Source organism: Astatotilapia calliptera, unplaced genomic scaffold (assembly GCF_900246225.1).
Source record: "Astatotilapia calliptera unplaced genomic scaffold, fAstCal1.2 U_scaffold_15, whole genome shotgun sequence".
NCBI classification, from domain to species: domain Eukaryota; kingdom Metazoa; phylum Chordata; class Actinopteri; order Cichliformes; family Cichlidae; genus Astatotilapia; species Astatotilapia calliptera.
Genome location: NW_020535674.1, coordinates 235556 through 379734, shown reverse-complemented (window position 1 = coordinate 379734; position 144179 = coordinate 235556). Strand labels below are relative to the sequence as shown.

Here is a 144179-nt window from a genome sequence, read left to right as displayed (position 1 = left end):
GCTGGTCACCTACTGGTCGGAAGGCTGATGGTTCGATCCCAGGCTCCTCGTGCCAAGTATCCTTGGGCAAGATACTAACCCCAACTTGCTCTCCACATTCGGAGTGTGAATGTACTTAGAAAGCACTGAGTACAGATAAAGTGCTGGTGTGATTGGGTGAATGTGGCATGTTGAGTACTCTGGGAGAGTAGAAAAGCGCTATATAAGAATCAGTCTGTTTACCATGAAACACCCGGCGACGCATAGTGGTTTTTTTTTAAAGCCGAGAAATGCACCGTATTTGATAGCTTCCTGCAAGACCTCACACCGAGCACAACTACTGCGGGTGTGGTGCCTGTTATCGGACACGGAGTTAGCAACATCCCCCAAGAACCTGAAGAGGAGAGTCCTGGCCCCTAGCCCTGCCAGAGGAGCAGAAATGATGAGGATGATGACGGCAGCAGCAGCCGTTCTTCTCTGCGTGTGTAGCTTAATGTTGTTTGTGTGTAATTTACGTTGAGTAGGCTAACCACGTTATTACATTAATGTAAGGTGAACAAGCAAACACCGTTGTAGTTACATGCTGCTGTCTTCTTGTTTGATAGAGTGATACCATATATGCCCTATAGCTGCACAAAAGGCTAACATTGTTATCTTTTTACAAAAAAAACAACAAAACATGAGCGGTTTCAGGACAAAGTTTGTGTTCTCCATTCTTTAAGCACCGGTTCCAACCAAAGGAGGTATCTTGTATCAACAGAAAAGGCTAACTTGGTTATCATTTTGCAGAAAAAAAGAGACTGCTAAAAATAAAAACATGAGAGGTTTTTGGACAAAGTTTGTGTTCTCCATTCTTTAATCACTGATTCGAGCACCGATTAAGCACAGGCACTGTTTCAAAAGTACCGGTTTGGCACCGGTATCGGATAAAACCTAAACGATACCCATCCCTACTCCTAACATGCCTCCTTCCTCCTCTTCCTTTTCTTTCAGCCATCAGTAGCATGACAGTCTTATTCATTATGATCCACGCATTTTATTTGGTAAAGCTTTAGTTCAGAAGGCCCTTACTAATGCAACACTCCCCATTTACCCAGGCTGGCACTTGGAGTACACTGGCTTGTGGCCCCTTGTGCCAGCATTAGTGCTTTCCTCCTTTCTGCTGCTCACAATTCACCGATCACACTTTGACTATTACCATTAAAGGCTGCAGAACCTGCGTCTGAAGCCTCTGGTTTAAAAGAGTTCAAATAAATAATCCAGCTATAGTTGTCAGTATTTCCACTGCTGCACAGGAAAAAACTTTATTATAAAATAAATAATAAGAAATAAACTTTATTTTTCAAACACAAGCTTTACACAACTTGTACGTTCACACAAGCACTTTTTCCATGTGTCTAAGTGTTTCCTGTCGAACATTCACCAGGACACCATGCAGACTGGCATTAAACCACCAACCTTCTGGTTAGCAGGTGACCTGCTCGACCACCTGAGTTCCAGCCACCTCATCAAAGTGACCAATCACATTAGAATCCTGTCCTGCTTTGGGCTCCGCCTCCAAACCATCCAAAGCGGGTTTATTTGCACCATGTATGCAGGTAAACTTAAACATCCATTCAGCTGCTTCAGAAGGAAAATGTCAGCTTGTGGTTTCAGTCACAGGAAACTCACAGGTTAGAGTCCAGCCAGAGGGCTGCTGTTGTTTATCTGTAAAGTCTTTACATTTACAGAAATAAATAATTATGTGGACACATCTGGATCATCAGCAAACATGAAACCAGGTGACCACCAGGACCAAGCTGACTGCTGACACAGAGTTCATACTCTAACTGCTAGCTGCTCTGCTAGCTAAGTTAACTGATGTTAAAGGTCAGAGTAAAGAAATGACGTGATGCTGCTGGGAGTGACACCACAGACTAGCAGCATTTAGTTACTCAGCATATAATGCAGTTAATCTGAAATCTCTTTTTCTCTCTGAAACAAAGTGACAGCAGACTGAGTCAAAGACAGAAACCTTATTTAAACACCAAATATTCACCGGCTTCACTTCCTGATCCAGGATTCAAAGAGGACGTTGCACTTACTCAGCTTCTTCCCATGAACGTCTTCACTCTGCAGCTCTGCTGTCTGGACCAGGTCTGTGTAGAAACAGAGACAATCTTCTGCTTCATCAGTCCTCTGTGTCTGCAGGCTGAAGTCACATTAAACACTTCACACCAGCAAAGAGTCTGAAGCTCGCAGGTCAAAGGTCAGCTGCTGCACCTTGTGTGATATTGTTTGATCAATAATTAACCTGCAGCAGGTTTCTGCTCCAACTCCGACACACTGAACAACCCTGAGAACAAATTAGAGGATGTGGGTGTGTCTGCAAGCTTCAATAGTAAACACCTCACACCAGCAATGAGTCTGAAGCTCGCAGGTCAAAGGTCAGCTGCCACACTGTATATAATATTTCAATATGTATACAACCTGACTGTGGGTGTGTGTGCAGCCATAAACAGTTTAAACATTAAACACTGAACCATAAAAGAAGCTTAAGCTGCAGCTCACAGGTCAAAGCTCAGCTGCTGCAGCCAGTTATGACTTTACATAAATCATCATGTTTTCCCTCTCAGCACTTGGGCTGTTTTGACTCAGCTACACTATGGCAAATGGCCAATGGTTCCACAGCTGTTCTTGTTGTGTTAGGGCTGAAAAGCCCGACTTGTTCTCCTCTGCAGGTCATCAAATGCACCACAGAAGTTTGTATTTGCAGAAGCCTGTGTATGTTTGATGGCTTTATTATTCTCTGTTCAAAGACAATAAATGTGGAAAATGTCTCATGTAGTATCAGCGTCATTTAAAAATGACTGCAAACATTTAGAGAACATGTGCTGCTGTTTGTCCTTGTAACAGGGCGGCCCTTAGCGGCTGGAAACACAGTGAGACAGACCAAGGCAAGTGTAGTGGAACAAAGTATTTATTTGCTATATGGCTCTCCTTACAACAATTAACTTGTCGAGCTTCTTCACAGCACAAAAAATCCACCTCTAATGACAACTGGCAGCCTTAAATATGTTCAGCTGTCACAGACTTAACCATTATTCCACTCTCAGGTAAATTCTTAAATCCCAACCTTCCACCACAGTATACAATATATTAATTAGAATAAATAAATACATAAATACATTTCCACATTTACATATTAATAAATATTTCACACTTAATGTTACACCAAACCCAATATTATAAAAACCCAGAAACCCAAGCACAAAAAGATTCACCACACTCTCTTTACCAATGGTCTCTCCCGGAACCTTTAAATGGTGTCTGGACCCCAGGGGAAACATTTGCCCAAACACCTTGAAGAGGACACAGGCAAGAAAGGTGAGTAATCATTAACTTACAAACACTTATTTGCACCACTTTTATCTAGTGATGGGCAGATGAAGCCCCATGAAGCACTGAAGCTTTTCATCCAATTGGTTCACCCCAACGCGAAGCTTCATGAAGCTTCATTTGCTCTAGTAGGACACCTACTGGACGTAAAAATAATAGCTGGCATGAATTTGAAGAGTGTGGCATTTTGCACACAGCCTGTAAATGTCAACAACAAAAGGAGTGTGTAAAACATGTATACTGTAGTGATGGCAGTATACTGTGTATATTTATAGTGGCAGTATGGGAAATGATTATTTGGAAATGCTTGAAATGGAAATGATCATTTACTGTGAGGTGAGGTGTGGTTGGGGTGTGGACAGTGGTTGTGCTTTTGTAACGTTGAGGTATGGACAGCTACACACTCCTGCCTGTTCACATTTTATTCTGTAAAAACTAAATTTTCACTGCTTTTATGACCTTTTTAGTGGGGAGAACATAGCTAGGATTTAATGATTTAACAAATCTTTTGAATCCTTTGTCCTCCACAATGCTAAATGGCTGGGAGTCCTCAATCACCATGCTGACCAGGTCTTCATCTATTTGAGATTGTTCTCCTGAGGAAAGACAATAAAGATAAAGCACAAATATAAATCACACACGTAACTTATAACAGTTGTATAATATTGTTATATCATTTAGTAACATTACTGCATCCTATATTATCATTGCATTTGATGGCTCACCTGGTCTTGCTCCACGATCGGTGTCCCCCTTATTCTCATGCAAAGCTCTGTAGTGCCTAAGCATGGATGTTGTTGTTATATCCCAGCTCCCTGGCACATAGCAAACACTTCACCTTGTACAAAAGTCAAGACAGCTCAACATAAATTGTATTGCACCATCAGTATCATGAAAATACATCTTCTGTAGAAATTTACATACCTTGTTGGGAGGAATAAGATCAAAATGTTCCCACACAGGGGAGGACATCCTCCTCTTCTTAGCTGGCTCCATTCTCTCCTGACTTTCCTCACTCTCATAAACCTCCATACGGTCTCCAAACTCTCACTAACCGCAACTCTCCATCAAACACCCACATTTTTGAATGAAGTCTGAGGGGTTTATATCGCTGTCATATCTCGCGGCAAAGTTCGAACCACTTCATGAACCAGTCACGTGGTACAGCCGGGCAGCGAGGCTTCGGACGTCATCATTTTCAGCTCCTCCCATAAATGAAGCAAGCCTCGATACGCGCTTCGCGGAAACGCCCCCTCCATTACTCGACACACGCTCCGAAGCCTCGATACAGAACGTCCCATCACTACTTTTATCCCTAGATTTCACACACACGTTTGCATTAGTTTTCCTTACTAGTAAACCTTAATCACAATCTCAATCACCATTCTTCTCTCCTGACAGACAACCACCACATTCCTTGATGAGGAGCAGCTGTGCAGGATCTGAAATAAGGCTACCAACTGATTTTAAAATTCCCAATAAATAGTCAATAAATATTTAAACTTCTTGTGTGCAAATCCATGCTTAAAGTGCAATGCTCATAAATTGCTTGATAAGGTGCTTTTAATAAAGTGAAAGGTGTGCTCTAAAGTGCTATACATATAATATAAATAAATACAGTCAAGTCTGTCCCGTATTCAGTAAGTGAAAATGAAATGAACAATAAAAGGTGAATCAAATGGACCATTACGGCAAGGCTGGGATGGTCAATTTGGTAAAGTAAATCCGTTGGGCATCTTTCTTTGCCTTTAGACAATAGTTCTGATGGCAAAAGAGCCAAACGGGACAGGCACAAAAAAAAAAAAAAAATACAGTAAGGGAGTCCTCTTCCTTACATTTCCTCCTCCCTCTCTTGAGCGCGAAGTGCTTCAGTCCTCTGTCATCCTAGATAAACAATCAGCAACCACATTTGACTTCCCTGGCCTATACTGGACCGTAAAGTCATAAAGCTGCAAAGACAAGTACCATCCTGCAATGCGGGCATTTGCATCCCTCATGCGGTTCAACCACTGGAGGGGACGATGATCAGTCTCCAGAGTGAAGTGACGTCCCAGAAGATAATACCTCAAGGCCTCAATAGCCCATTTCATGGCCAAGCACTCTTTCTCCACCGTCGAATACCTCGTCTTCCTGTCGAGTAGTTTCCGACTCAGAAACACCACAGGCCTTCTTTCACCATCCACCTCTTGCTGAAGGACAGCACCAAGGCCAACTCCTGAAGCATCAGTTTGCAAGATGAATGGCTTGTTGAAGTCTGGACTGTGTAGAACTGGATGTGTGCAAACTGCTTCCTTGAGGTCTCTGAATGCTTGCTCACAGTCTTCTGTCCAACGCACTTTGTTGGGGGCTGAGCCTTTTGTGAGGTCATTCAGTACAGTGGATCGCTCTGCAAAAGAAGGTATGAATTTCCGGTACCAGCCTACTAGACCCAGAAAACCTCTCACCTTCCTTTTTGTTGTCGGAACTGGGAAGGACTGAATTGCTTCAATCTTTCCAACCTGCGGCTTTATCTTCCCAGAGCCAACTACAAAGCCCAAGTACTCCACTTCTCTCTTGGCTATGGAGCACTTCTTGGGATTGATAGTCAGTCCAGCCATTCTGATGGAGTGTAGCACCTTCTGTAGGTGAATGACATGCTCTTCCCAGGACTGGCTGTTCACCACCACGTCATCCAGATATGCTGCAGAGAATGCTGACACATCTCTCAGTACATGGTCCATTAATCGTTGGAATGTCGCTGGTGCACCTTGAAGCCCAAATGGCATGACTTTAAATTGGTACATACCAAAAGGAGTTTTGAAGGCTGTCAGCTCTCTCGCTTCTGGTGCCAAAGCCACTTGCCAGTATCCTTTACACATTGCTCAAACTCTTATAGCCTCTGGTGCCTCCACCTTATCATAAAAGCCTAAACATTCACATCCTTTCGCTCACACGGCGCCTAAGCTACGACCTTGGCTCCCCGTTTATCTGCTCCTGCTGAGATGGGGCAGAAAACTCCAGTATGTTCTGTTCTCTTCTAATCAGACCAATAAGGTGATGACTTTCTGCAAACAGTATTTCTTATAACTCAGCAGTATAATGCATCATAAAACAATATCATTCATCCACAATAAATCAGCAGTCTAATGTAATGCAAATCAGTTTAACAAATGCAATAGTTATCATCTTCTTCTAATTCAGGAGAATGATGCAAACTAAAACTACATAATAATTCACAATCTTTAATTAGGGGTATAACATGGCATAAAATAATATTATAATCTAACAATTCCCCCTGATGAGCTCGTTAGAATAATGAGCTCACCAACACCCTATAATCCAGTGTCGCCGGGTTCATCTCTTCTCACTCCTGAGGCCCTTTGTCCCCCTGAGGGGCGAACCATATGTGAGATGACCTCTGTGTTTGCGCAGTTCAGATGCAAGAAAAACTATTATTCCAACAATAGCAGGTACAGATGACACTCCCCAGTTCTCCCACAGCTTTATTTTGGTGCTACCTTATACCCTTCCGACGTACTCAGACTAGAACCTCTGTCCAAGGAGCTTTTAGCCTTTATTTTATTGCTGCAGCTACCAGTGTCTTCCAGTTGGGTGATCCTCTGCTCTTCATTCTTCAACCTCAGGGGTTAGACAACCCTTCAGTCGTGGCACAGATCAGGGGATTATTCTGCCCCGATTTCAAACAACGATCTGTGTATCCTCCAGAAAAAGATCAGGAACGCGTCCCCCTTTTTGCCCAAGAGCCTCTCGAACTTCGTTGGTCTGGTGTTCCTGGATTTCCGCCAACCCCTTCATGGTTATTGCTGTGTTTATGGGATCCATCCTTTTGTGGTGACTAGCTGGAGCCCAAACGCCATGACACTTGGACCCAGTTGATGTCTCGGCAGTCACTGTGTCTGTCTCTGCTGCGGAGGATCCTCGCATATCTGTGACCTCGTCTGGTGTCTGTCCCTTTCTCTGTAAGAGACAGAAAACCAAAACACCTCTCTTCCTAACCCTAATAATCTAATGTTGTTATCTACTGACCTTCTAGTGATTCAGAATTGGTCTAAAACATTCAGAATGTCCCAGGGACTTATTCTAATCATATCCTATGTGTGTGTAAGCGTGTTTGCATTTAGCCCTCTGCACTCAAGGCATTTCCTACACTTTATCAGTCCGGACCATCACGCCGAACGAAGCTTATGACCTTCAAAAGGCCGAGTGCCAACTCATCATAAGCACATTTGCAAGGTGTGTCTGAAACTTATTGAAACCACTCTTTTTAACAAAAGATAAACAAATTAACAAATCTTCTAAACGCTATTCAGTTCATTTCAATGATTGATGCTTACACATGGAAATAATGATTTATGCTTCTCACTGATTCTCTACAAAAGACCGGAAACTTCTCGGGCCGCTATTAGCTTAAGCTTTACCATTCCTAAGTTATTAAAGACACAAATGAAGTTATAAAAATGTTCAAATAATCCTTGTTTGATGTTAAAACTCAACTTCCCCCCCCCCCCCCCTTTTTTTGACACATTCCAATGTGTCAAATCAACGGAGCTAGAACATTCAAAGAAAAGGTTAGGCAGCTACAAGGTTTCCCAGATTGTTAAGTTGATCTGCGTATGATGCTCTGACTCAAGTATATAATCTTAAATGAATGTCATTTAATTAACTGCCACTATTTAAAACTTAGCTTAAAGACATAATTGAATAAAAATCACAAAGAATAACATGATATCAATGTTATGTAAGCGCGTGCGGCCCTCTATGCTCGAAGTCACTCCACACCATAGATCAGCCAAACATCGCGTTGACTGTAGCTTTTAACCCTTATTAACTTGAGCACAACTCTATAATGAGCAACAAACTGCAATATGTCTGAAAATGATCATGGTTACACCTGCAATAGAAGATCGTATGATTATCCTGACACCTGTAAATAGAAAATTAACCTGCGGTTATAACAATCACTGGAACACAAATGTTAGTACAATGTCAAAAACTTCAATAAATGTTTAATGCAATGCTAGTTATATGATTCTGATGCAATAATGATGCTGATGCCAAAATAAGAGTAAAACACCCCCTTTTATCCCGTTTCACTTGACACATAAACGTTTATAAATGCCTCTTTTAAATCTTATTTCCCCCTGATCTCCCCTTACTGACCACAGCAGGGGAAACTCCGCTATGAGTCAACCATGAATGCAGCTCACCTGATTCATCAGTGAGCCCCACCATCACTGGCGTCTGACAGGGTGGCGCTGCATACTCTTCCTTTAATGTCACTATTTTCAACCTGTTAATTAGAGTGCTCACACATGAAGCAGACTACGTCCACAACAAGTTAATACAGCTGTAAATGTGGCCAATTATCAATCTATTACCAATCAATAACAACAGATAAATTTTATTTTATGCATGCTTTCAGTCAACCACTCACCCAGAGGATCTCCAATCCCAGAAAATTCCTTCTCCTCAGTCAATGAGTCTGTCCTCCTTCCATGGCCTGGTAACTGGTCCATCCAGAGCCATATGATCTCAAAATATACATACAACAAGCCAAACCACACCTTGGTCACACCAACCCTTTTCCGCCCTGAAGATGTTCAACGCCATCTTAGTCTGGACTGTCAAAGGTGACTTTAACGCTGGCTGTTCCGACAATCCATTTTATAACATTTCCTGGTCAGATTCGCCAATCTCTGCACCAGGGTTTTAAACGTTTTGCCATCTTCATTAGTTTTTATTTTTATTTAGCTTCGACTCCAGATTTTCAATTTTTACCAGTTGTAATCAGTTTTTACCAATCAGTCGCTAGTTTAGTCTAGTTTTTATTTTCTGAACATCCTTAATTTCAGTTTAGTTTTGATTAGTTTCAGTTATAGTTTTAGTTGTGTTTTGCAAAAATTAAGTGTAACCAAATCTCAGTTCCATCATATCAGTCATGCTCTTCTGCTTATCCTTGGGTATTGAGACTATTAACTCTTGCAGCATCGGGTGTTCCTAATTTTGGTTCAAGTGAATTGATAAACTTTTTGAAGGCGATTGACTCACACAATTATTTAGATGTCCCAGTCCTGTTGTCTCGGGACGCATCACGCTGCCTTATCTGGGGTTAGCTGTTTTCTGGGGATGCTGGTTAAGTGGGGGAGCTCTTCAAGGAGGGGGGGGGGGGGGGGGGTTCTCAGAGAGATAATCCCATACAGCTTATGACAAAATTTGATCCGAAGTGATTGATGGCCCTGATCACGACCTTTTGACCTCCCGCCCCTCCCCCCCGGAAGCGTGTAATGAGCGTGACGAATCGCATCCGGAGAAGGGGGGTGGGAAACCCCCCGCGTGTCGAATTGCATCCTGAGAAGGGGGGGTGAACCCCGGAAGCGCGCCATCTGTTGCTAAGCGTGTCGAATTGCATCCTGAGAAGGGAGGGGGGAAACCTCCGGAAGAGCGCCATCTGTTGTTGGGAAAAAAAGTTTTTAGTGGGAGGGACTGCAGCGGGGGAGGAGAATAAAAAGCAGAGAGGAGGAGTCCGTCACAATTTCTAAGTCACAGACACACAAGATGGATTTCCTTCTGCAGCCCAGCAGCGCTCCTGTTTACTTGGACGGTAAAGAAATCTGCTCTCCCTCCGAACCCTCGAGCATGGGGGGCAGCAGCAGCGAGTGGTCCTCGTCGATTATCAGCGATACGCCCGTCTCTGTCTACAGTAGCAGATCCGAAGCAACCGCCACTCCGCGGAAAGAAGGAAGAAGTAAGAGCGTCTTCATGTTCCGCAGCCAAATTCCAGCACCGAGAAACTTGCGGGGAGAATGGACTCTGCCTGCTGAGGGTTGTGGAAAGTGGGGTTACATATTCAAATATGAGTCAGGGGAGCTCTGGCTTTATCAGCTTAACGAAGGCGAGAGCTTGACGGAATTGAGCAGCATTGTGAAGCTGACTCCCGGTGACTGGGCCGTGCTGAAGCTGCTGGTTGCGATGGTTATCGGAGAGACAAACGAGGATTTTCCCATTCCTGAAGAGGAAGATGTTGCCGCTAAAAGACGCCGGAGAGAGGTAGATTCTCCTTCCCCCTCCTCCTCCTTCTCCTTTCGGCTCCGATGATGAAGAAGAAGAAGAGCATGATGCTGCTGATGATGAGAATGATGAAAAAGATCCTCCTTCCCCTCCTTCTGTCTCCTCTGATGAAAAAGAGGATACTGACCCTGCTGTTGAGAATGATGAGGATAAAGAAAAGACCCCCTCTGTAGAGGATGTTTCCTCCCCTGATGAATCAGCTGTTGAATCAGCTGATGATGATGATGATCATCCTCTCTACACAGTTACAGAAGAAGAAGAAGAAGAAGATGATGAGCCCCTGGATGAAAAACTTCCAGAAGACGACGATGTTCCCCCAGCTCCAGAAATAAAAGAGGAGAAAGCAGCCCCTGAGAATAAAGAAAACATTCCCCCAGCTCCAGAAATAAAAGAGGAGAAAGCAGCCGCTGAGAATAAAGAAAACATTCCCCCGGCTCCAGAAAAAGCTACGGAAGAAGAAATAGAAGCTATTCCCCCTCCCCCGCCGCGGAACGGGGGCATACGCTTCAATGATGAGCAACTGATCAAGACTAAAACAATCTTGTCAACCGTCTGGTCTTCAGGAACCACAGCCACGGGGAGATGGAGAATGAGAGCCAGCCTGCATTCGACGGATGAGTCTGATGCGCCTGACATTTTTGTCATGGAGAAATTCAACCCCGACTGCGGATTATTCCGCAGCATGATGGTTTTACCGGCCAAAGAGTGGGTCGTAAGAATGCTGCAAGTGAGGAAGGATATTACAATTCTTTTTCAAACTTGCCGCTGCTGGAGGGATGCTGTAGGAGTAAGGAAATGTCTCAGCTTTTGAAAATCCCCGCCCCTCCCGGACCACGCCCCCCTTCCTTCTGTTTTAAAAAAGGAAGCCCGATCAAAAAGCCTTTTTTAGCTCAGAGAGAGAGATGGACTCTGCACCCCTGCTTCGCAATGAGGAGACCAGCTTCACCGATTGTTTTTCTGACGAGGGTGAACTGGTAACCGACACTCCCAACTACTACGGGCCTCTGAAGCGACAGCGGCGGCAGCGGCAGCAGCAGCATGCCGACGAGATGGACGGCTGGGCGTCTTCTTTATTCATCGACACTGTGAAAACGGCTGTGTATCATCTGGTCAACTTGGTGATAAACAAGCACCGCACCGACGAATGTAACGGCTGTAAGATAGATCATCCCAGCCAGAGACAACACGAGTGCCTGCAAATTCTGGAGGATGATTTTTATTCCGACAACTATTATAACATCAGAAAGAAACTGCTCACCCCTCGCTTTGTCCCTTCCATTCAACGTATGCTGATTGCCCGCAACATCAAGACTGAGGACGTTAAAGTTGGGATGGTTGCGGAGACTCTGCTTCATGAGCTGAAATCGGTGAGGAAAGTCTTTGACGCCATCACAGACGCTTATGACAATTTGGTGGGGCAAGACGTGGTCAAAATCGGGGAACTCCGTTTGGTTACGGAGTTTTACAAAGGTTGCTGATTCTTATCCTGCATGCTTCCTATATTTAACCTTGTTTTTTAAATCATGTATTCTGTTTCTTTTTAAAAAAACAAAAAAACAAAAAACTACCTCGTTTTTTAATCCTGCTTTATTTTAATCATGTATTCTGTTTCTTTTTAAAAAAAAAAAAAAAAACTACCTCGTTTTTTAATCCTGCTTTATTTTAATCATGTATTCTGTTTCTTTTTAAAAAAAAAAACTACCTCATTTTTTAATCCTGCTTTATTTTAATCATGTATTCTGTTTTTTAAAATCCTACCTCATTTTTAATCATGTATTCTGTTTTTTAAAATCCTACCTCATTTTTTAATCGTGTATGCTTTAAAAAAAAGTATCCTGTTTGTTTGTAACCTTTTAGCATGTTTACCTCATGTTTTTAAAAAAAGGAAGGAAAAAAAGAAAGAGTTTTTTTGTAACTGTTTGACTCTATAAGTGTGTTTTATCTCAGGGTTTTGAATAAAAGTGTATTCCTGTTTTTTTTCGCATGTTAAACCTTCTGGTTTTGAATAAAAAAGAGTTTTTGTATTCTATAAGTGTGTTTTATCTCAGGGTTTTGAAAAAAAGTGTATTCCTGTTTTTTGCATGTTAAACCCTCTGGTTTTGAATAAAAAAAAAAGAGTTTTTGTATTCTATAAGTGTGTTTTATCTCAGGGTTTTGAATAAAAATGTATTCCTGTTTTTTTTTTGTTTTTTTTGTAACTTACTTGTATTCCTGTTTGTATTCTATAAGTGTGTTTTATCTCAGGGTTTTTGAATAAAAATGTATTCCTGTTTTTTTGCATGTTAAACCCTCTGGTTTTGAATAAAAAATATTTAAAAAGCATTCATCTCTGGTTTTTGAATAATGTATTCCTGTTTTCTGCACATTAAGCCCTCTGGTTTCGAAAAAAAAACAAAAAATAAAAAACATTCATCTCTGGTTTTTGAATAAAATAATAAAAGCCGACTCCTGCGACGTTATAACGCAGACGGGCTTTTTATCAGAAGACGAGATGGCCGAGAAAAGTGAGATGAAAAAAGTGTATTACGACCTGCATCACCCCGGTAGTTTCGGAGGAGTAAATAGACTCCGACGTGCTTTAGAAGATGAAACTGGTAAAAAAGTTGATATCCGCAAGGTGCAGAATTTTTTATCCGAGCAGGACGCCTATACTCTACACAAGCCGGCGCGAGTAAGATTTAAGAGAAATAGAGTGTTTGTGACCAAACCCCTGAAGCAGCTTCAGGCCGACCTGTGCGACATGAGACACCTGTCTGAATACAACGACAGATTCAATTATTTATTAACCGTCATAGACGTATTTTCAGAAAAGGCTTACGCCCGCCCCCTGAAAAAGAAGACGGGTTCGGAAGTGACTGAAGCTTTCGAATCTGTGTTGAGAGAGAGTGAAATACCAGAAAATTTACAGACCGATGCGGGAAAAGAGTTTTTCAACAAGAGTTTTCAAGCTCTGATGAAAAATCACAGCATCTCCCATTTTGCTACCGCCAGCGACCTAAAGGCCTCGGTGGTGGAGAGATTTAACCGCACCCTGAAAACGAGGATGTGGAGATATTTCACCGCGCACAATACCAGACGCTATCTGGAGGTGTTGCCCGACCTGTTAGAAGGATATAACCGCAGTTATCACAGCAGCATTAAAATGGCACCTGCCGAGGTGCGCCCCGAGAACGCGGATCAGGTGTTTCGCAACTTGTATGGAAAGACACCCGCCCGTCCTAAAATAAAGTTGAAATTTAAGAGGGGGGATCTGGTGAGAATATCCAAATTGAGAGGAGTATTTGATAAAAAATACGAACAGAGTTTCACGGACGAAATCTTTACTGTGATCCGGGTCCTTCACCGATCGCCACCCGTGTATAAGCTAGAAGATTACGACGGCGAGTCTATCGAAGGGTCGTTTTATGAGCCCAAGCTGCAGAAAGTGAAACTGACCGAGGACAAAGCGTTTCATGTGGAGAAGATTTTAAAGCGGCGCACAGTCAGAGGGGAAAAACAGGTTTTTGTCAAGTGGAAAAACTGGCCGGATAAATTCAACAGCTGGGTGAAAGCCTCGGAAGTGGTAGGCGTATAAAAAAAGAGACCCCTCGCATCATTCGGCTCATTTTTTAAAATTCATCATGGAGTCCGAAGGGTTTTACGTGACCCTGCCTTCCAACGCCAGCAAGGACTTATTTAAAGATAACACCAGCGGCTGCTACACGGTGGATCTGGCCAAACCCCTCGAGCTGACCGGAGAATGGAGAGTGGGCTTATGCGAATTCATTTATCCGCGCACATGGTACAATCTACCGCCGGACGCCTCCTACTTGGAGCTGATGCGGACGACGGAGGAAGATCAGCCCCTGGTGATTTTAAAATTCGGCAGGGGAGGTCATTACGGACGCGTTAAAGATCTATTGGATCACCTGGTGCCGGCGATCCAAAAGTACGACCCCTCCTTCGAGGCCTCTTTCAACAACATCACCAAACGTCTGGATGTCAAAGGAGTCGGGAGCCATAAAATAAAGGTCTTCCCTCCTCTGGCTTACATGCTGGGATTGAAAACGAACGAGTGGTGGACTCTGTCGAAGCGCTCTACTCCGTATCCGTGCGATATGAACGCGGGCGTATATAACCTGTTTCTCTACACCGACATCGTTCAGTACCAGCCGGTCGGTGACAGTTACTCACCGTTGCTCAGCGTCCTTAACGTGAAAGGCGATTACGGAGACGTGATCAGCATCAGACATAATACGGTCCATTACTTGCGCGTATCTAAAAAATACATTAAAACCATACGCGTAGAAATTAAAACGGACCGCGACAGATTCGTGGATTTTGTTTACGGGAAAACGATAGTCAAGCTGCACTTTAAACCGGCTTGAGAATGGCGGCGCGTCTCCCGCAGGACCCCCACCGTTTTGTGAGGTATTATGAGGGGCAGGTGGGAGGTTCCCTTCCGGGTTTTTACGGAGCGCCCGTGATGTACAGCAGAGGGATAGGATCCATCTTCTCCAGACTGTTTCGTTTCGTGTCTCCTCTCTTCAAATCCGGGTTCGCCGTAGCTAAACCTCACCTGAAAACGGCCGCAACCAATATCGCTACAGACGCTGTGAAAAGAGTGATGGGTAAGCTGACAGAGCCTGGCCAGGAGGGGGCGGGGGGTATGATGGTCCTCTCCCGCAGGAAGAGGAAACGCCCTCCGGGCGAGCGGATTAAAAATAAAAGCGCCGGAGTAAAAAGTAAATCAGTCAAGACCAGCGGTGGGAAGAGAAGGAAGCCCCAGAGGAGCTCGGACATATTTTAGAAGAAAATAAATAAATAAAAAATGTCTCTCTTACACAAGAAATCTGCCGAATGCACCCTTGCCGAACTGGATCTATTTTCGGCTCCCATGACCCAGCTATCCATAGAGGATAAAAAATATCAAGAATGTCAGCCCCTCTCTGCTTTGAACGACAACTCACCCATTGAATTTTTCATCCCCGGAGACGGGGAAAAGTATCTCGATCTGAACGACACCATGCTCCATCTGAGAGTGAAAATTACGGAAAAGGATGGGAGCAACATCCCACCCGATGCAGGGGTAGCCCTCATCAATTACCCTCTCAACACAATTTTCAGTCAGTGCGACGTTATTCTGGGGGATCGTTTGATTTCGCAGTCCAGCGCCACCCATCCTTACAGAGCCATGATCGAGACGCTGCTCAACTTTTCAGAAGACACTCTAAAGAGTCAATTCAGCGCCGGTCTGTTTTACAAAGACACGGCCGGAGACATGGATTCTATAGTTATAAGCAACGGGCCGAACAAAGGGATAAAACAGAGAGCCGTTTTCACGGCCGAGTCGCGAGAAGTGGACCTGCTGGGTCCCCTCCACGCTGATATTTTCTTCTGCGAGAGGCTCCTGCTGAACTCTGTGGATTTGAGAATTAAATTGATACGCAACAGCGATGCCTTCAGTCTGATGGGAACTCGGGATTCGCAGTTTGCCCTGAAAATAACTTCGGCCTCTCTGTTTGTTAAAAAGGTCACGGTCTCGCCGGCCGTCAGGCTGGGGCACGCCGCGGCCCTGATGAAAGGAAACGCCCTCACTGAGGAGCGGAGACAAGGAACACTAGCACTGGGAAGAGGACATTTCACGGGAGTCGGGAACGCACTGCGGATTTATTGTTATTTCCATTCACTGTAAATAAACGCGCATGCTTGCATTCAGAGCTCCGTGCCTGGCTCCTCCTTCTCACATCCCCACGGTTGACGCTGGCCACCGTGACAAATAGCTTTTCTTAGATTCATTATTAGTTCAACATTGACAAATAGTAGTTGACTAATATCAGGAGCCAAAAAGAAAACAAAAAACAAACTAAATAAATATTTCAGACGCTGAAAATAAATTATTACGGTTGTTTAAATTTGCAGTCAGCAAGTTAGGTCTAATGCATGTAGTCAATCTAATGAATCAATATTACATGTAAAAAGTACAGAACTGAAAATGAAACTAAAATATAACGGTAAATGAACTGGTTCTTGTATAAAACCTTTCTACTCTCTACAACTTGCCTCATTCATGCACTCACTTTTTTCTATGTAAGTGCTTTCTATCTAACATTAATACGCATTCATCCTCCCGATGGATGCATCGGAGAGCAACTTGGGGTTAGCGTCTTGCCCAAGGATATTTGGCATGCAGGCTGGAGCAGGCGGGGATTGAACCAGCAACTTTCTGATTAGTAGGTTTCCTGCTCTACCTGAGCTACAGACACCCCAATTTGTGGTGCTCTGGAAACAACACGTTCTCATCCCAACAGGTAACGATGCTATGTGACAAATCATCGGTATGTGTAAATGTGTTTTTTGTTCTAATCATGAATCGCTTTGTAAAACAAGACCTGATAGGGTTAAGGTTAAAGTTATGGTTAGAGTTAATGTTAGGGATAGGGCTGGAATGGACGGCTGGAGCCTCTCCTCCAAGTGTGTGTTACTGCCGCCATCAGCATTCTGTTGTATTCTGTTGTCTGCTTTTCTCTGTAAGCGCTTCGAGCCTGTACTTTTTTGCTTTAGCTGAGTAATGAAGTTGAATCAGTACTTTAACTTTCACTGGAACAATAGTATTTTTACTTCTACTTAAGTGGAGAATGTCTGATCTTTTGCCAACTCTGGCTGTCTCTCAGTCTTGGAATACCCACTTGTTGTCCAGCGGTGTCCTGGGAATATGGGGACTAGACAGACTGGGGAAACAATGGGAGGAGACACAAAGATGGAATCCAAGACTGTGGCGCCGAGTATGGCAGCCTCGTCGCGAGCTCCCCCAAGCAACGGCTTTCTTCTGTGTTTAATTTTACTTTTCCTTTATTTTTTCACGAGCAGCACTTGTCTCCTTGTGTACGACCGACAAACCTTACTGGACATAAAAGACGGTCTTTCTTATAACTTTCCGGAGTTCAAGTTTTGCAACACGGACGCTCCGTTTGCAGACCCCCCATTCATCTCACCTGAGACGCCTTTGTTCTCTGGCCCTGGAGGCCGCAAACGCCGACGCAGAGGGAGAAGATCTGGCGTTCTGGTTCGACTGAGCGGCGCACTTACAGACCACCGTTACCTCTTTCGCGCGTTTCTGTGAAAACCTACTCCATCCCTGAAAATTCCAGGATCTGCAACCAAGAGAATCTCTTTCTGGGAGCCATGCCAAAATACGTGGTCCTGGGCATGGTTCATCACGACGCCTTCACCGGGAGGAGGGATCTGTCGCCTTTCAACTTTAGACACAACGATGTGGAGTATCTGGCGTTGTGTCAGGACGGCAGGCAGGTGCCCGCCAAAGCTTTCCAGCCACAGTTTGACCGCGGAAATTCGGTCAGGGAGTTTTATCACATGTTCTCCGCCACGGGGAGACACCTCAAAGATTTACCTCTGAGCATCGACCGACGGGAATTTAATGAAGGTTACGCCCTGTTTGCCTTTAATCTGGAACCCAGCGAGGATGCTGACGCCCTGTCTCCCGTCTCCAACGGGAATTTGAGGCTGGAGATGAGATTCAGAGTTCCTCTGCCTCAGACCACCACTCTCATAGTGTACGCCTGCTACGACTCCATTTTGGAGATTGACTCTAAAAGACAGGTGCTGGTGGATTATTACTAAAAAAAAATATATATACATGGATAACCTTCAGCTGGAGCACATTCTACATCGCGCCTTGGGAGACGTTTTCTGCGGGGTTTGGGCCTCGGACCAGCTGGCCTTTTTGAGGCGCGACTTTAAACCCCCCGCCTACTTTATAGTAAACACTCACCCCTCGCACTTGAGGGGAGAACACTGGCTGGCTCTGACTCTGGAAAGGGACGGTTCCTCCACTTTTTTTGACTCTTACGGATTCCCTCCCGACTTTGCTCACTATCCCTCGGTCATCTCAGAGTTTCTGGAAGGCCGCTCTGACAAAATACTCTATCACGATCGTCAACTTCAGCACCCTATGTCTGTCGTTTGCGGGCAACATTGCATTTTTTATCTATGTCACAAGGCTCAGGGGTTATCCGTCGGTAAAATACTTTCTCTGTACTATAACGATGTGTTTAAAAATGATGACATGGTGTCTGACTTTCTGAAAGGACGCTGCCCCGCTCGCTCTCGCAGAGGTCATCACGGGGCGTGCTCCTTACAAAAGTTTAAAGATGTGTGTATCGAATAAAGAAACGTAAACAAAAAAAAAAAAAGTTTGTTGCAGCGTTTTTTATTTCATTTGTAAACAAAAAACATTTGATTTTACATAGAGGTCCAGGTCGGGGAAAGCGTTATTTTGACCCGAGAAGGTTTTCTCCCCCTTCGCGCAGGTGTCTGTCCTCCCTCCTCCTCCTCCTCCTCCACAGATTTAAGACGCGCATACTGATCGCGAGCTCTACGGTTATGTATTGAGGATGAGGGAATGTTTGTTTCGACCAAAGTAGTTAAAAACGCGTTCCATCCTTTCGGTCGCGTTTGGTTTTTACTTTTAAAAGAGAGGGAGAGGTTTTTAAATAGATCGATCATGTGCGAACCCCGTACCGCATCCCCCTTGTAAACAAATTCACCCCTCTTTGTCCATCCTCCTCCACCCTCAGCTAATTTCTGCATAATGTAGCGGGCGTTTTTGCGATCTCGAGGGGGTAAGGATTTTAATACTTCTTCCATCATTTCATCATCCTCCTCTCTGGGTCGCTGCACTTGTTGCTGCTGCTGCACTTGTTGCTGCACCTGCTGCTGCACTTGTTGCTGCACCTGCTGCTGCTGCGCCTCCTCGGGCGGGAGGTGGAAAGTCACCCTACTCTCCTCGTCCCGGTCCTGTTTAGAGAGTGTGAGATATCTCCGCAGCAGAGACTCGTATCTTTTGATTTTTTCATACGAATTTAGCCGCGGATCCTCCAGTATGGCTTTCATCTTTTCGTCCAAATCGTCTTTGGCAGTTTCTCTGACGGTAGGCTCGGTGGGTCGGGTCAGTTTTTTCAACTCGTGAGAGGGAACGAGAATCATTTTTTTAAACATCTCACCGTTTTTGAAATATTCCTCCCAGCAGGTTCCCCAGAATGGGTACGGCTGCGGACAACAGAGGGAAAAGAAACCCGCCCGTTTGTTTCTTTAAAACTTGACGTTTACGGTTTAAACTCGTTTTCTTGTCGGCCAGCAGCCTGATGATCTTTTTCTGGCGTTTCAGTTTTTGGTATTGAGAAGCGGAAAGAGGTATGTTTCCCTTTAAAAGATTTAAAGCTATCTCGCACAGCGCCTGGAGGAAATCCGGGGAGCTGTGAGCGAGAATGTCTTTGCGTTTCTGCGGCGACGCGTGGTACAGAGCTTGCAGTAAGACTGCGTTTCTTTTTATACGCTGAGACATGGCTACTTGGGTTTAGGCAGGTAAATGACGGGGTACTGCCCCGGAAGCAGACCGGCGCGCACTCTGTAGTGTTCTGGGCACGAGGGAGTGAGATCGAGGATTAAATACCCGTGGGGCTCCTCGGTGGCGTCTTTGAAACTGTCGGAGAAAAATGTTTTTTGCGAAGGGAAAATCTGACGGGCCAAAATCTCAATCTGCAGCTTGTCTCTGGGGTTTTTAAACAACACCATACAACACCGAACCATATAAAGTTTAAGCTGATGGTGCGGCTGTATTTACCCTGATGGAAAACATTCTGGGTCAGCATCATGACCGAGACGTTTTTATGGTGGCGGTATTGAGTGAAAATTTTAACCACTTCCTGGTGATCCGAGGCCTGAAAGATGACGTCATCCAGCACCACCAGAACGTCTCGGAAATCTTCGAAAGAATCAGGCAGCCCCTCGACAAAGTTAATGTTTTTATTGGTCTTTGAAAGCTCCTCGTACATGGGTTGAAAAGAAGTATAAATCCACACAATATTCGCGGGCACAGTATCCATGACGCGTTCACAGTTTTCCAAAACACACTTTACAAAATGAGTTTTCCCACACCCGCTAGGCCCCACAACTAGACAGGAAAAAGGCACTTTCAGTCTGTGATCAAAATCAGTTTCCTCCATTTTTTTTTTTTTTTTTTTTTTTTTTTTAGAAGAAAACTAAAACAAAAACACTAGTACCCGAAAGGCAGAGTTGTGCCGTCTGGAAAGAGACGTCTCTTGTCGTAAACCACGCGAAACTTTTTCTGAAATGTTCTGTTTTTGAGCACAAAGCCTCTCTTATCCCTCTGAATCCCGTTCTGAGGGGTCTCGAGCTCCGCCTCTTTCATACCAGAAAGGTAACTTTCCACCAACCCGCTCATACTGTCGAAATTGACACGTTCGCAACATTCTCTCGTCTGCGTTATTCCTTTCATTTTTACCACCAGTTTCTTTTTGTTTCTGGTCCGGTAGGCGTAACTCTTTGGACCCGCGGAGACAAATTCCTGGATGGTGTCCCCATCTAATTCGTCCGTGAGATCCCCTAGATAGTTGCCCAGCTCTAAAGGTTCCTCCCCCTCTTTCACTACGTAGATCAGAGAGTCGGTGTCGGTGTACAGAACGCTGCGCTGCAATTTTTCTAAATACTCGTAGAGTTTTAGACGGGCGTAGGCTGTGGTGAAAGCGGCGATGAAAACGTTATTGGTCGCGCCGGGAGGTATCACGCACCGCTCGTTATAGCTCCACTGAATTAAAGCCACTTCCTGTTTTTTGGTCTTTAAAAAAGAGACGTGTTTAAAGTCGTACTGGCCCGAAAAGACGAAGTTAAAAAACTGACTCGGCTTTCTGACCAGAGTGGTCTGAGTCAGGCTGGTTCTCTGAGCAAACTTTCCCCAGAAACTGTTGAGACACAATTTCGAAACTTGTCTTTTGGCCGGATTCACCTGTATTTTTGACGGGTCTAAACGTATGCCCTGATGCCTGTGGTACTCTTCCACGTATTTGTTCCTCTCATCCTCGTCGCGAGCTTCCGGAGGATAACCGGAGGCTTCCTGTTTGCCTTTGAGAAAAGTGTTAATATAACCGGCAAAAATATCGCTACTGCGGAAATCAAAGTGCCAGACCTCTGTGATTTTAGCCACTCTGTAACCTAATTCTAAGGCTTTGTTAAACTCGACGGTGACCCAGACCCCGGTGAGAGCTCTGGCCTCGTCGTCGTGAAGGCACGGACCGCTTTGTTGATTAGTCTCGGCGCAGGTGCGACAGAGGGAGAATATTAATTTACCTCCGGGGGTTTTGTACGGTAGAACGGGGAAATAGAGCCCGCGTGGCGGGTAAACGGTGGCTCTGATTAGCCCGAAATAACTGCGAGGGTCTGCAAAATTCTCTCTGATGATTTGGGGGTGATGCAGAGGGTAAGCGCGCTTAGCGTTGACGTAAGGGTACAGGGATGTGACGTCTACGTAATACACATTTTCTCCTGGCGAGGCGCTGTAACGCAGCCTCAAGGCCGAAGTGCGGCCTCCGTAAAGTCCCGAGCGAGGAGACAGAGGTTCCGGGACTTCGTAGCTCCGCATAAAATTTATAACCTCCTCGTTCGATTTTTTCATCTTGTTCCATTCGTGCTCCCACAGAGTGACCGTGCGGACTCTGTAAACGTCTCAGCTCCCGGAGCCTCGCCTCGGCAGAGGCGTGCAGGTCCCCGTAAGGAGCGCGGGTCAAAGGGCAGATTTCCTCAGGCCTGTAGCATTTTGGACAGCCGTGATAAAAGCATCCCAGAAATTCCCACACCCGCTTTTCCCCGTTAATCAGCGCGTATCCGTCGACAAAGTACGGGCCTATTTTTTTTCTCCCCACCGGTTGTGAGAGCGTGTTGAACGGGAATTTTCTGAGAGCGAGCTACCCACTCCAGCCACTGAATGGACGCGTGCGAATAGGCTTTGAACCTGCGCCCGTAGTTGTCGGGCGAGGGAATGGCCAGACTGTTTTCGGGTAGGAAATTGGTGAGAAACACTTTCATGCAGGCTGAAGCTATAGTGACGCAGCTGAAAGGGTCTACTTTAGTTTCGCCTATAAACCCGTCTCTGAACTTTACGCACGCCTCCCTCAGGATATTAACGTCGTTTCGGCAGTAATACAGGGACTCTTTTTCAAAGTTAAACACTCCCCGGGAGGCCTCGCAGTGCCAACGCAAAAACTCTGCCCGTTCGGGGAGTGACATGCGCTCCACCCCGTAATCTGAAGGAGGAGGGTACGGACCCAAGTATTTTAAACGGTCCCGCGAGCTGAATTTGTGAGGAAAAAATCCCTTGGATTTGTCCTTGAAGCCTAAAGCTTTGGGCATAGCGCTGAGACGCATGGTGAGAAAAGAAAGCGAGTCTATGAATTTGAGAAGGAAATCGGATTCTGTGAAACATATAATTTTACTGCCTTGCATGATGAGAGAGGGTGTCATCCCACCCCCCACCAGGTGACTTAGAATTAAATAGCTGTCAAACCCTTTCGCGTTGTGCGCAACGAACGTGGTCTCTCTATATCTTTTCCTTCTGTATCTTTGGAGAAACTTTTCAACACAGTCTACACCGTAAGCGTGCCACTCTTCTCCTTCTAGAGATTTTGTGCACACTAGGTAAGGGACGTGCGCCCCCTCCCTGTCTGGGAAGGTTTCAAAGTCATAAAAGATTATGGAAGCGTTATCAGAGTTTTCATGTTTCAAAGGTTGGATGTAACACAGGTGTTGATCCTTGTCGGGAGGAAGCTCCGAGCGACAGATTTTACATCTGGCGGCTGTGCACCTGTGCTTTCCGCGACGGGAGAGGAGTTTGCAGTCCGGACATTTATACAATTGTTGACAAACGCTGAGGCCTGAACCGGAGTGAATTCTAGGCTGTTTGTGCTTTAAATAACACGCGCGTGTACGACATGATCTGTTACAATCCGTACAGATTACAGAGTCCAGAAAGTGAGAGGGGCATGCGGGGTCAAAACAGAGGTTGCAGCGGTTTTGACAAAAGTGTTCCTCTCTTTTATAATACCCGCGGTGACACTCCTCGCAAATGTACTGGATTCCTAAAAATGTTTTTAGATTTTTTATCCCGTAATAGTGATGCTGGAATAAGAATAAGTACAGCGGGTGAGGCGTGTTCGGGTAGTCTGTTTCGATTAATGAAAGAGTTCTGTCCTCGGGCGGGCGGTAAAACACGACGATTTTACGATTTAGTATTTGTTCGAATTTACCTATGTCGGTGAGAGTTACCTGAGTGCGATCGCTCAACCCCGCTAAACGCTGCAGCTCTCTGCCGCGTTCCAGGGCCTGTTTATCTGTGAAATGAGGTTGAGTGAGGTGAATCAGGTTGATGGCAAAACACAGATTATCGTTTTTGTTTTTTACCACGTACAGACAGCGACGCTTTTTGACTAGAATTTCATCATCTAACATTTTGTGAATCTTTTTACGCGGGTCATTACTGCCACCGCCTCTAGGATTTCTAATTACTTGCACAACAATTTCTAGGGGAGAGCCTGCGACGATCGCTCCGTTTGATCGTATCAGCCTGGCTAGCAGGTCCTCAAAAACCGGTACAATGTTTTCAGCGCTTTCGTCGTCGACGTTAAAAACAGAGTGATTTCGCGCGTGCTCGCTGATGATCTCCAGTTGAACCCGGTCGTTACGACTAACTTCCGGTCTGACCCTATCCGCTAGATCTACAAAATTATCCCTGACGTCGAGGTAAAATTGAGCGAGGTCGCTCGCTTCATCCGGAGAGGGAATGTTAAATACTCGCCTTATTTCGAAATTATTAAAATGTTCGCGGCGAGTCACCGCATCGTTCTGTACCCGAGATCCTCCTCCTTGTTGATGCTCCGCAGGCCGGTCCTCCTCCTCCCTGGGCTGCTGATGATGATGCTGCTCCACCTGCACCTGCTGCACCTGCTCCTCCCCCTGCTGCTGGTCGTAGAGCTGAAGAGCATTTTCTATCGGCTGCAGAGGGTCAAAGTTCAGTAGACCGGCAAGCCGTTCGTTTTCAATGTTTTGAAGGAGGACCTGCAATGCGTTTTCTAAAGGTTGTAGTGGGTCGTTTGGTGGTGGTGGGGCTATATTGTTTTCTATCGGTGGGGCTAAATGTTCATCGTTTCTGTTTAATTCTGCCACGGCTTCCAACAAAGCCTCAGGAATGCTGTGTTCTTCCGACATGATTTTCTTTATTTCTTAATTCACAGACTTTTACATGCTTTTACTTTACAGGTCCTTGTGTCTGTATATCGATGCATATGTGCGAACTGTTATGGCGTACATGAAAGCGAGGTTTTCAAGGATTCTCTTCTTATGAAGCAGCCGTCGAGCTGTAAGAAAAGACGGACAGAATGTATTTTTAAACCTTACATTTTTTATTTTTATTTTTATAGAGCAGAGAAGTTTAATAGGATCGATTCATCCCCCCGTCAATTACCTCTCAGTCTCCTGAGAGGAGCTCTCAGTCTCCTGAGAGGAGGAGCTCTGGACGGTTCCTCCTCCTCCGTCTGATTTTCTTCCGCCTGATTTTCAGTATTGGTCTCTGTCGGGGAAATAAAACAGAAGAGATTTAAGAAAACAATCTCCTCCTTCCTATTTTCTGAGAATGAAAAAACTTTTTATTTACCTCGCTCCTCCGCCTGATTGTCTTCCGCCCGATTGTCTGTAGCGGGGGATTGGTTAGGTATATCCGCAATCTCGGCTGCCGAGAAATAAAACAAAAAGAGAAAGATTTAATAAATAAAAACTTTCTAGCACGCTTTATACCACTCCAAGTCGGGAGGGGCGGTATAGCACACTCGGATTACTCCGTCACATCCTGATATTTATCGAAATGACGGATATTGCATCATATTGTTTACCTTTTGGTTTAAAAGGTATTTTCCTGCAGTTCTCCGGGTATGCGTTGACGAAAATAACGTCGTCGTCTTCTTCTTCTTCTTTTCGCTGCGGCGGGGTCTGTATATTCTCGATTACCTCTGTCGAGAAATAAAGCAAAACTTTTTAAAAATCTGCTCCGGGTCGGGAGGGGCGGTATAGCACACTCGGATTACTCCGTCACATCCTGTTATTCAACAAAATGGCGGATAATGCATCATATTGTTTACCTTTGGTTTTAAAACTTTTTTCTCCGCGGTTCTCCCGGTATGCGGAGACGAAAATAGCGCCGTCTTCTCGTTCTTCTCTTCGACGCGGCGGCAGCGGAGGTTCTGCGGGGGATATGGCGTCTAATTCGCCGCGGAAAACGGCCAGATTTTTGCTGTTACTCACTGCACTATCGATAGCCTCTGTAAGTATCAGAGCTTGGTTAAATCAAGTCTATCTAAACTTATTTAAAAAATGGTATATACTTATTTATTCGTACCGTAGTCCACTTGCGTGAAATCATTGATGTAGAAATCAAATTATTGACATCTCTGTTGATATATAATTTAAAGTCGTAAAGAAAAAAAACTTACCGGGGTGAGGTACGAACAGTTCTGGCGAGATGGCCCTGGCGCTCTGATCGGCGGCGTTGTTTGAACGGAATGCTGACATAATATTCACGGATTCTTCCTCGCGATTGGTAGAACTGTCACAGTAGGGGCTGAGCAGATATCGACTCCCCTCCCGTTTCTTCTCTCATTTTATCCTAGTCTAGCGAAGCATCTGTTTTTCGCATCTTTCTCTTGACAATACCGATAGTTAGAGAGGGTTGTTTTTTGATTGCCTTCTTGCGAACGCCGTCTGTTTTCCACATTCTGCAACGGTAAAATATGACTTTGAGACGGGTATTTGTTTTACCAAATGGACAATTGCTGTCTGACCTTGTTCTTGCTGTTGACAAAACTCGCCTCATGGTTGACTCTTTCCCACAGAGGGGGGTGCTTTAATAAACTTATTCGAATATGAGCTTTTTTCCACTAAGACTTGTTTTATGGGGAGATGTACGAAATTATTTACCGGGTTACAAGCAATGATAATATCGGATGTTGACTCCTCAGCGTCATCATTTCTATCTATTGAGAAAACTTATTGTTAAAGTATTGAAGAAAAAAACTCCTCCTTGGCCCGCGGGGTGTGTGTGTGTGTGTGTGTGTGTGTGTGTGTGTGTGTGTGTGTGTGTGTGCCTTCTTGCGAACGCCGTCTGTTTTTCCGCATTCTGCAACGGTAAAATACGACTTTGAGACGGATATTTGTTTTACCAAATGGACAATTGCTGTTGACAAAACTCGCCTCATGGTTGACTCTTTCCCACAGAGGGGGGGTGCTTTAATAAACTTATTCGAATATGAGCTTTTTTCCCCCGCTAAGACTTGATTTATGGGGAGATGTACGAAATTATTTACCGGGTTACAAGCAATGATAATATCGGATGTTGACTCCTTGGCCCGCGGGGTGTGTGTGTGTGTGTGTGTGTGTGTGTGTGTGTGTGTGTGTGTGTGTGTGTGTGTGTGTGTGAAACAAGATCGCCTGTCGCTGGTTTGTTTTTCAGTCTCTCAAAAGGAAAAGTAGTATTCACTAAGGGATAGTTATTCGTTTTTTTTACACATAGGCAGCCTGTAGGTTACAAGCGGATAGAAAGTTCTTCTTTTCATCACAAGCTATGGTGTATCTTAAAGGTTTTTTTTACAGCGTCTGTATTATAGGAAAATAAAATACTATTGAAATCTCTACAGGAAGTCACTCTTTATTTCCATTACAAACGCCGGTGCAGCTTAAGAAAGTAAAATTACATCCGCTCTGTCTCTCTATACATCACAGAATCATCTGCCGCATCACCGCTGTGCTTAGGGAACATGACGCAACAGGTCTGAAAATGACTAGACACTTCCGGAGTATTTCCGGTAGGGTCATAAGGTCCGGATCGAGGCCTTCCATAGTAAATATGCTGTATTTGAATATGTCATATTCAAAGCCTTCTTCTTTGGGAGAGCAGATCTCATCGGACACAGGAACGCTGCTGGGCTGCAGAAGGAAATCCATCTTGCGTCTGTGTCTTAGAAATTGTGACGGACTCCACCTCTCTGCTTTTTTATTTCCCTCCAACAGATGGCGCGCTTCCGGAGGTTTCCCCCTCCCTCTAAAAACTTTTTTTCCCAACAACAGATGACGCGCTTCCGGAGGTTTCCCCCCTCCCTCTAAAAACTTTTTTTTTTCCCAACAACAGATGACGCGCTTCCGGAGGTTTCCCCCTCCCTTCTCAGGGTGCAATTCGACACGGTTAGCAACAGATGGCGCGCTTCCGGGGTTCACCCCCCCCCCTTCTCAGGATGCAATTCGACACGCGGGGGGTTTCCCACCCCCCTTCTCCGGATGCGATTCGTCACGCTCATTACACACTTCCGGGGGGGAGGGGCGGGAGGTCAAAAGGTCGTGATTAGGGCCATCAATCACTTCGGATCAAATTTTGTCATAAGCTGTATGGGATTATCTCTCTGTTCTCCCCCTGATGAGCTCTTCAAGGTAAACTAGGTTAACCTTCTTGTGTGAGCTTTTCAAGTGCACTTCAAGGTTTGTGGGATTTTTAGTTTTATAAATGTCCCTCATAACCCCCTGATGACCCAGTAATTCATTTTTGCACACTGTAGTACACATTTAGTTTTTTTCTTGTAGCTCTCATACTCTACTTGCCACTCCTCTAAGTCCTGATGTTTCTTAGAGAGGACAACAGTACCTTTAAAATTATATCACATGTGTGGGGGTGTGGCCTTGCCAATTGTTTTCCCACCTTTTCAAAATGGCTGGCATGCCCACCAGCACATTTTATGAAAGCAAGAAAGGTAAGCTTGATATTTACATTTAAAACGTTTTGTTAAACTCAGATTTTTATTAATTTTCAAAAAATAAACATCTAGTAAATAATTTGAGGGGTCTTTAAGAATTAGGCTTATTGAGTTTCACAGAGAACATGACTAATTTATTAATGTGTACTCTAGTGCACGTCGGGACTTTGTAACTTATATTTATTTCACTTTTTCCTAGTAGACAACTCTTTGACAAAGGCAGAGAGAATTCTTAACAGAATAATTGAGCGAGATTCAAACAGAGATTTTTCCAGAAGATGAGTCATGTGAGCCAGATAGGAGAGGGTGAGAAACCCAGGAGGAGCCACACAAAGATTATCGAGATGCAGTGGCAGATGTGATAGAGAAAAACACAGGGCCACCTGAAATCTGTCGTCCTATCTGGTCCAAAACCAACATGTAGGAGAATCTGGAATTTTTGCTTTGAGTTAAAAATAAAATATGGGTAAAATGCAGGAATGATTTCCAGTATAGTAAAAAATAAGAGTCGCATTTATAGCTGAATCCATGACACCTGATTGTTTCTACACGATCACGTCTTTGCTGAAAGTTATCAATGATCTCAATGTGCAAAAAGAACTCCCAGTATCTGGAGTTCAAGCTCCTCTTGGCTGAGAAACCAGGGACAAACATGTGAACAAGACCTGAATAATACCAGTAATGAAGAGTTCTCTCCAAAAATCAAGAAAAGGAGGCCCCAATCAGATGAGAGTGTAGCAAAATATGGTTCCCTCCACTTGCCTGAGATGGTTAACAGTCCAAGGCATTTCAGTTGTAGAATGGTTGGGTGCAACAGTAAAACATATGTGAGATGTGGGAAGTGCCAAATGTTGCTTTGTGTCTCCAAATAAAAAAATCACAGTACTTCCTCAGATATCATAAATGAATTGATTTTTGTGAAATAGAAAGCCCAGTGCAATCACTTGTTCCTGAACCAATGGCTTACAGCTAGTGAAGTGTCAGTGACTTCTAAGTTGGTCCCTGATCTACATTTTTATTATTATATTGTTATATAAATAAGTTTTAATATCCTGCTTACAACAAATTCAGTGGAGCTTTTAATTTTCTTAAATAGCTCTTGAATTTTGTTAGTTTCACATTCGTGATCAATGAACTCCCCTTGTGCACTGTAGTGCACATGTTGTAAAATTTAAATAAAATTAGTTAAAAACAATTTTGTTTTTGTAATGTGTTTTTTTTACCGTCCCAACACTTGATTTATCTGAAAAAGAAAAAAAGAAAAAGAAAAAAGGAAAATGCTTTTCCTTTTTTTCTTTTTTCTTCCTCCCTGGGTCTCAGGAGGACATTGTGTCTATCTTACTTTTAAATTGCTGACTATTTCAAGAAAGCACCCAAAAGACGGGGACCAGTGTTTATCATTACATATCTCCATTTTGAGTGTGGCAAGTCTATCATTCCCCTGTTATTCATAGACCTCAGTGGAGGTTTTTGTTTTTTTGTTTTTTTACCTCTATAAAAGTTAATTGACTCTTTACAGTGACCTGCTATGGTTAATAATAACCTGCTCCGTCATGAGTGGAATCAAACCTTTTCTTCACTTTAGCATTTAACATTCCCAACCATATAATATGATACATTAATCGAACTACAGCTACTAAAAACACAATTTTCTTAATGCAAACATCAGTAACTCAAAATTAGCAACCAAAGGGTTCAGTCTGCAGTTCACACTCATGTGAAGCTACAGCCTCCCCCCTTAGTCTCTATCATCCTTCTGTTCTTGCAAAAACAAAACAAAGCAAGACAAAACATCCACCCTTCTTTTACAGGCTGGGTGAATTGTTGTGGACATTCACTAATCCTAAAGTCGGTACCGTTTTTGTCTCAATATCAAGTCAGTTAAACTTTTAGTCGTCAATCCGTCACAGTCCAGTCACATGCATACATCCACACACATTCATACCAGATATTGCTGATAATGGAGTCTCACGCGCAACCTATTCGAGCCTCCATCACCAGCAAGATGACGTCATCATTTTGAAGGAAACAGTTCCTTGTTTTTGGACTGGATTGACTCGCTGCAATCCTTTTAGGCTCGGGACTTCTCATTCGATCAGTGTCCCATATAAGTGAATTTCTCCCAAGCTCATTATAATCATGGAGAAAAATACTTTGCGACTGTTTTCAGTAAGAATATTTTATAGCGCTTTAAAGTTCAATCTCTCAGGCCTGGATTAAAGAGCTGATTTGTTAAATCAGGAAACTCACAAAATACCAAAATATCACCACCGGTGGATCATACAGTGGGGCAAAAAAGTATTTAGTCAGCCACCGATTGTGCAAGTTCCCCCACTTAAAATGATGACAGAGGTCAGTAATTTGCACCAGAGGTACACTTCAACTGTGAGAGACAGAATGTGAAAAAGAAATCCATGAATTCACATGGTAGGATTTGTAAAGAATTTATTCGTAAATCAGGGTGGAAAATAAGTATTTGGTCAATAACAAAAATACAACTCAATACTCACCAAATACCAAACAGGTAAGGTGTAATTGAGCCATAGTGCTTGGTCTCTTTGTCCGATGTAAATCAATTGCAGTTAGAGGCTACATTAATTTTCTTTCTGTAAGCACTTATTGAAATCATCTGAGCACATTACAAGTACATATTTGCTTACTCTGTATGCTCAAATGTGACCCGTTATGGCCACTAGAAAAAAAGAGGAGGCCCGAAAAACAGGTGGGGGTCCTCCACCACCACCACTCACAGAGCCTGGCCACTTGGCTTCCACATTTGTGATAATGTTGGCAGCATCACATATGATCTTCACAGTGCAGAGAACACAAATTAGCATCCATTACTATAATGAAATGATTTGTTAGTTTGAAATGCTACAGGGAACTATGTACCTGTACATTAATGCTGTGGAAAGACTTCCTGTTCACATAGTCTCCTTCATTTACTGAAGGAGCAATGATTGGAATGTGAGTGCCATCTATACAGCCAATCACGCCTGGGAACCGTGAAATAAATGTAAAATTTAAGTAGTAGTTCAAGTATCACCACATCATGAATTAAATTTGTTCATCCTGCTACCTGCAATTTTGTGGCATCCCCTCTTTGATAAATCTTGTGGGTCTATGACCGGGGAACACCACAAACGAGTAACAGGAGACGTTTCAGTGCAACTGTAACATTCCTGACTGCCCGACAGATGGTAGCCTTGGAAACGTGCTCAGCGTCACCAATATTATACAGAAACTCCCGTTTGCAAAAAACCGAAGTGCAATACAAATAATATGTACAGAACTGAGAGAATGTCCGCGATGTGTCACATGAGCAATATTAGGCCTGAGGATGTTATTCAAATAAATTATAGATTGTGGCTGAAAACCGGTGAACGGTCACTGAGCTAGAATCATAGGAAATGATTAAATGTCCAGAAATTCGCCCTCTATATCCTCTGGCTCCGGCGGAGGAAGCTCTGGCGAGAATTTTGGGCTTCACATCTACTGGCTTCTTGACAAGGAAGGTTAACCGGCCGCATGTCTGAACTTCTAACGTCAGGTTTCCGATGCCAGAGGGTCGAGAACGTCAGGGTTAGTTGAAAGTAAACCTGCTAGGGAGCAGGTTAGCTTCAGGCGGAGTGTGTCGTGCATATTAACTCACTCAAGGATATAAATCTATAAACTGCGCAGTTATCTGATAACGAGCCGAAAACCGCAGAAGTTTTCGTTTACATCAAGGGTATACTATTCAGAGTTTGCACTAAACGGCGGCTCGCTCGAAATAGGAGCCCAGAATCGTATAATTCGCAAAAGAATCTGTGCAAAAATGCTGAAAAGCTGCTGTTCACAAACGCTGCGCCATGCTAATGCTGAGGCTGCGAGCTGCGAGCTGTTTTGCAAAGATAGAGATGGCAAAGATTTCTAGTCTGTATATGTGCGAAAAGTGGTAGAGACATAAGGCTCAGACGGAATTTATAAGGAGCAACTGTCAGGATTTCCAGAATAAAGTCAAAGACTGATTTTTAGCGTGCCTTATTTGCGAGAAAGCAGCAGTATTATATACATAATAACGCAGGCGGCGGGTTCCGTTCTTAGGCTTATTGCTCTTGTTTGCTAGAGCGGCTAGTGGCTGAGTGTTGAGCTGAAGATTAACTCGTGCAAAACACAACTTACCATCAGTAACTAGGGCGTCTAGAGTGTGCAACAATTTTGGTCGGCTAAATACGCTCAGCGTTGTATAATGACGAGCAAGGTACACGGCCGATTCCACTGACAAAGACGTATATATCAGCATGTACCGGTACGACGCATCAGAAATGCATACTTTGTCTTGCTCGCTTCTCACGACGGCAGACGGGCTGCGTAGACGGACTACGTGTCGGAGTCTGTAGCGATCCTGATGCGTCCGTGCCTCGCTTACTGCGATTGACGTGCTATCTTGGCGCTGATTCTGAGCTGCTAGGTTATTTCTCTCCACCAAATTCACAGAAGCGCAGGCAGAACAGAAGCCAGACAACCTGCGTCTCAGCCATATTGATCAATGTTGCATTAGATTATTGCTGTTTTGCTTCGGCTAACACCTAGTTAAAATCACAGCTCGCCTATGCACAGCTAGCGTTCTCTTCTTTATGCACGTCTCTTACTTCCAAGACCAGTTTCCAAGTCTCCTATTATCTTCTGTTATTCTGTATTATTTGCAAGCACTTATTACACCACACAGTCTATCACCCGTTGTTTTTTCCTGCTTACATATTAGCATCAACACGGCACAGCTTCTGTATCACGTGGTATTATAAGGCTCGCCCTTGTCTATTTGTGAGGGGGCAGGAGTAGTGAGCGACTTGGTTTCATGCAGAGTACGTCGCCGGATGCAAATGACGGTAGCAATCGTCGTCGTTGCGTTTTTCTTTTCGGTTGTTAAATCGTCCATTTTGACTATGAGAATGACGCGAATAATTTGAATGGCAGAGACGGCGCATTTTCTAACGATTAATCGTGCATAGGCATCAAATCCTTCTGCTCACCGGACCTGGAGTACCTGATGATTAAGTGCCGGCCATTCTGGCTACCGAGGGAATTTACAGCAGTGATTATTACGGCTGTTTACATTCCCCCACAAGCCGACACTGACCGTGCACTCAGGGAACTGTACAGCGCGATCAGCAGCGAGGAAACCGCACACCCAGAGGCAGCGTTTATCACAGCCGGAGACTTTAATAAGGGAAACCTGAAGAAAGTCTCACCAAAACTCCATCAACACATCCTTTTCAACACACGTGGAAACCGGCTACTCGACCACTGTTACACCTCTTTCCGGGATGCGTACAAAGCCCTCCCCCGCGCCCCATTCGGCCAATCAGATCACTGCTCCATCCTGCTCCTGCCCGCCTACAGGCAGAAGCTGAAACAGGAAGCTCCAACCCGGAGGGCGGTGCACTGTTGGACGGACCAATCGGAGTCTGCGCTGCGGGACTGTTTTGATCACGCGGACTGGGAAATGTTTCACGTGGCCGCCAGAGACATTGATGAATACACAGACTCAGTCTGTGGATTTATCAGGAAATGCGTGGAAGATGTCGTCCCATCCAGAACAGTCAAATCCTTCCCAAATCAAAAACCCTGGATTAACGGAGATGTTCGCGCGGCACTGGCGGCACGGAACACCGCCTTTGCCTCCGCGAACACATCGGACTACAAACACGCACATTACCAACTCCGGAAGACGATCAAAGCAGCCAAACGTGAGTACAGGGACAGGGTGGAACAACAGTTTGACAACCCTCGGAGTATGTGGCAGGGACTAAACACGATCACAGACTTTAGAGGGAAAACCAGCACACCGCAGACCACGGCCTCTCTGTGTGAGGATCTAAACGTATTCTACGCTAGATTCGACACAGCGAACACCATGAGACCGGACAGTGTGCGCACCGCGGATGACGTCAGTGCGCACACTGTGTCTGAGGAGGATGTGCGGAAGTGCTTCAGGAAGGTGAACGCACGCAAAGCTACTGGTCCGGACGGGATTCCCGGCCGCGTCCTCAGGTCATGCGCGGCTCAGCTGGCTGGAGTGTTCACGCACATCTTCAACCTTTCCCTCTCTCTGTCTGTAGTCCCAGCCTGCTTCAAAATGGCCACCATCGTCCCTGTACCCAAATCCTCCACCATCTCCTCATTGAACGACTGGCGACCTGTAGCCCTGACCCCCATCGTAAGCAAATGCTTCGAGAAGCTGGTCAGGGACTTCATCTGCTCTGCACTACCCGACTCACTGGACCCTCTACTGTTTGCATACCGCCACAACAGGTCCACTGATGATGCCATAGCCCTGACACTACACACTGCCCTGTCACACCTGGAGAAGAGAGACACGTATGTGAGAATGCTGTTTGTAGATTACAGCTCAGCATTCAATACCATCGTTCCCTCGAAGCTGGACAGGAAACTGCAGGATCTAGGACTGAGCAGCTCCCTCTGCAGCTGGATCCTTAGCTTCCTGTCTGACAGACGCCAAGTGGTCAGACTGGGCAGCATCACCTCATCCCCCATCACACTGAACACTGGTGCTCCACAGAGGTGTGTACTGAGCCCTCTCCTGTACTCACTCTACACCTACGACTGCACAGCCACTAACAGCTCTAACATCATTGTGAAGTTTGCGGACGACACTACAGTGGTGGGTCTTATCACCAATGGTGATGAGACGGCTTACAGGGAGGAGGTCAGCGCCCTGACCCACTGGTGTCAAGACAACCATCTCACCCTCAACGTCGCAAAGACAAAGGAGTTGATAGTGGACTTCCGGAGGTGCAGAGAAGTACACACCCCCATCACCATCAACGGCGCTGCTGTGGAGAGAGTGAGCAGCTTCCGGTTCCTTGGCGTACACCTGGCTGAGGATCTTACGTGGTCAGTACACACAAACAAAACAGTGAAGAAGGCCCAGCAGCGCCTCTTCTTTCTCAGGAAACTGAAAAGATTCGGCATGAGCCCCCGCATCCTCAGGACCTTCTATCACTGTGCCATTGAGAGCATCCTCACTGGATGCATCATCACCTGGTATGGCAACAGCACCGCCTACAACTGCAAAGCTCTCCAGCGAGTAGTGCGGTGCTCTGAACGGATAATTGGAGGTGAGCTTCCCTCCCTCCAAGACATCTACAGGAAGCGCTGCCTGAGGAAAGCGGGGAGGATCATCAAGGACTCCAGTCACCCCAGCCATAAACTGTTCAGACTACTTCCATCAGGAAGGAGGTTCTGCAGCATCCGGTCCCGTACCAGCAGACTGAGAGACAGCTTTTTCCATCAGGCCATCAGACTGCTGAACACGTCATAGACACCTCAGCTTCACTACTGGAACTTCAACATTATGCACTCCACACTGTATATAAATGCCACTTGTTTTGCACATATTCAACTCTGTATATTTTATATATTTTATTATTATTATTATTATTTTATTTTATTTTTTTTACTATTTAATTTGTAAAAATGTGTATACACACACACACACACACACGTAGGAAAATATTTAGTATACACATCCAGAAATGCATACACTATTATATATTGTACATATATTTATTAGTTTCAGGTTAGCCATTCTTGTATTTTGCTCGTTTGTGTTGTTGTGTTTGCACATCTCTGTTGCTTGTGGGGCTCGCACACAAGAATTTCACTCGCATGTGCTGTGCCAGTGTGCCTGCACATGTGATGTGACAATAAAAGTGATTTGATTTGATTTGATTTGACTTTTACCATCTTTTATGTATTTGCTGGTCGTCTTATTTCTTCTATTTTGCAAGCACAGTGTTGCAATCATTGTCTTTGTGGTACAATGACACAGGTAGAATGCAGGTGTTTTCATGTAACACGATGCCAGAAAGATGAGTAATGTGTTTTGAAGAGAAGATAAAACATCATGTTTGTGTTACGGAGTATAGCATGGTGGGAAAGGACGGAGAGAAACACCCCCCCCCCCCCCCCCCCTAAGTTTTGTTGGTTTTGTTTTTGAGTTTGTTTTGGATTAATTGCATGTTTTTGTGTTTATTTACGGTTGTTGCACCTGTGTGGGAGGGGAGATTTTACTCTAGCCCAGCTGCCAGTGAGGCGGAGTTGAATACAGGGAGCGGCTGATTGGAGTTCCTCTTTATAAAGGGGAGAGGAAGCAGGAAGTGTTGTTGTTGTTGTTTTTAGTAGGACCTCGGTGAAGCAGGAGAGCCCCGGAGATCCAGGACAAAGTGTGCGCATTTTTAATAGAAAGGATTTTTTTTTTAGCCTGGCCTGGTTTTTGCTTTTAACGAAACGGAGGACGTGGAAAGGAGGACGTATTCCTATGGAGCTGTGAGAGGACGTGCTGGAAAAGAGAGGACATGCTGGAAAAAAAGGGACGTGTTGGAAAAGAGGAAAACGAGCACTAGACTGGAGACCTCCTGCGCCCCGATAAGAAGAACTGGACCAGCTCGGGGAAGTTTAACTGCCGGGAGGTAATGTGGAGACCCAGCCTCGAACAAAGTTAAAGCCTGAAAAGGTGGGTGGCAAACCTGTTTTAGGGAGCTGCAGGATTGATACGTGTTGGTTGCGTGTTCGTGCAGTGACCCTCTCTCCCCTGTTTGTAACTAGGCGAAGAACTCGGACCGCGGTGGTCTTTGGGCTTTGGATCCCTGACCGGGGTTGTCTTCAGCCGGTAGTTTGCCTAGAGGAAGAACAAATAAATTTTGTGTAACCCATTGCAGTGTGTGCGTGGTGGTTTGTTGCTGGTCCCTACTAGAATTCCTATTCTTTTTGCACGGAGGCTCTCTTAACAGACCTCCCGTAACATTTGGCGTTTGTCGACAGGATTTGTGACCAGTATACAAACCTACCTGCCTTAGACTGATTAATATGGCGGATGAGTTATCTGAAACCAGGAATATGGCGTCACCATTTTTTATCGGTGCGCCCTGGGTACCAAAATTTTGTGGGCTTAATACGAATTATGAAGATTGGGAGAGTCAAATTAGCGCAATGCTCCGTGCTCAAAAGTGGTCGATAGAACAGCAATGTGATTTTGTATTGAGTGCATTAGGAGGAGAATCACGACGTGAAATTCTTATTCTGGAACAAGCGGAGCAGGATACGCCAGATAACATCTTTCTTCAGCTTAAAGAACTGTATGGGGACAAAACAGCCGTGGGTACCCTGCGTGCCATGTTTTATGAATGTAGACAAAGGACAGAAGAGCCTATTAGAAAGTTCACGTTACGCTTAAGGGAGTTGGGCCATCGCCTGCAGACAAAAGAGCCACAAGGGTTTCAGTGGGCTGACCTGCACCTGCGTGATCAGTTTGTCTTGGGTCTTAGGGAGGGTGAGATACAGCGTGATCTGCGGCGTTTATTAAGGCACGATCCTGACCTCTCATTTGAACAGGTGCGTAAAGAGGCTCTGCAATTGGAAGCGGATGCGCTGTATGGCGTACATGAGGACTCCGCTTGTGCTGTAGTAAGAGGGGATTTAAAGTGGCAGGATACTCTGAATTGGAGAGATAAGTTTAAAGTGGAGATCCTTGCAGAAATGAAGGAGCAAATTATGGATCTCAAAAATACTCTTCAGGAGGAGCTGAGGGAATTTGTCCGACCAGCACCAATGCCACGGACGTTTTCAGCTCCTAGAGGTGAGCGAGAAAGGTGGAACCTTAGTTCCCCTCAATATAGGGGAGGTGTTGAAGTGTCCGAGCCACCCCCGGTGACAAAGCAAACCCCACGGTTAGTGGAGCGACCACGGCACAAGTGGGATGAGCATGGGCAGCCTATTTGTAGTAGGTGTGGAGTTAGTGGACACATGGCAAGAGAGTGTCGGGGCACTTCATCTCAGATGGCTTTAAACGAGTAAATCCAGTCGCTATGGGCCAGGTGATTGGAAAGGATGATAGTGGTCCAACTCAGTTAAACCACCCTCAATTTTTAGGGGCATGCCGTCAAGTAGAAGTATTCATTGATGGTAAAGAAGTGACATTTTTGCTGGATACTGGGTCTAATGTAACATTAATGCCACAAGCCTGTTTTAGGAGATTGTTTGGTGAACAGGAGCCGGGGAAAGAGAGTGATCTTAATTGGCTAAAGCTGAAGGCCGCGAATGGATTGGCTATTCCTTACGTGGGCTATGTGTTAGCTGAAGTACAGGTGGGAGACATTACCCTGAAAGATATGGGAATTGTGATTTCAAAGGACGACCCCAATAATTCTAATGCATTACCTATATTAGGTATGAACATCATCGTTCCATGTTGGGATGTGTTTTTTTTTAAACCTCAGACGCAGACCCAGACCTGGCCTGTTGGCTCGACTGTAGACGCTCAACAAGCGTGGGCATCTGCTTTTCAGGACTGTCAAAGAATTCAGGCAGCTGTCCCCGTACCACAAGTAGGGACCCTGCGACCCGCTTACCGCCACCCGGTGAAGATCCCTGAGCACAGTGAGCAGGTGATTTGGGCTAGGGCCCCACAGACACTGAGGAAAGGACAATGTATCTTGGTGGAGCCATTGGAAGGGCCTAGTACAGTTGCCGTTGCTCGATCGCTAGGAACTGTCTATAGAGGCCGGGTCCCCATCAAAGTAAGGAATCTCAATCCTTTTCCTATTACGTTACGACGTTATGAGGCCCTGGCTACATTCTCCACGGAAAATGTCGACATTCAGGAACCTTTTGAAGTCACGTTTGAGCAAACCAGGCCAGGCATCGTTGAAGTGGGCGTATCCCAGGTGAGCTCGGAACCATCTGGTAAAGCTCCTCACATTGAAGTTATGACACAAGGGCGGTCGAATCTATCTATGGAGGAGCAGGAAAAGTTAAATGGTCTCTTGAGGAAGTGGGGCGATGTGTTTGCTGCCGACGAAGAGGATTATGGCCACACAGATGTAATTACGCACTCTATTCCGACAGGTATGGCACCTCCTATTAGAGAGCGGTATAGGCCAATCCCCCCTAAAATGTATCAGGAAGTGCGAGAATTGCTGAATAATATGATTCGATCAGGGGTGGTGCGAGAGAGTACAAGTCCCTGGGCAGCACCCATTGTCCTGGTAAGGAAAAAGAATGGGGAATTGAGATTTTGTGTGGATTACCGCAAGTTGACTGCAGTGACACATAAAGACGCCCATCCATTACCTAGAATTGAAGAGACCTTGACGATGCTGACTAAATCAAAATACTACTCCACCCTTGATCTAGCAAGTGGGTATTGGCAAGTGAAAGTTTCTGAAGCTGACAGGGAAAAAACTGCATTTTGTACTCCTTTTGGCTTGTATGAGTTTGAAAGAATGCCTTTTGGATTGTGTAATGCTCCAGCAACATTTCAAAGGTTGATGCAGAGTTGTTTGGGAAGTCAAATCACAGAGTCCGCTTTTGTCTATCTGGATGATGTGATAGTATATTCACCGGATTTTGACAGCCACCTAGAACATCTGCAGGCAGTGTTTGCAAGATTGAAGAGCTATGGGCTGAAGTTGCGACCTGATAAATGTGTTCTTTTCCAGCAACAGGTGAAGTTCCTGGGTCACCTGGTGAACAGTGAGGGTGTGGCTCCGGACCCTGATAAGATTGCCGCTGTACAGAAGTGGCCGGCCCCGCAGACTATTCATCAGGTGCGTTCCTTCTTGGGCTTTGCCGGTTATTATCGGCGGTTCATTGCAGGGTTTGCGGGTGTTGCTAGGCCTCTTAACTCGCTGCTAGTGGGAGTACCGAAGAATAAAAAACAGAATATCCCCATAAATTGGGATGAGGATTGTCAGCAGTCCTTTGATCTTCTGAAGCAGAAATTGCTCGAGGCTCCTATTTTAGCTTTTGCTGATTTCAGATTACCCTTCCGGCTTTATACGGATGCCAGTAAAGTGGGCCTTGGTGCAGTACTGTCTCAAGTACAAGATGGGAAGGAATGTGTGATAGCCTATGCTAGCAGAAGCTTAGCACCCGCCGAAAGGGATGATGCAAACTATAGCTCCTTTAAACTGGAGCTGCTCGCTTTGAAGTGGGCGGTGACTGAGAAATTTAAAGATTATCTATGGGGGTCTCTGTTCACAGTTTATACTGATAATAATCCATTGGTCCATTTATCGACTGCAAAAGTGGGTGCAGTGGAACAACGGTGGGTAGCCCAGCTCGCAAATTATCAATTTGATATTAAGTATCGGCCTGGCCAGGAAAATGTGAATGCTGATGTTCTGTCTAGAATGCCATTGCAGGTGCAACCCCAGGATTTGGTGCCTCCACAGAGGGTGGACGAAAAAGCATGGGTTCAGGCTGTGAACATCGATTGGGATCCAGGATGCTGGCAAGGCTTACAAGAGCAGGACCCCACGCTGCATAGCGTGAGATACTACATGGCCCGAGGAAAGATGCCATCTGGGGAGGAAAGACGCCAGGAGCCTACTGCAGTCTTAAACTACATGAAACAATGGTCACGGCTGGAGTTGTTGGAGGGTGTTCTGGTCCGCAGGGGGGTGGATTCCAACACCTGTGAGGCGTACTACCAAATCCTTGTTCCTTTGGAGGAACAGCAACCAACATGGAAGGCTTTCCATGAAAGGAATGGTCATTTGGGGGTGGCAAAGACACTTTCGATGCTGCGCCGTAGTTTTTATTGGCTTCAAATGGAGAAGAGAGTGCGGGACTGGACAACATCCTGTGAACGGTGTGTACGTCATAAAGGTCGTGGTGACGGTCAGGCCCCACTTAGTCCTGTTCTTACACACGCACCTCTCCAAACCGTGGCAGTTGATTTCCTGACATTAGGTAGACCGGCAGACTCATACCAGTACATTTTGGTCGCCACTGATTTGTTTACAAAGTATGCTTGGGCAATACCTACCAGGGACCAGACCGCTGCAACTACAGCGAAGATGTTGTTGAAACATATTATTCAGCCAATTGGATGCCCAGAACAACTGCACTCGGATCAAGGTGCTAATTTCGAGTCCGCCCTCATAAAGGAGCTCTGTCAGTATTATAATTGTCGGAAAAGTCGAACTACTGCCTATCATCCTCAGGGAAATGGGGCCTGTGAACGTTTCAATCAGACATTAATAAATATGCTGTCCACCCTAGAGGAAGAGAGGCAGACTCGGTGGGTACAATGTTTGCCCGAACTGCTCCAGGCTTATAATAACTCTGTCCATGCGTCTACAGGTTACACCCCCCATTACCTGATGTTTGGATGGAATGCTCGTCTGCCAGGCGAGCTGTTTATGGGGACGAAGAGACCCATGGAGTCAACCACGACGCAGGAGTGGGTGAGGAGACATCATGAGCGCTTGAGGCTGGCATACCAGATGGTGGAAAAGAGCAGCCAGAAGGCTGCAGGCCGGATGAAGGACAGGTATGATGTTGGGGCTAGGGCAGCACCATTGCTCCCGGGGGAAAGGGTTCTAGTCCATACGACAAGAAGGGACGGACAGGGTAAACTGGCAGCACACTGGGAGGAAGAGATCCAAATTGTAGTTGGCCAGCCAAACCCTATGAACCCAGTCTACAGAGTTCGGCCAGAAGGTAAAGATGGGCCTGTTAGAGTGGTCCATCGTAATCGCCTGCGCATATGTACTTTCTTGCCTTCCGTCAATGATAAAACAGGAGGTGGCGCCTTAGAACCAGGAACGGCAGCTGCGCATGATATAGCGACAGCCTCAGACCAGTGGTTACTTCTATGGAGTATGGCACAGCAGATGCCAGGGCCAGGTCACTATCCGTCCTCCAACAAGTCCGCCCCTGCAACTCAGGAGGGTTTAAGGAGATCTGCCCGTGAAAATCTCGGGAAGCCCCCACCTCGATATACTTAGTAGAGTGCCCGAGGACGGGCTAGGAAAAAGTTGGGGTGGGTGTCACGGAGTATAGCATGGTGGGAAAGGACGGAGAGAACCCCCCCCCCCCCCTAAGTTTTGTTGGTTTTGTTTTTGAGTTTGTTTTGGATTAATTGCATGTTTTTGTGTTTATTTACGGTTGTTGCACCTGTGTGGGAGGGGAGATTTTACTCTAGCCCAGCTGCCAGTGAGGCGGAGTTGAATACAGGGAGCGGCTGATTGGAGTTCCTCTTTATAAAGGGGAGAGGAAGCAGGAAGTGTTGTTGTTGTTTTTAGTAGGACCTCGGTGAAGCAGGAGAGCCCCGGAGATCCAGGACAAAGTGTGCGCATTTTTAATAGAAAGGATTTTTTTTTAGCCTGGCCTGGTTTTTGCTTTTAACGAAACGGAGGACGTGGAAAGGAGGACGTATTCCTATGGAGCTGTGAGAGGACGTGCTGGAAAAGAGAGGACGTGCTGGAAAAAAAGGGACGTGTTGGAAAAGAGGAAAACGAGCACTAGACTGGAGACCTCCTGCGCCCCGATAAGAAGAACTGGACCAGCTCGGGGAAGTTTAACGGCCGGGAGGTAATGTGGAGACCCAGCCTCGAACAAAGTTAAAGCCTGAAAAGGTGGGTGGCAAACCTGTTTTAGGGAGCTGCAGGATTGATACGTGTTGGTTGCGTGTTCGTGCAGTGACCCTCTCTCCCCTGTTTGTAACTAGGCGAAGAACTCGGACCGCGGTGGTCTTTGGGCTTTGGATCCCTGGCCAGGGTTGTCTTCAGCCGGTAGTTTGCCTAGAGGAAGAACAAATAAATTTTGTGTAACCCATTGCAGTGTGTGCGTGGTGGTTTGTTGCTGGTCCCTACTAGAATTCCTATTCTTTTTGCACGGAGGCTCTCTTAACAGACCTCCCGTAACATTTGAACAAAGATAAGCAGCAGACACGTCTGTGTGTGAGTTGTTCAGGTTCAGTAAGAAGGTAATATGTCTGCAGAATTTGTAATTCTTATGAAGATATTGCTTGTACAATAAATAAAATCCCTTTAACTTCTTCTGGAGAGTGTCTTTATATATTTAGTCATTTTGGGGCGATCCTTTATTTAGTAGTAACTCTAGTCGGGGATATATATCAGAGTTTACTTTCAGATATGAGCATTGTGTTTCCTGTGGATGAATGAATGAATTATTTATTTATGTAATTTTTGAAAGACTGGCTCATGTAAAATCTCTGAAAGTATGACAAAGCTCTCCTGTTACACTTTATGGACACCTGAGCGTCACCATGAGGGCCTGTCTTTATTCACTTTATTCACTGAAATCCACTTTTATAATGAATTCACAGTAATCACTGACACCTTCAGAGCATTACATTCATTAAAGACGTCTTCTACACCTACTCTTCCAGACGACCGACACATACTTCAACCACTGCAGGTTAACCAGCCACTCATCAGTAAAGCAAAAACTAAATGTAAATGTCCTCATGTGGAAAAGACTGAAACACAACTCCCATATATCACTAATGTAACAGATCCATTTAGGGAGAGTGAGAACACTAGGCTGGATGTGTTTTAATGCAGGAACATTCATCATGTCTTCAGTTCAACAAATCATTTACATTGAATATGTGAGCTGGATGGTTACACGACACAATGTGATTGTCAACAATAACTGCAATGAACGCTGGTTTGAGGGCGGAGTCAAGGAGGCCATTTACGTGAAAAGGGAAAGACCCTCTCTGAATCAAGGAGGGGGCCTAAGGGTACATCTGTCACCATCTTACAATGCTGTGATTGCAGCCGTTCTCCAACTCTCTGTGAATGGTACTCAGGACCATTGATCAGTGGTTGTTGATCAATGGTCATGAGAATTTGCATAATCATGATTAAGGAACTGACCTCCCAGCCCATTGTTCCTTCAGTCGGCTGGTTTCTCTGACTGAAAACGCTACGTCCAGAAGAACAGAATCAACTTTTGGAGATTTACTTCCCTGATGATTGAGCACGCATCAAGACCTTTTAATCAGGCCAACAAATATCTTGTACTCAATTTTAGCAGCAGCCATTGTGACACTGATGATAAAACTTGTGTAAAAGTGCGAAGCTGTAAAAAAGTAATTATAAAAAAGCGTTTTTGTAGCTGAATGTTACTGGATAGCTGTTTCATCTGTAACACATCAAAATAACCTGCTAATGTTTAATAGGCTATAAGGAACACACTCACTTCCTGAGCCCTGGGCAATAAGAGACGTTTTGTGTTTTATAATTTATTGATATGTTTGATCCTTTCTGACCTGCGTTAATGAAGCAGTCATTAGAGCACCATGTCCGCTAGAATAGTTCTGTAGTTTGATGCTTGAGTCGTTGCAGACTTGTTGAAACTCCCTCACCCGTCAAAGCAGCGTCTTTGTTATTCGAGTCCAGCAGATGGCAGTGTTTCACTGTCTGACGGCTGTCTGAAGCTTCAGCTGGATTATCCGTTTTCATGTTTGATTAGAGGTTTGTGTGTGTGTGTGTGTGTGGGTTTTTAGCCACGAGTTGTCCACGATAAAGCATATTGAATGGCCTGTCTAATATTGTTAGAATTCTCCTTTGGGTTAGTTTCATTACTCAATCGGGACATTTATTTGGAAAAAGAAAAAAAGAGGGAAAAAAAAGAAAAAAAAAGAAAAGAATTAAAAATAAATAAATCCTCATAGTTTACATTTACAAATATCAATACTGAATGTTACGTCCCTCTGCAGCTTCTAATCGTCTCAGTGTTTTCAGCTGGTGCTAATTGGCCACACCTAGTCAGGTGTGGATAAAAGCATACCTGAGGCAAGCTTCCCGGCAGTGCACTAGTCTTTGCCTTGGTGGCACCAGCCATTTTAGCCAACCTGGTTTTCCATTTTAGGATGAAACCTCTTCTCACCCACACTCTGCTATTCATCTCTGTTTTTATGTTGCGGCTTTTGAGCCGGGTCGTAACACTGAAGATTACAAAGATCAACATTAAGACCAGTCTGTGCATTCAAAGCAGTGACAGAAAAGAGTGTGGGGCATTAACCCCCACTCACTTCACAGTTCACGTTCACAGCGAGCTTCGTCGAAATTTACAATGAGACCCTGAGGGACCTTGTGTTCACCGGCAAGTCCAGCAAGAGACCTGAGCATGAGATCCGCAAGACAGCCAGCAACGAATTGACAATCACTAATCTCACCTATGAGCGGGTCTCCAATGAGGATCAGGTACAGCAGACAGACATCTGTAGCTCAGAACAAATTAATTTCAAATCTGCTGACAAAATGTTACCAAACTTTGAAAATACATCAAACTTTATCGATGCTCTATGTTTTAAAATGTTCCCTCGTCCTCTCAGGTTCTCCGTCTGATTGCTTTGGCCAATCAGAATCGCTCCACTGCCCAGACAGCCCAGAATGACCGCTCGTCTCGCTCCCACTCAGTCTTCCAGCTGGATATTGAGGGAGTTAATGCCGGCAGGGATGTCAAGTGCAAATGTATCACACTGGAAGTACCAGCATCAGGAATGTGGTTTCTTCTTTTTGGATCTATAATATTTAGTCTGGTTAGTTATTGTTACTGTAACCAGTGCAAAATCTGCTCTGATGACTCAACGTTAATGTTTGAGCCCCTGAGCGCTAAAAGAAGTGTTTTGTAAAGTATTAAAACTACCTTTAATGGAAGGAAAAACGGATCACTGCTTCCTATAAGAGTTGGTTTTCTCTGTGTGTGTAGCCACTCTGTGCCTGGTGGACTTGGCTGGCAGTGAGCGAATGGTGAAGAGCCAGTCTCAGGGTGACCGTTTCAAAGAGATGACCGCCATCAACAGCTCACTGTCCAACCTGGGCGTCGTTATCGCCGCTCTGGCCAAAAAGGTCTGCAGCTGCAGTTTCTGTAGTCTTAGATGTCACACCTGCTTTCTTTACATTTACATTATTAATGATTTTTTTGGCCTTTGTGTTCCAGGAGACTTGCGTAGCTTACAGGAACTCGAAGCTCACGTACCTCCTGCAGGGATGTTTGGGGGGGAAACGGCAAAACGTGAGTTTGTTGACATCACAAATCTTTATAATGACGACACATAAAACTGAAGGAATTTATCCCCAAAAAATATTTAACAGCGTTTGATCTCACCACTTCAGATTGTGACTGTTTATTCTTTGGCACTAATTTTGGATGTCTTTATTTGCAGCTTGATGTTTGTTAACATTGCTCCGGAGCCCGACAGCTTTGGGGAAACTCTGAACTCATTGAGGTTTGCCAGCAAGGTCAGTGCAGTCTTGTTTCCAGTGTTCATTGGACAGAGTACATTAATGATGTCCTTACATCAGCTGTTTATGGTAAACCAAAGCCATACTCCATATCCATTTTAATACCTTGGTGTGTAATTCATACTCACATTTTGTCTGAAGAGTAGGGATGTTCCTGGCGTCTTATTTACTAGTCGACTAATCGAGGGGGAAATAATTAGACTAACCAACTAATGTAAAACTAAGGAACATTCAGATATTGAGTTGATTTTCAGAACTGATTAATAGAAACTGTCAAACTAGACGCAGAGGTATCTTAAACCATTCATCACATTCTGTTAAATACAAATGAAAATGCGTTACTACAAAAGATGTTCTATTAAAGTATGACAATCATTTGAGAATCTAAAAGTACGTCTAAGTGTGGCGAGAATGATTCAGGTAATACATTATACAGCCGTTTTCTAGTCAGGTTGTGGGGGCAGCAGGAAGGACTACTCCTGACCACAGCTGATAGATGTAAACTGGCTAGCATGACCAAGGATGCTGGGGCCTCCTACTGGTAGGACGTGCCCAGCTGGAACAGCCTCCTGGCCAAGGTGGCTGTCACCTTTTGATGTGAAGGAGTAGTGACTCTACTCTGAGCCCCTCCCCCATTGACTTAACTGCTCTCCTAAAGGAGAGGTTTTCCACCTCTCAGGAAACTAATTTCCTCTGAGTGTATCTGCGATCTCAGTGTTAACAAGAAGATCAGGGTAGATTAATAGATTTATGGCGTTTCTCAACAACAGTGCACCATCTGGTGGTAGATCGCTGCCTAACATTTAGAACACAATGTACCAGCATTGGGCATCAATTAAAATGTTAACAATTAGATTGAACGACTGGTAAGTCTGATACAGACTAGTGACAATTAGTCGACTAGTCACATAAATCCCTGATAGAGCCCACAGAAGTGGCCTGCACCATGTGCGTGGCTTGCTTTGCAGTTTAACCACCAAAACACTCGTCTGCAGTGGAATTTCTTTGAGCTAATCGATTCATTTATTTCATTTCTTCTTCTAATTAATGTGGAAAATGGTGGCAAAGGTGGCTGAAATGAGTGATTCCTAGAGTTACATGTCAGTTTACAGCATAGGGATTAAGTTTACAGTATAAATACCACTGAATTGTACAAGGATTTGAAGTTTCACTGTAACTTTAACATTTTTGACAATTTTGTTTTGTTTTCTCCCCCACAGGTGAACGACTGCGTCATCAGGACAGCGACTGCCAACAAAAAGTAGAAATTATTAAAAAAAAAAAAACCCTGAGTTTTCTACTTTTTAGGTTCATCTCAGGTTTCCACGCTGAGTTGGTCATGACAGTTGCCATGTGTGATGGCATGCCACACATGGTAAGCTCCACACCTCACCACCCGTTGATTCACTTTAGTTTAATTTACAGTCACTACTTTAAAATATTCCATTTATTGTTCAATATCGTTTCTTTATTAAATGTATTCATTTTTCCATCACACCTTCCAATGTTTATATGGCGTGCACACATATTAACCTTGCAAGGTCAAAGCTCTGTTTTATGTTATATTAATACATCTTTGTTTGAGTTACCTGGGGGTTGGTGTCTCCTCCTGTCTGGCAAAGGGCTGGGAGACCTGAAGTACTACTGACAGCCTAATTGGATTGCACCACATGCAGGTGAACGACTGCGTCATCAGGACAACAAAGTAGAAATTATTAAAAGAGTAACTTTTATATATGTGCGTTTAAAGCAGGGTGTCAGTTTTTTTTGTTTTTTTTCCACATATGTTGGATTATGTTTCTATATATATACTTTGTAAAGGGTATTTTAAATTAATGAAAATGAATAAATATGATTGTTTCTTTTACCTGTTTCGATGTCTGCCATATCATTAGTATGTTTCGTGGGAATTAAATGTTTATTTAACATGTACGCTATTACATTTACTCTACAAATAAAACCAAATTTAAAGGCTGTTGCATTTTATTGCCTTTTTTCTTTCCTTTTCTTAAAGTTATGAAGGCATCTTGGATGCCATTTCAGTGAGTGGGGGTTAATGCCCCACACTCTTTTCTGTCACTGCTTTGAATGCACAGACTGGTCTTAATGTTGATCTTTGTAATCTTCAGTGTTACGACCCGGCTCAAAAGCCGCAACATAAAAACAGAGATGAATAGCAGAGTGTGGGTGAGAAGAGGTTTCATCCTAAAATGGAAAACCAGGTTGGCTAAAATGGCTGGTGCCACCAAGGCAAAGACTAGTGCACTGCCGGGAAGCTTGCCTCAGGTATGCTTTTATCCACACCTGACTAGGTGTGGCCAATTAGCACCAGCTGAAAACACTGAGACGATTAGAAGCTGCAGAGGGACGTAACACCACCTCCCTTAAAAGGGTTCCTCTAGGACCCCTAAACAAATTAAAAGTTCCTCTGAAGCAAGTTGGCATCTTTAAGCATGGATGCCCCTACATGAGGATCTGAAGTTGCCACACTGAACACACAAAAAGTAACATGTGACCAACACAAAAGAGCACAACAGTCAAACCCAAAATGATTACCTGACCTGCTACAACACAAAACCAAAAGTACACTAAAAACAACAAATCCCTTACTTTCCCTACCCTAGTCTTCAGTGGTGTACCAGGCTCGAGGCAACTTTAAACGCGAACTCGAGAGCAGGCAGCAGACCAGAGATAGTCTCCTACCAAACTCTGAAGCGTACCCCCACCCAGGATAGCCACCAAACACAAACTAAAACAATAAAGCAAAACAACAAACAAGTGCTTCGATGGAAGGGCAGCACAGTCACCCAGCTGAAACACACTAAAGGGAGTTTGCTCAATTACACTGAACACCATCACTCACCCACTTAAAAGCAAAACAAACTGACATTCAGTCTCCACTAAAATGTCCAAAGATCCCGGACGAGCCACCACTTATGTTATGTATAGTGTGATTTGGCCATCTGAACATGCTACCTATATAAATCCCAGCAGGAAGCATGTTTTAATAGTGTGATTGGGTCATCTGAACACGCTACCTATATAAATCCCAGCAGGAAGCATGTTTTAATAGTGTGATTGAGTCATCTGAACACGCTACCTATATAAATCCCAGCAGGAAGCATGTTTTAATAGTGTGATTGGGCCATCTGAACACGCTACCTATATAAATCCAAGCAGGAAGCATGTTTTAATAGTGTGATTGGGTCATCTGAACACGCTACCTATATAAATCCAAGCAGGAAGCATGTTTTAATAGTGTGATTGGGCCATCTGAACATGCTACCTATATAAATCCAAGCAGGAAGCATGTTTTAATAGTGTGATTGGGTCATCTGAACACCCTACCTATATAAATCCAAGCAGGAAGCATGTTTTAATAGTGTGATTTGGCCATCTGAACATGCTACCTATATAAATCCAAGCAGGAAGCATGTTTTAATAGTGTGATTTGGCCATCTGAACACGCTACCTATATAAATCCAAGCAGGAAGCATGTTTTAATAGTGTGATTTGGCCATCTGAACACGCTACCTATATAAATCCCAGCAGGAAGCATGTTTTAATAGTGTGATTGGGTCATCTGAACATGCTACCTATATAAATCCCAGCAGGAAGCATGTTTTAATAGTGTGATTTGGCCATCTGAACATCCTACCTATATAAATCCAAGCAGGAAGCATGTTTTAATAGTGTGATTGGGTCATCTGAACATGCTACCTATATAAATCCCAGCAGGAAGCATGTTTTAATAGTGTGATTTGGCCATCTGAACATCCTACCTATATAAATCCAAGCAGGAAGCATGTTTTAATAGTGTGATTGGGTCATCTGAACACGCTACCTATATAAATCCAAGCAGGAAGCATGTTTTAATAGTGTGATTGGGCCATCTGAACACGCTACCTATATAAATCCCAGCAGGAAGCATGTTTTAATAGTGTGATTGGGTCATCTGAACATGCTACCTATATAAATCCAAGCAGGAAGCATGTTTTAATAGTGTGATTGGGTCATCTGAACACGCTACCTATACAACGGAGCCATTAACCACGTAAGGTAGCATATTCTGATAAGTTAGCACGGATTGATAGACAAGACTATAAATTTACGCTACGGTAGGATGTTTTGACAGAACACCGGTTCTCGTCGCCAACATTTTTCTTTTGTTAAGCTTACTGTTATCAAGGCATGGTAAATGAACAGTAAACCTTGCCTGACGACTAATCTTCCCGTTTCCCTCTCATTGATTTATTTGGGTTGTCATGGCAGAAGTATTAAACAATGCCTTTTATTAGAACATAAGCATTTAAATGCAGTAATTGTATTTGAATTAGTTAAATATGAGTGGGCAACTCTGACCATGACAAGACTGCATTTGCTCTAAAGAATTAATAAAAAATTTAGACATATTGTTGTCATTATTTTTACTCTTCAATTTTATGTGTTTTTTCTTTAAGATGGTATCAGAAGTTGCTCCTCCACCATGAAAAAAACCATCTGCATATATTCTTTCACTACATCCACGATTCTCCTCTGTGGTCTTCCTCATTCATCCTGTTTGGAGCTTAATGTTCAACATCCTTTATCTATTAAAATTACAGAAGGAGAAGAAAGTAATCATCAGAGCAGGAATCATGATAAATGATAAATAGATTACCAGTACATACAAACATAACACTTGCATAATTTCTCTGATAACGCTGCATTGGATGGGTTTATTAACTGTGGGCTGAAATTGTACTACAGTCTGCTGGTGAGGAACTTTTTTGAGTGTTGAATAAAATGTCCTCCACAATCTGTATATGAATTGTCATTAAAACCACAGAGATTCTTACTTATAAAGGAAAGAAAAGTGGGACAAAGCCCATCAACATATAGTGTATATTTTCTGAAACATTACAAAGATGCAGGTAATTCTGGGTTCACCTGAATTACAGATTAGACTGGTGGACAAACAGATGTTGTGTACAACTGGTGACAGCATCAGTGACAACAAATTAATCAGCGAGGCTGGAAGCAGAATTAGGAGGCGTCAGAGTCAGCGAGGGTCAGAGATCGACGAACAAATTGCCCACCTTCATGGATAATGCATCCCCCTCAGAAGGATTGAAAATTAGGCCACGAAGAACAGTTCAGGAAACCTATTTTGTTTCGTCTGTGAAACTGTATAAATAAAATGTAAATTATGTTAAAGGCAAACACATTTGTAAGCCATAAGAAACAAACATGCTTTGCAATATACCTTCAAACATCTGTATAGATTTGATACATTATTTATTAACTGAATTTGCTAACATGTCTTACATAGTGAGTGTGTCACGGCTGCCGAGGCGAGCCGTGCGGAATAAATGAGGATCCAATCGCAGGCAGTCGTGGAGAAGTGAAGGTGATTTATTGAACACAAAAAGAATGTGGACAAACAGCAAACGGGGCTCGAACTAAACTAAACTGGGAAACAACTAAACTACAGAGCACAATCCTGATTGAAAACGAGCAGAGGAGAATGACGATGAAAAGCAAGGAGAAGGCACGGTGGATACACTGAGTAATACAGACGAACCGGCAACATGCAGGAGAACACACAGGGCTTAAATACACACACACCAGTAATCAGGGGATGAGAGACAGGAGGGCAACACAGCTGGGAGAAATCAGAGCTGATGGGACAGGGGAAATGTAAACTGAACATACTCACATCAGACAGAGACCTTCACAATAAAACAGGAAACTCAGACACGGGGAACCAAACAAGACACAGATCTAAACAGACAGCTTCACAAACAGATGGGGTGACACCATAGACAGACAGAGACACAGACTCAAAGGCAGACCGAATATCACACATAGAACTCAAACAATAATAATAATCACCATCATCATCATAAACTAGAAAATGATAACTAAAAGCACTGGGTCACTGACCCAGGACCATGACAGAGTGTTTCTTTTACTGATGATATTTCAGTGATATGTATTTTTTATGACTAAATAATGCTCTATCGAACACCTGGCAATAACAGCAGGTGTGGCAATTTTGTAATTTGTTGTTTAAATTTGATATTATTGTAGGCAGTATATTTTCTTAGCCTTTGTCATACTCATGCTTAACCCTCTCAGGCTCAAATTAAGTTTTTGTTGCTAATGCACAAAAGAATACCTGCAGTGGTACTTCTGAGTAAAAAACTCATGAAATATGTATGTGGGGTGATCAGGTTGTTAGCTTTTAACTGTTGCATATCTGCAATGCCTGCCTTGAGAGGGTTAACAAAGCAATCTCAGAAACCGTACAGTAATCTTGGGTGTGTGGGGGTCACCCAGAGTCAGAATCTAGTGAGATATCAGTGTCACCTCTTACAGTTTTCCTGTAATCTGAGCTCAAATATGAGAAAATATAGAGTACAGTACAGTAAATTGGGTAAATTTTACTGTTAATTTTCTCTGAATCGTACAGTAATTTGGGCTGTGGATCACAGGGTGGAGTGGAAAAAGTGGAAAAGTGGAGATGAACCAAAACTGGGAGTGGATTGTGAAGTACAATAGTGTCAGGACCAGAGTTGGTCAAGTTACTTGAAAAAAGTAATCAGTAACTAATTACTGATTACTTCCCCCAAAAAGTAATCCTGTTACTTTACTGATTACTTATTTTCAAAAGTAATTAATTACTTAGTTACTTTTTAAAAACACGATTTACAACCTGAATAGGTGATAAAGCGATAGATCTTTCAGCCCAATTCTACTTTTTCTGCATAATTCATCATATAAAATGTAATCAAATGGAAAAGTCTCTCTTTTTAAAACTTGTTTAATTAGTTTTAATCTTTTAACTTTATGCATCAAGCAAAAATTGAATTATATGTAACATTCTCTGACTGGAAGAAATTTGTTTAATATTTAAACTTATTTTCTGCCCATTCCAGCACATAAAATAAATATTTTTTGTGTTTACACTCACTCTTTCAAATAGATGCAAGTAAAACACAGCAGAAAATAAATAAAATCAAAGACTAGCGGTCCTTTGGCTCTATTTTCACCTGTAAAGCAGGAGTAGGGTAGGCGGAGGTTTACCCTGGTGCAGGTGTGCCGCGGTCAGTTGAAGAATCCGCGAGTTTCTCTGTGACTTTCCCATTACGTCGTAGCGCACTCGGTGCTTGCTTGGAAGTTTAGGGTTTTTTTTCGCTGTAAAAAGAAGTTTTCTTCCCACGCACAACGGACACTAATGTTTTTGTCACTTTTTATGGAATCAAACTCAAAGTAAGGTCAGTACTTCCACGCTTTAAACGCTGCACGCTCATACTCTCTCCCGCACTCGATATATTATCCATTGTTGATCTGCACACAGCTGTTGTCACGGACGTTGCACTTGCTTACGTCACTGTCATGAGACATTCTCGCAAAAAAATCACTGTTTTAGTAACGCAGCGTTCCTACGGGAAAGTAACGGTAATCTAATTATCGTTTTTGCAATAGTAATCCCTTACTTTACTTGTTACTTGAAAAAAGTAATCGGATTACAAGTAACGCGTTACTGCCCATCTCTGGTCAGGACACAAAAGACTGCATTTCTAAGCCAGTCGGCACCCGTACCGTAATATGCATAAGAATAGTGCAACAACATTTTAGGTGCGGCTGGCTTGACTGTGTCGTCGTAAGTGAGGGCTCACTTGACCACGGTCAAATATGGTGCTGGAGAAACAAACTACAGAGAACTTCGTAAAGAGAGTATTGAGTGTTTTGGCGATGTAAATGGACTGGTTCTTATATAGTACTCAAAGCACTTTAAAGAACTTGCCTCATTCAGGTGTACGCAAGCACTTTTCTCTGTAAGCACTTTCTGTGTAATGTTCACACACATTCGGAGAGCAACTCTGGGTTGGTATCTTGCCCAGGGATATTTGGCATGCAGACGGGGATTGAAGCACCTTCCTCTACTACCTGAGCAAAGCCACGCCATGTTCATCTGTGCACAGATTTCTTTCAATACAGTATTATCACAATTGTGCAAAAATACAGGCATGAAAGCTTAAAGTGCGCGATCACAATAAAGGTGACGCTCAGAGACTGACTGAGTGATCTGAGAACTCATCAGCGCTCCTCACTGCCTTCACTTACTTGCTGCTATGGGTGCAGGAATAACACAGTTATGCAGTTATCTGGGACTCTCCACCATTTGACCTTAGAACTGAAGAAGCTTCTCGGATGAGAGGTGAAACGTCTTCAAGTAACTTAAAGAAGTCCAGACGCTTTTCTTTACAAGCTCCTTTGACCAGTTATGCAGTTACTTTCTCAGTCTGCTAGAGCCTCCACTTGAACGCAAGAACCTTCATTTATCTTCTCAAACGGAATTCAAAATGTTTTTTACAAATTGAAGGATTAAGATATAAATCGCAGAAGCATCGATCCACACATTCAAAGAAGAACAACCCAACAAACTCTTCATAAAACTCCAAGAGATATGAAAATCTTTATTTCTGTCTATTCTGTGTTGTTAATAACATCACATCTTCACATAGTAGCAAAAACATATTAAACAAACATTAACCTCAACATGCATACTGTACTTCAAGTTTCTCTCATGGAAAGGCCAGTGTTACTTTTATAGTACCCTTTCCATAAATATCATAAATATCTTTACCCATGTAGTGGAATTATTTTATTTTTTCATTTTAGTTAACAAGTATAATGTGACCACATTCACTTTTTATCAGGACAAGCTACACCACCACGGTGGTTAGCATACAATAACACTGCCTTGTTCTCAAAGCTTCTTGCTAACTGTACTTTTTTCTGAGATGTTCTCTTTAAGTAAGGATACTGAAAGTGTAAGCAGTGTATACGGTCACATCACGTGCTTAAGGTTGTGTTAGCACTGATAATTCCTTCACAGTTCTTTAAAGATGCTGAAGTCATCATATCAGCTGTAAATGCAGTGCTGCTGCTGTCCTTACGCTATACTTTCAAGCATCACACTTTCTTACTGACCAGTTTATTTCCACTTTTTATGCTCTAGTATGGTGTGACTGAATGAAGTCAGCAAACCAAATTCTGTCCATCTGAGGATGAGAAGAAACTTGCATGAAATGGGAAGCATGAGATGAAGATGGCTCCTATGCTTTAGACGTGGCACTGTTTCTGCCATTGTAAGTACGCTAATGCTTGAAAGATCCATTAAAAGTCTGACACTTCACTCTTCAGCTGGAGCGTCCATCAAGTTTTACATTCCAGGTTTCCTCGTTGGGATTACGACTCAGACGATGATGTGAAAAATTAGTTATTACATTAAACCCATAAAATCAACACTGGCAAAAAAGCCGTGCACTTCACAGAGCAGCTTTCTATGGCCGAGCAGCTCCTGCAGGTGTAAGGTGTAGGTGTCACAGCACTCTGGTCCAAAGAGGTTATGTGCAGCATGCAGACAGAAAATGGCTTTACAGAATATGACTGAATGTTGAGGCACCAAAACACACTCAGTCTGCCCCTCAGTCTGATCAAGAAGAAAACCTGACTGAGCGCTTCATAACATCAGTACGATGATGTCCCAGAGGCCATGTTCAGGTTATTCTCCCGTCCACACTGAGCGGGCGGATCAGTGGAGTCTGCATTAGCTTTAACAGAAAGGTCTGATTTAAGCAGGTAAGCTGAATAGACAAGAAAAGCTAGAAAGCTTTATCAACTATAACCCCAGCGAGGACCTTGACAGGTGTCTTGTGTACAGGTGAAGGCTGGACAGTCAGCAGGATACCTTCCTAACATTTGTCATTCCCAGCATTGAACCGTTTCCTGGCACAGCCTCAGTGAAACAGAGCATCGTTTCCACCCCACAGTTACAGACAGGCTGTGCTTTTCTTTGGTAACACCGTCGAATGAGCCCCGTGTCCTCTCTCAGTAGCTGCTTTCGTGTCCTGTCAGGATGTACAGGCTGCTCAGTGCTGATGGGTCATCAGTCGGTGTGCTCTGAAGGATGATGGCTCTGCACATTGTCAGCAAATGAGAAGGAGATGAGTTGTAAAGGAGAACCAGAGAAAGGCAGTACTAACCTAAAGCCAGTGCCTCCACCTGCTTCTACTCCTCCCACCTCTAGTACTAACACTACTCTACTGATACTACAACCACTGTAGTTTGACTTTAATGCTACACACTGGTACAGTACTGGTACACTTACTGGAGTTTTACTCCTGTTCCTGCTCATCACCACGCCTACTACTTTTTTAAACTTTATGATAAGTGTGAACATTTACACAACAGCATACAAACAAGTTTAAAGTAGAAAAAAGGAAGCAAAGAGCTGAGAAATACATAAAACATAACACAGAAGAAAAAGAAACCTTTGCAGGGATTCCTTCTACACCCAGTTTGAGTAAAAACTAACTGAAACACAAGGAAAGAAGATAAGATCAACTGAATAAGGGTTGGCACAGTTGTATAATAATACTTAGTACTGGCAGCCACCAGCGCCAAGCCTCAGCCTCCCAGTAGACACACCTATGGTACTGTTAGATTATAATATTATTTTATGCCATGTTATACCCCTAACTAAAGATTGTGAATTATTATGTAGTTTTAGTTTGCATTATTCTCCTGAATTAGAAGAAGGTGATAACTATTGCATTAGTTAAACTGATTTGCATTACATTAGGCTGCTGATTTATTGTGGATGAATGATATTGTTTTATGATGCATAATACTGCTGCAGAAAGTCATCGCCTTATTTGTCTGATTAGAAGAGAACATGCTGGAGTTTTCTGCCCCATCTCAGCAGGAGCAGATAAACGGGGAGCCAAGGTCGTAGCTTAGGCGCCGTGTGAGAGAAAAGCATGTGAATGTTTAGGCTTTTATGATAAGGTGGAGGCACCAGAGGCTATAAGAGTTTGAGCAATGCTCCACCATTTTGAGATCTGAGGCTGTCTGCATCAGTGTCCATCTCCCACGCGTGTGATCATCATCGTTTGACTCAACCCGACCGGACCAGTGTTGTTATTGTGATTTTTCTCTTGTCTCCATCCCCAGTATTTTGAACCTTAACAGTACCGATTTAAAATCCTACATGTCTTTGTTCTCAGGTTTTCACGTTCACAAACTTTGGTGTCCACGCTATTTGCCTGCCAGGCTGACAATGATTTAGATCACAGAAATCCAACAACATTTTTAAGCTGTTATTCCTGGTTTCACAGTGGAAAACTCCGGGTAACGTCCATTATCTTTGCTCCTGTATAAGACTTTCCTGAATGCTGAGGTTTGGTCTTCCACATGAAATTCAGTACTTTTGTTTCAGTTTCATTAATGATGCATTGATTTTGGACATCGATGTAATACATATGTGATACACGACAGTCTTTGAGTCCGTCCTTCTCATATATAATCCCACTGTTTTTGCACTTCAGATGATTCCAGTAATGACTGATTTAAAAAAGAAAAGTGAAATGTTTCTAATGAACTCACCACGATTCTTATTTCAAACTTCATTAAGAGCTGCTGGATCAACAGGGGTGTCCTGGATTTGTTAGTAATATAATATAGTAATATATTATTATTAGTTTTAATTATTTAGTCAAAAATCAATTCCAGACTGCTCTGAGCAACATGCTGCAGCGAGAGTCCTGACAGGGACTAGAAACAGAACATTTATTGGCTCCCTGTTTTATCCAGAATAAAAGATTCTTTTTTCTTTTGTGTGTCCCGTTTGGATCTATAGCCATCAGAATTGTTGTCTTAAGGCCAAGAAAGATGCCAAGCGGATTTATTTTACCAAGTGGGTCATCATGGCCTTGCCATATTGGTCCATTTGATTGACCTTTATTATAATTATGAATTTATTTTATTTTCAGTTGCTACAAACGGGACAGACATGACTGTGGGATAGGACAGGGAGAAAGAATGAAAGAAAGAGAGGGAGAGAAAGAAAACCAAAGGGGAGAAGAGACGGTGAGAAGGGGGGGAAGAGAGAAAAAAAACCCAAAACTCCTGGGTCACCTGTATGGAGAAAAAAAAAACAGAAGAGAAAGCAAACAACAAAGAGCAACATAATAAGAAAAACCAGCACCATCACAATAAACTAGCTAGCAGTAGATATCAATAGTTACTAAATAATAAACGATATTGTGCAGCACGCAAGATAGACAGCGCACAATGTGCTTTGAGGCAGCAGCCAAGAAAGCTGTAGTCCGCGTCTGTGAATACCCGTGTGTACACCTGTGTGCATACCTGCGTGGATCAGCATGCTTGTATTCCAAAGGTTTCTCCATGTAACGATCTGCTAGGGAGTGTGTGTGTGTGTGTGTGGGGGGGGGGGGCACAGCCCCGTCCTCCAGGGCATGAAGCAGGTATGAAGGAGATCAAAACTCGAGACATCCAGAGGCCCCCAGAACACAAGACACCAAGGAAGACCCACAGAGGGGCAGCCGCGCCACTGTCCCAGTAAGAGCTGAGGAGAGTCCCAGATGAGGGCTCATTCAGCAGCCGCAGAGCAGAAGCCAGGGGGAGTTGCAGTGACGCACCCGTGAGCTCCGCCAGCAGCCAGCTGTGCCTGAGTGACCAAGCCCCAGGCCGAGAGGCCGGGGGCACCCCACCTCCGAAGTGCCCCAGGCTCCAGGCCCCGACAAGCGGCCGCCGAGGAGTGAGCCGGTGTGTACCCGGACGCCCACCCCCAGGCACAAAGAACCACCAACGCACCGACACCTGAGGGAGTCCGCCACCGGCAGGGGAAGTGGTGGTGGGGGGAGATAGGCCTCCAAACCTTGGAGGGCCTGAGATGTCCCCAGAGAGGTGGCGTCTGATACCCAACCTGACATATAGACACAGACATACAGGCACACACAGACACAAACATCCATTCCCCCCCTCATGCTCTCATATGCACTTACTCCACACTCAACCGACGTGGAGACAGACATAAAGAGACGCTGTATACACGATCACACTCCCCAAGCGTACTCTACGAACTGGGTCTAGGTACCCTTGCCCCTGGAGGGGGGAACTGCACCCAGACCCAGGTAGTGTTACCCTTTTCCCTGCGGTGGGGAGAGGCAGACCGCCCCGACTCCGCAGCAGCAGGGAGGCCCCACACCCCAGACCGCAGCCGGACGGCCAACTCCTCCTAGCCCCCCCGCTCCAGCAGGCCGCAGAGGATGGGGGTGAGAGAAGACTCCAAACCTCCCTCCACCCGCTCATTGTAGTGTTGATGCATGTGTGTTCTAAGGTGTAATTAAAACCCAGGAGGGCATGGAGCTACCTGCCAGAGAGCAGCAGGTAAGCGCATGGTCCCTCCTGCTAGCCCTCAATGTCTACGTGTATTTAAAATTGAGAGGTGGGCAACGATGCCAGGGGTGAGGTGTACACCCTGATGGTAACTTGGACTCCGTGTATCGTGCCCACCCCCAAGATCCTATATGTATGTGCAATGAGGGTGTGAGTAATGTGAATGTCTAAGTTGTGGGATAAAATTGAGGCAGAGGCAGCCAGAAGGGGACAGAGGGGGGGTAGCCTCCTCTGCACCCTGGTGACATACCCCTACTCCAAGGCCCTGCATGTGTGGGTGGTTGTGGTGGAGCGGGAAGAGGGAGGTAGCTGGAGATGGGGAGGGAAGGAAGGGAGGGGCAGGTGACCCCTCCCTGGGGCCAGCTCCCCCGCTGACCCCAGTAGGCACCCACATACTCCTCGACCCGCCAGGGAAAGGGGGCCCAGGCCCATCCACATTATCTAAGCTGCCCAACAAACACACTAAGGGGGAAGTTGGAATGTTACATTTCAGACACTTTGATAAGTCTTCACATACCTCGCACCAAAACTTCTGCACTGGTGGACAGAACCAAAGAGCGTGGATGTAATTGTCTGGTGTATTGCCTTGACAGTGTGAGCAGTTGTTGGAAGATGTAAAGCCCATCTTGAACATCCGATGACCTGTATAGTGCACTCTATGTAGTATTTTGTATTGTATTAATTGCAGACTGGGATTTTTAATCAATTTAAAGGTTTTTAAGCATACCTCAGACCAGAAGTTTTGGTCTAAGCTGACTGATAAATCTGCTTCCCACTTTGCAATAGGAAGGGATATTGATTCATCTAATTTAGAAAGTGTTCTGTATATTTTAGATAAGAATTTGGGGGATTTAAGAATAAGGAAATGTGCCGCACTTGGTGGTGTTTGTAATTCAACTTGACTAAGGTTAAATTTCTTTTTTATTATGGATTTAATTTGTTGATAGTCTAAAAATCTTTTCTTGTTGATCCCATATTGTGCAACTAGTCTGTCAAATGGGATAAATTCTGTTCCCTCTAATATATGTTCTAAGTATTTAATTCCTTTACAACTCCATTATGGGAAATTAATCATGTTATTGTTTTGTAATAATTCAGGGTTATTCCAGATACAGTGGGGCAAAAAAGTATTTAGTCAGCCACCGATTGTGCAAGTTCCCCCACTTAAAATGATGACAGAGGTCAGTAATTTGCACCAGAGGTACACTTCAACTGTGAGAGACAGAATGTGAAAAAAAAATCCATGAATTCACATGGTAGGATTTGTAAAGAATTTATTCGTAAATTAGGGTGGAAAATAAGTATTTGGTCAATAACAAAAATACAACTCAATACTCAACACCCTGAGCACGCCCGATCTCGTCTGATCTCGGAAGCCAAGCCGGGTCGGGCCTGGTCAGTACTTGGATGGGAGACTGCCTGCGAATACCAGGTGCCGTGAGCTTTTGCACTTCAACACACAAATGACAGTTTAAATATTGAAACGGATCTGAGGCACTCTTTAAGCTCATTTTCGAATAGGATGGTTAGTGAGTCTCGCGCAAAGAGCTCTTCCACTCATGTAGTAATGTCAAATCCTTCAAGCGTTACATCAATATCACTGTACATGCACAGAGCACCTGTAGATGTTTTTGTGCAAACACTCACAATTGTTTATGACGTGAATATTGCAGCATTAAGTCTGCATTATAACTGTGCTGTCATGTGCAGCTATTAAAACTAAAAGTAGAAACTAATCAATATCCTTCACTCTAAATTGTTTTTTAAATCCCAATAAATGGGTTACAGTATCTACATGAACCCCGTTGTCAAGGAAGCCTCTCACTTACGGCCATACCAGCCTGTTCTCATCTGATCTCTGAAGCTAAGCAGGGGCGGTCCTGCATAGTCGCGTCACCTTCACCTTGCTCCATGTTAGAAACTCCATGATATCGTGTTCCCTGCTCAGGGTAGCACACTGATGCGCATTTATTCAGTATTCTTCGGGGCCGCAGTCGGCAGCCAATAAGAGTTAAAACTCGTTGCACAAGAGTGTCAGGTTGACACTGTGCCCGCTGCACGCTACAAGGTTAACAAGTTCCTCACTACTGAGCCCAGACAGACTAGCCGTAGACATTCTCTACATTTACAGAATAAATAACTTCGTGTATTTCCAAAATATTTCGTTCTTGTCGTTTTTTTGTTTTGTTTTGCACAAAAGCGAAATGCAATCAGGAGCGTTGTCATGAAGCTTTTCCTCAAGATGCCTCCACTGAGTGAGCAGCGGCGCCCTCTGCAGTTTGTGTGTGGAAGTGCAAAAGCTTACAACACCTGGTATTCCCAGGCGGTCTCCCATCCAAGTACTGACCAGGCCCGACCCTGCTTAGCTTCCGAGATCAGACGAGATCGGGCGTGTTCAGGGTGGTGTGGCCGTAAGTGAAAGGGCAGCTCAGAAACGGCGTTTTTATACATGCTGTAATGACACATACACGCTTACGTTTTTGTTTTCTATATTTAAGTTAAAATGTCCAAACGACAAAAATGTTGGACTTCCAAATCGACCCAACACACTGTTTTCTCTGTCACTTTAACACTGTGCTGTAATCAACGAACATGTCTTCTTATCGTGATGTTACTGCGGGAAAAGCATTTTTGGAGCTCAATTTGAAGCTGCAGTTAATAACGAAGGTTTGCATGTTGTCGCTGTAACATATGAAGTTTAGCACAATAATATATATCAAACTGTGTAACATTTGCCACCAATAAAAGGTCTTTTTCACAGCTCTTCCATCGCTTACGGCCGTACCACCCTGAACACGCCCGATCTCGTCTGATCTCGGAAGCCAAGCTGGGTCGGGCCTGGTCAGTACTTGGATGGGAGACTGCCTGGGAATACCAGGTGCTGTAAGCTTTTGCACTTCCACACACAAACTGCAGAGGGCACTTCTGCTCCTGCTTGTGCTTAGAGGCATGAGAAGTTAACATTTATGGGTGATAAAATCCTTTTTCTATATTTTTAACATGAGAATATCAGTTTTCCATCTTGTGTTCCAGAGTAATCGGACAAAAGACAAACGTAGAACAAGGAAAAAAGAGGCCAAGTGTCTCACCTATAAAACAAAATGACTGTTTTCTGAATAGTCTCACACAGATAAACATTTGCAGGGAATACCTTTTCCTTCAAAACAAACGTCACAGACTGTGTTTTTCTTTACTGATTGTATTTGAGTAGAAACTCAGATTAAAATGGCATCAGTGCTCATAAAATGATTTAACTGTAAAAGTAGGTGTAGTGGATCACTTTGCATAGATCTAGATAAAAGTGCAGTAAGCAAAGACTACAGTGGTCATTGAGCAGCTGTTCCTATAATGTGAATCTGGGATAAAGGCACAGATTATTTGTTTGCCTTTGTTTCCTGGTTCTTTCTTTCTTATCCAAATGGAAAAAGAGAGCATAAAAGTACTGTTTACAAGCAGCTTATCTATCTCATTGTGCCCACTATCATAAAATCTTGGTTGACTGAGCACTGAGCCATCTACCACTCGAAATTGAACCTGTGTGGGACAACAACAAAGTCCAGTATACTAAGTTTCAGTAATGTGCAGTTTTTTTCTGTGTAAGATGTAAATCTAAATAGATGTCCTATTGTATGCATAATATACCACTGAACTTTATAAAACAACTTCTAAAAGCAAATTTCGATTTATTTTAGATTTTCTCAAATCCAAACAGTGCTAAAAGCATACACACAGTCAAATATTTTTCATACGAGGTGCTGAAGGTTCTGCAATGTTCTGTCAGTGCGCCCCAGGGCAGCTGTGGCTACAATGTAGCTTGCCATTACCAGTGTGTGAATGTGTGTGTGAATGTGTGAATGACTGAATGTAGTGTAAAGCTCTTTGGGGTCCTTGGGGACTAAGTAAAGCGCTGTACAAATACAGGCCATTTACTGTGCGTGTGTTTATGCTCAAGTGTATGAATAAATTAGTCAGTTTTAAACAGTTGCAATTTAAACAGTAGAAGAGTGGCACTATATTTATATATTTATAAAGAATTTCAAACAACAATTAATTGATGCTCAAAGCAGGTTTATTTAATTAATATCCAGATTTCCAATTAGTTCCCAATTCATTCAGCAGCAAATCACATCACCACTCACTTCAAGGCTGTATGTATTATTGTAAGGTAGACCCTACAGAGAACCCAACAATCATATGACCCCCTATGAGCAAGCACTTTGGCGACAGTGGGAAGGAAAAACTCTCTTTTTACAGGAAGAAACCTCCGGCAGAACCAGGCTCAGGTCGGGGCGGCCATCTGCTGCGACCGGTTGGGGTGAGAGTCGGAAGACGTTTGTTGTAGGCCTGATTGAAGGACTGATGTGATGGTAAGTTGTCTGCTGCTCCGCTTTGAATATTGAGAGATTAGTTGATGGATTTCAAGCCAAATTGTGCCCAAGTTTAAGACCACATTCATTGGTTGTTTTTGTTGATGTTATTGTTTTGGGCTTTTTTTCCACAAGGATTTCTAGCTCCCCTAGAATTCTGGCCACCCAAACGATGATTGCTGCTGAGAGAGCACAAGGAGTTCTCCCCCTGTACTATTCATGTCCGTGCAGGGGGTTCTCCTTGAGAGGCCAGGGTCGAAAAAGGGATGCTTCAGAACCTCCAAGGGTGTTATGCGCTGATTTGCATCCAAGGCCAACATTTCTTTGATTACCCTTACAAATAATGATTGGCCATTTTCCGGTCCTCGCCTAACCTTCAGCAGTTGTTCGAGGTCATCGAGACGCTTAAGTTTTATATATCGAGTTTCCTTGGATCGATAATCTGTCTCGTATTGAAATTGTTCTTGGGTCTTAAATGTCCAGCGCTGTTCGTTGTGGTTATCCTCGATGAAATAGCTGTCAGTGTACAAGCCAGACTCTAGAAGATGATCTGGTAGCTGACCCTGGGTTTCAATTATGAATTTCAAAACATCATAATCGTCTTCCCCAGGATAGAGAGGCACCCCTGTAGCAAGCTCCACAGCTACCAGCCCCAGAGACCACATGTCGATTGCTTTGTTGTATGGAATGCCAAGCATAACCTCAGGTGCACAATAACCAATTGTCCCCACACGGTCACCAGGAATCACTGCAGAAGCAGGACATGCGAGGCCAAAGTCTATGAGTTTGACTTTGACGGGAGACTCACTGCGGTTCACAACCATGATGTTGACAGGTTTGAGGTCAGCATGCACTATTCCCACAGAACCCAGGTGGAACAGAGCATTTGCGAGCTGATGCAAAATTGGCCTGATTTCTCTCATTGGGAGACCTTGGTTATTCCGGTCCCCAATGTAGTCCCACAGGCTTTGGTCGAGGAGTTCGAAATTCAAGCAAATGCGCTCTCCATCGAGGAAATAGCCGTTCCATTCGACAATGTTGCACCTGTCTGGATCCAAGCGTCGTAGCTGCTCCAGGATGAAAATTTCCAGTTTTGCCTGGAGCAGAATTTCAGGGTCGCTCTTGTTGACTTTAATAGCAACCGTTTTGTTGTTTTTTGTATCGCGACATCTGGTTACCAAACCAAAGCCTCCTTCTCCAAGGAAGGCCTCTACCACGTGGTGATCTCCTAAAATGGTCCCTTTCGTTATTTGAAGATCATCTTCAGAGGCAGATGGGTTGGCTGAGGTGTTGATGTCTCTTTTTTGAGGAAATTCAACTGAGTTTTGGAAACTGCAGCTGAATTTTTGCGATCCATGACTTTTCCAGCTTGAAGGCTGCTGAGAGAGCACAAGGAGTTCTCCCCCTGTACTATTCATGTCCGTGCAGGGGGTTCTCCTTGAGAGGCCAGGGTCGAAAAAGGGATGCTTCAGAACCTCCGAGGGTGTTATGCGCTGATTTGCATCCAAGGCCAACATTTCTTTGATTAGCCTTACAAATAATGATTGGCCATTTTCCGGTCCTCGCCTAACTTCCAGCAGTTGTTCGAGGTCATCGAGACACTTAAGTTTTATCGATCGAGTTTCCTTGGATCGATAATCTGTCTCGTATTGAAATTGTTCTGGGGTCTTAAATGTCCAGCGCTGTTCGTTGTGGTTATCCTCGATGAAATAGCTGTCAGTGTACAAGCCAGACTCTAGAAGATGATCTGGTAGCTGACCCTGAGTTTCAATTATGAATTTCAAAACGTCATAATCGTCTTCCCCAGGATAGAGAGGCACCCCTGTAGCAAGCTCCACAGCTACCAGCCCCAGAGACCACATGTCGATTGCTTTGTCGTATGGAATGCCAAGCATAACCTCAGGTGCACAATAACCAATTGTCCCCACACGGTCACCAGGAATCACTGCAGAGGTGTTACATGCGATGCCAAAGTCTATAAGTTTGACTCTGACTTGAGACTCACTGCGGTTCACAACCATGATGTTGACAGGTTTGAGGTCAGCATGCACTATTCCCACAGAACCCAGGTGGAACAGAGCATTTGCGAGCTGATTCAAAATTGGCCTGATTTCTCTCATTGGGAGACCTTGGTTATTCCGGTCCCCTATGTAGTCTGACAGGCTTTGGTCGAGGAGTTCGAAATTCAAGCAAATGCGCTCTCCATCGAGGAAATAGCCGTTCCATTCGACAATGTTGCACCTGTCTGGATCCAAGCGTCGTAGCTGCTCCAGGATGAAAATTTCCAGTTTTGCCTGGAGCAGAATTTCAGGGTCGCTCTTGTTGACTTTAATAGCAACCGTTTTGTTGTTTTTTGTATCGCGACATTTCGTTACAACACCAAAGCTTCCTTCTCCAAGGAAAGCCTCCACCATGTGGTGATCTCCCAAAATGGTCCCTTTAGATATTCCAAGCTCATCTGAGCCGAAGGATGGGTTGGCTGACATGGTGTAATGTTTGCGCTGTGGATTGGTGAGAAACAAAACTGAACTTGTTTTGGTTTCTCTCGTAAATTGCTCTCAAAACTTCTCAAAAGGGTTTCAGTTGCTGCAGGTCAACGTCCGTTAAGCATAAAGTAACAGGTGAGCGCTCCTATTTATGGGTTTTGGGATCAAAGCAAAGTTATGACGTCAGAAAGGATCAAAGCAAAGTTACCGCGTCACAAGCGATCGAAGCGATTCTAATATGTGCGCATGCGCACATATGAGAAGCGATCGAAGGATTCTAATATGTGCGCATGCGCACACGTGCTTGCTTGTGTAATATTGTTCACACTAAACTTGACCCTAATCAATTTAATATCAGTCAATCAAAGAAAATGTTAGTTTTGGAAAATTTTAAAATGACATAACTGACAGTTAAAACATTTTTTGTTCATGTATTTGTATTTGTATTGTCTTCGGGGTTTTTTTTGCATACCATGTCAAGCTTTTCTGTATATAGTCATGTCGTAGATTTCGGAGCAAACAAGAAATTGAATTGGATTTTAATATTGCAGTGCTTGGATTTCGGATTTGGTGCTTAAAACTTCTTGAAACTGTAACCGTATTTCATTCACCACAAATAACTATCTGATTGAATAGTTTTCTTATCAGATAGAGAAATAAAACGAGTCGCAAAGTCTAAAAGCAACATTTCTCTGCCTGGGCTGTACCTCTGCACGTTAGTCTGTTTCAGTGTGTGACCCCTCACCCCCTCCCTGATCAGTCGGGGGTGAGTGCGCTAATGTGCCTGGAGGCCGTTTTAATGAGTGTTTGCTGGAAAACGAAAAATACAAGAAGGATTTGTACGTTTTCACAACGGGGGAGTTTGCGTAAGTACTAGTAAATAATTTTCTCGAGTGTGTACGTTACACATGTTATTTGTTTCAAATTGGTATTATTATTTTGCTAGCTAGCAAACTCGCGGGATAAAGGATTGAAGTGCACTCAGTGCGATACAATACGGTGGCGCTATTCTAACAGTTAGTTATTGCAGGGTAACTTGTAGAATATGCTGTGAATTGAACCAAGATTACACAGCAGTAGCAGTAATACGAGTTACTTCCCTCAAGTGAAAGCGTTAAACGTTAGCCCGATGCTTAACTAGCCAACGTCAGGCTTTCTGATTGAAGGCTAAAAGCGACGTTGTCACCAAGTAAACAGAATATTGATGATATTTTTGTGTATCGCTGCAGCCTTTTCAAGTATTAACCTGGTGTCTTTGGGAACAGCTTAGGGGGAAATGACGGTAATATGACTGAACCATATGGGAAGAAAGAATAGGCACTTTTTTGTGCTACCCGAAGTTTCCTCGCTTTCATTCAAAATCTGTTTATCATTAAACAATTGAAACATAATGGCTTCGAGCTGACATGACATTGAGGCCTGTGGGGCACTATCAGCCACTGAGACAGTAGACAAGTGACTATTTCACACTTTAAGGCTGCCTGTTTATTTAAGGGAGATGAACAGTACATTATAACTGTACATAATAATATCAATGATGATAGATTAAATAAATGGGTTTTTGAAAGACGCTTGTGCATTTTTAAAGTCTAAAGTGTTGAATTGATCTGAGTATGTCATCTGTTCAAAGCCTCTCCCAGTCAGTGCTGTTCTCTATGCCTGTCTTACTCTACATGATGTTATTAGCACAAACACTTTAAAGGTGATAATTAGGTCTACAACAATAACACAGACTGCAATGTAGTTAAGCGTCTTACAGTTAGTTTTGAATGAATGAACTTAAAAAACAACACAAGCAAAGATCTGTCTCCTCCTGTTTTTTGTGTCACATAAGAAAGAAGCATCAATATCTGATGAGAGGACTTATTATTAATTTGGCCTTTCACGTGGTCTTACTCAGGTGATGCGAAGTGAAATATGCATCCTTTTTATGGTAATGTGCTGGAAAATGTTGAAAATGGACATTAAACGTGCTCACAAAGTGCTTGAATTTGACCCTGAAAGGTGTATGAAGCCAGAAAAAGTCACACTTGGAGTAAAAACCTCTCATAGCAAGTTAATCATATTCAATTGATTTGATGCTTTCAGCACAAAATTTAGCCACACAGTCAGGACAGCGTCTGATTTACCTTCATCGGTAAACGTGTTTATGCAGTACATAGTAACAGTGTGGCTGAGTCCTCTGGTTCAAATCAGTTCCAGTACATTTGGAGATGTAAGTCTTAACCTTTCACATGCATCGGGAAGGAAAAAACATTTAATCTTCACAGTACTGCCGAAGTGCAGCGATACATTGTGAAGTGCACATTTCCATTTCTCATACAGTACCGAGCAAAAGTCTTGAACCACCCCCTTATTTTTTCGTGTTTTGCCAGGTCAGTCTGTGTTAACGGTGTTATTAACTGCATTCTTCAACTAAAGAAGTGAGAACAAATGATGTGGGCTTTTGTTTTTTTGCAATAGGCTGCAAGTAAATGTGTACAGATACAATTTAAAATTGGTTCTTTGTTAAGTTTTCTGGTCCTTTCCGTGACTTAGGTGTCTGTTTGTGATGTTCAAGATTAGTGTGAAGGGTCTTAACAAAAAGTGGTCAAATACAAGCCCTGGATTAAAAATCAGAAACACTTTAAAAAGCCTGGAGAGCTATTCCTTAATACCACTTTAAAGATTACAGGGAAGTCCGGATCCCTGGAAGCAAATGAGGGATGGCTCAAGACTTTTGCACAGTGCTGTACATGTCATGTTCCCTGTTTTATAGCTCAGCTCAAACTGACACGTTCTCACTAACTGCTTCTCATTTTCTCCACAGTAAACTTTGACCACTTCCAGATACTGCGGGCCATCGGGAAAGGAAGCTTTGGAAAGGTAATGCAGCCTCCATTTTTCACGCCACTTGTATATTGTTTGCCCTTAATTACCCACCACGGTCGTCATCTCTAAAGAATCAGTGCAAGCGAAGCGAAATGTGCTGGGATTACACTTTAGTTCTCGTGTGCTGCTGTTATTTAATAACAGTTATAAATGCAGCTGATGTAATTATTTCTATAAAGTCAGTTAGAGGAGAGCCGATTTCTATTTCATCTCACTCAATCTAGGTGGGAATTTTGACCCCACGTCTCAATTTAATTACACAGCAGCAAAATTCTGCGGCTCTATTTGTCATCGCGCTCAACGGTTGGGCTGAAGGCAGGAGGAGAACTTAGTGTGTGTGTGATACACAATTGGGGCTGCAGAGATTGGAATAGTTTACCTTCATTTGAAATATCACTGCCCTGTGCACATTGTTGGCTTTAAAATTCAAACTTAAAGAGTTTGTAAGTAAACTGGCTGAGATGAGACAGACGATGCACCGGGTCCTCGTCTGAGTGCTGGCTTTCAGTTGTGCTGTTTCTCTTGCCCAGCCATGCACACACAGACACTGTGCTACACTTACACAGTGAGACAGATGCTCACAGAGACGTCCAGATACATTTTGTCCTTGCTGGAGGTCATCTTGTGTTTTTTGGCCCACTGTGGCCTCACACCGAGCTCCTGCTGTTTTTTGAACACTTTAACAGCACCAGTCTTTAGCTTCCTGTTGAACACACTTAAGTGGGGGAGGTGTTATTATTAGTGGTAAATGATTTGTGTATTTGTTGGATGCACCTCAGAGCAACAGGAAACATGACACGACACGCTCCAGTAACCTGCAGTCTTTACAGTGAGGACACACAAACATTAACCCTCTGCTCCTTACAGAAACTCTCTAAATCCTGTAAGTTTCTTGACTGCCACTTGGAAAGTTGAAACTTCAGCTCCCTCCACAGATTTTCTACAGTACTGATGTCTGGAGACTGACTAGACCACTCCGTGATCTTATAGCACTTCTCCATTAGTACATACTCAGATCAGCTTGCTGTGACTCATTTTCCATTACAATCAAGTACCACCTAATGTGCGTGGGGTCATTACAGCAAAGCGGCCCGATGTCCATGTTGTCATTTATGAGCAACACGAATGCCACAACAAAGGAAGACGTCGCAGCGATGATGTATCTGTGGCTTTTTGTCACACTTGGAAACCACGGTGTTGTGCAGCTATTTGCCTTGTTGCAGGGTTTTAAAAAAACTGCAGTTTTGATTTTAGTGAAAGACACCGTCTCATGACTCATTGAGTGCCGCGACTGACAAGCCAATCCGTGGCCTGCAGTCTGACGATGTCACATTTCCTGACTGCTTGGAACCCCGACTAAGTCGTCCTGTAGCCCACATCATAATGTTTCCATCTCTCTGCTTGACTGCAGGGATGCTATTTTTTGCATCACACTCCTATTTCAAAAGGTCAGTTAAAGCCACATAATTTCGTTTCATCTCCCCACAGCACTTTCTCCAAAGTCTTCCCTGAATCATTTAGATGTTCACTGGCACTTGAGATGGGCCTATACATGTTTCTCCTTGAACAGGTAGCTACCCTATGTTAGCCTAGCTTTCTATCACTGATGCTCTGTGTGTATGCTGCTGCCTCTCGTCTCGTGTTACTTAAAAAATTAACCCCACAGCTTCAATAACCGTATCTAAAAATCTCTCAGTGAAAGTTACGGTTGAAGGTTTGGAAACATTTTGGGGTAGCCAGTGTTAAATAGAGACAGTGCCACATTCTTTATCTAGTCATTGTAATGAAAGAAGCACATTAAAAACTATATGAGAGTTTGCTTTTAACAAGCATGTAATGACTCTACTTAAAAACTGAAAGTAGCATTTTGTGGATGTTTTCCCTGCTGCCCGATCCCATCAGTCTCTTAAAGCATCATTTTTTATGCGCCCTGGTGTGACAGAGGTTTCATGGCGCTACAGGTTACCTGAGCACATCAGGTATATTACGGTTGAAAACAAGTGCCCGGCCTTCCAGTGGGTGTTCGACCCCTCGTGCACAGCTCAGGAGTCTAAACGACCCAGCAGTTATGGACATGTGTGTTTTTGGTGTGCTGTCCCTCCTTCTCCCTGCTTGCAGGTGTGTGTGTGTGTGTGTGTGTGTGTGTGTGTGTGTGTGTGTGGATGCCGGCGTTTCTGAGAGCACCTGTTTACAGGCACCTTCAGGCCTGGTGGGTGTGGCCCTGCCAGGTGGTTGGCCACACCTGAAGACCATCACACAGCTGATCAAGCCTTGTCGGACGAGCTACTTAAGAATGCGGTGGCGCTCTCTCTGACGCTGGATCATTGCGTGACTTCACGTTAGTCTCTCGGCCAGTCAGTACGGATAGTCTGCCGCATTGTATGTGTCTTACGGCTGCCTGTTTGTTATCTCCCCAGGAGAAGCGTGGAGACGAGAGGGCAGCGAGCACGGGGTGCTCAGACACTGAGGAGCGGAGACAAGGAACACTAGCAGTGGGAAGAGGACATTTCACGGGAGTCGGGAACGCACTGCGGATTTATTGTTATTTTCCATTCACTGTAAATAAACGCACTGCTTGCATTCAGAGCTCCGTGCCTGGCTCCTCCTTCCTCACATCCCCACGGTTGACGCTGGCCAACCGTGACAAATAGCTGTTCTTAGATTCATTATTAGTTCAACATTGACAAATAGTAGTTGACTAATATCAGGAGCCAAAAAGAAAACAAAAAACAAACTAAATAAATATTTCAGATGCTGAAAATAAATTATTACGGTCGTTTAAATTTGCTGTCAGCAAGTTAGGTCTAATACATGTAGTCAATCTAATGAATCAATATTACATGTAAAAAGTACAGAACTGAAAATGAAACTAAAATATAACGGTAAATGAACTGGTTCTTGTATAAAACCTTTCTACTCTCTACAACTTGCCTCATTCATGCACTCACTTTTTTCTATGCTTTTTCTCTGTAAGTGCTTTCTATCTAACATTAATACGCATTCATCCTCCCGATGGATGCATCGGAGAGCAACTTGGGGTTAGCATCTTGCCCAAGGATATTTGGCATGCAGGCTGGAGCAGAGGGGCATTGAACCAGCAACTTTCTGATTAGTAGGTTTCCTGCTCTACCTGAGCTACAGACACCCCAATTTGTGGTGCTCTGGAAACAACACGTTCTCATCCCAACAGGTAACGATGCTATGTGACAAATCATCAGTATGTGTAAATGTGTTTTTTATTCTGATCATGAATCGCTTTGTAAAACAAGACCTGATAGGGTCAAGGTTAAAGTTATGGTTAGAGTTAATGTTAGGGATAGGGCTGGAATGGACGGCTGGAGCCTCTCCTCCAAGTGTGTGTTACTGCCGCCATCAGCATTCTGTTGTATGCTTTTCTCTGTAAGCGCTTCGAGCCTGTACTTTTTTGCTTTAGCTGAGTAATGAAGTTGAATCAGTACTTTAACTTTCACTGGAACAATAGTATTTTTACTTCTACTTAAGAATGTCTGATCTTTTGCCAACTCTGGCTGTCTCTCAGTCTTGGAATACCCACTTGTTGTCCAGCGGTGTCCTGGGAATATGGGAACTAGACAGACTGGGGAAACAATGGGAGGAGACACAAAGATGGAATCACTTTTACCATCTTTGATGTATTTGCTGGTCGTCTTATTTCTTCTATTTTGCAAGCACAGTGTTGCAATCATTGTCTTTGTGGTACAATGACACAGGTAGAATGCAGGTGTTTTCATGTAACACGATGCCAGAAAGATGAGTAATGTGTTTTGAAGAGAAGATAAAACATCATGTTTGAACAAAGATAAGCAGCAGACACGTCTGTGTGTGAGTTATTCAGGTTCAGTAAGAAGGTAATATGTCTGCAGAATTTGTAATTCTTATGAAGATATTGCTTGTACAATAAATAAAATCCCTTTAACTTCTTCTTCTGGAGAGTGTCTTTATATATTTAGTCATTTATTTAGCCTTTATTTAGTAGTAACTCTAGTCGGGGATATATATCAGAGTTTACTTTCAGATATGAGCATTGTGTTTCCTGTGGATGAATGAATGAATTATTTATTTATGTAATTTTTGAAAGACTGGCTCATGTAAAATCTCTGAAAGTATGACACAGCTCTCCTGTTACACTTTATGGACTCCTGAGCTTCACCATGAGGGCCTGTCTTTATTCACTGAAATCCACTTTTATAATGAATTCACAGTAATCACTGACACCTTCAGAGCATTACATTCATTAAAGACGTCTTCTACACCTACTCTTCCAGACGACCGACACATACTTCAACCACTGCAGGTTAACCAGCCACTCATCAGTAAAGCAAAAACTAAATGTAAATGTCCTCATGTGGAAAAGACTGAAACACAACTCCCACATATCACTAATGTAACAGATCCATTTAGGGAGAGTGAGAACACTAGGCTGGATGTGTTTTAATGCAGGAACATTCATCATGTCTTGAGTTCAACAAATCATTTACATTGAATATGTGAGCTGGATGGTTACACGATACAATGTGATTGTCAACAATAACTGCAATGAACGCTGGTTTGAGGGCGGAGTCAAGGAGGCCATTTACGTGAAAAGGGAAAGACCCTCTCTGAATCAAGGAGGGGGCCTAAGGGTACATCTGTCACCATCTTACAATGCTGTGATTGCAGCCGTTCTCCAACTCTCTGTGAATGGTACTCAAGACCATTGATCAGTGGTTGTTGATCAATGGTCATGAGAATTTGCATAATCATGATTAAGGAACTGACCTCCCAGCCCATTGTTCCTTCAGTCGGCTGGTTTCTCTGACTGAAAACGCTACGTCCAGAAGAACAGGATCAACTTTTGGAGATTTACTTCCCTGGATGATTGAGCACGCATCAAGACCTTTAATCAGGCCAACAAATATCTTGTACTCAATTTTAGCAGCAGCCATTGTGACACTGATGATAAAACTTGTGTAAAAGTGCGAAGCTGTAAAAAAGTAATTATAAAAAAGCATTTTTGTAGCTGAATGTTACTGGATAGCTGTTTCATCTGTAACACATCAAAATAACCTGCTAAGGTTTAATAGGCTATAAGGAACACACTCACTTCCTGAGCCCTGGGCAATAAGAGACGTTTTGTGTTTTATGATTTATTGATATGTTTGATCCTTTCTGACCTGCGTTAATGAAGCAGTCATTAGAGCACCATGTCCGCTAGAATAGTTCTGTAGTTTGATGCTTGAGTCGTTGCAGACTTGTTGAAACTCCCTCACCCGTCAAAGCAGCGTCTTTGTTATTCGCGTCCAGCAGATGGCAGTGTTTCACTGTCTGACGGCTGTCTGAAGCTTCAGCTGGATTATCCGTTTGCTATGTTTGCCATGTTACAGTGGGGAGGAAAAACTCCTTTTTAACAGGAATATCTAGACATGAGTGATTACTGCAGTGGGGCACTATCTGTGCTATCTATAAGAAATGTTAGCAACAATAAAACTCTGAGGATCAGGGCTCCATTTCACTCCAGTGTTCAGTGGCATTTTAAAAGAGTGAATACCGACGCTGAATGTCTTTGTAAAGCAAAAGCACTTTGTTAGCCTTTACAGAGCAAAGCTATGGATCAATGTGCAGTGAAGAAAAATCGAGGTGGCCAGTCTGTCCTTTCCTAACCAATCACAGAGCTCCTTACATTGTTGCGCTGGAGAATAACTAAATATAATATAAAGATGATATTGAAAATAATCTTTTGTAGAGTCACTACTTAGTGGGCAGAGGACAGTTATCACTTTGCTGGATGCTTTAAAGTCGCATGTTCTGTATTTGCTGTATGCAGATTAGCAGGATATTAACAGATTAACAGCTTTTATTAGACTTCATATGATAATCAACAGTGAAGTGTTTCTCTTTCAGTGTTTATTCTTGCTCATTGAATGATCTCTGTTCAGATAATATGCTGCACTCATCTCATGTTTCTTTAAATACGGCATCACTTGTCCAGCTGTCAAACTCTGAAAGAGTTACAGTTTCACCACTGAGCACTTTGAATGGTTATTCTTTTATTTAAAAGCACTTATTCTAGCTGCATCATCAATACGACAAAAACAGTGACTTCAACAAAAATTTATCTAAAAATATTTAGGGGGAAATGTTCCTACACCCCTCATGTAAATGTTACATCTCCAAAAGGGAGAAATAATCAGAATAAGGCGTAATCATTGTCATGATAATAATGACCATGAAAATGAAACTAGGCCTACCTTTAGTTCAGCACACTCAGTGTTGCATAAAGACATGCGAACATGCCATCATCCATTCTGGAGCCTACTTTTAAAAAGAGCGAGCTGTTTATTCTGGCTGAGTAGCAAACAGAACCAACCATGAAAACCTAAACTGGGAAAACACTCGGAAACCTTGAACACTGGGAATATGGAGACACAGGGGTAGGTGAACAGACACTGACAAAGGACAGAGGAAAACAGAGACAATATATATAAGACAAGAAGTAACACAGACACCCTTTTCGGTGACAAAAATGAGAAAATATCCAGTGAAAGGCAGTTCTCTTGGAAAAACTGCCTTATTGATGTCAACGGTCAGAGAAAAATGTCTGATAGGAAGGCAACCGTAGCTCATACAACCATTTGTTGCAACCAAAGAATGCAGAAGAGCGTTTTGGTCAGCTAAGAACAGGAAATTGAAGCTACAGTTCTCAAAATTTGACATGAGAAGATTGGATAAATGTTGCCTGGTCTGATGAGTCTTGATTTCTGCTCTGACATGCAGATGGTCGGGTCAGAATTTGGCATAAATAGCATGAAAGGATGGATCCATGCTGCCTCATGTCAGCTGTGCAGACTAGTGGTGGTGGTGTCACTGTGGGGGGAGGGGCGGTATTTTTTTGCTGAAACGTTACATAGTGTGTGTGTGTGTGTGTGTGTGTGTGTGTGTGTGTGTGTGTGTGTGTGTGTGTGTGAGTGAGAGAGAGAGAGAGAGAGAGAACAACTTGAAACAAACTGCAGCAATAAGGGCAAACTAGTGCACAGTTATGTTTACGTGAGCGTTATTTTGTATGCATTTGTACAGTTCCATAACTGTGAGAATACATTGATAGCATTTAACTCTAGTAACAGGCATTTGTACCAGTAAGCATGAAAAAGTAGGGAAAAGAACTAGTATGTAAGCACTGACTAGTACTGTAAAGTATATGTGTATATAGGTCAATCGTGGCTCAAGAGTTCGCAGTTCATCCTGTAATTGGAAGGTTGCCAGATTGAGCCCCGCCTCCGACAGTCTCGGTCGTTGTGTCCCGGGGCAAGACACTTCACCCGTTGCCTACTGGTGGTGGTCAGAGGGCCCGGTGGCGCCAGTGTCCGGCAGCCTCGCCTCTGTCAGTGCGCCCCAGGGCAGCTGTGGCTACAATGTAGCTGCCATCACCAGTGTGTGAATGTGTGAATGACTGAATGTAGTGTAAAGCTCTTTGGGGTCCTTGGGGACTAAGTAAAGCGCTGTACAAGTACAGGCCATTTACTGTGCATGTGTTTATGCTCAAGTGTATGAATAAATTAGTCAGTTTTAAACAGTTGCAATTTAAACAGTAGAAGAGTGGCACTATATTTATATATTTATAAAGAATTTCAAACAACAATTAATTGATGCTCAAAGCAGGTTTATTTAATTAATATCCAGATTTCCAATTAGTTCCGAATTGATTCAGCAGCAAATCACATCACCAGTCACTTCAAGGCTGTATGTATTATTGTAAGGTAGACCCTACAATAATACATACAGAGAACCCAACAATCATATGACCCCCTATGAGCAAGCACTTTGGCGACAGTGGGAAGGAAAAACTCCCTTTTTACAGGAAGAAACCTCCGGCAGAACCAGGCTCAGGTCGGGGCGGCCATCTGCTGCGACCGGTTGGGGTGAGAGACTGAAGACGTTTGTTGTAGGTCTGATTGAAGGACTGATGTGATGGTAAGTTGTCTGCTGCTCCGCTTTGAATATTGAGAGATTAGTTGATGGATTTCAAGCCAAATTGTGCCCAAGTTTAAGACCACATTCATTGCTTTTTTTTGTTGATGTTATTGTTTTGGGCTTTTTTTCCACAAGAATTTCTAGCTCCCCTAGAATTCTGGCCACCCAAACGATGATTGCTGCTGAGAGAACACAAGGTTTTGTCCCCCTGTACTATTCATGTCAGTGCAGGGGGTTCTCCTTGAGAGGCCAGGGTGGAAAAAGGGATGCTTCAGAACCTCCGAGGGTGTTATGCGCAGATTTGCATCCAAGGCCAACATTTCTTTGATTAGCCTTACAAATAATGTTTGGCCATTTTCCGGTCCTCGCCTAACTTTCAGCAGTTTTTCGAGGTCATCGAGACACTTAAGTTTTATATATCGAGTTTCCTTTGATCGATAATGTGTCTCGTATTGAAATTGTTCTTGGGTCTTAAATGTCCAGCGCTGTTTGTTGTAGTTATCCTCGATGAAGTAGCAGTCAGTGTACAAGCCAGACTCTAGGAGATGATCTGGTAGCTGACCCTGGGTTTCAATTATGAATTTTAAAACATCATAATCGTCTTCCCCAGGATAGAGAGGCACCCCTGTAGCAAGCTCCACAGCTACCAGCCCCAGAGACCACATGTCGATTGCTTCGTCGTATGGAATGCCAAGCATAAGCTCAGGTGCACAATAACCAATTGTCCCCACACGGTCACCAGGAATCACTGCAGAAGCAGGACATGCGAGGCCAAAGTCTATGAGTTTGACTTTGATGGGAGACTCACTGTGGTTCAGCACCATGATGTTTCCAGGTTTGAGGTCAGCATGCACTATTCCCACAGAACCCAGGTGGAACAGAGCATTTGCAAGCTGATGCAAAATTGGCCTGAGTTCTCTCATTGGGAGACCTCGGTTATTCCGGTCCCCAATGTAGTCCCACAGGCTTTGGTCAAGCAATTCGAAATTCAGGCAAATGCGCTGTCCATCGAGGAAATAGTCGTTCCATTCCACAATGTTGCACCTGTCTGGATCCAAGCGTCGTAGCTGCTCCAGGATGAAAATTTCCAGTTTTGCCTGGAGCAGAATTTCAGGGTCGCTCTTGTTGACTTTAATAGCAACGGTTTTGTTGTTTTTTGTATCGCGACATCTGGTTACCAAACCAAAGCCTCCTTCTCCAAGGAAAGCCTCCACCACGTGGTGATCTCCTAAAATGGTCCCTTCCGTTATTTGAAGATCATCTTCAGAGGCAGATGGGTTGGCTGAGGTGTTGATGTCTCCTTTTTGAGGAAATTCAACTGAGTTTTGGAAACTGCAGCTGAATTTTTGCGATCCATGACTTTTCCAGCTTGAAGGCTGCTGAGAGAGCACAAGGAGTTCTCCCCCTGTACTATTCATGTCAGTGCAGGGGGTTCTCCTTGAGAGGCCAAGGTGGAAAAAGGGATGCTTCAGAACCTCCGAGGGTGTTATGCGCTGATTTGCATCCAAGGCCAACATTTCTTTGATTAGCCTTACAAATAATGTTTGGCCATTTTCCGGTCCTCGCCTAACTTTCAGCAGTTGTTCGAGGTCATCGAGACACTTAAGTTTTATCGATCGAGTTTCCTTGGATCGATAATCTGTCTCGTATTGAAATTGTTCTGGGGTCTTAAATGTCCAGCGCTGTTCCTTGTGGTTATCCTCGATGAAATAGCTGTCAGTGTACAAGCCAGACTCTAGGAGATGATCTGGTAGCTGACCCTGGGTTTCAATTATGAATTTCAAAACGTCATAATCGTCTTCCCCAGGATAGAGAGGCACCCCTGTAGCAAGCTCCACAGCTACCAGCCCTAGAGACCACATGTCAATTGCTTCATCATATGGAGTGCCAAGCATAATCTCAGGTGCACAATAACCAATTGTCCCCACACAGTCACCAGGAATCACTGCAGAGGTGTTACATGCGATGCCAAAGTCTATAAGTTTGACTTTGACTTGAGACTCACTGCGGTTCACAACCATGATGTTGACAGGTTTGAGGTCAGCATGCACTATTCCCACAGAACCCAGGTGGAATAGAGCATTTACGAGCTGATGCAAAATTGGCCTGATTTCTCTCATTGGGAGACCTCGGTTATTCCGGTCCCCTATGTAGTCTGACAGGCTTTGGTCGAGGAGTTCGAAATTCAGGCAAATGCGCTCTCCATCGAGGAAATAGCCGTTCCATTCGACGATGTTGCACCTGTCTGGATCCAAGCGTCGTAGCTGCTCCAGGATGAAAATTTCCAGTTTTGCCTGGAGCAGAATTTCAGGGTCGCTCTTGTTGACTTTAACAGCAACGGTTTTGTTGTTTTTTGTATCGCGACATTTCGTTACAACACCAAAGCTTCCTTCTCCAAGGAAAGCCTCCACCATGTGGTGATCTCCCAAAATGGTCCCTTTAGATATTCCAAGCTCATCTGAGCCGAAGGATGGGTTGGCTGACATGGTGTAAAGTTTGCGCTGTGAATTGGTGAGAAACAAAACTGAACTTGTTTTGGTTTCTCTCGTAAATTGCTCTCAAAGCTTCTCAAAAGGGTTTTAGTTGCTGCAGGTCAACGTCCGTTAAGCATAAAGTAACAGGTGAGCGCTTCTATTTATAGGTTTTGGATCAAAGCAAAGTTATGACGTCAGAAAGGATCAAAGCAAAGTTACCACGTCACAAGCGATCGAAGCGATTCTAATATGTGCGCATGCGCACATATGAGAAGCGATCGAAGCGATTCTAATATGTGTGCATGCGCACATATGAGAAGCGATCGAAGGGATTCTCATATGTGCGCATGCGCACACACGTGCTTGTTTGTGTAATATTGTTCACACTAAACTTGACCCTAATCCATTTAATATCAGTCAATCAAAGAAAATGTTAGTTTTGGAAAATTTTAAAATGACATAACTGACAGTTAAAACATTTTTTGTTCATGTATTTGTATTTGTATTGTCTTCGGAATTTTTTTTTGCATACCATGTCAAGCTTTTCTGTATATAGTCATGTCGTAGATTTCGGAGCAAACAAGAAATTGAATTGGATTTTAATATTGCAGTGCTTGGATTTCGGATTTGGTGCTTAAAACTTCTTGAAACTGTAACCGTATTTCATTCACCACAAAGAACTATCTGATTGAATAGTTTTCTTATCAGATAGAGAAATAAAACGAGTCGCAAAGTCTAAAAGCAACATTTCTCTGCCTGGGCTGTACCTCTGCACGTTAGTCTGTTTCAGTGTGTGACCCCCCACCCCCTCCCTGATCAGTCGGGGGTGAGTGCGCTAATGTGCCTGGAGGCCGTTTTAATGAGTGTTTGCTGGAAAACGAAAAATACAAGAAGGATTTGTACGTTTTCACAACGGGGGAGTTGCGTAAGTACTAGTAAATAATTTTCTCGAGTGTGTACGTTACACATGTTATTTGTTTAAAATTGGTATTATTATTTTGCTAGCTAGCAAACTCGCGGGATAAAGGATTGAAGTGCACTCAGTGCGATACAATACGGTGGCGCTATTCTAACAGTTAGTTATTGCAGGGTAACTTGTAGAATATGCTGTGAATTGAACCAAGATTACACAGCAGTAGCAGTAATACGAGTTACTTCCCTCAAGTGAAAGCGTTAAACGTTAGCCCGATGCTTAACTAGCCAACGTCAGGCTTTCTGATTGAAGGCTAAAAGCGACGTTGTCACCAAGTAAACAGAATATTGATGATATTTTTGTGTATCGCTGCAGCCTTTTCAAGTATTAACCTGGTGTCTTTGGGAACAGCTTAGGGGGAAATGACGGTAATATGACTGAACCATATGGGAAGAAAGAATAGGCACTTTTTGTGCTAGCGAAGTTTCCTCGCTTTCATTCAAAATCTGTTTATCATTAAACAATTGAAACATAATGGCTTCGAGCTGACATTGAGGCCTGTGGGGCACTATCAGCCACTGAGACAGTAGACAAGTGACTATTTCACACTTTAAGGCTGCCTGTTTATTTAAGGGAGATGAACAGTACATTCTAACTGTACATAATAATATCAATGATGATAGATTAAATAAATGGGTTTTTGAAAGACGCTTGTGCATTTTTAAAGTCTAAAGTGTTGAATTGATCTGAGTATGTCATGTGTTCAAAGCCTCTCCCAGTCAGTGCTGTTCTCTATGCCTGTCTTACTCTACATGATGTTATTAGCACAAACACTTTAAAGGTGATAATTAGGTCTACAACAATAACACAGACTGCAATGTAGTTAAGCGTCTTACAGTTAGTTTTGAATGAATGAACTTAAAAAACAACACAAGCAAAGATCTGTCTCCTCCTGTTTTTTGTGTCACATAAGAAAGAAGCATCAATATCTGATGAGAAGACTTATTCATTTGGCCTTTCACGTGGTCTTACTCAGGTGATGCGAAGTGAAATATGCATCCTTTTTATGGTAATGTGCTGGAAAATGTTGAAAATGGACATTAAACGTGCTTACAAAGTGCTTGAATTTGACCCTGAAAGGTGTATGAAGCCAGAAAAAGTCACACTTGGAGTAAAAACCTCTCATAGCAAGTTAATCATATTCAATTGATTTGATGCTTTCAGCACAAAATTTAGCCACACAGTCAGGACAGCGTCTGCTTTACCTTCATCGGTAAACGTGTTTATGCAGTACATAGTAACAGTGTGGCTGAGTCCTCTGGTTCAAATCAGTTCCAGTACATTTGGAGATGTAAGTCTTAACCTTTCACATGCATCGGGAAGGAAAAAACATTTAATCTGCACAGTACTGCCGAAGTGCAGCGATACATTGTGAAGTGCACATTTGCATTTGTCATACAGTACCGAGCAAAAGTCTTGAACCACCCCCTTATTTTTTCGTGTTTTGCCAGGTCAGTCTGTGTTAACGGTGTTATTAACTGCATTCTTCAACTAAAGAAGTGAGAACAAATGATGTGGGCTTTTGTTTTTTTGCAATAGGCTGCAAGTAAATGTGTACAGATACAATTTAAAATTGGTTCTTTGTTAAGTTTTCTGGTCCTTTCCGTGACTTAGGTGTCTGACAAAAAGTGGTCAAATACAAGCCCTGGATTAAAAATCAGAAACACTTTAAAAAGCCTGGAGAGCTATTCCTTAATACCACGTTAAAGATTACAGGGAAGTCCGGATCCCTGGAAGCAAATGAGGGATGGCTCAAGACTTTTGCACAGTGCTGTACATGTCATGTTCCCTGTTTTATAGCTCAGCTCAAACTGACACGTTCTCACTAACTGCTTCTCATTTTCTCCACAGTAAACTTTGACCACTTCCAGATACTGCGGGCCATCGGGAAAGGAAGCTTTGGAAAGGTAATGCAGCCTCCATTTTTCACGCCACTTGTATATTGTTTGCCCTTAATTACCCACCACGGTCGTCATCTCTAAAGAATCAGTGCAAGCGAAGCGAAATGTGCTGGGATTACACTTTAGTTCTCGTGTGCTGCTGTTATTTAATAACAGTTATAAATGCAGCTGATGTAATTATTTCTATAAAGTCAGTTAGAGGAGAGCCGATTTCTATTTCATCTCACTCAATCTAGGTGGGAATTTTGACCCCACGTCTCAATTTAATTACACAGCAGCAAAATTCTGCGGCTCTATTTGTCATCGCGCTCAACGGTTGGGCTGAAGGCAGGAGGAGAACTTAGTGTGTGTGTGATACACAATTGGGGCTGCAGAGATTGGAATAGTTTACCTTCATTTGAAATATCACTGCCCTGTGCACATTGTTGGCTTTAAAATTCAAACTTAAAGAGTTTGTAAGTAAACTGGCTGAGATGAGACAGACGATGCACCGGGTCCTCGTCTGAGTGCTGGCTTTCAGTTGTGCTGTTTCTCTTGCCCAGCCATGCACACACAGACACTGTGCTACACTTACACAGTGAGACAGATGCTCACAGAGACGTCCAGATACATTTTGTCCTTGCTGGAGGTCATCTTGTGTTTTTTGGCCCACTGTGGCCTCACACCGAGCTCCTGCTGTTTTTTGAACACTTTAACAGCACCAGTCTTTAGCTTCCTGTTGAACACACTTAAGTGGGGGAGGTGTTATTATTAGTGGTAAATGATTTGTGTATTTGTTGGATGCACCTCAGAGCAACAGGAAACATGACACGACACGCTCCAGTAACCTGCAGTCTTTACAGTGAGGACACACAAACATTAACCCTCTGCTCCTTACAGAAACTCTCTAAATCCTGTAAGTTTCTTGACTGCCACTTGGAAAGTTGAAACTTCAGCTCCCTCCACAGATTTTCTACAGTACTGATGTCTGGAGACTGACTAGACCACTCCGTGATCTTATAGCACTTCTCCATTAGTACATACTCAGATCAGCTTGCTGTGACTCATTTTCCATTACAATCAAGTACCACCTAATGTGCGTGGGGTCATTACAGCAAAGCGGCCCGATGTCCATGTTGTCATTTATGAGCAACACGAATGCCACAACAAAGGAAGACGTCGCAGCGATGATGTATCTGTGGCTTTTTGTCACACTTGGAAACCACGGTGTTGTGCAGCTATTTGCCTTGTTGCAGGGTTTTAAAAAAACTGCAGTTTTGATTTTAGTGAAAGACACCGTCTCATGACTCATTGAGTGCCGCGACTGACAAGCCAATCCGTGGCCTGCAGTCTGACGATGTCACATTTCCTGACTGCTTGGAACCCCGACTAAGTCGTCCTGTAGCCCACATCATAATGTTTCCATCTCTCTGCTTGACTGCAGGGATGCTATTTTTTGCATCACACTCCTATTTCAAAAGGTCAGTTAAAGCCACATAATTTCGTTTCATCTCCCCACAGCACTTTCTCCAAAGTCTTCCCTGAATCATTTAGATGTTCACTGGCACTTGAGATGGGCCTATACATGTTTCTCCTTGAACAGGTAGCTACCCTATGTTAGCCTAGCTTTCTATCACTGATGCTCTGTGTGTATGCTGCTGCCTCTCGTCTCGTGTTACTTAAAAAATTAACCCCACAGCTTCAATAACCGTATCTAAAAATCTCTCAGTGAAAGTTACGGTTGAAGGTTTGGAAACATTTTGGGGTAGCCAGTGTTAAATAGAGACAGTGCCACATTCTTTATCTAGTCATTGTAATGAAAGAAGCACATTAAAAACTATATGAGAGTTTGCTTTTAACAAGCATGTAATGACTCTACTTAAAAACTGAAAGTAGCATTTTGTGGATGTTTTCCCTGCTGCCCGATCCCATCAGTCTCTGAAAGCATCATTTTTTATGCGCCCTGGTGTGACAGAGGTTTCATGGCGCTACAGGTTACCTGAGCACATCAGGTATATTACGGTTGAAAACAAGTGCCCGGCCTTCCAGTGGGTGGTCGACCCCTCGTGCACAGCTCAGGAGTCTAAACGACCCAGCAGTTATGGACATGTGTGTTTTTGGTGTGCTGTCCCTCCTTCTCCCTGCTTGCAGGTGTGTGTGTGTGTGTGTGTGTGTGTGTGTGTGTGTGTGTGTGTGTGTGGATGCCGGCGTTTCTGAGAGCACCTGTTTACAGGCACCTTCAGGCCTGGTGGGTGTGGCCCTGCCAGGTGGTTGGCCACACCTGAAGACCATCACACAGCTGATCAAGCCTTGTCGGAGGAGCTACTTAAGAATGCGGTGGCGCTCTCTCTGACGCTGGATCATTGCGTGACTTCACGTTAGTCTCTCGGCCAGTCAGTACGGATAGTCTGCCGCATTGTATGTGTCTTACCGCTGCCTGTTTGTTATCTCCCCAGGAGAAGCGTGGAGACGAGAGGGCAGCGAGCACGGGGTGCTCAGACACTGAGGAGCGGAGACAAGGAACACTAGCAGTGGGAAGAGGACATTTCACGGGAGTCGGGAACGCACTGCGGATTTATTGTTATTTTCCATTCACTGTAAATAAACGCACTGCTTGCATTCAGAGCTCCGTGCCTGGCTCCTCCTTCCTCACATCCCCACGGTTGACGCTGGACAACCGTGACAAATAGCTGTTCTTAGATTCATTATTAGTTCAACATTGACAAATAGTAGTTGACTAATATCAGGAGCCAAAAAGAAAACAAAAAACAAACTAAATAAATATTTCAGACGCTGAAAATAAATTATTACGGTCGTTTAAATTTGCTGTCAGCAAGTTAGGTCTAATACATGTAGTCAATCTAATGAATCAATATTACATGTAAAAAGTACAGAACTGAAAATGAAACTAAAATATAACGGTAAATGAACTGGTTCTTGTATAAAACCTTTCTACTCTCTACAACTTGCCTCATTCATGCACTCACTTTTTTCTATGCTTTTTCTCTGTAAGTGCTTTCTATCTAACATTAATACGCATTCATCCTCCCGATGGATGCATCGGAGAGCAACTTGGGGTTAGCATCTTGCCCAAGGATATTTGGCATGCAGGCTGGAGCAGAGGGGCATTGAACCAGCAACTTTCTGATTAGTAGGTTTCCTGCTCTACCTGAGCTACAGACACCCCAATTTGTGGTGTTCTGGAAACAACACGTTCTCATCCCAACAGGTAACGATTCTATGTGACAAATCATCGGTATGTGTAAATGTGTTTTTTATTCTGATCATGAATCGCTTTGTAAAACAAGACCTGATAGGGTTAAGGTTAAAGTTATGGTTAGAGTTAATGTTAGGGATAGGGCTGGAATGGACGGCTGGAGCCTCTCCTCCAAGTGTGTGTTACTGCCGCCATCAGCATTCTGTTGTATGCTTTTCTCTGTAAGCGCTTCGAGCCTGTACTTTTTTGCTTTAGCTGAGTAATGAAGTTGAATCAGTACTTTAACTTTCACTGGAACAATAGTATTTTTACTTCTACTTAAGAATGTCTGATCTTTTGCCAACTCTGGCTGTCTCTCAGTCTTGGAATACCCACTTGTTGTCCAGCGGTGTCCTGGGAATATGGGAACTAGACAGACTGGGGAAACAATGGGAGGAGACACAAAGATGGAATCACTTTTACCATCTTTGATGTATTTGCTGGTCGTCTTATTTCTTCTATTTTGCAAGCACAGTGTTGCAATCATTGTCTTTGTGGTACAATGACACAGGTAGAATGCAGGTGTTTTCATGTAACACGATGCCAGAAAGATGAGTAATGTGTTTTGAAGAGAAGATAAAACATCATGTTTGAACAAAGATAAGCAGCAGACACGTCTGTGTGTGAGTTATTCAGGTTCAGTAAGAAGGTAATATGTCTGCAGAATTTGTAATTCTTATGAAGATATTGCTTGTACAATAAATAAAATCCCTTTAACTTCTTCTTCTGGAGAGTGTCTTTATATATTTAGTCATTTATTTAGCCTTTATTTAGTAGTAACTCTAGTCGGGGATATATATCAGAGTTTACTTTCAGATATGAGCATTGTGTTTCCTGTGGATGAATGAATGAATTATTTATTTATGTAATTTTTGAAAGACTGGCTCATGTAAAATCTCTGAAAGTATGACACAGCTCTCCTGTTACACTTTATGGACTCCTGAGCTTCACCATGAGGGCCTGTCTTTATTCACTGAAATCCACTTTTATAATGAATTCACAGTAATCACTGACACCTTCAGAGCATTACATTCATTAAAGACGTCTTCTACACCTACTCTTCCAGACGACCGACACATACTTCAACCACTGCAGGTTAACCAGCCACTCATCAGTAAAGCAAAAACTAAATGTAAATGTCCTCATGTGGAAAAGACTGAAACACAACTCCCACATATCACTAATGTAACAGATCCATTTAGGGAGAGTGAGAACACTAGGCTGGATGTGTTTTAATGCAGGAACATTCATCATGTCTTGAGTTCAACAAATCATTTACATTGAATATGTGAGCTGGATGGTTACACGATACAATGTGATTGTCAACAATAACTGCAATGAACGCTGGTTTGAGGGCGGAGTCAAGGAGGCCATTTACGTGAAAAGGGAAAGACCCTCTCTGAATCAAGGAGGGGGCCTAAGGGTACATCTGTCACCATCTTACAATGCTGTGATTGCAGCCGTTCTCCAACTCTCTGTGAATGGTACTCAAGACCATTGATCAGTGGTTGTTGATCAATGGTCATGAGAATTTGCATAATCATGATTAAGGAACTGACCTCCCAGCCCATTGTTCCTTCAGTCGGCTGGTTTCTCTGACTGAAAACGCTACGTCCAGAAGAACAGGATCAACTTTTGGAGATTTACTTCCCTGGATGATTGAGCACGCATCAAGACCTTTAATCAGGCCAACAAATATCTTGTACTCAATTTTAGCAGCAGCCATTGTGACACTGATGATAAAACTTGTGTAAAAGTGCGAAGCTGTAAAAAAGTAATTATAAAAAAGCATTTTTGTAGCTGAATGTTACTGGATAGCTGTTTCATCTGTAACACATCAAAATAACCTGCTAAGGTTTAATAGGCTATAAGGAACACACTCACTTCCTGAGCCCTGGGCAATAAGAGACGTTTTGTGTTTTATAATTTATTGATATGTTTGATCCTTTCTGACCTGCGTTAATGAAGCAGTCATTAGAGCACCATGTCCGCTATAATAGTTCTGTAGTTTGATGCTTGAGTCGTTGCAGACTTGTTGAAACTCCCTCACCCGTCAAAGCAGCGTCTTTGTTATTGGAGTCCAGCAGATGGCAGTGTTTCACTGTCTGACGGCTGTCTGAAGCTTCAGCTGGTTTATCCGTTTGCTATGTTTGCCATGTTACAGTGGGGAGGAAAAACTCCTTTTTGACAGGAATATCTAGACATGAGTGATTACTGCAGTGGGGCACTATCTGTGCTATCTATAAGAAATGTTAGCAACAATAAAACTCTGAGGATCAGGGCTCCATTTCACTCCAGTGTTCAGTGGCATTTTAAAAGAGTGAATACCGACGCTGAATGTCTTTGTAAAGCAAAAGCACTTTGTTAGCCTTTACAGAGCAAAGCTATGGATCAATGTGCAGTGAAGAAAAATCCAGGTGGCCAGTCTGTCCTTTCCTAACCAATCACAGAGCTCCTTACATTGTTGCGCTGGAGAATAACTAAATATAATATAAAGATGATATTGAAAATAATCTTTTGTAGAGTCACTACTTAGTGGGCAGAGGACAGTTATCACTTTGCTGGATGCTTTAAAGTCGCATGTTCTGTATTTGCAGATTAACAGGATATTAACAGATTAACAGCTTTCATTAGACTTCATATGATAATCAACAGTGAAGTGTTTCTCTTTCAGTGTTTATTCTTGCTCATTGAATGATCTCTGTTCAGATAATATGCTGCACTCATCTCATGTTTCTTTAAATACGGCATCACTTGTCCAGCTGTCAAACTCTGAAAGAGTTACAGTTTCACCACTGAGCACTTTGAATGGTTATTCTTTTATTTAAAAGCACTTATTCTAGCTGCATCATCAATACGACAAAAACTGTGACTTTAGCAAAAGTTTATCTAAACATATTTAGGGGGAAATGTTCCTACACCCCTCATGTAAACGTTACACCTCCAAAAGGGAGAAATAATCAGAATAAGGCGTAATCATTGTCTTGATAATAATGACCATGAAAATGAAACTAGGCCTACCTTTAGTTCAGCACACTCAGTGTTGCATAAAGACATGCGAACATGCCATCATCCATTCTGGAGCCTACTTTTAAAAAGAGCGAGCTGTTTATTCTGGCTGAGTAGCAAACAGAACCAACCATGACAACCTAAACTGGGAAAACACTTGGAAACCTTGAACACTGGGAATATGGAGACACAGGGGGTAGGTGAACAGACACTCTGACAAAGGACAGAGGAAAACAGAGACAATATATATAAGACAAGAAGTAACACAGACACCCTTTTCGGTGACAAAAAGAGAAAATATCCAGTGAAAGGCAGTTCTCTTGGAAAAACTGCCTTATTGATGTCAACGGTCAGAGAAAAATGTCTGATAGGAAGGCAACCGTAGCTCATACAACCATTTGTTGCAACCAAAGAATGCAGAAGAGCGTTTTGGTCAGCTAAGAACAGGAAATTGAAGCTACAGTTCTCAAAATTTGACATGAGAAGATTGGATAAATGTTGCCTGGTCTGATGAGTCTTGATTTCTGCTCTGACATGCAGATGGTCGGGTCAGAATTTGGCATAAATAGCATGAAAGGATGGATCCATGCTGCCTTATGTCAGCTGTGCAGACTAGTGGTGGTGGTGTCACTGTGGGGGGGAGGGGCGGTATTTTTTTGCTGAAACGTTACATAGTGTGTGTGTGTGTGTGTGTGTGTGTGTGTGTGTGTGTGTGTGTGTGTGTGTGTGTGAGTGAGAGAGAGAGAGAGAGAGAACAACTTGAAACAAACTGCAGCAATAAGGGCAAACTAGTGCACAGTTATGTTTACGTGAGCGTTATTTTGTATGCATTTGTACAGTTCCATAACTGTGAGAATACATTGATAGCATTTAACTCTAGTAACAGGCATTTGTACCAGTAAGCATGAAAAAGTAGGGAAAAGAACTAGTATGTAAGCACTGACTAGTACTGTAAAGTATATGTGTATATAGGGCAATCGTGGCTCAAGAGTTCGCAGTTCATCCTGTAATTGGAAGGTTGCCAGATTGAGCCCCGCCTCCGACAGTCTCGGTCGTTGTGTCCCGGGGCAAGACACTTCACCCGTTGCCTACTGGTGGTGGTCAGAGGGCCCGGTGGCGCCAGTGTCCGGCAGCCTCGCCTCTGTCAGTGCGCCCCAGGGCAGCTGTGGCTACAATGTAGCTGCCATCACCAGTGTGTGAATGTGTGAATGACTGAATGTAGTGTAAAGCTCTTTGGGGTCCTTGGGGACTAAGTAAAGCGCTGTACAAATACAGGCCATTTACTGTGCGTGTGTTTATGCTCAAGTGTATGAATAAATTAGTCAGTTTTAAACAGTTGCAATTTAAACAGTAGAAGAGTGGCACTATATTTATATATTTATAAAGAATTTCAAACAACAATTAATTGATGCTCAAAGCAGGTTTATTTAATTAATATCCAGATTTCCAATTAGTTCCCAATTCATTCAGCAGCAAATCACATCACCACTCACTTCAAGGCTGTATGTATTATTGTAAGGTAGACCCTACAATAGTACATACAGAGAACCCAACAATCATATGACCCCCTATGAGCAAGCACTTTGGCGACAGTGGGAAGGAAAAACTCCCTTTTTACAGGAAGAAACCTCCGGCAGAACCAGGCTCAGGTCGGGGCGGCCATCTGCTGCGACCGGTTGGGGTGAGAGAAGGAAGACGTTTGTTGTAGGTCTGATTGAAGGACTGATGTGATGGTAAGTTGTCTGCTGTTCCGCTTTGAATATTGAGAGATTAGTTGATGGATTTCAAGCCAAATTGTGCCCAAGTTTAAGACCATATTCACTGGTTGTTTTTGTTGATGTTATTGTTTTGGGCTTTTTTTCCACAAGAATTTTCTAGCTCCCCTAGAATTCTGGCCACCCAAACGATGATTGCTGCTGAGAGAGCACAAGGTTTTGTCCCCCTGTACTATTCATGTCAGTGCAGGGGGTTCTCCTTGAGAGGCCAGGGTCGAAAAAGGGATGCTTCAGAACCTCCGAGGGTGTTATGCGCTGATTTGCATCCAAGGCCAACATTTCTTTGATTAGCCTTACAAATAATGTTTGGCCATTTTCCGGTCCTCGCCTAACCTTCAGCAGTTGTTCGAGGTCATCGAGACACTTAAGTTTTATATATCGAGTTTCCTTGGATCGATAATCTGTCTCGTATTGAAATTGTTCTGGGGTCTTAAATGTCCAGCGCTGTTCGTTGTGGTTATCCTCGATGAAATAGCTGTCAGTGTACAAGCCAGACTCTAGAAGATGATCTGGTAGCTGACCCTGGGTTTCAATTATGAATTTCAAAACGTCATAATCGTCTTCCCCAGGATAGAGAGGCACCCCTGTAGCAAGCTCCACAGCTACCAGCCCCAGAGACCACATGTCGATTGCTTTGTCGTATGGAATGCCAAGCATAACCTCAGGTGCACAATAACCAATTGTCCCCACACGGTCACCAGGAATCACTGCAGAAGCAGGACATGCGAGGCCAAAGTCTATGAGTTTGACTTTGACGGGAGACTCACTGCGGTTCACAACCATGATGTTTCCAGGTTTGAGGTCAGCATGCACTATTCCCACAGAACCCAGGTGGAACAGAGCATTTGCGAGCTGATGCAAAATTGGCCTGAGTTCTCTCATTGGGAGACCTTGGTTATTCCGGTCCCCAATGTAGTCCCACAGGCTTTGGTCGAGGAGTTCGAAATTCAAGCAAATGCGCTCTCCATCGAGGAAATAGCCGTTCCATTCGACAATGTTGCACCTGTCTGGATCCAAGCGTCGTAGCTGCTCCAGGATGAAAATTTCCAGTTTTGCCTGGAGCAGAATTTCAGGGTCGCTCTTGTTGACTTTAATAGCAACCGTTTTGTTGTTTTTTGTATCGCGACATCTGGTTACCAAACCAAAGCCTCCTTCTCCAAGGAAGGCCTCTACCACGTGGTGATCTCCTAAAATGGTCCCTTTCGTTATTTGAAGATCATCTTCAGAGGCAGATGGGTTGGCTGAGGTGTTGATGTCTCTTTTTTGAGGAAATTCAACTGAGTTTTGGAAACTGCAGCTGAATTTTTGCGATCCATGACTTTTCCAGCTTGAAGGCTGCTGAGAGAGCACAAGGAGTTCTCCCCCTGTACTATTCATGTCAGTGCAGGGGGTTCTCCTTGAGAGGCCAGGGTGGAAAAAGGGATGCTTCAGAACCTCTGAGGGTGTTATGCGCTGATTTGCATCCAAGGCCAACATTTCTTTGATTAGCCTTACAAATAATGTTTGGCCATTTTCCGGTCCTCGCCTAACTTTCAGCAGTTTTTCGAGGTCATCGAGACACTTAAGTTTTATCGATCGAGTTTCCTTGGATCGATAATCTGTCTCGTATTGAAATTGTTCTGGGGTCTTAAATGTCCAGCGCTGTTCCTTGTGGTTATCCTCGATGAAATAGCTGTCAGTGTACAAGCCAGACTCTAGGAGATGATCTGGTAGCTGACCCTGGGTTTCAATTATGAATTTCAAAACATCATAATCGTCTTCCCCAGGATAGAGAGGCACCCCTGTAGCAAGCTCCACAGCTACCAGCCCCAGAGACCACATGTCAATTGCTTCATCATATGGAGTGCCAAGCATAATCTCAGGTGCACAATAACCAATTGTCCCCACACAGTCACCAGGAATCACTGCAGAGGTGTTACATGCGATGCCAAAGTCTATAAGTTTGACTCTGACTTGAGACTCACTGCGGTTCACAACCATGATGTTGACAGGTTTGAGGTCAGCATGCACTATTCCCACAGAACCCAGGTGGAATAGAGCATTTGCGAGCTGATGCAAAATTGGCCTGATTTCTCTCATTGGGAGACCTTGGTTATTCCGGTCCCCTATGTAGTCTGACAGGCTTTGGTCGAGGAGTTCAAAATTCAAGCAAATGCGCTCTCCATCGAGGAAATAGCCGTTCCATTCCACAATGTTGCACCTGTCTGGATCCAAGCGTCGTAGCTGCTCCAGGATGAAAATTTCCAGTTTTGCCTGGAGCAGAATTTCAGGGTCGCTTTTGTTGACTTTAACAGCAACAGTTTTGTTGTTTTTTGTATCGCGACATTTCGTTACGACACCAAAGCTTCCTTCTCCAAGGAAAGCCTCCACCATGTGGTGATCTCCCAAAATGGTCCCTTTAGATATTCCAAGCTCATCTGAGCCGAAGGATGGGTTGGCTGACATGGTGTAATGTGTCTGTTTGCGCTGTGAATTGGTGAGAAACAAAACTGAACTTGTTTTGGTTTCTCTTGTAAATTGCTCTCAAATCTTCTCAAAAGGGTTTTAGTTGCTGCAGGTCAACGTCCGTTAAGCATAAAGTAACAGGTGAGCGCTCCTATTTATAGGTTTTGGAATCAAAGCAAAGTTATGACATCAGAAAGGATCAAAGCAAAGTTATCACGTCACAAGCGATCGAAGCGATTCTAATATGTGCGCATGCGCACATATGAGAAGCGATGGAAGGGTTCTAATATGTGCGCATGCGCACATATTAGAAGCGATGGAAGGGATTCTAATATGTGCGCATGCGCATACACGTGCTTGTTTGTGTAATATTGTTCACACTAAACTTGACCCTAATCAATTTAATATCAGTCAATCAAAGAAAATGTTAGTTTTGGAAAATTTTAAAATGACATAACTGACAGTTAAAACATTTTTTGTTCATGTATTTGTATTTCTATTGTCTTCGGGGTTTTTTTGCATACCATGTCAAGCTTTTCTGTATATAGTCATGTCGTAGATTTCGGAGCAAACAAGAAATTGAATTGGATTTTAATATTGCAGTGCTTGGATTTCGGATTTGGTGCTTAAAACTTCTTGAAACTGTAACCGTATTTCATTCACCACAAAGAACTATCTGATTGAATAGTTTTCTTATCAGATAGAGAAATAAAACGAGTCGCAAAGTCTAAAAGCAACATTTGTCTGCCTGGGCTGTACCTCTGCACGTTAGTCTGTTTCAGTGTGTGACCCCCCACCCCCTCCCTGATCAGTCGGGGGTGAGTGCGCTAATGTGCCTGGAGGCCGTTTTAATGAGTGTTTGCTGGAAAACGAAAAATACAAGAAGGATTTGTACGTTTTCACAACGGGGGAGTTTGCGTAAGTACTAGTAAATAATTTTCTCGAGTGTGTACGTTACACATGTTATTTGTTTAAAATTGGTATTATTATTTTGCTAGCTAGCAAACTCGCGGGATAAAGGATTGAAGTGCACTCAGTGCGATACAATACGGTGGCGCTATTCTAACAGTTAGTTATTGCAGGGTAACTTGTAGAATATGCTGTGAATTGAACCAAGATTACACAGCAGTAGCAGTAATACGAGTTACTTCCCTCAAGTGAAAGCGTTAAACGTTAGCCCGATGCTTAACTAGCCAACGTCAGGCTTTCTGATTGAAGGCTAAAAGCGACGTTGTCACCAAGTAAACAGAATATTGATGATATTTTTGTGTATCGCTGCAGCCTTTTCAAGTATTAACCTGGTGTCTTTGGGAACAGCTTAGGGGGAAATGACGGTAATATGACTGAACCATATGGGAAGAAAGAATAGGCACTTTTTGTGCTAGCGAAGTTTCCTGGCTTTCATTCAAAATCTGTTTATCATTAAACAATTGAAACATAATGGCTTCGAGCTGACATTGAGGCCTGTGGGGCACTATCAGCCACTGAGACAGTAGACAAGTGACTATTTCACACTTTAAGGCTGCCTGTTTATTTAAGGGAGATGAACAGTACATTCTAACTGTACATAATAATATCAATGATGATAGATTAAATAAATGGGTTTTTGAAAGACGCTTGTGCATTTTTAAAGTCTAAAGTGTTGAATTGATCTGAGTATGTCATGTGTTCAAAGCCTCTCCCAGTCAGTGCTGTTCTCTATGCCTGTCTTACTCTACATGATGTTATTAGCACAAACACTTTAAAGGTGATAATTAGGTCTACAACAATAACACAGACTGCAATGTAGTTAAGCGTCTTACAGTTAGTTTTGAATGAATGAACTTAAAAAACAACACAAGCAAAGATCTGTCTCCTCCTGTTTTTTGTGTCACATAAGAAAGAAGCATCAATATCTGATGAGAAGACTTATTCATTTGGCCTTTCACGTGGTCTTACTCAGGTGATGCGAAGTGAAATATGCATCCTTTTTATGGTAATGTGCTGGAAAATGTTGAAAATGGACATTAAACGTGCTTACAAAGTGCTTGAATTTGACCCTGAAAGGTGTATGAAGCCAGAAAAAGTCACACTTGGAGTAAAAACCTCTCATAGCAAGTTAATCATATTCAATTGATTTGATGCTTTCAGCACAAAATTTAGCCACACAGTCAGGACAGCGTCTGCTTTACCTTCATCGGTAAACGTGTTTATGCAGTACATAGTAACAGTGTGGCTGAGTCCTCTGGTTCAAATCAGTTCCAGTACATTTGGAGATGTAAGTCTTAACCTTTCACATGCATCGGGAAGGAAAAAACATTTGATCTTCACAGTACTGCCGAAGTGCAGCGATACATTGTGAAGTGCACATTTGCATTTGTCATACAGTACCGATCAAAAGTCTTGAACCACCCCCTTATTTTTTCGTGTTTTGCCAGGTCAGTCTGTGTTAACGGTGTTATTAACTGCATTCTTCAACTAAAGAAGTGAGAACAAATGATGTGGGCTTTTGTTTTTTTGCAATAGGCTGCAAGTAAATGTGTACAGATACAATTTAAAATTGGTTCTTTGTTAAGTTTTCTGGTCCTTTCCGTGACTTAGGTGTCTGTTTATGTTTGAATGTTTCAGAGATTAGTGTGAAGGGTCTTAACAGACAAAAAGTGGTCAAATACAAGCCCTGGATTAAAAATCAGAAACACTTTAAAAAGCCTGGAGAGCTATTCCTTAATACCACTTTAAAGATTACAGGGAAGTCCGGATCCCTGGAAGCAAATGAGGGATGGCTCAAGACTTTTGCACAGTGCTGTACATGTCATGTTCCCTGTTTTATAGCTCAGCTCAAACTGACACGTTCTCACTAACTGCTTCTCATTTTCTCCACAGTAAACTTTGACCACTTCCAGATACTGCGGGCCATCGGGAAAGGAAGCTTTGGAAAGGTAATGCAGCCTCCATTTTTCACGCCACTTGTATATTGTTTGCCCTTAATTACCCACCACGGTCGTCATCTCTAAAGAATCAGTGCAAGCGAAGCGAAATGTGCTGGGATTACACTTTAGTTCTCGTGTGCTGCTGTTATTTAATAACAGTTATAAATGCAGCTGATGTAATTATTTCTATAAAGTCAGTTAGAGGAGAGCCGATTTCTATTTCATCTCACTCAATCTAGGTGGGAATTTTGACCCCACGTCTCAATTTAATTACACAGCAGCAAAATTCTGCGGCTCTATTTGTCATCGCGCTCAACGGTTGGGCTGAAGGCAGGAGGAGAACTTAGTGTGTGTGTGATACACAATTGGGGCTGCAGAGATTGGAATAGTTTACCTTCATTTTAAATATCACTGCCCTGTGCACATTGTTGGCTTTAAAATTCAAACTTAAAGAGTTTGTAAGTAAACTGGCTGAGATGAGACAGACGATGCACCGGGTCCTCGTCTGAGTGCTGGCTTTCAGTTGTGCTGTTTCTCTTGCCCAGCCATGCACACACAGACACTGTGCTACACTTACACAGTGAGACAGATGCTCACAGAGACGTCCAGATACATTTTGTCCTTGCTGGAGGTCATCTTGTGTTTTTTGGCCCACTGTGGCCTCACACCGAGCTCCTGCTGTTTTTTGAACACTTTAACAGCACCAGTCTTTAGCTTCCTGTTGAACACACTTAAGTGGGGGAGGTGTTATTATTAGTGGTAAATGATTTGTGTATTTGTTGGATGCACCTCAGAGCAACAGGAAACATGACACGACACGCTCCAGTAACCTGCAGTCTTTACAGTGAGGACACACAAACATTAACCCTCTGCTCCTTACAGAAACTCTCTAAATCCTGTAAGTTTCTTGACTGCCACTTGGAAAGTTGAAACTTCAGCTCCCTCCACAGATTTTCTACAGTACTGATGTCTGGAGACTGACTAGACCACTCCGTGATCTTATAGCACTTCTCCATTAGTACATACTCAGATCAGCTTGCTGTGACTCATTTTCCATTACAATCAAGTACCACCTAATGTGCGTGGGGTCATTACAGCAAAGCGGCCCGATGTCCATGTTGTCATTTATGAGCAACACGAATGCCACAACAAAGGAAGACGTCGCAGCGATGATGTATCTGTGGCTTTTTGTCACACTTGGAAACCACGGTGTTGTGCAGCTATTTGCCTTGTTGCAGGGTTTTAAAAAAACTGCAGTTTTGATTTTAGTGAAAGACAAAAGCCAATCCGTGGCCTGCAGTCTGACGATGTCACATTTCCTGACTGTTTGGAACCCCGACTAAGTCGTCCTGTAGCCCACATCATAATGTTTCCATCTCTCTGCTTGACTGCAGGGATGCTATTTTTTGCATCACACTCCTATTTCAAAAGGTCAGTTAAAGCCACATAATTTCGTTTCATCTCCCCACAGCACTTTCTCCAAAGTCTTCCCTGAATCATTTAGATGTTCACTGGCACTTGAGATGGGCCTATACATGTTTCTCCTTGAACAGGTAGCTACCCTATGTTAGCCTAGCTTTCTATCACTGATGCTCTGTGTGTATGCTGCTGCCTCTCGTCTCGTGTTACTTAAAAAATTAACCCCACAGCTTCAATAACCGTATCTAAAAATCTCTCATTGAAAGTTACGGTTGAAGGTTTGGAAACATTTTGGGGTAGCCAGTGTTAAATAGAGACAGTGCCACATTCTTTATCTAGTCATTGTAATGAAAGAAGCACATTAAAAACTATATGAGAGTTTGCTTTTAACAAGCATGTAATGACTCTACTTAAAAACTGAAAGTAGCATTTTGTGGATGTTTTCCCTGCTGCCCGATCCCATCAGTCTCTTAAAGCATCATTTTTTATGCGCCCTGGTGTGACAGAGGTTTCATGGCGCTACAGGTTACCTGAGCACATCAGGTATATTACGGTTGAAAACGAGTGCCCGGCCTTCCAGTGGGTGGTCGACCCCTCGTGCACAGCTCAGGAGTCTAAGCGACCCAGCAGTTATGGACATGTGTGTTTTTGGTGTGCTGTCCCTCCTTCTCCCTGCTTGCAGGTATATCTGTGTGTGTGTGTGTGTGTGTGTGTGTGTGTGTGTGGATGCCGGCGTTTCTGAGAGCACCTGTTTACAGGCACCTTCAGGCCTGGTGGGTGTGGCCCTGCCAGGTGGTTGGCCACACCTGAAGACCATCACACAGCTGATCAAGCCTTGTCGGAGGAGCTACTTAAGAATGCGGTGGCGCTCTCTCTGACGCTGGATCATTGCGTGACTTCACGTTAGTCTCTCGGCCAGTCAGTACGGATAGTCTGCCGCATTGTATGTGTCTTACGGCTGCCTGTTTGTTATCTCCCCAGGAGAAGCGTGGAGACGAGAGGGCAGCGAGCACGGGGTGCTCAGACACTGAGGAGCGGAGACAAGGAACACTAGCACTGGGAAGAGGACATTTCACGGGAGTCGGGAACGCACTGCGGATTTATTGTTATTTTCCATTCACTGTAAATAAACGCACTGCTTGCATTCAGAGCTCCGTGCCTGGCTCCTCCTTCCTCACATCCCCACGGTTGACGCTGGACAACCGTGACAAATAGCTGTTCTTAGATTCATTATTAGTTCAACATTGACAAATAGTAGTTGACTAATATCAGGAGCCAAAAAGAAAACAAAAAACAAACTAAATAAATATTTCAGACGCTGAAAATAAATTATTACGGTTGTTTAAATTTGCTGTCAGCAAGTTAGGTCTAATACATGTAGTCAATCTAATGAATCAATATTACATGTAAAAAGTACAGAACTGAAAATGAAACTAAAATATAACGGTAAATGAACTGGTTCTTGTATAAAACCTTTCTACTCTCTACAACTTGGCTCATTCATGCACTCACTTTTTTCTATGCTTTTTCTCTGTAAGTGCTTTCTATCTAACATTAATACGCATTCATCCTCCCGATGGATGCATCGGAGAGCAACTTGGGGTTAGCATCTTGCCCAAGGATATTTGGCATGCAGGCTGGAGCAGAGGGGCATTGAACCAGCAACTTTCTGATTAGTAGGTTTCCTGCTCTACCTGAGCTACAGACCCCAATTTGTGGTGTTCTGGAAACAACACGTTCTCATCCCAACAGGTAACGATGCTATGTGACAGATCATCAGTATGTGTAAATGTGTTTTTTATTCTGATCATGAATCGCTTTGTAAAACAAGACCTGATAGGGTTATGGTTAAAGTTATGGTTAGAGTTAATGTTAGGGATAGGGCTGGAATGGACGGCTGGAGCCTCTCCTCCAAGTGTGTGTTACTGCCGCCATCAGCATTCTGTTGTATGCTTTTCTCTGTAAGCGCTTCGAGCCTGTACTTTTTTGCTTTAGCTGAGTAATGAAGTTGAATCAGTACTTTAACTTTCACTGGAACAATAGTATTTTTACTTCTACTTAAGAATGTCTGATCTTTTGCCAACTCTGGCTGTCTCTCAGTCTTGGAATACCCACTTGTTGTCCAGCGGTGTCCTGGGAATATGGGAACTAGACAGACTGGGGAAACAATGGGAGGAGACACAAAGATGGAATCACTTTTACCATCTTTGATGTATTTGCTGGTCGTCTTATTTCTTCTATTTTGCAAGCACAGTGTTGCAATCATTGTCTTTGTGGTACAATGACACAGGTAGAATGCAGGTGTTTTCATGTAACACGATGCCAGAAAGATGAGTAATGTGTTTTGAAGAGAAGATAAAACATCATGTTTGAACAAAGATAAGCAGCAGACACGTCTGTGTGTGAGTTATTCAGGTTCAGTAAGAAGGTAATATGTCTGCAGAATTTGTAATTCTTATGAAGATATTGCTTGTACAATAAATAAAATCCCTTTAACTTCTTCTTCTGGAGAGTGTCTTTATATATTTAGTCATTTATTTAGCCTTTATTTAGTAGTAACGCTAGTCGGGGATATATATCAGAGTTTACTTTCAGATATGAGCATTGTGTTTCCTGTGGATGAATGAATGAATTATTTATTTATGTATTTTTTGAAAGACTGGCTCATGTAAAATCTCTGAAAGTATGACACAGCTCTCCTGTTACACTTTATGGACTCCTGAGCTTCACCATGAGGGCCTGTCTTTATTCACTGAAATCCACTTTTATAATGAATTCACAGTAATCACTGACACCTTCAGAGCATTACATTCATTAAAGACGTCTTCTACACCTACTCTTCCAGACGACCGACACATACTTCAACCACTGCAGGTTAACCAGCCACTCATCAGTAAAGCAAAAACTAAATGTAAATGTCCTCATGTGGAAAAGACTGAAACACAACTCCCACATATCACTAATGTAACAGATCCATTTAGGGAGAGTGAGAACACTAGGCTGGATGTGTTTTAATGCAGGAACATTCATCATGTCTTGAGTTCAACAAATCATTTACATTGAATATGTGAGCTGGATGGTTACACGATACAATGTGATTGTCAACAATAACTGCAATGAACGCTGGTTTGAGGGCGGAGTCAAGGAGGCCATTTACGTGAAAAGGGAAAGACCCTCTCTGAATCAAGGAGGGGGCCTAAGGGTACATCTGTCACCATCTTACAATGCTGTGATTGCAGCCGTTCTCCAACTCTCTGTGAATGGTACTCAAGACCATTGATCAGTGGTTGTTGATCAATGGTCATGAGAATTTGCATAATCATGATTAAGGAACTGACCTCCCAGCCCATTGTTCCTTCAGTCGGCTGGTTTCTCTGACTGAAAACGCTACGTCCAGAAGAACAGGATCAACTTTTGGAGATTTACTTCCCTGGATGATTGAGCACGCATCAAGACCTTTAATCAGGCCAACAAATATCTTGTACTCAATTTTAGCAGCAGCCATTGTGACACTGATGATAAAACTTGTGTAAAAGTGCGAAGCTGTAAAAAAGTAATTATAAAAAAGCATTTTTGTAGCTGAATGTTACTGGATAGCTGTTTCATCTGTAACACATCAAAATAACCTGCTAAGGTTTAATAGGCTATAAGGAACACACTCACTTCCTGAGCCCTGGGCAATAAGAGACGTTTTGTGTTTTATAATTTATTGATATGTTTGATCCTTTCTGACCTGCGTTAATGAAGCAGTCATTAGAGCACCATGTCCGCTATAATAGTTCTGTAGTTTGATGCTTGAGTCGTTGCAGACTTGTTGAAACTCCCTCACCCGTCAAAGCAGCGTCTTTGTTATTGGAGTCCAGCAGATGGCAGTGTTTCACTGTCTGACGGCTGTCTGAAGCTTCAGCTGGTTTATCCGTTTGCTATGTTTGCCATGTTACAGTGGGGAGGAAAAACTCCTTTTTGACAGGAATATCTAGACATGAGTGATTACTGCAGTGGGGCACTATCTGTGCTATCTATAAGAAATGTTAGCAACAATAAAACTCTGAGGATCAGGGCTCCATTTCACTCCAGTGTTCAGTGGCATTTTAAAAGAGTGAATACCGACGCTGAATGTCTTTGTAAAGCAAAAGCACTTTGTTAGCCTTTACAGAGCAAAGCTATGGATCAATGTGCAGTGAAGAAAAATCCAGGTGGCCAGTCTGTCCTTTCCTAACCAATCACAGAGCTCCTTACATTGTTGCGCTGGAGAATAACTAAATATAATATAAAGATGATATTGAAAATAATCTTTTGTAGAGTCACTACTTAGTGGGCAGAGGACAGTTATCACTTTGCTGGATGCTTTAAAGTCGCATGTTCTGTATTTGCAGATTAACAGGATTGTCAGGGACCAAGCAGTAAAGCATAAAGGACACAGGTGGTTTTAATTCAAAAAACGGGTTTTATTGACCCAAAAATATGAAAATATATTTAACAAAGCCAAAACTTAAACAGGCAGACCAATAAAAGAGGTCAACTCAATAGACTAAACTCAAGATAATAATTAACAAAACCTCTAACAAACATATGGTAAACTGACCTGCTGAAATGACACACAGGGGGACTTAAATACTGGTTTAGCTAAACCAAATGACACACACGGGGGAAAACAAGATGGCTGCCATATAACCAACTAATACAAAACATTTAAACAAACATGAAACACCCCCCAGGCAATGAAGCATGTGGTGCAATCCAATTAGGCTGTCAGCAGTACTTCAGGTCTCCCAGCCCTTTGCCACACCTTTTGCCAGACAGGAGGAGACACCAACCCCCAGGTAACTCAAACAAAGAAAGATGTATTAATATAACATAAAACAGAACTTTGACCTTGCAAGGTTAATATGTGTGCACGCCATATAAACATTGGAAGGTGTGATGGAAAAATGAATACATTTAATAAAGAAATGATATTGAACAATAAATAGAATATTTTAAAGTAGTGACTGTAAATTAAACTAAAGTGAATCAACGGGTGATGAGGTGTGGAGCTTACCATGTGTGGCATGCCATCACACACCTCCCCTCTTCAGAGCTCTCGCTGGAACAGCGAGAGAGATAGTCAGCAGTAAGGTTCTCCTTTCCTTGGTACGTGGTGGACAGTGAATCGGAATGGCTGTAAGGCCAGGTACCAGCGGGTAATTCGCCCATTTGTGTCCTTCATCTGCTCAAGCCACTGTAGTGCTTTGTGATCAGTTTCCAAGGTGAAGTCTCTTCCCAGTAGATAGTAGCGGAAGGAGTCCAGGGCCCACTTGATCGCTAAGGTCTCCTTCTCTACTGTGGAATACCGAACTTCCCGTGGAAACAGTTTCCGGCTGATGTAAGCCACTGGATGGCGGCCTTCCATGGTTTCCTGAAGGAGGACAGCTCCCAGGCCCCGATCTGAAGCATCAGTCTGTAATATGAATGGTTCATCAAAGTTGGGACTGTACAAAACCGGTTGCTTACTTAGTGACTGTTGTATGTTATGAAACGCTGCCACTGCCTCCTCTGTCCACTGGATGTAATTGGGGGAACGTGATCCCGTCAGGTCTGTGAGCAGAGCTGCCCTGTTGGAGAACTGAGGGATGGAACGACGGTAGAAACCTGCCATGCCCAAAAAGGATCTCAGCTGCTTCCTTGTTTGGGGCAGGGGGGATGATTCCATGGCCTCGATTTTGCTGACTTGTGGCCTGATAACCCCCTTGCCGATGACATGGCCCAGGTATTCTGTCTCAGCAGCGGCGAAAACACTTTGACGGATTCACCGTCAACCCAGCTGAGTGCAGGTGGTCCAGAACAGTTCGCAGGTGTTCCACATGCTCCTCCCAGGTGTTGCTGTGGATAACAATATCATCCAAGTAAGCAGCAGCAAAGTCAGAGCAGTCATGTAATACCTGATCCATCAGCCGTTGGAAAGTTGCTGGAGCTCCATGTAGTCCAAATGGCAAGACTGTAAATTGGAAAAGCCCCCATGGTGTTCTGAATGCTGTGAACTCTCTGGACCGTTGAGTGAGTGGGACCTGCCAGTAACCCTTACACAGATCTATTGTGGTCAGGTACCTTGCTTTTCCCAGACGTTCAAGTAGATCATCAATTCTTGGTGTCGGGTAGGAGTCAAACATGGATATGGAGTTCAGGTACCTGAAATCAATGCAGAACCTCATACTCTCATCCTTTTTGGGTACCAAGACCACAGGGTTGCACCATTCACTCTTAGATCTTTCAATGATCCCTAGAGATAGCATCAAATCGATTTCCTTCTTCAATGAAGGCAGCAGACGTTCTGGATCCTGTAACTTAATCGTCTCACAGAGGCACCTTCTCGTACCACAATATCATGTTCGACAATGTCAGTTCTCCCTGGATTCTCTTGAAAGACTGCTGATTTACACATTTCTCTCACCTGCTGCTGCTTGTCCTCTGGGAGATAGCTGAGATCATAATCTAGAGAGCCAGCAGGTGGTAGATATTGCTCATCTGCTTCATCTTCTTCAGGCACTCGCCGTATGAGCATTGCATCCGCCTTGTGTTCAATACGCTCCACCCACTCCTTCAGAAGGTTTATATGCAAGACCTTGCTGGAGCGCAACTGCCCTGGGGTGGACACCTCATATGTGGTGGGTCCCAGCTTCCTCATGACTTCAAATGGCCCCTGCCACTTTGCCAACAATTTGTTGTTGTCACTGGGGAGGAGCACGAGCACCTTTTGTCCTGGCTCAAACGCACGCTGACGAGCAGATTTATCATACCAAGACTTCTGCTGCTGCTGGGCCTCCACCATATGTGATTGAGCAAGTTCACTCATTTTCTCTAACCGTTCTCTCATCTGAATGACATAAGACAAAATGTTCTTGGATCCCCCCTCCACCTTGTCTCCCTCCCAAATCTCCTTTAACAGAGTTAGAGGGCCACGAACCTCATAACCATACAACAGCTCAAAAGGTGAAAAACCTGTGGAGGCTTGGGGGACTTCTCTATAAGCAAAGAGTAGATATGGCAGCCATTGATCCCAATCGTTACCACTGTCGTTGACAAACTTCCTGAGCATCTGTTTCAATGTCTGGTTAAACCGTTCTGTCAGCCCATCAGTTTGAGGGTGGTATGGTGAAGTTCTCAGACTCCAGATGCCCAACAACTGATAAACTTGCTTTAACAGAGTAGACATGAAGTTAGTGCCTTGATCAGTTAGTATTTCTCGTGGAAACCCAACTCTTGCAAAGAACTGCACTAAACAAAATGCAATGGGCTTGGCCTTTATAGATTTTAAAGGGAACACCTCAGGATATTTTGTGGCATAATCTGTTACAACAAGCATGTAACGATTTCCTGCTTTGCTCCTCTCAACAGGCCCTACAATATCCATTCCAAGACGCTCAAAAGGAGTGCCGATGACAGGGAGAGGTTGGAGTGGAGCTCTATGGGGGATTTTAGCAGATGTTATCTGACACTGTGGGCAACTTTTACAAAACTGAGCCACATCTTTGCTAAGACCAGGCCAGTAGAAATGATGTTTGATGCGAGCTGTGGTCTTGTGTTTACCAAGGTGGCCAGCCCACGGAATAGAATGCCCTAAGGTGAGAATGGCGTTTCTAACCTTCTGGGGAACCACCAGCTGCAGCACCGACCCCTGCTGACGATAGAGAATGTCATTTTGCAAGATGTACTCACTGTTAACCTGCTCCACTCCAGGTTCCTTTTCTTTGGCCTTCCGGAAAAGAGATATTAAAGATTGATCAGATTTTTGGAGTTCAGCAATTTCAGTTGGAATATTAAACCCTAGGGGTGACGGTGTTGGCTCAGCGTCTGTTAGTGTATCCACAGGTGAAAATTTGAATTTCTCCTGCCTTCTTTGTCTGCGGGTCTTCCGTGGCTTCACCACAGTTGTCTCAAACTCCTCATTAAAAAAAAAAGGCAGGGCACTCAGGGTCTCAGAGTGGGTACTGACTTGCTTAGCCTGAGCTCTGGTAACAGCTACATTGCACTCCTCAGTCTGCTCAGACTCCAACAAATCAAAAAGCACAGGAAGGTCACGCCCTAACACGGCAGAGTAAGGCAAACTGTTCACAACACCCACATTCAGCAGATACATCTGGTCCTGAACTTTAATGTAGATGTCAGCTGTCGGATATCTTTTATCATCTCCATGGACACAACAGATTGAAATTGTATCACTGGTGCGAACAATATTAGGTGGGGCAAAATCTGAGTGAATAAGAGACCGAGAACTGCCAGAGTCAAGAAGGGCATTGAGTAGAACCCCATTCACTTCAATCTGGCTCATTTTGATGGATTTGTCACTCTCCTGCTCAGGATCAGCATTAGAACGAGGAGCAAAACACATTTGCACCATTTTAGCAGAATTTCTTGGGCACATGGGTTTTGTATGGCCCTCTAATCCACAAAGATAACAAATGAGCTTCTTACCAGAGGCCTTTGGTGGTCTAATGGTAGACTGAGAGCTCTTACTGGTGCTTGTATTTGCTGAATCCAGATGGTTTTGCTGAGGTATCTTCCGGGTGTCCCTCGATACCTTCCATGCATTATGGCTCCATGCTTGCCCCTTCTTTCTGGCAGCAACAAAAACATCAGCTAACCGAGCCGCTTCCATTGCTGAACCAGGGTTGTGTTCTCTGATCCAAACCTGAAGCTCAGGAGATAACATTCTGAGAAACTGCTCCAAGATTATAGTTTCACCAATGTCATGAATAGTTTTACCCTTTGGCTGGATCCATTTCCCATAAAGCTCCTTCAGTCTCGCATATAGCTCACGAGGGCTTTCATCTGGTTGAACGTCCAGGGATCTGAATCTTTGCCTATATGTTTCAGGGTTAATGTCATATTTTGACAGAATAGCTGATTTCACTTTATCATAGTCTAATGAATCATCAATGTCCATGTGAACATAGGCACCTCTAGCTTTACCAGTAAGCAAGGGTATCAAATGAAAAACCCAATCTGACTTCTGCCATCGATAAGCTGTAGCCATACGTTCAAATGTGATCAGGAAATGTTCAATATCATCAGCTTCAGTTAATCTTTCCAATCTGCCCTCTATTTGTAGGGGAAACTGAAATGCTGGTGAAATGGCTGGATTGGAATTAGTCATAACTGGTTCAGCCTGGGCCTGCTGAACAGAGGAAGAAGGATGAATATCAAACTCTAATGATTCAGAGCGAGCTTCTGCAGAATCTGATGGTGATGTTCTGACTTGGATTTCTGACTGCAAAAGTCTAAACTGATGTTGAAAGGCTTTAAATCGCTGTTCTTGTCGTGCATTTAACTCACTCTGTTTTGCATCCCGGATGTCCTGTTGTTCCATGTGAGCATGTAGCATATTGACTAGATCAGACAAAGTAGGCTCCTTTTCAACTCTCTCCACAACTTCAGTGACTCCTGAGGCTCCATTTTCCTCCTCTTCGCAGGTTTGCTGAGCAGATCCCTTTTTCTTTTCATTCTTGCCACCACGATGCATTCTTCCTCCTCATGGGGAAAAACAGAAGAAAGAAAAAAAGAAAAAGAAAAAAGACCTGTGTCCAATACTGGATGATCCCACTGCTGCCACCAATTGTCAGGGACCAAGCAGTAAAGCATAAAGGACACCGGTGGTTTTAATTCGAAAAACGGGTTTTATTGACCCAAAAATATGAAAATATATTTAACAAAGCCAAAACTTAAACAGGCAGACCAATAAAAGAGGTCAACTCAATAGACTAAACTCAAGATAATAATTAACAAAACCTCTAACAAACATATGGTAAACTGACCTGCTGAAATGACACACAGGGGGACTTAAATACTGGTTTAGCTAAACCAAATGACACACACGGGGGAAAACAAGATGGCTGCCATATAACCAACTAATACAAAACATTTAAACAAACATGAAACACCCCCCAGGCAATGAAGCATGTGGTGCAATCCAATTAGGCTGTCAGCAGTACTTCAGGTCTCCCAGCCCTTTGCCACACCTTTTGCCAGACAGGAGGAGACACCAACCCCCAGGTAACTCAAACAAAGAAAGATGTATTAATATAACATAAAACAGAACTTTGACCTTGCAAGGTTAATATGTGTGCACGCCATATAAACATTGGAAGGTGTGATGGAAAAATGAATACATTTAATAAAGAAACGATATTGAACAATAAATAGAATATTTTAAAGTAGTGACTGTAAATTAAACTAAAGTGAATCAACGGGTGATGAGGTGTGGAGTTTACCATGTGTGGCATGCCATCACAAGGATATTAACAGATTAACAGCTTTCATTAGACTTCATATGATAATCAACAGTGAAGTGTTTCTCTTTCAGTGTTTATTCTTGCTCATTGAATGATCTCTGTTCAGATAATATGCTGCACTCATCTCATGTTTCTTTAAATACGGCATCACTTGTCCAGCTGTCAAACTCTGAAAGAGTTACAGTTTCACCACTGAGCACTTTGAATGGTTATTCTTTTATTTAAAAGCACTTATTCTAGCTGCATCATCAATACGACAAAAACTGTGACTTCAACAAAAATGTATCTAAAAATATTTAGGGGGAAATGTTCCTACACCCCTCATGTAAATGTTACACCTCCAAAAGGGAGAAATAATCAGAATAAGGCGTAATCATTGTCTTGATAATAATGACCATGAAAATGAAACTAGGCCTACCTTTAGTTCAGCACACTCAGTGTTGCATAAAGACATGCGAACATGCCATCATCCATTCTGGAGCCTACTTTTAAAAAGAGCGAGCTGTTTATTCTGGCTGAGTAGCAAACAGAACCAACCATGAAAACCTAAACTGGGAAAACACTCGGAAACCTTGAACACTGGGAATATGGAGACACAGGGGGTAGGTGAACAGACACTCTGACAAAGGACAGAGGAAAACAGATACAGTATATACACTGAGGGGTGATCAGGGAGTGGACAAACATGGGAACACAGACTAGGATTATCAAAATAAGACAAGAAGTAGCACGAACACAGAGACTGAGATAAGGACACATGAGCTTGACACTAGGATGGAAATAAACAAACATGGGAACACACGACGGACTGAGGAGACAAGGACAACACACAAAGAGAGGGACACTGGAAACAGGTAAAGGAGACAAAAACCCAGAGACAGCACTAAGACACAAAGAGAGGGAGACACAAGACGGGCTGGGGACACTAAGGGGACGCCGAGGACAGAACACAGAGACGAACTCTATGACAGACATTATGTGACAACAAGACTGACATCCACAGGAGACACTGAAAAAAACAATAATCAGAAAATTCACGAATGCAGGAAAAGTAAACTAGGAAACTTCAGTCAGTATAAGAACACAACAATAATGATGAAGCAACATTCAAAAGTCCACCAACACAAAACTCTGGGACAAAGACCCAGAACCATGACACACAGACACTGACAGTGTTCTTGTTAATGCTCTGCCTCCTCTGGATCTTTAGTTAGCTAAAGTGGACTGCAGTCTTTCATTTATTGATATCATTAATAGTTTACCCATATTAGACTCTTTAGTCCACCTGAATCAAACATAACAACATGTTACAAGCTGTTTTGCTGCTTCCAGTGTCTCAGATCTCATGCAAACAAGTGGCTGGCTCAGTGAATGTTAATTTAGCACATGTTATATCTCTGTTCAGATATTATGTTGTACTCATTTTTTCCTTTATTCAAATAAGAGCAGTTATTGTTCATTTAATCAAACGCTGCTCAATCATCCATGTAATGAAAACTTTGATTCTCTTCATCTGGATGTAACGTTTTCAGAATCAACTTTTTTTGGATCTGCAAAGCAGTTTCAGCTCAGAGCACCGTTCATGTTCACTTTTGCACCACTTATTGAAGCTGCATCATCATTTCCATCGAAGCTGTGTGTTGACACAGCTTCTTCTGTCATTGCATCCTCTTGTTTTTTTCTTGCTCTTGGCCTTTGTCTTTGAGCCAGAGAGATGGAGGTCCATGGCGTCATGTAAAACTACTTTGAAATTCTGACCATTTGATAATAAATTGTGAAAATGTATAATTTGAACATATTTGTTTTCACTCAGCACTACAAGCTGTATGTTCTTGCTTTTGAGCCCCGCACTCCCTCCTTTTTCCAATTCGTTTACTTCTCATTAGCACTCAGGGATCTGCACAGCTTAGGAGTCGCTGGCTGTCCCCTCTGTGACCTTCCCCAAACTGCAGCTTAAATTCATGCTCAAGCCATCTGCCATTATCTACTAAAAATGCTATCAAACCTAAAAAAAGGATGCGGTCTCAGCTGGTGAAATTGCATTATACACCGCTTTGAGGCAACTGTAGATAATTCATTTATCATTATTCAACATTGACAAATAGTAGTTGACTAATATCAGGAGCCAAAAGGAAACAAAAACAACAACAACCCCAAACTAAACTAATATTTCAGATGCCGGAAAAAAATGATTACAGTTGTTCAAATTTGCTGTCACCGAGTTAGGTGTGATACATGTACATCAATCTTACATGTAAAAAGTAGAAAACTGAAAGTAAATCTGAAATATAAAAATGAACTGGTTCTTATATAAAACCTTTCTCCTCTCTACAACTTGCCTCATTCACCCAATCACTTCTTTTTTCTCTCTGTAAGTGCTTTCTATCTAACATTAATACACATTCATCCTCCCGATGGATGCATCGGAGAACAACTTGGGGTTTGCATCTTGCCCAAGGATATTTGGCATGCAGGCTGGAGCAGAGGGGGATTGAACCAGTAACTTTCTGATTAGTAGGTTTCCTACCTGAGCTACAGACACCCCAATTTGTGGTGCTTTGGAAACAACACGTTCTCATCCCGACAGGTAACGATGCTATGTGACAAGTCATCAGTATGCGTTTGGAGGCATGAGAGCCGTTTGGAATGAATCTATACATGTAAATGTGTTTTTTGTTCTAATCATGAATCGCTTTGTAAAACACTACCTGATAGGGTTAAGGTTAAAGTTATGGATAGAGTTAATGTTAGGAGCCTCTGCTCCAAGTGTGTGTTACTGCTGCGAGCAGCGTTCGGTTGTTTTCAAATGGGAATCTGGAGCATCTCATAAGGATGCGGAAAGATACCTTTCACGTTACTATGAGATGCCTCAGGCCATGACAAACTTTTGGTATGTTATAAGAACTGAGGGCAGCTGTATTTGGGCCTTTATTGGCTACAGAGATTCATTAGAGGTAAGGGTAAGGAAATGTGGCTTCCAGTAATTGTCCTGAACATACACCTGAGAAAACTTCAAAATCAGAAAAAAAAGCATCAAAGTAATCTTAAAATGTGTAATGTGCTTGTTACTCTGCTACAACTGGGATCATGTACCGCATAAAAAGACTAGATAGTCTATGTGATGTGGATGCTAGAGCGAAAGCCATGGTTGATATTTGACCTTGTAGTATTTTATAGTTTCCTTCCTGGAGCCAAATAGAGAAACAAATGAAGGCCCCAATTGCAAGAAGATGCTAGCATAAAACAAGCAATATAAAGACAACATATTCTGATCAAATAGCGCTGCAGTCATTGTCTTCATACTGGTAGTGATGATGCATTTCTGATAAATGCCTGTAAAAGAAAGACTAACCATATATGGTGCTCAGTGGTGAAACTGCTTTGTAAGTTCCTTACAAACCATTTTATACTGATTAAAAAACCAGAAATGAGAATGCTATATCTGAGCAGAGATAAGCAACAGACAGCTGTGAAAGTAAGATATTCAAATTCACTGAGCCAAAGACGCAGCTACAGAACTCATGACTCAAGAGTTTGCAAAATATATCCTTTCAAGAAACAAAGTTAAAAATGAGCTTATTGTTCATTATGATAGCGAGCGATATTCCACAGGGCATTGACAGATCCAAACCACTTCACACTTCACACACTTTAGAATTAATCCTGAACAGCTCACCACAACATTGTTTTCTCCATGGGATCTGCACACAGGAAAATAAATAATGATGGGACATACTGAACATTTGTGGAGAAATCCAGTACGTTTTTTATGAAGCACGTATCAAGGCTTGCTTATTTAAGAGTGAGTAATGTCTCTGATAAGAAAATTATTAGAGTCTTGCTGTTTCAGAAAGTGGTTTGAGTGCTGGTGTGATTAATGACCATATACAGTGGTCCCTCGTTTATCGCAGGAGTCACTGATAGATGAAATCTGATATTGTTGCCTATTCAGTCATGTATTTGATTTATTGTAATCTTTCGCCAGCTTCAGAGCCTTTCACCTGCTGCTCCACACGACCCACTTGTGCCTGAACCGCTGCAGGTTAACCAACCAACCAACCAACCAACCAACCAACCAACCAACCAACCAACAACCACTCATTCACTCATCAGTGAAGCAAAAATAAGGTAATCTCATGCTGGATGCCTTTTAGTGCAGCAAAGGTCGTGAGGTTCTTGAGTTGAGTTTTATTCGTTTTCAGATGTGCAGTACAGATTTGTTATTACAGACCAAGCCACAATACACGAGGAGATGTGAGGAAAGCTTCCAGCGTTTACATTTATGATGATTTCATGTCCGAGTCGACGTTTAAGTTCTTGCAAATTGTTTCATTGTGTGATTTAAAGATTTCTGGCTGGCGATCAGTTTGTGAAAAGACAAAATCAAAATTCTAATGTGTCTCACTATAAGACATTTAGATTCAACAGCAATTTAAGACTCGGCCCCTTAGTTCCAGTAAAAGATACTCTTAATGCTTCTACACACCAAAACACTTATGATACGTTCATGCTCCATAGTCTGTGGGAACAGTTTGGGGATGGCCCCTTCCTGTTCCAATGTCACTGCACACCAGTGCACAAAACAAGATCCATAAAGACATGGATGAGCGAGTTTGGCCTGCACAGAGTCCTGATCTCAACCTGAAAGAACTGCTCATAAATAGAGCAGAGACTGCAAGTTAATGTGTGAGATCAGTGGCTGACCTCATAAATTCCCCATACACTCCTAAACGCTGTGGAAAGCATTTACAGGGAGGTCGACATCATATGGATTAAAAATAGGATGTAATTCAAGTTTATATGTGTGTGTGAAAGCAGAGGAACAGAATCTTTTGGCAACATAGTGTATGTAACAGTAGAATATGAATGAAGGGGAAGGAGTGTATGAGAAGTCCCCGAGCACCCAAAGACAAAAGCAAAGTAACTAAGCAATCATTCAGCAGCTGATCCGACGCTTCTTGCTGGGCTTGAAGCCAGAATAGGAGCAGGCTCAACAGGAGAGGGCTGGGTGATAGTTGAAGCCTCTGCTTCCTGTTAGATTTGTATTGTTGGATTGTCATTTATGCTTAGAAATATATATTTATATATGCTTAGAAGTATATATTCATTTGTAGATTGAAAGAATGTCTCATCCTAGGAGGTCTGTAACAACTCTGTGTAGCATGAAGAGGGGGGTGCGTTCACTCCTCTTCAGAGGGTTCTGGCATAGGTCACACACCTCCTAGGAGAGGTCGTGTCTTCTCTTGCTGATATATGGTATAGCAAACACACGTATATCTGTATGAGTGTAAGAGCCTTTTGTTCAGATGGACCGCTAGACTCCAGGGCACCAGCTTTGGGGAGTCTTCACAGGGTCACATCTTGACCCCACACACACACATACACACACACACAGACAATTTATTCTTTGTCCACATGCATACCTATATGAAACCTCATATGTTAATGACCCTATGCATATTCATGTAACCACAATAAAAGGAGTGCTATGGGGAACCTGGCTGAGAGTCTGACGGAGGTCAAGCGGGTGGAACGACACTTGGCTCCAGGTGTAGCAGATGTGAAATGGTCGACTGCGTTGTGACGACAGACACGGACTGGCTGGAAACTGGGTTTATTTCTATAAGACAAAGTGTAGCAGCGAAATCAGTGTCACACAGCGGCAGCAGGCTTCTCCTCACCCCAGTGTGGAGTCCGTACAGCTCTGCTTACATCATATAAAAGAAAATACAACTTATCAAAATAACAATTTTCACAACCGCCACTTCAAAATCAAATATTACAGTGGGGTAAAACAGAGATAATTATGAAATCACTAACAATAGCTTATAACATTCAAATTCCCATTGAAATAGGTCAATTACATAATACATATTCAAACAACTTTTTAACTCTTCCCAACATGGCTGGAGATACTATTCAGAGCGCAGCCTCGGGACATGAGCTCATTACACACATAAAACGAAAACTACATATTTACACATACCTATAAGACAAAGTGTAGCAGCGAAATCAGTGTCACACAGCGGCAGCAGGCTTCTCCTCACCCTGTTTAACACAAGTCAGTTCCACATAAACGGATGATATAACAGATAAAGCGCAGTTCCAAATATCATTTTTCTCACTCAAAGCGATTGAAAACACTTTGAGAGCTTTTGACCATAGGAGCCAATACTTAACAAAGACAAATACACCAAATTTAGATGGATAATTTAGTACAGGGAGAAGAGCTACAGAAAGCGTGCCTCACCAGTGTGGAGTCCGTACAGCTCTGGCTAGGAAACCCCACACCTGCAACGTGGCCGCAGGTGGCGTTACACTGATTAATGCCCCACTTCAACAATGACACACGGAACCTTAGTTCCACAAAAATTAAGTTCACACAATAAAAAAACATAACCAATGTACAATACAGTTTTGAGAATGTTCACAATTCGTACATTATATCTCAGCTACATACTCCCCCCTGAACTTCTCAAAACCCGTTAGGTAAGGGTGAGCAACTGAGCGTCGCATATAACAATTCGTAGCTGTCAGTGATCTGGAAATTCACTACCCGGTGATACGTGCAACAAATATGGTTCCCAACTCATGGGGAAAGTAAACAGAAGAAAGTTGGCCAGACCCCCTAATGTTTACTCGCAAGAGAAAGTGCCTTATACACTATCCTGAACAAACAACACGGTGACAGCTACTATATGATAAATAGTACTCTGAGCTGAAGACAATCTCAAAATAGGTGTTAACATCTGACATGAAAATCACCCAACATATAAAACAAGTAGCCCTCACAGAAACAAGTTCTTGGCAAAGCTGCTCACTACATTGCCTGTTTGTAGGTTTCTTCGCTTCATAGTCTGGATTAGCCTATTCACAGGCTTCACTATTCGACCCACTCTCGTCCTGATCTGGCCTGCTGCATTACTTGGGGGTACACCACCATGTTTCACGAGGCTCCCAACCTCGCTGACTGGCTGACTTTCAGGGTAACTGATACTTGGTAGTTTTCCCTCCTCAACTGGGGTAGTGCAAGCCCTGCTGTTGTTGTCATCATCTACTTCAGGGTAAGCAGCTACTTCACTACTGGCACTGTCACTGTCCTGATGCTCCTCATCATCCAACTGCGCACAGACACCGTCTCCAATACCGTCACACTCTTGGGGTCCTCTAGGAGCCGGGACACAGTCATCCGTCATCTGAGCCACCCAACGGGCTGTGCGTTCAGTACGATCGTCCTCAGGATCAGCGACAGGGGATTCTCCATCAGATTGACTCTGCTCCTGGCCGAGTTCTGATTCACTGGCAAAAGACATCTCTAGTTCGCCCTCGGACTCAATGGGCAGGAAATTAGCCTGCAAAAGCAAGTTCCTATGGACAACTTTCTCCTGTCCACTCTTGACGTTCCTGATGCAATACGTGTGGCATGTGGGGTTCTTGGAGATCACAGTGTAGATGGTCGACTCCCACCTATCAGCTAACTTCCTACGACCCCGTTCGCCCTTGTTTGCCAAAAGGACACGATCTCCTTCCTCAATGTCAACACCTTTCTGCTTTTTGTTGTACAGGTCTGCTTGACGCTGCTGACTAGCTCCGGTGTTAGTCTGGGCCAATGCGAGTGCTTCTCTGAGGTCATCTCTCATCCTTTTTACATAACTGTCATAGTCTGTTACATCATTGTCCCTTGCAACATTGTGAAACATGACATCCACTGGTAACCTGGGGACTCGCCCGTACATTAGGAAGAACGGTGCGTAACCAGTGGACTCATGAGCGGTGCAGTTGTAGACAAAGGTCAGTGTCTGCAACATCTGAGGCCATTTGTGCTTCTCCCTCGGAGGTAGGGCTCTGATCATATTTCCCAAGGTCCTGTTAAACCTTTCGGTGTGACCGTTACCCATAGGGTGGTAAGGTGTCGTTCTTGACTTCTGCACCCCGGCCACTTGCAGCGGCTCTTGGATCAACTCACTCTCAAAATTGGCGCCCTGGTCTGAATGGATCCTTTGAGGGAAGCCATAGACACAGAAATATCTGTCCCACAACTGGCGCGCAACTTGTTTTGCCGTCTGACCTGAGCACTGGAAAGCATGGGCCAGCTTGGTGAAATGGTCAGTCACTACTAGAACATCCACACTCTTGCCCCTGTGATCCTCTGCGGACCAGAAGTCTATGCAGACGAGCTCAAGAGGACCGGTAGTTTTAATGCTTCCAAGAGGGACCCTCCCCTCAGGCTCGAGTGTCTTGCTGACGACACAACGTTTACAGCACTTGACATGCTCGCGAATGTCATGCTCCATGTTGATCCAGAAAAATCTCTGCCTGGCTAGGTACAGAGTTCTGCTTTGGCCCTGATGGCCAGCATCATCATGGACACCTGACAGGACTTGACTGATTAATGTGGATGGAGTCACGTACTGATGGCGCTTTTTGCCAGTGAGCGGGTCTTTGCTCACTCTGTACAGGATACCATCCAACACTTTCAACTTTTCCCACTGTTTCATCGTCTTTTGCGCTCTGTGCGACAAGTGAGCTCTTTCTCTTCGTGATGGACGCCGACCACGTACGACGAACGGAATGACTTGAGACAGTGTTACATCTGCTCTCTGCTCCTCCTGTAGCTCCTGGAGCGAGAAGGCAGACAAGGTGTTCTGGCCCAGTGAGGGAAGCCGATCTAGCCCTTGAGTCAACCAGGAGATTGCTCTCTGTTTTGAGCCTTGGTCCCACTCAGCGTGGCCTGTGAAGACTGCGGAAACTTCATCGTTAGTCAGGGAACAACACCCCAGGCTCTCTGCAGGGGCCAAACACTCAACACTTTGGTGGCTGGCACTGAGCCTGAATGCATCCTGAACCGAGATTTCTTTGACCTGTTGCGACTCCTCTAACAGGGTTGCATAGGGTTCAGTCATGAGTCTCTGACTAACACGGTTGTGAACGAATGGCTGCCTGCTCAGTGCATCTGCAACGACATTTTTACTGCCAGGAATGTACTTGATGCTGAAGTCGTAGGGGGACAGCTTTGACACCCACCTCTGTTCACATGCATCAAGCTTGGGCTTCGTGAGAATATATGTTAGGGGGTTATTGTCTGTCCAGACGGTAAAGCTATGCCCCTTCAACCAGTGGCTGAATTTGTCACAGACAGACCACTTTAGCGCCAGAAACTCAAGGCGATGGGCGGGATAGTTTCTCTGTGCATGGGCGAGGGCCTTGCTGGCAAATGCAACGGGATGTGCTTTACTCTCGCCCTCTTGGACTTGTGACAGCACAGCACCCAAGCCGTCCTGTGAAGCGTCTGTCGACAAGATAAATGGTTTGTTGAAATCAGGGTGAGCAAGCACAACGGAGTCAAGGAGTGCAGCCTTCAAGTGTTCAAACGAGTCAACATGCTCCTTCTTCCAATCACTTGGGCTGAGCCTCCGGAAAGAAGCAGCACCTCGGGCATTTACTTTCTTTCCTTTAGGAGCGGCAGTCAGGGTAAAAAGGGGTCTGGCAATCTTAGAACAGTCCTGTATGAAGTGTTGGTAATACATTACCATACCCAGAAACGACTTTATCTTCTTCTGGGATGGCGTAACCCCATCCTCCATCATGAGATCAGCCTCTGAGATAGCGGTGATCGCCTTAACCTTGTCAGGATCGGTCGAAACCCCGCCTTCAGTCACAACATGGCCCAGAAATCTCACACTCCTTCGGAGCAGATGACATTTTTTGTGGGCCAGCTTCAGTCCATGGGCACGTAGTCTGCTAAACACAATCTCCAACCTCCTGAGAGCCTCTGCTTCATTGGGTGCATAAACAAGCAGGTCGTCCAGGTAGCACAGCAGGGTTAGGAAATTCTGGTCGCCAAATATGCCCATCATGAGACGCATGAAGCTCGCCGGACTGTTGCACAGGCCTTGGGGGAGTCTGTTAAACTCGTAGAGCCCCATTGGTGTTGTGAAGGCCGTTAGCTTTTTGTCCTCCTCTGCCATCTCAATATTGTAGAAGCCAGAGGTGAGATCCATGGCACTGAAAATTGCGTTACCTCCCAGGGCTGCCAGACAGTCTGACTGGTGGGGCAAGGGATGGGCATCCTTGACTGTGCGTGCGTTCAACCAGCGGTAGTCCACGCATATTCTGAGATCTCCATTCTTCTTCCACACCAGTACCAGTGGGGACGCCCACTCACTGTTGGATTTGCGGATCAGCTCTCGCTCCTCCATCTCTGTGAGCACCTGTCGCAACTTGTGGTACTGCCCTGGAGGGACGCGCCGATAGGGAAGTCTGAACGGCCTGTCGTCAGACAGATGGATGCGATGGACAAAATCCTTTGCCAGTCCACAGTCCAGCTTACCCTTGGAAAAGACATCCTCATACCTGTGGATCAGTTGCAGTACCTGAGCCTTCCAGTGGTCTGAGACTTCACAAGAGTCGAGGTCTAGGTCCTCCAACCCCATCTTCTGCAAGCTGTCACGCAGGCTAGGGCAGGAGGGAGGGCTACTCTGTGCGTCGCTACACACTGTCTGGCTCTGGACCCTAAGGGTCTCACTTGGGTTTTGGTCAGAAGCCACTTCGAGATCTTCAACAGCTACACAAGCGGAAGCATCTGCTACCTTAGCGTTTCGTCTCAATGTGATAGGCTTATCACATGTATTCAGGATTCGAACAGGGACCCACCTATCGCCACTCATAGAAACCACAGTTCTACAGACAATGACACCTTTTTTATGAGTTTGCGATTTTGGTGGTTCAACCAGAATGGCGCTGCCCTCGGAAAGGGGTGATGACGCTGGCAGTCTGCCCCATACAAGGTGCTCTTGCTTGGGGAGTAGAGTCACTGCCTGAGCTAGTTTGACGGTGCCAATGACATCTGGCATTTTGTCACCCCTCCACCGGTTAATGCCAGACAGCATATTCAGAAACTGCACTATTTCAGGCGCTTCTGCTGATTCGGGTTTGCTCAGGACTTGCCAGAAATGGGGGGACAGCCTGAAGTGTCTGAGGAGGTGTTTGATAACATTTGTCCCTAAAATCAACTGATCTTTCTGACCGGGGACCACTAGGGCAGGCACTCTGAACGTACAATCATACACTTCCATCTTCAACTCGCATATACTCTTGGGTTTAACCTGAACTCCACCACAGCCCACTAGCACAATGTCGGTACGAGTGTCGCTTAATTCCAATGCGACCCCAGCGCTCTTTAACTCTCGCTCCGCCTCTTCGCTCAAGGTACACGCCATGGAACCTGCATCAAGAAGGGCCTGCAAAGAGACTTTGTCATTCACCAATGCATTCGTGTAAAATAGGCTGTCTGCCTCATCAAGTCTTACTATATTCTGGGAAAGTACAACAGTACCAGGTGGGGCACACTTCAGGCTTTCTTTGTATACAGTCTGTATGTCATCACTGGGATTGAGGGTTTCACACTCTTCGCTCACACTGTCCCCTCTCAAGTGCAAGCACCCTAGTTTCCCTGGGGATTATTTTGCTGGGTAATGGGCTCAGCTGCTCTGGGGCAGTCTTTCCTCTGATGCCCAACCTCCAGGCAACCTAGACATCTCCTCTCTCTCATGCAGTGAGTGCGTGTGGAATGTGAGCTATTGCCATAAACCTGGCACGAAGGGAACCTGGCTGAGGCTAGAGGCTGTGGTCTAATTACGGGGTGGACAGGCTGGTTGGAGCGCTCTAACACCCTCTCCAGCATACTGAGCACGCGGTCTAGAGCACTTGGGTCTGAAGCGGCAGCTCCAGTAGCCTTAACCGGGCTGTCCTGGGAACATTTTACTGTACCGACTTGGGCATGGTTCAGTTCGAACTCAGGCGACTCGCTTGTGGTTGTCGCAGTGGCCACGAGGAGGGGATGTGGTCTGGCAGAGCCCAGGCTCTTCTTTTTTGCATGACACTCTCTTTGGTGTTCATCAATGGCTTCCTGAACCTCCATTACTGTCCATTTACTGATGGGCTTACATTTGAAAACACAGGCGAGGCTGGGATCAGGACAATTTCTGATAAACATCATGGCTATCTCTGCCTCCATGTTCTCCATTTTGCCTCCCTGACGCTGTAAATGCTTGTCAGCTGCCTCAGCAGCGATATTAAGCCTCACCCAATAGTCTACTGGGGTCTCTTTTGCAACTGCTTGGGTGGCATAGAAGTCAGCCAGTGGTTGACAGGAGCCAGGACTATCACTAAAATAACGCCTGAGTATGGCATAGATGGTCTCAGGGTTGGTCACTACACCAGAATATGAGTTACTTTTCAAACCCACCTTAACAATGTTTTTAGCTCTGCCGAGGAGGTGGTTTAAGACTTCATCCACCTGCACGGCTCTAGACAACCCTCTCTTCTCTAAGTACACTTCCATCATGTCTATCCACTCATGAACAGAGTACTTATCTGCATCATCACCTCTGTACATAGGTGGGTCTTTGATATCTTGTCGGACCACTAAGTTCACTTTGGAGAGGTCGAGAGTGGTGTCAGGGCTCTTAACTTTGGGGGACTCGGCTGGAGCTGTCTGGTTTGGAGCAAGTGGGACTTGACTGGATAGTAACCGGCTAGCGATTGATTCACCTATCTGGGTTCCCAATTCACCAATGAGCTCACGTAGCTCTTTGTGTGTGCTGTCGTCGCTCAAAGCAGGGGTTGAGGACTGGCGCTCATGAGCTTTATTTCGAATAATGTCATCGGACTCTGCTGGCTCATCACGCGACATTATAGACCTGTCTCTCACTTCATCTGCCCCAGACAGTCTCCAACCTCTCCCAGCGACTGGCGTGAAAAGGTTAAAGGAGCCTTGGCCCCTACCAGCCATGTTGCTTACAGGAGGTTAGCAATAACTACAAAGAGGATCGGAAACAAAAGGAATACAAAAATACCTATCACTCAGAAAAATACAACACAAGTAAACACGGCTCAGTTAGACTCTAACAGGTGTAACTGGGAGAAATGCCTGCTAACAGAACACTGGAAATTTTTTGCTGACCCACAGAATAATTTTACTTATATTACAGGTGTCAGAAGTGTTCAGCTCAACCTCAGCGATCGGCAGCAGCTGATCAGATGCATCCGGGTCACGGCACCACTTTTATGTAGCAGATGTGAAATGGTCGACTGCGTTGTGACGACAGACACGGACTGGCTGAAAACTGGGTTTATTTCTATAAGACAAAGTGTAGCAGCGAAATCAGTGTCACACAGCGGCAGCAGGCTTCTCCTCACCCAGTGTGGAGTCCGTACAGCTCTGCTTGCATCATATAAAAGAAAATACAACTTATCAAAATAACAATTTTCACAACCGCCACTTCAAAATCAAATATTACAGTGGGGCAAAACAGAGACAATTATGAAATCACTAACAATAACGTATAACATTCAAATTCCCATTGAAATAGGTCAATTACATAATACATATTCAAACACCTTTTTAACTCTTCCCAACATGGCTGGAGATACTATTCAGAGCGCAGCCTCGGGACATGAGCTCATTACACACATAAAACGAAAACTACATATTTACACATACCTATAAGACAAAGTGTAGCAGCGAAATCAGTGTCACACAGCGGCAGCAGGCTTCTCCTCACCCTGTTTAACACAAGTCAGTTCCACATAAACGGATGATATAACAGATAAAGCACAGTTCCAAATATCATTTTTCTCACTCAAAGCGATTGAAAACACTTTGAGAGCTTTTGACCATAGGAGCCAATACTTAACAAAGACAAATACACCGAATTTAGATGGATAATTTAGTACAGGGAGAAGAGCTACAGAAAGCGTGCCTCACCAGTGTGGAGTCCGTACAGCTCTGGCTAGGAAACCCCACACCCGCAACGTGGCCGCAGGTGGCGTTACACTGATTAATGTCCCACTTCAACAATGACACACGGAACCTTAGTTCCACAAAAATTAAGTTCACACAATAAAAAAACATAACCGATGTACAATACAGTTTTGAGAATGTTCACAATTCGTACATTATATCTCAGCTACATAGGCAGGCCTCCCTCATGCATGAGTAACACAAAGAACTTTGCCTACTTGTGTCTTACTTTTTGCTGTGTAGTAAACTGTCTTGAACGTTCCAGCGAACAGGTTTATGCTACAAGCCTATCACTTCCCATTCTACTTTAGGAACCACAAGTTAGCATGTAGACTCAAATTTATTACATATTTGTTGCAATAATTTGTGCTTTTTCTGGATAAAATTCTCAATCAGAATATTGTTTCTGTTTTTTCTTCACCAGGTAATAATGAGGATCCTGTTCCTCTGTTTGCTGCTCATTGCCTCTGAGAGTTCAACGCTTGAAGAAGACGGCTATGGCAAGTTTAGAAGACAGCACATAGACAGCACAAGGTTATAAAAAGTAAACAGATCTACAATGTTGACAACAGCTGTAAAGATACCAACACGTTCATCCTTGATAATCCAAGTGAGATCAAAAAAATTTGTGTTGAGGGAAAATTTGATGAAACACTTAAAATGACAAAAAGTCACAAGATGTTCAAAGTTGTTAAGTGTGAACTAAGGAATGTGGGAGCCAGAAAACCCAGCTGCCAGTATCGTGGTAATCGCCTCACTAACAGATATGTTGCAGTTGCTTGTAAAGATAAATTACCTGTACACTTTGCAAGAGACATTCTGGTCTTAGACAGCTAACAACTAGTGTTAAGTATGTTCAGGAAAGCCCCTAATATTATTTTTCTTTTCTCTTTGGTGGAGGCAAAACTTAGCTGTGAAGACTGTTAACCTGTAGCTAAACACACAATGAATTTGAATCTCTCTAAAACTGCAAAGTAATCACAGAACATCGAACGATTCCTGAAGCTCGTGTTGCTTTGAGTTTGTGGTCCAAAGCATTAACATGTCGTAACAGTAACATGCTGCCACTTGTTCAGTGATTCTGTCATCAGCCATGGCTGGCTTGTGACGCAGTGCCAAAGGTGACTGTGTTTCTGTGATACTTTTACAGTCTGGGGGATGTCAATGACTAGTCTCATGATCACACACATTTCACTGAACACACATGGGCTGTTTCTCTGTCAGTCACAGCAGGGGGAAGACTGTCACTTTTTTGTCTTTTTACCTTTGACTGTGTCATTTCTTTTGGAGCTTAGTAAACAACCTGAACACGCGTTAGCCACTTTTTAATTTCTTTCTTTGTTTTTAGCAGCACTCCAGGGCTGTGTGCTGCCCAGCAATTTTGTTTTTCAAAGCATGTTTCTTGTGTTTGAGCAATAAAAAAAGTTACTAAAAAAAACCATCTGGTTACACGTCATTTTTCTTTATACTACCTGAGCTGGTACATAATAAATACATACATAATAATAAAAAATGTAATCGAGTTGGCGCATGGTAGTTTGTGTACAGCTGTTCTCAGTGTTTTCTCTCTGGGTTCAATGCACACGTTGCTTGAATTTATAACATTATCAAAAAAATAACAAATTAACATAATAAAATTATACCAATGCATTTTTCCCATTTAGTCCATCATCAGCAATTAAAAAATGGCACTGCCTTTGTTGAATATTTGTCTTCATATCAAAATATTGTTCAAGCTGTGATCAGTTATTCACAAAAGAACTTCTATTGAATAGTTAAATTAGCTTTACAGTGTGAATATTATAGATCACTTTTTGTATCCAAATAAATGCTGTGCTCAGTTTTGCCTCCATAAAGTTCTACTATGGTAAGTGGCAGACATAACGCTAAATAATACAATAGTTCCTGGATACTTCCATTTATGTCTTCATCATCTGTCATCTGTCTGGTGAAGGTACAGACATTCTGTCCTTCAGTAGAAGTAGAGACACTAGTGTTAAAAAAATACTCCAGTAAAAGGGCCTGCTTAAGTTTTATTGAAGTCCAGCAAAAGGCGATAAAAAAGTAAAACAGAATATAATAGAACTGCATGCTTTCCAGCATCATTACACATTTCATTCACGGTCGCTGCTCACAAGTGGCTGCGACTTTCCAGTCACCAGTCGAACACACAAACCAACAACAATTCTGCAGGAACCAGTAGAGACTTTAAGTTGGTGTTCCAGATTAACTGGCGTCGCAGATCCACTGGTGCTGGTCGAATAGATGTGTGGTAGACTTGCTTTTAAGGAGCCGCTACCGACAAACCAGCAAATAAACACGAAATATTTCATCTGTGACATTTATGAGGTTACCTTAACAAAATATTTAAAAGTGTCGTGAGTTTACCTGGTGTTACTCCCATGCACGAGGTTGTGGTTAGTAACAAACAGAGCCAGTGTGATTGAGTCGACCTTATGAGTGACTCATGTGTGTCTGTTGGTTTGTCATCTGTTTTTGAGCGTGGAGGAGAGTTAGAAATCTTTTGTTCTAAATCCAAGTTAGGAATATTCATGATTTAATTTCCAAAACTTGCATATGATCTTCAATTTGTAGCAGTTCTACTGACCATCACAGCAGCTGGAGCAGTCTCAAATGGAGGTCAGTCCACTACTGTCACCTGTGGCCAAGTGCCATAGCCTACTAGTAGATGAACTTGTCACACATCCAGGCGCGTAATTTCCAGGGGTGTTAGGGGGGTATTTGATTTGATTCGTAAAAAGAAAGTAAAATTATTAACATGGTGGTTTTTGGTTTTTTTTAGTTTTAGTTTTACATGTTGCTTGCTTTGTTTTCTACTGAATACTCTTTAGACATCCCTTTAGACAAGTCTTTATGACACCCCCCCCATAAATTATGAATTATCTTGCATAAATAGCTTGTTGATTTTCTTTAATCATTTCAATTATTACCAGCAAAAAAGTTGCATGTTTAATAATACGACCGGCTTTCTCTACCAAACCTATTTGCTGTATGTTTGTTAGCACAGTCGCTGGTGCTAACTAAAAACTTGCTAACTGAACTGAGACATCAGACATGAAAAGATGCGGACAGACAACACTATTTAATTGTTGGTTCAGACCAACCGCTTGTAAAAAGAAAAGAAGTCCTGACTAAAAGGAGGTAAATACCCATGTTGTTAAGTTAGGTGATGATATGTTGACTGGAGTTGGTCTCCTGTGAGGAAAAGCCAGAGGCTGCCAGTGATGTAGCCTACTGTGTAGGACCAATGTCTGTTTCACTGAATTGTAACTTAAGGAGCTGTTTGCTACAATACAGTCACACGTTTTGGCATTGTTTACCTATCTGCCATCCCTCCTGCTTAACTCTGTCATTGACAGCTGGCTGCTGATGGTTAGTTCAGAGCATAGACAGTAAGGTTCAGAGCACACACCTGCACACACCGACATACGGTGAATGACGGTGCGTGGTTGTAGGTTTGTTTGTTACAAACAGAGGTAGTCTATGACAGAAACGGTGAGTTAAGGATTAACAGAAACATCTGGTTAGCTGTTCTTTAGCTTAGCTGCAAAAACTTGTGAAATACTGAATGTAAAGTAATTGCAATGTAAGTAAAAGGAAATATTTGCCCTATTCGTTGACGTCTGCCACCATAAATCACAGCAAACTTTGATGTTAACACTGTGCTGTATATGTGGGGAAGGGGGCTTACTGATGATGGCAGTGGTGTGTTTGTGTGTGTGTTTGGTTGGGGGCATTGTGCTGTATATAGACTTGAGGGGAGAGAAAAGGTGACAGTGGGTCAGATGACCAAAGAGAGGGAGCGAAAACACAGAAGGCAGCTGCACAGGAGGGACGGATGTCCAGGAAACAGACATAAAAATCAACAAAAATAATTGTGCATGCAAACACACACTGTCAGGACACTGATTTGGTTTGTGTGGTTTCCTCTCTGAGGGCCTGGCTGTTGCCCTGGCCCTCAGAGAGTGACAGGTTTTCTTGTCATGTTTACCAAAAGGACTTGAGCCCCGTGTCAGGAACCAGTCACCCACAGATGACAGGGACAGAAAAGGATTTTGTTTCAGACATCATCACCTGCACAAAGCCTGCACAACCTGATCCTAGGTTTATAGTAGCGCAACTTTTCCTTGGTTGCATTACAGTGCCACTTTACAAGGGGTGCTGTGTTTTCACTGTGCCAAAGTTATTCAAATCAGTCAATCCAAGCAAGTGTGACCCTGCCTTTGTGAATGTAGGCTTTAGAAATTGGATAAAGGCTCTCTTCAGGTTCTCAGGACATGCAAAAAGTCAGTTACATATCCATGCCATGAACATCTGTGCTCAAAGTGGGAACACTGTAGCTTCACAGCTTTCTTCAGCTGTTGCCAGAAAACAGGAGGAAGCAAGGTATGGATTACTGAAGATTATAGGCTCCATCAAATACTTAGTGTTGCAAGGTTTAGCTCTACGAGGTCATGTGGGTATAGTTGTTGGTATAGTTTATTGGTGTCAATACAGTGATGCAAATGATTGAGTATACATATAAATAAGCAGAGTCACCATGTGGTATTTTTGCCATCTTGCAATAATTTCCTTAGGGACTAATAAAGTATTCTGATTCTGAATACAGCAGTGGAGAGGCGACAAGCAAAAATGCTTGAATATGAGTCACAGTGACATTAAAACTGATGAAGACAGTCATGGTTAGAGGCAGCAATGAACTTAAAAAGATACTTTAAATTCCACTGGTCTAAAATCTCAGGACTCAGGACCATCACAGCTGAAGAAAAATGTTTTAGTTTTTAGTTTACTTTTCCTGAAATAGAAGTTGTATAGCTGCAGTTTAACAGATGAAATCATGTTCAGTGCTTTGTCCTGTCAGTAAACACAGATTCTTTATTTGCACTGAATGGGACAGCATATTTTCACTGCTTTTAGCATAATGACAATAGAAGATTCAGATTCATTGAGTGTGAACGCAAACATCAACACATATGCACTCGTTTTGCAATTTTAGGCTCATGCTTTAAAAATAGTTGTACACGCTAATGAATGACTTCTTTTTAGTTTCAAAGTCTGACCTGCAAAGCCCGTCCACCCAGTGTCCTCCTCAGTCATGCTGGTTACATGATTGCTGTAGAAGTGCTAAACTACTGTGACCCGATTAATTAAATTGAGCTCACTCTGCAATAACTAATCAGTGAGGTGGTAGTTTAAGTACTTCATTACCAAACTGTGTCATGGTTGGCTGTGTGGCAGGCAAGCAGAAGTGGTGGACCCAAAATTGCAGGACTCTTGGAGATGGGAATAAACTGAAAACGCAGCCTTATTGCTGGAGGAATGATTCACGAAATAAAACTTACAAAAACAAAACTCTAAACCGAGGTGCTGGAGGACAGGACATTACAAACACACAGCAAGTTGAGGGTACGACGCGACGCTGACACAGAGAAACACAGGGCTTAAATACAGAGATGGCAGTAATCAAGGGATGAGAGACAGGAGGGGAACACACCTGGGAGAAATCACAGCTGACGAGACAGGGGAAACGTAAACTGAGCACACTCACATCACATAGCACTTTATATAGCCTCTGTAGGAATTATATCTCACTTATCTTAACTGCACTACTGTATAGCTCTGTGTAAATAATCATTCTGTACATTCGATAATTTTTAACCCTACAACTGTTTACAACTTGCATAGTTCCCATTTCTGTATAGCTGTATATCTCAGATTTCTGTAGTTATTTATTTCATATTCTGTATAGTTTTTCATATTTATATCCTGTTCATATCCTGTACATACTTATAGTTATAGAATATTCACAACATACTTCAATCTGTGTACATTGTAACATACCATAATAGACCCATTTCTGTAATATACTCACATATCTATATTATTGCTAATATATATTGTAATATATCTATATCACTAAAGCACTTCTGGATGGATGCAAACTGCATTTCGTTGCCCTGTACCTGTGTATGTAACAGTCTTCATTAATCCCATGCAAACGTACACCTATCTGGAACAATCCGGACATATTACAAAACAATAACATGATAAACTTGCCAGTTTGGAGTTATAAAGGAATTAAAAACTTGGAACATATATTGGAAGGAACAGACTTTATTTTGTTTGACAGACTAGTTACACAATATGGGATCAACAAGAAAATTTTCTTGGAATATCAACAAATTAAATCCATAGTAAAAAAAAAAAAAAGGAATTTAATCCCAGTGAAGCTGAATTACAAACACCACCAAGTGTGGTACAATTTTTTTAATCTAACCCCCCCCCCAAATTATTGTCTAAAATATACAGCACTTTCTAAAGTAGATGAATCAATATCCCTTCCGATTGCAAAATGGGAAGCAGATTTATCAATCAGCTTAGACCAAAACCTTTGGTCTCAGATATGCTTAAAAACCTTTCAATGGATCAGAAATCCCAGTTTGCCATTAATACAATACAAAATATTACACAGAGTGCACTATACTGGTCATAGGATGTTCAAGATCGGCTATACGTCTTCCAACAACTGCTCGGACAATTACATCCACGCTCTTTGGTTCTGTCCACCAGTTCAGAAGTTTTGGCGTGAGATATGTGAAGACTTATCAAAGTGTCGGAAATGTAACATTCCAGCCTCCCCTTTAGTATGCTTGCTGGGCAACTTGGATGAAGTCACTGCAGAAATAAACACAGCCCACGTTGTTTTTACGGCCCTATGCATTGCCAAGAAAATGGTCCTCATGAACTGGAAAAATAAAAATAATCTTAATTCTAACCAATATAAAAACCATCTAATAGATCACATTAGTCTTGATACAGCCTCTGCCATCACATTTGATCAATCCCTCTGGACTACTTTGATTGGCTTCATCACCTAGTGGGGGTGGGGGGTCATGGTTTAGTTCTGCCTTCGCTATTGTGGTTGATATGGGGGTAGGGACGGCCTTAGGGCATCTAGTCAGAAACAAGGCCAAAAAAAACCAAAATGTCCAACACAAGCACAGGAGCGAATGGCGAAGCAGTTCAGGTGGCCGCCCCGGAGGTTGACAGCAAAACAAAAGAAAGTTCAAAAGTTCAGGTGGCCGACCAGGAGGCCAACGGTCCAGCAGTCCAAAATCCATGAGCTCAGGGGGCCGACCCGGAGGTCGAGAGCACAGCAGATCAGAGGTCAAAGGTTCAGGGGGCCGACCCGGAGGTCGAGAGCACAGCAGGTCACAGTTCATCAGTTCAGGCGGCCGACCCCGATGGCAACGAAGTCCAGCTGACGGCCCGGAAAGCGGCCGGCGATTCCGAGGGGTAAAACGTGGCTTGGGCGGCGGCAACACAGCCGCGGGACCAGGCGAGGCCGACACAGAAACAGAGGCCGAAGCCGGACCAGGCGAGGGCGAAGCAGAAGCCGAGGCCGGACCAGGCGAAGCAGGAGCTGAGGCCGAAGCTGGACCAGGCGAAGCAGAAGCAGAGGCCGAAGCCGGACCAGGCGAAGCAGAGGCAGAAGCTGGACCAGGCGAAGCAGGAACAGAGGCCGATGCTGGACCTGACGATAGCGAAGCAGGAGCTGATGCTGAGGCTGGACCAGGCGAAGCACAGGCTGAAGCTGGACCAGGCGAAGCAGAAGCAGAAACCGAAGCTGGACCAGGCGAAGCAGAGGCAGAAGCTGGACCAGGCGAAGCAGAGGCAGAGGCAGAAGCTGGACCAGGCGAAGCAGAAGCAGAGGCAGAAGCTGGACCAGGCGATGCAGAAGCAGAGGCCGGACCAGGCGTAGCCGAAGCAGAGGCCGGACCAGGCGCAGACGATGAAGCCGGACCAGGCGTAGCACAGGCAGAAGCCGGACCAGGCAACGGCGTGGGCGGAGACACGGAGGCCGCAGCTGGCGTGGATGAGGCTGCTGGTGGAGCAGCTGGTGGCTGAACGGGCCCCTCGGACCCTCCAGCGGAGACAGGAGGCTGGACGGGCCCCTCGGGCCCTCCAGCGGAGACAGGAGGCTGGACGGGCCCCTCGGGCCCTCCAGCGGAGACAGGAGGCTGGACGTTCTCCTCGGGCCCTCCAGCTGACGAGGCATGAGGCTGGACGGGCTCCTCGGGCCCTCCAGCGGAGACAGGAGGCTGGACGGGCTCCTCGGGCCCTCCAGCGGAGACAGGAGGCTGGACGGGCTCCTCGGGCCCTCCAGCTGACGAGGCATGAGGCTGGACGGGCTCCTCGGGCCCTCCAGCTGAAGCAGCGGCAGGACCAGTAGGTGCAGAGAGTACTGGCTGAACAGAAGGCTGAGTGGGTGATGGAACAAATGACTGAGCTGAACAATGGGGAGCTGGCTGAGCTGCACAGTGGGCTAAGGGCTGAGTTAACGGAAGCACAGGAAAGTGTACTACAGACTGGGCTGCTAACAGAGCTAACGACTGAGCTATAGACTGAAAAGCATGCAGTAGTGATGGTGTTGGTTGTGGACTGAATTCTCCTGAGCCTTCAGTAGAAACAGGAACGGGTGCAGGCACCTGCTGGACACTAGCCACTCCCACCCGAGGAGTAGGTACGGGTGCGGAGACGGGCTGTATCCTGGCTGACCTCACCTTGGGGACTGGCATGGGTGCAGGGGTGGACTGGTTCACAGCCCCCCTCACCCCGGAAGCCGGGACAGGCACCGGCAACGGCTGGGCAACTGCCCTTCCCACCCGAGGAGTTGATACGGGTGCAGAAATGGACAGAGCCTCAGCCGGCCTGGAAACCAGAGCAGGGACCAACTGGGCCTCAGCCTCCCCCACCCGAGAAACTGTTACGGGTGCAGGGGTACGCTGGGCCCGAGCTGCCCTGGCAGCAGAAACACGAACAGGCAAAGGAGCAGGCTCAGAAAAACCAGTCTTAGAATTAACAGGCTCAGGGTCAACATGAACTGGGTCGACAAAAACAGATCTATCAAAAATGAACCCGCCGTCCACTTCATGTTTTACAGTCTTGGTATTAACAGTCTTTGAAGTCCTTGGGTTAACGGTCTTAGAGTAAGCTGACTTGGTAATGACTGAACCAGACTTAACAAAACCTGAACTGACAGAACCTGAACTGAGTGTTGTAGACCTGGTAGAAGTGTTCACAGTTTTTCCTTTAACCGCATGTGCGGACTTAGGCGAGCGGGTATTGTATTTGATCTCACCCTGTTCAGAGGGAGCAAAGCAAAATAACTGTTCCCAGTCCACGTCATCATCCATAAGGGAAGTTCCCCACGGATCAGAGGTGAGGATGTTACTTTTACTGTCAGACGGGACATGAGAATAGGAGTCATTGTCACTCACCACCGTGAGTTGCTTAGCGATGTCCAGTTTATGGCGGCGGGCGCGCCGCTTCCTGCGAACAGAGGAAGCTGGCGGAGCGAGCGACTGAGCCCCTGGTGCACAGAACGGTGACACCGAGGCTGGAGCGTGAGCGCCTGAAGCCACACGGAGGACTCACACTTGAAGCGAGCGAGGCTTGGATGCAGGCAGCGCAACAGGCGGGGACTTTTGGCAGCTCTTGGGACCTCTGAGAGCTAGCCGAGTCCCGTGGAAAATGCACTCGTAATCGGGAGTACGCCACGGCTTCCAACGGAGCTCTTCCTCCAGTTGGGCGAAGGCTGCCTCCCGAAGCTCATAGAGCTCGCGGTCTGCTGAGTCCATAGTATGTTCAGGTCGTACTGTCACGGTCTGGCTGGGGCAGACCGTATGTGTTGCAGAGGAGGACTCAAACGCAGACCAAAACGTGGTGTGGATTAACAAAACAAGCCGTTTATTGAGGCTAGCAACGAGGGTACAAAATAATAGGGCATCGGTGAAAACTAAACAATAACCTAAACTGGGTGAACTAATAACAAAACATGAAAAACCTTAACCATAGTGAACTGACAGAGATACCTGGAGATGAGACATGGATGAGCAGACGACCTGACAACGAATGACTGAAAGCACACGGACTAAATAGACACAGGAGGATAATGAGGAAAGTGGCAACACATAGAGAAACAGCTGACACGTGACATTAACGACGTCACAGTGGAAGAGTAAACTGAACACGATGAACCCAGAAACACCAGACCTCTTCACAATAAAACAGGAAACATAATGAGACGCAGACATGACAACCAGAACTTGACAACGTAAAACACAGACATGAAACACATGAAGAGCAGGGGAGACTTAACATGGGTTGGAAACACGAGGGGGAATTAATAAGAACTAGAATCACCTAGGCAAATGAACTGAAACTCAAAACACTGGGTCATAAGACCCAGGACCGTGACAATACCGACGCTGAATGTCTTTGTAAAGCAAAAGCACTTTGTTAGCCTTTACAGAGCAAAGCTATGGATCAATGTGCAGTGAAGAAAAATCCAGGTGGCCAGTCTGTCCTTTCCTAACCAATCACAGAGCTCCTTACATTGTTGCGCTGGAGAATAACTAAATATAATATAAATATAATATAAAGATGATATTGAAAATAATCTTTTGTAGAGTCACTACTTAGTGGGCAGAGGACAGTTATCACTTTGCTGGATGCTTTAAAGTCGCATGTTCTGTATTTGCAGATTAACAGGATATTAACAGATTAACAGCTTTCATTAGACTTCATATGATAATCAACAGTGAAGTGTTTCTCTTTCAGTGTTTATTCTTGCTCATTGAATGATCTCTGTTCAGATAATATGCTGCACTCATCTCATGTTTCTTTAAATACGGCATCACTTGTCCAGCTGTCAAACTCTGAAAGAGTTACAGTTTCACCACTGAGCACTTTGAATGGTTATTCTTTTATTTAAAAGCACTTATTCTAGCTGCATCATCAATACGACAAAAACTGTGACTTTAGCAAAAGTTTATCTAAAAATATTTAGGGGGAAATGTTCCTACACCCCTCATGTAAACGTTACACCTCCAAAAGGGAGAAATAATCAGAATAAGGCGTAATCATTGTCTTGATAATAATGACCATGAAAATGAAACTAGGCCTACCTTTAGTTCAGCACACTCAGTGTTGCATAAAGACATGCGAACATGCCATCATCCATTCTGGAGCCTACTTTTAAAAAGAGCGAGCTGTTTATTCTGGCTGAGTAGCAAACAGAACCAACCATGAAAACCTAAACTGGGAAAACACTCGGAAACCTTGAACACTGGGAATATGGAGACACAGGGGGTAGGTGAACAGACACTCTGACAAAGGACAGAGGAAAACAGAGACAGTATATACACTGAGGGGTGATCAGGGAGTGGACAAACATGGGAACACAGACTAGGATTATCAAAATAAGACAAGAAGTAGCACGAACACAGAGACTGAGATAAGGACACATGAGCTTGACACTAGGATGGAAATAAACAAACATGGGAACACACGACGGACTGAGAAGACAAGCACAAAACACAAAGAGAGGGACACTGGAAACAGGTAAAGGAGACAAAACCCAGAGACAGCTCTAAGACACAAAGAGAGGGAGACACAAGACGGGCTGGGGACACTAAGGGGACGCTGAGGACAGAACACAGAGACGAACTCTATGACAGACGTTACGTGACAACAAGACTGACATCCACAGGAGACACTGAAAAAAACAATAATCAGAAAATTCACGAATGCAGGAAAAGTAAACTAGGAAACTTCAGTCAGTATAAGAACACAACAATAATGATGAAGCAACATTCAAAAGTCCACCAACACAAAACTGAGACAAAGACCCAGAACCATGACACACAGACACTGACAGTGTTCTTGTTAATGCTCTGCCTCCTCTGGATCTTATTTAGTTAGCTAAAGTGGACTGCAGTCTTTCATTTATTGATATCATTAATAGTTTACCCGTATTAGACTCTTTCAGTCCACCTGAATCAAACATAACAACATGTTACAAGCTGTTTTACTGCTTCGAGTGTCTCAGATCTCATGCAAGCAAGTGGCTGGCTCAGTGAATGTTAATTTAGCACATGTTATATCTCTGTTCAGATATTATGTTGTACTCATTTTTTTCCTCTATTCAAATAACAGCAGTTATTGTTCATTTAATCAAACGCTGCTCAATCATCCATATAACGAAAACTTTGATTCTCTTCATCTGGATGTAACGTTTTCAGAATCAACATTTTGGGAGCTGCAAAGCAGTTTCAGCTCAGAGCACCGTTCATGTTCACTTTTGCACCACTTATTGAAGCTGCATCATCATTTCCATCGAAGCTGTGTGTTGACACAGCTTCTTCATTGCATCCTCTTGTTTTTTTCTTGCTCTTGGCCTTTGTCTTTGAGCCAGAGAGATGGAGGTCCATGGCGTCATGTAAAACTACTTTGAAATTCTGACCATTTGATAATAAATTGTGAAAATGTATAATTTGAACATATTTGTTTTCACTCAGCACTACAGGCTGTATGTTCTTGCTTTTGAGCCCCGCACTCCCTCCTTTTTCCAATTCGTTTACTTCTCATTAGCACTCGGCGATCTGCACAGCTCAGGAGTCGCTGGCTGTCCCCTCTGTGACCTTCCCTAAACTGCAGCTTAAATTCATGCTCAAGCCATCTGCCATTATCTACTAAAAATGCTATCAAACCTAAAAAGAGGATGTGGTCTCAGCTGGTGAAATTGCATTATAAACCGCTTTGAGGCAACTGTAGATAATTCATTTATCATTATTCAACATTGACAAATAGTAGTTGACTAATATCAGGAGCCAAAAGGAAACAAAAAAAACAACAACCCCAAACTAAACTAATATTTCAGATGCCGGAAAGAAATGATTACAGTTGTTCAAATTTGCTGTCACCGAGTTAGGTGTGATACATGTACATCAATATTACATATAAAAAGTAGAAAACTGAAAATAAATCTGAAATATAAAAATGAACTGATTCTTATATAAAACCTTTCTACTCTCTACAACTTGCCTCATTCACCCAATCACTTCTTTTTTTTCTCTGTAAGTGCTTTCTATCTAACATTAATACGCATTCATCCTCCCGATGGATGCATCGGAGAGCAACTTGGGGTTAGTATCTTGCCCAAGGATATTTGGCTGCACTAATGAATTAGACTAACTATTCACTTTAGCTAAAGAGTTGGGATGCTGTGTAAGACATAAATAAAGCTAAAATACAAAGGTTTGGACACCGTTTTGCGTGTTTCCCTACTGTAGGGTCTCTGCAAGCATACAGAGGGGGTACTCTGAGAGGGTACAAGATGACAACTTTGGAATTCTACTAGAAACAGTCGATCATATTTGTTTGTCAAAGCTGAATTCAGGGCAAACTACGCTAAATTAGCATTTTTAGCTAACAGCTACAATAAGCATAAAAGTTACCATACGGCTATCATTTGTTAACATGACGCTTGTTCTTATACATGTAATACATTTATTACCAACCTGAGAGTTTATTCGCTGGTCATTCGACATGACGAATGACTTCTGAAGTCTTAATTCAGCTCAAGACGCTGTAGATTCCCGTCGGTAACACTTTCGGTCCGCTAGTAAAACGTAGTTCTATTAATCTGCGCTTGAACCGGAACCGGATGTAAGTTCCAAAAAACTGAATTTTGGAACTGAAATTGAATTGTAGAACTGAAACTGAATGGTGAGAAGTGAAACTGAAATTATTCGAGAGCTGAATTTTTAAAGGATAAAATGCAGTTTCAAAGCAAATCAATTCATTTTCAAAATATAAAATTCAATTTCAATTTAGTGATGATCATTTTCAAACCATAAATTCAATTTCAAATTAGACTAATTCAAATTCAGTTTTCAAAAGCATTTATTCAAGTTACAATTCAGATTCAATCTGAGCAATTCAAATTCAAATTGAACTTATTCAAATTCAGTTTCTGATGGCACAGATTTCTGCCCATAGAAAACTTTTTTAAAATTATTGATGGGTCTGTCTAGCACAGACCCACCGCTGTAACGAGACAATTATACTACAACAGCAAAAAGCATTGAACACCAACCAGAGCTCTTTGTTTGATCTCGTGCACGAGGGAGAGAACTGTGACGAGCGCTGTTCCTGACGCTCGAACCCCAGCCACTCTCGTCTGCTCCCTCGTAACACTGCTCTTTATTGCGGTTATATGACTATGCATAAGAATCATTAACATATGACGTCTTACATAGGTGTATACATGTAAACAAAGAGTACCTTGTTTGTGTGTCGTGTGTGTGTGTGTGTGTGTGTGTGTGTGGTCAAGATGTGATCCTGTGAAGACTCCTTAAAGCTGGTGCCAGGCGTCCAGCGGTCCTTCTAAACAAAGGGCTCTTATACTTATTAAACAGATACAGAGTAGGTGTCCTCCTATACCACAAATCAGTAAGAGAAGGCACGACCTCTCTCATGACCTTAAGATGTGTGTGTATGCCAGAGTGCTCTGGGAGGCACACAGTCTTTGCAGACTGCTAAGGATCAGACATACTATCAATATGCAATCGATTATAAGACTCTAAGCACATATGAGTGCATATTTCTAAGCATAAATGACAATCAACAATATAAACCTAACAATTATTATTCAAAAAATGATTTAATATGAAGGCAATAGGCAAAGTGTTACAGGTATAGCCCTAAAGAATGTAGCCTCAGCTTTTCAACGCCTCTCTCTGTCTCTCGCTAGCAAACTTGACCCAGACAACAAAGCAAAGCTAGTTTTCAGCTACGAGCCCGACACCGAAACCGACGGATTAGTCAGAGGTCCCTTTACTACTGTTTGGAGCCGCGGACCTGTTTTATATACGCGCGGAATAGTTTTCTATCCGGTTGTTCAGTGATGACGCGACGAATCCTACTTCCGGGTCTAAAGTAGTCTGCGTTTAATATGGCTTTTGTGTTGTTAACATGTTTAATGTTTTGCATTTTCTTCTATTTGATCTCAAAAAGCTCCTAAAACAGTCAGTGATCACTGTTGACCTCCCTCGGCTTTTATTACCGCTAATCATTTATTTAAGCTCAGTTTTTAAAACCTTAGGATGTAACTACAGCCCAGCCCATGCAGCAGTATATGAATGACTAACCTCGTATTGTGGATGGATTATCTCAGTTGTTCTCTTGGCTGAAGTTTGGCCCTTTTACAGCATTCTGCCATGCGATTACATTTGTTCCTGACCACCGAGAACACTCACGTTAACTTTTATCGAGTGGAAAAAAAGCTTGTTTATGTTATGCTACATAGCTCTGTCGCTAGCGGTCACGTAGCACATCATTATATACCAGCTAGCCCAACTTCAGTAACCCTACAAACATCACTGCTGTTTAGTTTTCTGTCTTCATTTATGCTGGAAGTGATAACAGAGCTGTACGTTTTCATTTGTTTCCAAAACCCCGCAGTCAGGACATGCTATATTGTATTTAGATAGAAGCTAGCGAGCTAACTTCCTGCTAACTTCTAACTCCGTTAAATGTCATAAATTCCGTTTTCATGGATGCCTGGATGTTAAACTCAATTGTTACACCTGGTAGAGCAGAACACTGATCATTTTATTAAAGATGAAAGACTTTAGACAGTTTTTCAACTCTCAGTAATGCCATAGTGATCGTTTGATATATGGGCCTGCAGCGGAGTTTAGACCCAGACACGGCTAGTGACGTCAGACTGAACACTCCCATACGAGATCGCTGCAAAAAGTGCAGCCTTACCTAATGTGCACCTACTGTTACTCATTTTATATTAAGATTTAAAAATCTAGTTGGTATTGGTATGGAGAGTAACCTTCAGTAATAGTAATAAGTCACACAGCAATAGTACATTCATGTAGTTGTAAAAAGCATGATAATATATTAAGTAATCCAAAGTATTCAGAATACGTTACTCTCATTGAGTAACGTATTTGGAATATGTTACAAAATACATTTTGGGGCATGTATTCTGTAATCTGTAGTGGAATACATTTTAAAAGTAACCTTCCCAACACTGTCTATTAGGTTCTCTTTGTGTCTTCATCATCTGTGTACCTCGCTGCCTCTCTGTGTTTGTCATGTCTAATTTTTCTTTTTACATATTCCCCTCCTTGTGTTTCATTCCATGTCCCCTCTGTCTGTCGTGTGCATTCATGTATGTTCCCCAGTCCGTCTTGCCTCTTTCTCTTCCCTCTCTTCCACCTTCATGTCTCTTGCTCTCTCTGTTTGTCCCTCTGTCTCTTGTTCCTTCTCTCTCGCTCTCTCCCTCCATGTCTCGTGTCCCTTAACTGTTTCCATCTTTGTGTCTCCTCCCATTGTTTCCCCAGTCTGTCTAGTTCCCATATTCCCAGGACACCGCTGGACAACAAGTGGGTGTTCCGAGACTGAGAGACAGCCAGAGTTGGTAAAAGAACAGACATTCTGTACTTAAGTAGAAGAACAAATACTACTGTTAAAAAATACTCCAGTGAAAGTTAAAGTACTGATTCAACTTCATTACTCAAGTTAAAGCAAAAAAGTACAGGCTCGAAGCGCTTACAGAGAAAAGCATAGAGAAAAGTACTTGGGTGAATGAGGCAAGTTGTAGAGAGTAGAAAAGTTTTATATGAGAACCAGTTCATTTACCATTACATGTTCATTTTATTTTCAGTTCTGTACTTTTTATATTTAATATTGATTCATTAGATCGACTACATGTATCAGACCTAACTCACTGACTGTAATTGTTTATTTGTACATTATTGAACATTTAAAGGTGTGAAGTCTTGCACTTTAATAGAACAGAACAGTCTGGTTTCTAAAGCTACAATGGGAAATTATTGCGTCGAGGCTGCTTCCTGTCTGCACAAAGGTACATTTTTATTTTAATCAGCACACACGCAAGTAATGGAACTAAAGCTGATCGAGCTCTTTCTGCACAATGACAACCATATTAGGACACATAGAAGAAATGGTTGTATATATCTTAGCACAAATGACAATCTTAAATTATTAATTCTGACAGAGACCACATCCTCATTTTAGGTTTGACAGCATTTCTTGTAGATAATGGCAGATGGCTGGAGCATGAATTTAGGCTGCAATTTTGGGAAGGCCTCAGAGGGGACTGTCAGCGACTCCTGAGCTCACAGTCCATTACAGTTTTTAAACTGTAACTGTAACGGAATACAGTTACTCATATTTTGTATTTTAAATATGTAACTCTGGTACATGTATTCTGTTACTCCCCAACACTGATAGCAGACAAGAAACTAAACAGGGATCACTTTTACCATCTTTTATGTATTTGCTGGTCGTCTTATTTCTTCTATTTTGCAAGCACAGTGTTGCAATCATTGTCTTTGTGGTACAATGACACAGGCATAATACAGACTTTTTCATGTAAGATAAAGCATGTATGTTCTTCAGTGGTCAAACTGATGCCCTAAAGATGCCTAATGTGATTTGAAGAGAAGATAAAAAATCATGTTTTAACAAAAATAAGCAGCAGACACGTCTGTGTGTGAGTTATTCAGGTTCAGTAAGAAGGTAATATGTCTGCAGAATTTGTAATTCCTGTGCAGATATTGCTTGTACAATAAATAAAATATTTTTAACTTCTTCTTCTGGAAAGTGCCTTTATATATTTAATCATTTTGGGGCGATCCTGTCACGGTCCTGGGTTGGTGACCCAATGTTTTCAGTTTTGTATCATTATTGAATTTTTGTCATCGCTTATCTTTTCTAGTCTTTTTTATTTCTGTTCTGTGTTCTATGGTTGCTGTATCCCTAAATTATGTCGGCATCTGTTTTGTTTCCTGTTTTACTTTGAAAGTCGTTGTCTTATGTCAGTGTATTGAGTTTTGCTTCCCTTGCTCTCGTCATGTCAGATTACTCCCAGCTGTGCTCCCCTTCTGTGTCTCATGCCCTCGTTATCCCAGTGTGTATTTAAGCCCTGTGTTTTCCCTGTGCTGTGTTTGGCAGTTGATGTTCATGTCCTCCCTGTGCTGTGTTTGGCAGTTGTTCATGCGCTTAGTCCTGTTCCTATGGGTTCTCTATGTTTAGGTTCCAGTGTCCAGTCTAGTTTCATGTTCATGATTTTGGTTGTTTCAGTAATGTTTATTTCTCTGATGAGTCATCCCGGTGAATAAACTGCACTTTAAGTTAACCTCTTGGTTACGAGTCCTGTGTGTGCGTCCTCCATCCTGCCTGCTCCACAGCACACTACGACTGCTCCGTGACAGATCCTTCATTTAGTAGTAACCTTAGTTGGGGATATATATCACAGTTTACTTTCAGATATGAGCATTGTGATACCCGTAAATGAATCTATCATCATGACACATACAAAACAATAACTTACTGTGTTTTAATTTTCCTTCCACTCCATAACTGGCAATTACCCCCCCCCCCCTTTTTTTTTTCTTTCTTTTTTTTCTTTTTTTCTTTTCTTTTTTTTTCTTCTTCCCCCTTTTCTTTTCTTCCTCTGTCTGGGTATAGTTTTGTCTTACACTGTGTGGTAGGACTTGAGTTCGAGCTTTTCTGTATGAATGATATGCTTTCTGAAAACTCAATAAAAACACTTTGATTATTATTATTACTGTGTTTTAATTGTTTGAAATCTGATGGTTAGACGAACTTAGTGTGTGAGGTTGCACTGACCATCAGAAATCTTGAGCCTTCGGGGGTGTTTTTTGTTCTTCTGTGAAAGACCTGCAAGCTAAAAGAAACCCATGTAGCTATAACCAGACAGTCAAACCCCTAGGTCACATTTGTATTGACATGCACAATTAAATCTTTTCAATGATTTAACAGTGTTGCTTTTCAAAGATTAGGATTTCAGAATTAAATTGTTGATCTAAATGTTCCACTGTTTTCTGACAGAATTAGTGTCACAAAAGGTAAAGAAGTTCATAATTTCATATAACTTTAATAATATGTGTATTGCTCACTGAGTAGAAGTGAATGCAGATGTTAGTTGTTAGCATCTGTAAAAAACAGACCTGACTATTTGTGTGTCATATGTTTGTTTTGTTTGTGTCTTTGTCCCCTGAAAACTCATGTTAAAGATGTCCTGAGCACAAGGAATGTGTTACAAACTGTTACTGTAATCTCATTACATTTTTTAATAATGCAGTAATCTAACTCAATCCTGTATTAAATTTGCTAATTACGTTACTCTTACAATGATGTTGTTAATTCAAAGGAGCTTGCAAAGAAAAGCGTCTGGACTTCTTTAAGTTGCTTGAAGACGTTTCACCTCTCATCCGAGAAGCTTCTTCAGTTCTAAGGTCAAATGGTGGAGAGTCCCAGATATAAACCTAGTGGGAGTAACCCCCCACAGAGGGACAAAAGGACCCCCTGATGATCCTCTAATCGCCTGAGCCAAGGTGTGAAACTGGGTGTGGGTCCCAATCAGCCAGAGTTTCGGGTGTGTTCATTGTGAAACCTGGCCCCACCTTATCATGCGAATTCCTGAGGTCAGATGGCCCAGGATGTGAGTGGGCGTTAAGGCGTCTGGGAAGGGATCTCAAAACTGGATTATAGATGGCAGAGAGTTGGTGTCGTAAAGCCCCGCCTCTGTTCAAACATGGTCGCTCACAGTGGACATAGATGGCTTCTTTCACTCCTCTTTCAAACCATCTGTCCTCTCTGTCCAAAATGTGAACATTGGCATCCTCGAAAGAGTGTCCTTTATCCTTAAGATGCAGATGGACTGCTGAGTCTTGTCCTGTGGAGGTGGCTCTTCTGTGTTGTGCCATGCGCTTGTGAAGTGGCTGTTTGGTCTCTCCAATGTAGAGGTCTGGGCATTCCTCGCTGCACTGTACAGCATACACCACATTGTTAAGTCTGTGTTTTGGTGTTTTGTCTTTCGGGTGAACCAGTTTTTGTCTGAGCGTGTTGCTGGGTCTGAAGTACACCGGGATGTCATGCTTGGAGAATGAACACACCCGAAACTCTGGCTGATTGGGACCCACACCCAGTTTCACACCTTGGCTCAGGCGATTAGAGGATCATCAGGGGGTCCTTTTGTCCCTCTGTGGGGGGTTACTCCCACTAGGTTTATATCTGGGACTCTCCACCATTTGACCTTAGAACTGAAGAAGCTTCTCGAATGAGAGGTGAAACGTCTTCAAGCAACTTAAAGAAGTCCAGACGCTTTTCTTTGCAAGCTCCTTTGACTACGATGACCTGGATGACTGAGAACCTTCACAGACGATGTTGTTAATTGTTGCTTCAGAAATGATCTTCGGTAATCTCCATGTCAGGCAGACAGACAAAACAAAATCAAACCAACAGCACAGACAACATGCTAACGTAAAGAGCTAACAAAGAAGAGTGATGATACAGCTGAGTGCATGCTGACTCCGACCAACCAGCCAGACCCTGACCCTCAACAGGTAACAATCAGTCAGAATCAGAATAGTTGAATAATCCCTAAGGAAAGACAGTTATGGGCAGTCAGACTGCAGCCTCTGTTTCTACCTGTACAGGTTTCTATGGTAGAATCACTGTGGCAATCGCTTTAAAGTCACTTTGGGCTGGTTTTCATCTTTGCTTTGTTTCGTCAGGTTTGTGTTCATGTGTAAAAAGTAGAAGAAACATCATTGTGTTTGCTTATTAGTACACAGATATTATGTTTGGTTATTATCAAAGGTTTCTTTTGTGTCCAACTATCTGGCTTTGAACAAAGTGTAAGAGATGGCACATGTGCTCCTCTGACTGACAACTGGCTGGGAGTGAAGAGAGAAAATGGTAAATGGTCTGTATTTGTATAGCGCTTTACTAGTCCCTAAGGTCCCCAAAGCGCTTTACACATCCAGTCATTCACACATTCACACACACATTCACACACACATTCACACACACATTCACACACTGGTGATGGCAAGCTACATTTTAGCCACATCCACCCTAGGGCGCACTGACAGAGGCGAGGCTGCCGGACACTGGCGCCATCGGGCCCTCTGACCACCATAATGGATTCTTACAGGGAAAGTGGCCTGGTAATGCTATGAAATACAGAACTGGATAATACAGGATTTCCTGAACTGAACAAAAAGGGTGGACTGTAACAGTAAGAGCCCCTGGGGGTCTGGTGTGTTCATCTTCAGTTGTGTTTGAGACTTAACCTGCTGGAGGTTCTTATTTGATGATTTTAGTGTCTTTATTTTACATTTTAGGAGTCTTTTAAAATTTGTTTTCAATAAGAAATTTCTGCCATGTGAAGTTGCATCTCCAGTCCCTTGTGTGCTTTTTTTCCATGTCCTTATTTAATTTTGGTATATTTAGTTTTTCTCCTGCCTGTGTTGAGCCTTGACTTTTGTTTTAATTAAATAAACTTTTTCTTCCCTTTTCTCTGTTGTGTCTGCATTTGGATCCTTATTTGAAATGTAAAACTGAAAAGCAATTGTCTGCAATTCTTAGGTGCACTCAGTTTATTTATGTAAAGAAAAATAATTTAAAGACATTGTCAATAGTTTGGCCACAGGAACTGCTTGCAGGACTCAGCTGTGAATAACAAAGCACATCTGCATGCTATTGTGGTCATTTCTCCTCATATTTGCAATGTTTTTCTGAACCACAAAAAGAGAAGTGTGTTACAATTGGTGCACTAGTGACGTAGGTCTTGATTATTTTTGGAGCTACTTAAAATGTATAAAAACTGAAGCCTCCAGAGCCAAGTGTCAGTTCTTCTGCTTCTGTGACAGAACTGCGTGTCTGAGCTGCACCAGACGTGATCTCTGCTCATCAAGTCTTCACTCCTCAATTGGTAAGAATTTTTTATTTATATTATGTATATTTATACACACCAAATTTATGGATTTATGCTCAAATTTAAATAAACTTTTCATTGAAATCCAGTTTTACTATGAATTCACAGTAATCACTGACACCTTCAGAGCATTACATTCATTAAAGACGTCTTCTCACCTTCTCTTCCAGACGACCGACACATACCTCAACCACTGCAGATTAACCAACCACTCATCAGTAAAGCACAAAATAAGGTAAGTGTCCTCATGTGGAAAGGACTTAAATACAACTCCCATATATTACTAATGTAACAGATCCATTTAGGTAGAGTAAGAACACTACGCTGGATGTCTTTTAATGCAGGAAAGTCCTGTTTTATACTGCACCTCTCTGAGGAGAATATCATTGTTCCTACAGACCATCAGCTCCATCAAAACCAAAGCAGGAAAGACTAATCCTGTGGCAGCAACAAATCATTTACATTTAATATCTGAGGACAGTTTCATGATCCAATATCATAAAATTTTAGGCCTGCTGTCAACAATAACTGCAATATTGATTCACATGCATACATGCCAACCCTCCCGATTTTTCCGGGAGAATTCCGAATTTCAGTGCCGCTACCAAAAGTCTCCCGGAGCCACCATTCTCCCCAATTTCTCCCGATTTTCCACCCGGACAACAAAATTGAAAAACCATATCCCAGATTGGCCCAGCCAATTCCAGTTTCCAACAATGGATACTACTACTGCAGCTACTTAGTTTTAATTTTACTCTTATTACTCATTCTGGGTCACAAAATAAACTTTTAACATATTTTCAGGCGACAATATAGCTGTGTAAACTTCAAATATCTGAGCCGGGGAGAACAGCAAACTCCTGGAACATCGTTTTCAAACCCCCGCGGTCTTTCGCTACTCAGGTTAAACATGATATATAAGTCACTTAAATAACTGAAACATGTTTTTGTTATTGGGTTTTATTTGTTCGTGAGTAAATCGGTTTGGCTGAGATTAAAGTTATTAGATTAGATGAGATTAAATAAAACTTTATTAATCCCTCGGGAGGATTCCTCCGGGGTTTTCACACAGCTGAATAAACGTCAAACAGAAAACTGATTAAACAGAAGTGTGAGATGGTCGAAAATTTACGCCAGCGTCCGGTTATATTTTAGATAGCAAGGAGCAGACACCTGAGTTTCACTCCACCGAGAGAGCTCGTGACGTAATTCTGAAGGCTAGACCGTCCAA

The 144179-nt window shown here is 43.3% G+C and overlaps 3 protein-coding genes, 2 long non-coding RNA genes and 2 other non-coding genes across 7 annotated transcripts in view; 3 read left to right on the top strand and 4 right to left on the bottom strand.

The window, feature by feature from the left end:
• Positions 1 to 24931: 24931 nt before the first annotated feature.
• Positions 24932 to 26155, bottom strand: LOC113017564 (uncharacterized). The gene is made up of 3 exons (XR_003271504.1): positions 25407 to 26155; positions 25161 to 25277; positions 24932 to 25000 (listed from the first exon to the last, which is right to left on the bottom strand). It is a non-coding gene; the product is annotated as an uncharacterized LOC113017564 (long non-coding RNA).
• An 18756-nt stretch (positions 26156 to 44911) lies between these two features.
• On the top strand, positions 44912 to 48112 carry LOC113017557 (carboxy-terminal kinesin 2-like; the record flags this gene model as incomplete). The annotated part of the gene is made up of 7 exons (XM_026160707.1): positions 44912 to 45094; positions 45226 to 45364; positions 45603 to 45742; positions 45834 to 45908; positions 46060 to 46135; positions 47359 to 47513; positions 47724 to 48112. Coding segments are annotated over 5 exons (552 nt in total), but the record flags the coding sequence as incomplete, so codon positions are not given.
• Positions 48113 to 61690: 13578 nt separating this feature from the next.
• On the bottom strand, positions 61691 to 61809 carry LOC113017573 (5S ribosomal RNA). Its single transcript, XR_003271509.1, has one exon. It is a non-coding gene; the product is annotated as a 5S ribosomal RNA (ribosomal RNA).
• A 354-nt stretch (positions 61810 to 62163) lies between these two features.
• On the top strand, positions 62164 to 62282 carry LOC113017575 (5S ribosomal RNA). The gene has a single exon (XR_003271510.1). It is a non-coding gene; the product is annotated as a 5S ribosomal RNA (ribosomal RNA).
• Positions 62283 to 63854: 1572 nt separating this feature from the next.
• LOC113017558 (uncharacterized) lies at positions 63855 to 93035 on the bottom strand. The gene is made up of 3 exons (XM_026160708.1): positions 92866 to 93035; positions 77821 to 79539; positions 63855 to 65695 (listed from the first exon to the last, which is right to left on the bottom strand). The coding sequence occupies exons 1-3, from the start codon at positions 92891 to 92893 to the stop codon at positions 63909 to 63911; spliced, it is 3534 nt and encodes a 1177-aa protein (XP_026016493.1). The 5' UTR covers positions 92894 to 93035; the 3' UTR covers positions 63855 to 63908.
• Positions 93036 to 102328: 9293 nt separating this feature from the next.
• LOC113017556 (uncharacterized) lies at positions 102329 to 106927 on the bottom strand. Its single transcript, XM_026160706.1, has 3 exons — positions 103652 to 106927; positions 103309 to 103538; positions 102329 to 102998 (listed from the first exon to the last, which is right to left on the bottom strand). Exons 1-3 carry the CDS (start codon positions 106718 to 106720, stop codon positions 102329 to 102331), a joined length of 3969 nt encoding a protein of 1322 aa, XP_026016491.1. The 5' UTR covers positions 106721 to 106927.
• Positions 106928 to 142850: 35923 nt separating this feature from the next.
• The window catches only part of LOC113017567 (uncharacterized), a 4255-nt gene continuing 2926 nt past the window's right edge, over positions 142851 to 144179 (top strand). Inside the window, exons 1-2 of the long non-coding RNA XR_003271506.1 lie at positions 142851 to 142945; positions 143119 to 143183. This is a non-coding gene — a long non-coding RNA (uncharacterized LOC113017567). The remainder of the gene's footprint in view (positions 142946 to 143118; positions 143184 to 144179) is intronic.

Coding starts and splice junctions, on each gene's coding strand:
- LOC113017558 (XM_026160708.1), bottom strand. CDS start 92,893: ATGTCAGCCAACCCATCCTTCGGCTCAG. Junction 79,540..92,865: donor CAACCCATCCTTCGGCTCAG/ATGAGCTTGGAA, acceptor CCTTCGGCTCAG/ATGAGCTTGGAATATCTAAA. Junction 65,696..77,820: donor TGCTTCTGCAGTGATTCCTG/GTGACCGTGTGG, acceptor CAGTGATTCCTG/GTGACCGTGTGGGGACAATT.
- LOC113017556 (XM_026160706.1), bottom strand. CDS start 106,720: ATGCATCGTGGTGGCAAGAATGAAAAGAAAAAGGGATCTGCTCAGCAA. Junction 103,539..103,651: donor CAGAGGACAAGCAGCAGCAG/GTGAGAGAAATG, acceptor ATTAAGTTACAG/GATCCAGAACGTCTGCTGCC. Junction 102,999..103,308: donor GAACGTCTGGGAAAAGCAAG/GTACCTGACCAC, acceptor AATCCGTCAAAG/TGTTTTCGCCGCTGCTGAGA.